The sequence below is a fragment of the Neoarius graeffei genome, chromosome 22, assembly GCF_027579695.1.
Source record: "Neoarius graeffei isolate fNeoGra1 chromosome 22, fNeoGra1.pri, whole genome shotgun sequence".
Lineage (NCBI taxonomy): Eukaryota > Metazoa > Chordata > Actinopteri > Siluriformes > Ariidae > Neoarius > Neoarius graeffei.
This window is the reverse complement of record NC_083590.1, coordinates 28664182-28808360: the sequence shown is the minus strand read 5'-3', so window position 1 is coordinate 28808360 and position 144179 is coordinate 28664182. Positions and strand designations below refer to the sequence as shown.

General features: G+C 40.9%; 2 protein-coding genes across 2 annotated transcripts; one reads left to right on the top strand and one right to left on the bottom strand.

Moving 5' to 3' along the window:
- Positions 1-29539: 29539 nt before the first annotated feature.
- On the bottom strand, positions 29540-38281 carry LOC132870306 (myosin-2 heavy chain-like). The gene has a single exon (XM_060903938.1). It carries the CDS (start codon positions 38279-38281, stop codon positions 31208-31210), a length of 7074 nt encoding a protein of 2357 aa, XP_060759921.1. The 3' UTR covers positions 29540-31207.
- Positions 38282-85929: 47648 nt separating this feature from the next.
- Positions 85930-137354, top strand: pip4p2 (phosphatidylinositol-4,5-bisphosphate 4-phosphatase 2). The gene is made up of 7 exons (XM_060904721.1): positions 85930-86136; positions 114041-114189; positions 123629-123735; positions 123931-124054; positions 128184-128236; positions 133801-133891; positions 136251-137354. Exons 1-7 carry the CDS (start codon positions 86031-86033, stop codon positions 136392-136394), a joined length of 774 nt encoding a protein of 257 aa, XP_060760704.1. The 5' UTR covers positions 85930-86030; the 3' UTR covers positions 136395-137354.
- The last annotated feature ends 6825 nt before the right edge of the window (positions 137355-144179 follow it).

Below are 144179 nucleotides of genomic sequence, written 5' to 3'. Positions count from 1 at the left end.
ATCACTACTGTAATCCAGCTTCTAATGCAGCTGTTAATGTGCTCCATCAAAAAGCACTCCGGGTGGCAAATGTGGGGTAAATCAAATTAATATCCGATCAATCCCCACCTCCAAAGCTGCAGTTTAGACACATCCTATAATCTGTCTGCCCTGTCTGAACAAAGAATAATTATTTCAAATGTCCTCAATGCATTACATATGCTATTATGTTGAACACTATCAGTTCGTGTGCACTATTTCAAATGTTCACTCGAACACACCACCCCTACAAAGTTAGTTATATTCATTATGGAATAAAAGCTTGAAATGAGCCTGGCACAATTGATTTAGTGCTGCAATCCATTATGAAATTGACGAACAGAGACCTGAGTTTAGAAAGCTGATGATGTCATAGTCATTACACCTACACAATCATTTTCAGCTATGAGGCTCAACAGTGTGACAACAGCAAGAACACTCCAGCTAAGTGTTGAATCATGACCCAGAATGTTCCTGCAAACACAGAATCGTGATTCAAAGCATTCCAGCCAACGCAGAGTGATTACTCAGATACGCCTTCAAATGCAATGAAGAATTACAGCTCAACATAATAAAGCCAAATGAGAAGATAGTGTAGCCACATGTAGAAATATGCGCTCATGACTCATCCACCCCAACTGAATGCAGAATTATGACCAATTAGGTCTTGATCTGTTTAAATATAACTCGTTTCCAGATTAGATCAGGATAAAATAAAGTAATCTATCATCCTTACTTATTTAAAAGTCTTCAATAATGGGTATAATTCATGAAATCACATCTTTTTCTCTCATTCTCAGTCGGCTCTAATAATTACACCAAATAAAGTAATTTCACTTCATTTCATGATAGGCTTCAGGGAAGTCTTTAATTCTTTATATCCTTTCCTGTCAGACGCTGGGATCTGAGAAAGTTAATCCATTCCTCTGGAGAGTTATAAGAGTTATCTTATAATTAATATTTATACAAGCTCACTGTGTTAAGATTAAGATCTTTCAATATCAATTCATAGTCATCATAAATGTGACAAGTTGAACATGTGACAATTTAAGGCTCTTTAAGTGATTTTCTTTTTAATTAAACTGAAGAGCAGGTTATCAGACCTCTCTGATGACCCTGACTGCATAGATCATGTAGAAGGTATAACTGAAAGGATACTGGAAACCCTGAAAGAAGCAAACACGCAGTACTCAAGTTACTAAGACTGAAACTCAAGATGACACCATTGTGTTAGACCATCTTACACAGGAAATACAGTTAGAATATAGTATGGCTGGTGAAGTCAGGGACTAATAGTTAGAGAAGCAACTTTGGGGCCAAAAGGTTGCTGATTTGATTCCCTGGACCAACAGGAATGGCTGAAGTGCCCTTGAGGAAGGCATCTAACCCCCAACTGCTCCCAGGCTGCTCTGCGTACATTGTACGTCACTCTGGATAAGATCGTCTGCTAAATACCTGTAATGTAATGTATGTTAGAGTATAGTAGACAACATTACATGCAAAAAAAAAAAAGTAGCCATTTTATCTTGTTCAGAGTGAAATATCTAAACAACATGCCTGACTAATAATTATTGGATGAAAATACTGTGTCATGTGGTTTGTGGTTATAATTTTGCCTCAAAAAAATTCTCAGTGAAATACAAATTGCAGTCCTTGAGTGAAATAAGTTCTTGGGATTTCTGGGTAACTTGACAAGCTGCATTTTTTTCCATAAAGGTGTCATTGCATCGTTTTTTCATTAATTGTGCCGTGGTCTCTAGTATGAATGAATGCCCTGTGAGCCGTTTTTGGTGAAAAAAATACTGTGGTGCTCCTGTTTCAGGCTGTCCTAGTTTGGTGGAGGAGTGGGTGGTGGGAGAACGACAGGATTTCAGCTCTTACTCATGAATATTCATGACATGCAAACATATCGCTTCTGATTGGCTAACAGCACTGTGACGCTCCCTCCAGTGGGTTATGGGCGAGGCCATGACTACTAATTTTCAAAGTGACATAAGTTCATAGGGCTTTTTCTGATTTGCTCGTTTTTCCGTCTATTTTCTTTCATAGGCTAATACAGGGAATGGGGGTAGAAGAACATTTTCACGTGCAGCATGCATATGCAACTCGGAGGGTCTCGTCTCGTCTCGTCTTCTTCCGCTTTATCCGGGACCGGGTCGCGGAGGCAGCAGTCTAAGCATGGAAGCCCAAATTTCCCTTTCCCCAGACACCTCGGCCAGCTCCTTGGGAAGAACACCGAGGTGTTCCCAGGCCAGCCGAGAGACATAGTCCCTCCAGCGTGTCCTGGGTCTTCCCTGGGGCCTCCTCCCGGAGGGACATGCCTGGAACACCTCCCCAGGGAGGCGTCCAGGAGGCATCCGAAAAAGATGCCCGAGCCACCTCAGCTGATTCCTCTTGATGTGGAGGAGCAGTGGCTCTACTCCGAGCTCCTCCCGAGTGACTGTGCTTCTCACCCTGTCTCTAAGGGAGCACCCAGCCACCCTGCGAAGAAAACTCATTTCGGCCACTTGTATCCGCGATCTTGTTCTTTCGGTCATTACCCAAAGCTCATGACCATAGGTGAGAGTCGGAACATAGATCGACCGGTAAATTGAGAGCTTCGCCTTTTGGCTCACCTCCTTCTTCACCACGACGGACCGGTAAAGCGACCGCATCACTGCGGAGGCTGCACCGATCTGCCTTTCGATCTCACGCTCCATCCTTCCTTCACTCGTGAACAAGATCCCGAGATACTTAAAAGTGGGAAAAGCAACTCGGAGTGACCTATGGTATTTCAAAAAGAGCAAGTATTAAACGGTTTGTTGTGGAATTACACCTTTGATAACTTCAAGGGAGAGAAACAATAAGCAATTATTGGACAAGGTTGGGTAGCACGGTGGTGTAGTGGTTAGCACTGTCGCCTCACAGCAAGAAGGTCCTGGGTTTGAGCCCAGTGGCCGATGAGGGCCTTTCTGTGTGGAGTTGTCACATGGGATAGGCTCCAGCTTGCCTGCAACCCTGTACAGGATAAGCAGCTACAGATAATGGATGGATGGATGGACGAGGTTGAACAAAATATCATGATTTGTTAGTGGCGAGCAAGCAGCAATTATTTGCTGATGCTGAAGGCAGAGGCAAATATTTGCTTGCGAGACAATAATAAACCACAATATTTTGTGAAAACCAAATGGCAGCCTCCACTCCTGAAAAGTGAAGCCAATGTGGAAGTGCTAAAATCCGCAGTTCCCTTGAGGCTGGCTCCAATAGCAAGTCAATTCCCATAGACCCCGTGTTAAAATGTTCAACTTTACTGCTTGTTTTTTTTTTAAAAAACAGTTTACTGCCTGTTTTTCTTTTTAAAAAAAACAGTTTTGGTCTCTATAGCTAGTTTCCCCCTTCATGACAACTATATGGGGGGTGAATTTTTATATAATTCAACAGTTTAAATTATATTGAGCCATACATTTATGCATAATTAGGGGTGGGGCAGATTTGAGTGACAGCTGGGTTTGTGTCATCTTGTTAGCTGCTAGCTGGCATTACCTCAGAACTCAAGCCAAATTCATCGCAGGTGATGGATTTTTGTAAATAATTTATGGAGCTTTGCCTATTTTCATCTGAGTTTTTCCATGCAAAGACAACTTTTACACACTTTAATTTGCTTTATTAGATTGTACTTTCTTACCTTTCAGTATTTTTGATGTAGTCACTGCCACTGAAGTTTATCAGGGTCTCCCCTTCAGTAAATTAGGCTCAGACTGACACTTTGACAGCTTGAGCAACTAAAAAAATTACATTCTGGAGTTTGACAGAAATAATATCCAATCAGCATGAAGGTTCACATAGCAACAGTCAGTCGTTCACCAAGAGACAAATCACTTAACTAAATCGCAGGTTTTGTCAGTTGTTTCATATCAAATACATGGTGCTATGTGACCATCATAGACTGACCATCTAACAGTAGCTGCTATAGACCTCAGCCTCTCCTAGTAAATTAGTCTCCTACTAATTTACTATATCACTAGCAAGCTAGTGATTAAGCAAGCTAACGTTAGTTTTCTAAGCTATCAGGGGAAAATATTATCTCTAATGTTGCTTTTATTAACAATTATTAAGATTGAAAAGGCAACACTCCTTGATCAAATATGTTTATTGGATGGTTACATGCCGGGTGATTGTTTTTTTGCAAAAAAAGGCCGTTGAGGTTATGGTCTGTATCTTATGGAGCGGCTTCTTTTAGTTTAGCCAGTAGCTTGTTGGCTAGCTTGCATAGCTAGCTTGTTAGCTTCAAGGTTAGCAGGCATGTTCCAGCCATACTATTCCAGCAGCCAGACTTCACTATCCACACCCCTTTCTCCATTTATGGACTAGCCGGGAGTTAGGCAGAGTCAGACACTGCCAAGATGGTAGCCTCCTTATTTGAGCTTCAAACCCACTCTTCAGAAATCCTATGAGTGACATCATGGAGGCTTTGTCCATTATTTTTACAGTCTATGGTGAAAACCGAGTTCAATAATTGTTTTATCATTCAAATTATATATTTTTGAAATACTGATTATAAAGTTCACACAACGAGTCAAACAATAATAAAGAAATCAGATGCAATCACTGTTTTATTTCCATCTCATAGAACTCAGAATACAAAAGTGCAAAGTAACTGCGCATGATCAGACTATTATTTGTAGGCTGTTATTTGCAGCTTGCTCAGCCAAACAAAATGGTGTAAAAAATAATTTGAATGATAAATGAGATGGCTTGGACCAGAACAACTGTTTATAGCTGCTATAATAGATGTACTAAGTAATAACAGTAAACAGTATGATGTGTCATTCTTTAATAAATTTAAAAAATATATAATTTTGCAATATTGTTGTAATATAAGAAGAAAAAACCATATTGGGGTGTGGTGTTATTGGAAAATAATCAACTTTGTAGTGGCAACATCTCACCATCCCTGTCACTGTCTGTGATTATTTTCTTTTAATAGCACACCCCATCATGGTTTATTCATTTCATTGCTACTGAATTACCTGGAAAAGGTGAGTGTACATGCTGAATTAGCACTTTCACTTACTGTATTTGAAAAGATTGCTTGCTCTCCGTGGTGCTGAAAGACTGATACTACTTGGGTGGACTGAGGTATTGAATCTGACCACATATGACCTCATTAAAACTGCTGACTACAATTTTTATTTAAAAAAAAAAAGCTGTTAGTAAGGATGTGTGCATATAAAATTGCAATTAACATATTATTGTGCCTGAAAAGATGGTCTTTGTGTGTGAGTGCACACATAATTCATTCTTCTTTACCCACCTCCAACCAGAGGGACAATAGAATAAGTCCCACAGGACACTCAGAGAGAGGGAGAATGACAGAATAATGTTATTTCTTGACCTGATATGACATTTAATACAGGACTCAATAGCTGAGGTAGATTTCAAATAAAAGATTAATAACAAATGAAATCATGACAGCATCAAAAGGAAGAAAAAAAACCATAATCCCGCATAGAGACTGTACAGACTTTTTTGAGGAATTTGTGCCCACGTTGTACAAGATATAAAATAACAAAATATCAGAAAAATAGGAAATATAAAAATTATGGTTCAGATATACTTTAACATTGGTTGTAAAAATGCAGTAAAAGTATCTTGGTTATAGTTATATGACACAAGGTATTGTGTAACATCATATGCTTAACACCAAGGCTAAGTATCCGAGCTTGAACATTGTTATACTGTAGATTTACTGTATATATGACCAACCAGACAGCATAATTAAACTAGACTGTGTCACAAATTTGCTGTCCACTCTTCTTGTGTCATTTTGTTTGGGTTTATGTCATGTGCTTTTTTTTTTTAACTTTGCAATGTGTTTTGTTTCTGCTCTAGTCCTGTTTCTGTCTCTGCCCTGTCATTAAATGGCTAGTCTAATGTTTTCACCTGCTATGTGTAGAGCCCTTAATTAGTTCTACATCTACCCTGCTGTTTCTGATCATTGTCACAAATTCTGATAATGCATTTATCTGCTTAAGTCCAAGCCTTATTTTCCATTGTTCCCTGACCTTAGTATCGTATAATTTACCCTTTTTTTATGTTGTCTGCCTTTGTTTTAACCTGTGCTATTGACATCCTGTATGATTTTTGGATCCCCGCTATTAAATACCATGCTGAGTTCGCACTTGCCTGCCTGATTTATATTCATGTTACATTTTGCTGGCTAATTTGTTAGTAGACAAATAGTAGAAAGACCAGGGATGGTCACTGGTGAGCGCACAAACAGTGACTGGTCATATGCTGTAACAGGACTAAGTAATGAAAGCACTCAGTAGTGCTCTAAACCAGCTTGTGCTGAACCACAGTAGCCATGTGATAAATGACTGCATTAGCCAACAGTGTGCCCAGCACTAAATCAAGCAGCCGAGTGCTCCTTCTGATTAATAAAAAGAAAAGAAAAGAAAAAAGAAACAGTAGGAACAACAGAAACAACTAGATAAATCCATTCAGGCATGAGAACAACCATGCCTGTTTGCTGGCCTGTGTGCTACTGCTGTTTTTCTTCACATGACACATGAAGGGATGGTATGTGACAGCCGCCTGCAATGGAAAGAGTGACCTTTGCTTTCATGTGATGAAGAGTTAGGATCACATCATGTGTGCCAGCAAGCTATATCACAGCTTTCTTACAGCTGAGAGAGCCAAATGAATTTCCCATGGCAAAGTTGTGCAAATGTAAAATAAATAAATACTATTCTCCAACAAAATACGTATAAATGATAATGAGCTATGGCTGTTTATTTGGATTTCTATAGACACAAATAAGTTGTAATTTCAAGCCATGATAGATACACCCATTTATCTTACCCAGTTAGCCTAACCTGCATGTCTTTGGGGGAAACTGGAGCACCCGGAGGAAACCCATGTGGACATGGGGAGAGAACATGCAAACTCCGCACAGAAAGGCCCTCGCCAGCCACTGGGCTTGAACCCAGGACCTTCTTGCTGTGAGGCGCCAGTGCTAACCACTACACCACCATGCCGCCCTCCTTTAATACATTTAGAGGAAAAAAAACAGAAGGAAGGCATTCACTTTCCAATCAAAATACACATTACACAATAGGACAAACTACAGAACTGGAAGTTCTGTGTACTTTGGTTTGAAAAGAGCTGACTAATGATAAAAGCAACTTCTGTTTAATGTGCTTCCTATTTGGAGGAGGCACCAAATGTGTATGTGTGTGTGTGTGTATGTGTGTGTGCGTGCGTGCACGCACATGTGTGTTCATTCCTATGTGTATGCATAATAGTTTGCGAGACCCTGTGCTATGTCTAATGGGGGGGTTACTTCCATTCAAGATCACATCCAGCCATCACTGAACCTTAACAACCCTTTTTTTTCTGTAAATTGCTTCATGTAAAGAATTATACATTTGCAAACTATCCTCCTGTGAACCAACCCATAGACTTGTATCCTCTGTAGTTGACATTTGTTTTACATGCACACCCTCTTACTCTTTCAAGCTATTCGCTTGAATCCTGGTGTCTTGTAAAGAGTACATCCTGGCCTTTCCAATGACATCATGTGACCAGGAGGGTTGCTGGGAAATTCCTAGTAAGGAAATCACAACAAAAGAGAAATTGAGAGACACATTTTTTTCCTGGCTCCCAGAAGGTTACACCTGTTTTGCAAAAATGTACACAGTGGTGCTTGAAAGTTTATGAACCCTTTAGAATTTTCTATATTTCTGCATAAATATGACCTAAAACATCATCAGATTTTCACACAAGTCATAAAAGGAGATAAAGAGAACCCAGTTAAACAAATGAGACAAAAATATTATACTTGGTCAATTATTTATTGAGGAAAATGATCCAATATTACATATCTGTGAGTGGCAAAATATGTGAACCTCTAGAATTAGCAGTTAATTTGAAGGTGAAATTAGAGTCAGGTGTTTTCAATCAATGGGATGACAATCAGGTGTGAGTGGGCACCCTGTTTTATTTAAAGAACAGGGATCTATCAAAGTCTGATCTTCACAACACATGTTTGTGGAAGTGTATCATGGCACGAACAAAGGAGATTTCTGAGGACCTCAGAAAAAGCGTTGTTGATGCTCATCAGGCTGGAAAAGGTTACAAAACCATCTCTAAGGAGTTTGGACTCCACCAATCCACAGTCAGACAGATTATGTACAAATGGAGGAAATTCAAGACCATTGTTACCCTCCCCAGGAGTGGTCAACCAACAAAGATCACTCCAAGAGCAAGGCGTGTAATAGTCAGTGAGGTCACACAGGACCCCAGGGTAACTTCTCAGCAACTGAAGGCCTCTCTCACATTGGCTAATGTTAATGTTCATGAGTCCACCATCAGGAGAACACTGAACAACAATGGTGTGCATGGTAGGGTTGCAAGGAGAAAGCCACTGCTCTCCAAAAAGAACATTGCTGCTCGTCTGCAGTTTGCTAAAGATCATGTGGACAAGCCAGAAGGCTATTGGAAAAATGTTTTGTGGACGGATGAGACCAAAACAGAACTTTTTGGTTTAAATGAGAAGCATTATGTTTGGAAAAAGGAAAACACTGCATTCCAGCATAAGAACCTTATCCCATCTGTGAAACATGGTGGTGGTAGTATCATGGTTTGGGCCTGTTTTGCTGCATCTGGGCCAGGACGGCTTGCCATCATTGAACAATGAATTCTGAATTATACCAGTGAATTCTAAAGGAAAATATCAGGACATCTGTCCATGAACTTAATCTCAAGAGAAGGTGGGTCATGCAGCAAGACGACAACCCTAAGCACACAAGTCGTTCTACCAAAGAATGGTTAAAGAAGAATAAAGTGAATGTTTTGGAATGGCCAAGTCAAAGTCCTGACCTTAATCCAATGGAAATGTTGTGGAAGGACCTGAAGCGAGCAGTTCATGTGAGGAAACCCACCAACATCCCAGAGTTGAAGCTGTTCTGTACGGAGGAACGGGCTAAAATTCCTCCAAGCCAGTGTGCAGGACTCACACCTGATTGTCATCCCATTGATTGAAAACACCTGACTCTAATTTCACCTTCAAATTAACTGCTAATCCTAAAGGTTCACATACTTTTGCCACTCACAGATATGTAATGTTGCATCATTTTCCTCAATAAATAAATGACCAAGTATAATATTTTTGTCTCATTTGTTTAACTGGGTTCTCTTTATCTACTTTTAGGACTTGTATGAAAATCTGATGATGTTTTCGGTCAAATTTATGCAGAAATACAGAAAATTCTAAAGGGTTCAACAAACTTTCAAGCACCACTGTATGTAAACTAAAGGTCTAAATGCCTGTAAGAGACCACTGTGCATGAAAATATATTCATTTTTCTTGACAGTTACCATACTGTATCACACGATCACAGTTAATATTATATTATCCGCTGGCAATCCGCTATTACAAACTGGCGCCTGGGAGACACACTGTATCCCTGTCTCTACAGGAGAGTGGGTAATGCAGGAAACCTCTGCAGCAGTCACAGCCAGAGGGGACCTGGACAAAAGAGGCGAGGCCCTGGGGTGCAGAATTTACTAATGAGACTCTTCCACACAGCTGAGGCAATCATTAAACCCTGACTGGTACTGAATCCATAGCCTATGGTCCTATCAGACCTGGTTCCATTCCACTTTTAATGATCACAATATTAACTGTGAATATAACACCTCCGCCTTTCATGTCATTCTTCAGATTGCTTGCTGTGAGGCAATAAAGGTGGGGAAAAAAAAGAGGTTTGCCCTCTAATTTGTCTGCCCTCCTTTCTTGTAATCACTATGGATAATTAAACTGACCGAGTACAGCGTGGCCATCAATATTTATGACTTTTAAAGGTTGTGCACTCCCTTTTCCTTTGAGTTGGTTGCAATTACAGATCCATGTAAACTGTTTGCACTGCTTTGCAATGGGAAAGGCAAGTTAATATTTAATGACAGCTGCACAAGTGTGGTTTTAAAAAGAAGTAATTAAGGTCTCAATGCAGAGGTTTACTGATAACGACTTTTAAAAGCTTGACATCTCTGTGTCCTTGACAAAATCTAATGGCAGAAAGTCTTTGGCTGTTCTACAACGCAGCCTGTATTGTCTCTTATTTTGTTTTCATTCTGTATGTGTTTAAATGTGAGGTAATGAAGCACTGTACTTACTGAATTAAAAGCTCATTGAAGGCTTTTCACTGGCATCACTTTAATAAATGCTCCTTTTAAACATCGAGCATTGGGCTTTTGTGAACTAATTAACTTTGACACATGATTATAATAATCTGACAATCCAGTACATACAATTTAAACCGATAGCTCACTATTATAAAAATCAACATATTTACACATATTTTAAAACCTAATACTTTTTCTTAAAGGTAGACTGCCTTTCAGATTTTTCAGGTGTGGGTCATTAAAAAGAATTTTCCCTGACACCCAATTATTTTTGTTTAGTGAACCGAAAGCCACTGAATTCGAATCACAGACTTCCAATTTTATGAGCTTTTTTTTAAAATAAAACAATTAATGAATTTAGGGCCACATGGTTCTAAATTCTCCGCTATTTTTTCCTGCTTCACTATGATGCAATACAAGATACTACGTCATGCATCACGTGGTGGGCTGTCCCCATTTGCGCAAGGCATTGTCTCATCTCATCTCATTATCTCTAGCCGCTTTATCCTGTTCTACAGGGTCGCAGGCAAGCTGGAGCCTATCCCAGCTGACTACGGGAGAAAGGCGGGGTACACCCTGGACAAGTCGCCAGGTCATCACAGGGCTGACACATAGACACAGACAACCATTCACACTCACACCTATGGTCAATTTAGAGTCACCAGTTAACCTAACCTGCATGTCTTTGGACTGTGGGGGAAACCGGAGCACCCGGAGGAAACCCACGCGGACATGGGGAGAACATGCAAACTCCGCACAGAAAGGCCCTCGCCGGCCACGGGGCTCGAACCCAGACCTTCTTGCTGTGAGGCGACAGCGCTAACCACTACACCACCATGCCGCCCCGCAAGACATTGTGGGATACAAATTTGAAACAGGAGAGGACATGAGTGTGCAAATGAAACGTGAAAGACCGACTACCTTAATGGAAAGCGAGAAGAAAAGACATTATGTTGCAAAGGAAAGGAAATGCAAGACCAAACTAATAAATATCAGCAGTCAGCAAGCACCTCGGTGTGATCAGCTGCTCGTTTAGCAACAGAATGATGGAACTGAGGGGCGGCATGGTGGTGTAGTGGTTAGCGCTGTCGCCTCACAGCAAGAAGGTCCGGGTTCGAGCCCCGTGGCCGGCGAGGGCCTTTCTGTGCGGAGTTTGCATGTTCTCCCCGTGTCCGTATGGGTTTCCTCCGGGTGCTCCGGTTTCCCCCACAGTCCAAAGGCATGCAGGTTAGGTTAACTGGTGACTCTAAATTGACCGTAGGTGTGAATGTGAGTGTGAATGGTTGTCGGTGTCTATGTGTCAGCCCTGTGATGACCTGGTGACTTGTCCAGGGTGTACCCTGCCTTTCACCCGTAGTCAACTGGGATAGGCTCCAGCTTGCCTGCGACCCTGTAGAACAGGATAAAGCAGCTAGAGATAATGAGATGAGATGAGATGAGATGACATGAGATGAGATGGCATGAGATGAGATGAGATGAGATGAGATGAGATGATGGAACTGCCAGTGCACGGTCAAGATAAACCTGTAAATGGCAGTCATGCAACACTGGATGCCAGCTGCTGTAAAACCCAAAAGAAGAAGAAAAAGAAGACGGTAAACCTGCACATGCGCACACAGACTTCCTCTGTTTGCTTGACTGAGTCAAGCGAGTAATTTCATGCACATTATTTGCTCAGGAATCCCCTCAAATTAAATAACTTCCCAGCCACAGTAAATAACTTCAATAAATCAATAAATCAAATAACTTCCCAGTCTGAGATTTTGTGAGATATTACAGAAATAAACATATATCACAATGACCAAATTTCAAAGAGAACTAAATTTCACCGATTTTATGAAATCAAAAGTCCATCTAGCTTTAAGAATACATCCCATATATTTCATTTGTAAATAAGTACTGAAATACAACTTTTACCACAAGGGATCACTTAAGATCAGATTCTGCCTTCTGGCTCTTTGACAGCTGCACCATAAACCACCATAAACATAGAGTTTTCCCACATATTCAGATCAATGGTCATCATCTGCATTATAGCACCAATACAGATATCGCTCCAAGTGTTTTCATTCCAATTCCTGGTTATGTATAATACTGAGACAATCAATTTTATTAACATATTCTACAGCAGAGTCAGACTGTTGTTGATCTTAAAGGTGCCATTAGATATTCAAGTCAGCCAGGGTGAGCTTTCATGATGTTATTGTATTGTACAACCCCGATTCCAAAAAAGTTGGGACAAAGTATAAATTGTACATAAAAACGGACTGCAATAATTTACAAATCTCAAAAACTGATATTGTATTCACAATAGAACATAGACAACATATCAAATGTCGAAAGTGAGACATTTTGAAATTTCATGCCAAATATTGGCTCATTTGAAGTTTCATGACAGCAACACATCTCAAAAAAGTTGGGACAGGGGCAATAAGAGGCTGGAAAAGTTAAAAGTACAAAAAAGGAACAGCTGGAGGACCAAATTGCAACTCATTAGGTCAATTGGCAATAGGTCATTAACATGACTGGGTATAAAAAGAGTATCTTGGAGTGGCAGCGGCTCTCAGAAGTAAAGATGGGAAGAGGATCACCAATCCCCCTAATTCTGCGCTGACAAATAGTGGAGCAATATCAGAAAGGAGCTCAACAGTGTAAAATTGCAAAGAGTTTGAACATATCATCATCTACAGTGCATAATATCATCAAAAGATTCAGAGAATCTGTAAGAATCTCTGTGCGTAAGGGTCAAGGCCGGAAAACCATACTGGGTGCCGGTGATCTTCGGGCCCTTAGACGGCACTGCATCACATACAGGCATGCTTCTGTATTGGAAATCACAATATGGGCTCAGGAATATTTCCAGAGAACATTATCTGTGAACACAATTCACCGTGCCATCCGCCGTTGCCAGCTAAAACTCTATAGTTCAAAGAAGAAGCCGTATCTAAACATGATCCAGAAGCGCAGACGTCTTCTCTGGGCCAAGGCTCATTTAAAATGGACTGTGGCAAAGTGGAAAACTGTTCTGTGGTCAGACGAATCAAAATTTGAAGTTCTTTATGGAAATCAGGGACGCCGTGTCATTCGGACTAAAGAGGAGAAGGACGACCCAAGTTGTTATCAGCGCTCAGTTCAGAAGTCTGCATCTCTTATGGTATGGGGTTGCATTAGTGCATGTGGCATGGGCAGCTTACACATCTGGAAAGACACCATCAATGCTGAAAGGTATATCCAGGTTCTAGAGCAACATATGCTCCCATCCAGACGACGTCTCTTTCAGGGAAAACCTTGCATTTTCCAACATGACAATGCCAAACCACATATTGCATCAATTACAGCATCATGGCTGCGTAGAAGAAGGGTCTGGGTACTGAACTGGCCAGCCTGCAGTCCAGATCTTTCACCCATAGAAAACATTTGGCGCATCATAAAACGGAAGATACGACAAAAAAGACCTAAGACAGTTGAGCAACTAGAATCCTACATTAGACAAGAATGGGTTAACATTCCTATCCCTAAACTTGAGCAACTTGTCTCCTCAGTCCTCAGACGTTTACAGACTGTTGTAAAGAGAAAAGGGGATGTCTCACAGTGGGAAACATGGCCTTGTCCCAACTTTTTTGAGATGTGTTGTTGTCATGAAATTTAAAATCACCTAATTTTTCTCTTTAAATGATACTGTAGCGGTTCAGTATTGGTGAGTGGAGCACAGAGGATGGCAGGACAGAGATCAGGTTCAAAATAGCGTTTATTGCTAGACTTTTCAGTTTAACAACTTCACTCACTCAAACAGACACACACACAAAACTGGCGTCTTGTTTAGGGCTGAGCTCCTTCCACTCTCACTCTCCCTCCTGATATAGGGCGCGGTCACTGGGAAGACACACAAACACAGGTTAATTGCTCTCGGGTGTAGTGATTCTGCCACTTACCTTCCCTGACTCCACCCTCCTGTCACAGACCGGCACTTGACCACGCCCCCGCTGCCACATACCCCCACCGCCCGACTCAGGCCGGGCAGCCGTCCGGCCTGCAGCTGACTCCCCCCCCCCCTTGACGGGAGAGGAAGTCTGCCACGACCATCTGTGCCCCCGGCCTGTGGACCACCTTGAAATTAAAGGGTTGGAGCGCCAGATACCAACGGGTGATCCGCACGTTGGCATCTTTCATGCGGTGGAGCCACTGGAGGGGCGTGTGGTCCGAACAGAGGGTGAAAGGGCACCCCAGCAGGTAGTACCAGAGGGCGAGAACCGCCCACTTGATGGCCAAACACTCTTTCTCTATGGTGCTGTAGCGCCCCTCACGCACCGACAGCTTCCTGCTGATATACAGGACAGGGCGGTCCTCCCCCTCCACCTCCTGGGACAAAACCGCCCCCAGCCCTCTGTCCGACGCATCGGTCTGCAACATAAAGGGGAGAGAAAAGTCAGGGGAGTGTAGAAGTGGCCCCCGACACAGTGCAGCCTTTACCTCTGAGAAAGCCCACTGGCACTGCTCCGTCCACTGGACTGGATCTGGTGCCCCCTTTTTAGTGAGATCAGTCAGCGGGCTGGTGACGTCCGAATAATTAGGTATAAACCTACGATAATAGCCAGCCAGCCCCAGGAACTGTCTCACCCCCTTTTTGGTCTTGGGCCTCGGGCAGGCCGCAATTGCTGCCGTCTTATTAATTTGGGGACACACCTGCCCGTTGCCCAAGTGGAAGCCCAGATACCATACTTCCACCCGGCCAATCGCACACTTCTTTGGGTTGGCTGTGAGCCCCGCTCACCTCAGCGACCTAAGGACGGCCCTCAGATGTTCGAGGTGCCGCTGCCAGTCATTACTATAGATGATGATGTCATCTAAATACGCGGCCACATAAGTGGTGTGAGGGCGGAGGACTCTGTCCATCAGCCGCTGAAACATAGCGGGCGCCCCAAACAGCCCAAACGGAAGGGTGACGAATTGGTGTAAACCAAACGGTGTGGAAAAGGCCGTTTTTTCTTGGGATAGTGGAGTCAAGGGGATCTGCCAATATCCCTTCGTCAAATCCAGCGTCGAATAAAAGTGAGCAGTGCCGAGTCGATCAAGCAACTCATCAATACGAGGCATTGGGTATGCGTCGAATTTAGACACCGCGTTGACTTTTCTATAGTCCACACAGAACCGGACCGACCCGTCGGCCTTGGGTACCAAGACCACCGGGCTGCTCCAGTCACTGTGGGACTCCTCGACGATGCCCATTTCGAGCATGGTCTGAAGTTCTTCCCGAACCACCTTTTTTTTTGTGTTTGGGTAGCCTGTAAGGGTGGCTACGCACTACCACCCCCGGGGGCGTCTCTATGTGGTGCTCTATGAGGTTAGTGCGACCGGGCAGGGGCGAGGACACATCCGAAAACTCGGTCTGCAACTGGGCGACCTCCGTGAGTTGGGTCGGGGAGAGGTGGTCTCCACAGGGGACCGGAGAGGTACATGATGCCAATGTCCCTTTTTGAACCTCCGGCCCCAGCTCCGCCTTCTCTGGAACCACCGACACCAACGCCACGGGGACCTCCTTGTTCCAGAGTTTAAGCAGATTGAGGTGGTAAATCTGTAGCGCCCCACCCCTGTCCGTTTGCCTCACCTCATAGTCGACGTCCCCGACTCACTGTGTGACCTCAAAGAGTCCTTGCCACTTGGCGATCAATTTGGAGCTCGACGTGGGTAACAGTACGAGTACCTTATCTCCCGGTGTGAACTCTCTAAGGCGCGTACCCTTGTTGTACAGGCAGGCTTGCCGTTCCTGGGCCTGCCGCAAATTCTCCTGAGTTAGGTGGGTGAGTGTGTGGAGTTTTGCGCGCAGGTCCATAACGTACTGAATTTCGTTCTTACTTTGTGAAGGTCCCTCCTCCCAATTTTCCCGCAGCACGTCCAGGATGCCGCGCGGCTTACGCCCATATAATAATTCGAACGGGGAGAACCCCGTGGAGGCTTGGGGGACCTCTCGCACTGAGAACAGCAAGGGTTCGAGCCACTTATTACAATTACGTGCGTCCTCACTTACGAATTTCTTAATAATATTTTTGAGGGTGCGGTTGAACCGTTCCACTAAACCATCCATTTGTGGGTGATGCACACTGGTGCGGATTGGCTTAATCCCCAATAACCCATACAGTTCGTGCAGTGTTCGTGACATAAACGTAGTGCCTTGATCAGTCAGAATCTCTTTCGGGATTCCAACTCGGGAGATGACGCAGAAGAGTGCCTCTGCAATACTGCGTGCTGAGATATTGCGCAGAGGCACTGCTTCCGGGTATCGCGTTGCATAGTCCACCAGAACTAATATAAAGCGGTACCCTCGTGCTGACCGATCTAATGGCCTGACGAGATCCATCCCAATTCTCTCAAACGGGGTCTCGATTAATGGTAGAGGGCACAAAGGCGCTTTTGGAATGGCCGCTGGGTTTACTAACTGGCATTCGCGGCATGCCGTACACCACCTATGGACATCGCCACGAATCCCCGGCCAATAGAATCGGGCCATTATTCGGGCTAGTGTTTTATCCTGCCCCAAGTGTCCAGCCATGGGATTAAAGTGAGCCGCCTGGAATACCAATTCCCGGTGGCTCTTCGGAATTAAAAGCTGCGTGACTCGCTCTTTAGTTTGAGTGTCCTGCGTCACTCGGTATAATCTATCCTTCATAATCGTGAAGTAGGGGAAGGACGGGGTGGTGTTCGGCTGGAGCGTTTGACCATCGATTACTCTCACTTGGTCAAACGCATGCCGCAGAGTCTCGTCTCACGACTGCTCTAATGGGAAATCCGCGAGGGATTCCCCAAGAGAGAGAGGAGGAGCCAGCAGCTCCTCACTCTGACGCGGAGATGACGTAGACGGCTCTGTGACAGCTGCTCCCACCAAAGTGACACTGGGACCGCCCCCTGTCAAATGGCAGGACCCACTCTCTACTAGGCGTGTCATTAAACCCCAAAATCCTGGCCAATCAGTCCCCAAAATTAAAGAGTGGGTAAGGCGAGGATTAACCGCTGCCTTCACTATAAATTTTTCCCCTCTGAAAATAACGTGGACTGACATCAAAGGGTAGCGGTGAACATCCCCATGCACACATAACACCTTCACCCCTTGTGCTCCCCCCAATGCCTCGTTTTGAACCAGGCTTTGGCGAATTGAGGTCTGATTACAACCAGAATCCACCAACGCCTGATATGTAGCCCCTTGGATACTCACCGGTATGCGATACGCTCCGGCCCGATTGAGGGCGGCCTCTGGCCTGTCAGGGATCCGAACCACCGCGCCCACTTCCATTGCTGTGCACTGCTGTTGAAGGTGGCCCGGCTCCCCGCAGAGCCAGAAAACCGGCCCGGGCTTTCCCTCTGCACCGGTGATCTCGGGCTCACTCACCTGAGGTGGGGGAGAGACAGACACAGAAGGGAGAAACGGGAGGGCACCACGGGTGCGGCAGGCCGGCTGGGGTGGTGCCGGCCCCCGCCTCCACGGTGGGGGAATGGGGCGAGGACGGGACACAGGAGGAGGGGGAGAGAGAGAGAGAGAAGAGGAGAGAAGAGAAGATGCCATCTGCTGTCCTGCCGCCGGGACAGCCACCAGATGATCCTCCGCCAGCTCGACTGCCTGATCCAGCGACGCCGGGCGGTGGCACTGGACCCACTCCGCGGTTCCTGCTGGTAAGTGGGCGATGAACTGTTCCAGTACCACCTGGTTGACGATTCCCTCGGTGTCGCGATAGTTGGCCCTCAACCACTGCCAGCAGGCATCCCGGAGCTGCTGGCCGAACACGAACGGCCAGCCGACTTCCTCCAATCGCAGCGCGCGGAAGCGCTGGTGCTGTTGTTCCGGTGTGCGCCCCACGCGCTGGAGGATGGCCCGGCGGAGGTCCGCGTAGGCCAGCCGGCAGTTGGCGGGGAGCTGTAGCGCGGCCAGCTGTGCCTCTCCCGTTAGCAGGGGGAGGAGGCGCGCCGCGCGCTGCTCCATTGGCCACCCCGAGGCTTCGGCGACCTGTTCAAACAACGTGAGGAACGCCTCGGGGTCATCCTGCGGGCCCATCTTGGTGACAGTGAGGGGAGATGGGCCCGCGGCCGGAGCACTGGTGGACCCTGCCGACGTGAGGAGATGCCGGAACGCCTCGCGATCTTCCTGCTGGGCCAGCACTAGGGCTTCGAAGCGCCGCTCTTGTTCCTTTCGGAGTGTGACGAGCGCCTGGTGCTGGCTTTGCTGAGCCGTGGCGAGGGCGTGGACCAGGTCAGCGAACGGGGAGGATTCCATGGGGCTGTTGGGTTGGTGCTCCACTCTCCTGGGTTTCGGCACCACTGTAGCGGTTCAGTATTGGTGGGTGGAGCACAGAGGACGGCAGGACAGAGATCAGGTTCAAAATAGCGTTTATTGCTAGACTTTTCAGTTTAACAACTTCACTCACTCAAACAGATACACACACACAACTGGCGTCTTGTTCAGGGCTGAGCTCCTTCCGCTCTCACTCTCCCTCCTGATATAGGGCGCGGTCACTGGGAAGACACACAAACACAGGTTAATTGCTCTCAGGTGTAGTGATTCTGCCACTTACCTTCCCTGACTCCGCCCTCCTGTCACAGACCGGTGCTTGACCACGCCCCCGCTGCCACAGATACATTTTCTCAGTTTAAACATTTGATATGTCATCTATGTTCTATTCTGAATAAAATATGGAATTTTGAAACTTCCACATCATTGCATTCCGTTTTTATTTACAATTTGTACTTTGTCCCAACTTTTTTGGAATCAGGGTTGTATCATTGCATTTTATTTCATTTAGTGTGGTACATTTAAAGTAGTTTTTCTTATTATTACATTTGCTTTTATTACATGCATATAGTGAGGAGTTAACACCAAAAGTGCACACATTGATATATAGATCTCAGGAACAACTACAGGGCAGCACGGTGGTGCAGTGGTTAGCAGTGTCGGTTCTGGGTTCAAACTTCACTTCGACCTTTCTGTGTGGAGTTTGCATGTTCTCCCCATGTCTGTGTGGGTTTCCTCCAGGTGCTCTGGTTTCCCCCAACAGTCCAAAGACATGCAGTTAGGCTAACTGGCTACTCTGAATTGTCCATTGATCAAGCTTGGAGAGGGATGGGCTCCGCCAAGTTTAAATGCCATGGACACACCAATGATGTAGTGTTAAAATGTCATCAGTGGTGCCCTTACAGTCCTTACTGGCTATAGGGAAAAGAAGAAGAGGTCAAACTACAAACTTAAATGCTATTCCAAGAATTATGAGTGTTAGCAGAGTTTGTCAAAAGCAGAGGAATGTCTCAGTTATATGAGATTCTGATCTTGGACTTAATTAGATTTGTCTTGCATGATATCAGCTCAAGGGAGGAGTAGTATTAAGTACATCATTGTATGATAGTTTGCCACAGTGCACTATACTGAATATCTTTTGGGCTTTAAATACCCTGCAACCCTTAACAGATAACTGGTATAGATAATGGATGGATGGATGGATGGATAGCTTTAAATACACACAAAAAAAGCTATGGAATGCCATTTTATTAAATACATAACTAGATTAATACGTGAATGATGAATTAATAGTATCATCACATTCTTTTTTCATGGAACAGAAAGACAACATCATTATTGGAGACATTGCTTATTTTGAGGACAGGATTGTGCAGCATGGTGATGAAGTGGGTGCATCACAGCAAGAAGGTTCTGGGTTTGAACCGTATGACCAACTGGGGCCTTTTTATGCAGAGTTGGTATGTTCTCCCTGTGCCTGTGTGGATTTCCTCCAGGTGTGCCGGTTTCCTTCCACAGTCATGCAGATTAAGTTAACTGGCTATTCTAAACTGCCTGTAGGTGTGATGGTTATTAGTCTGTGTTCGCTCTTTGATGCCTGAAGTCAGCTGGGATTGGCTCTAGCTTCCCCTGCAACCCTGATGGAGCAGAATAGGTAACGGATGGATGGATTTTAAGAAAAATTTAGATATATAATGCCCTCCATGATTATTGGCACCCCTTTTAAAGATTAGTTTAAAAAAATCCAGCTTCTGGTGAAGTTGCTTCATCTCATGTTGAAAAAAACTGAGAAAAATCCATCTTTTAATTGAAATTAATTTCTTCAGAGAAAAACAAATCCTACTTCAAAAAAGGTGGATTTTTTTCTAATCCTTTTTTTTTTAACTCATCTTTACAAGGGGTTACAGTAACTGTGGAGAGCACTATAGCTTTGGCAGCAAGGATGGTTATACAGGGAGGGGAAAGAGAAAACTAATCCCCATAAATCTGTGTTGATTTGGGGCTGTTTTTCCTCCAAAAGTCCTGAGAACCTTAATAAGGTACATGATGATATAGAGTAAAACTTTATTCTGCAGAGTGATGAACACTATATGGCCAAAAATTTGTGGACACCTGACCATCACACCCACACATGCGTTTTGAACATCCCTTTCCAGATTTAGTCTCCTCTTTGCTCTGATAACCTCTAATGGTTCCCACTAACCTTGGCAAACCACATCTTCATGGACCTCGCTTTGTGCACAGGGGCATTATCATGCTGTAACACCCAGATATGGGTGTAATGGTCAGGTATCCACAAACTTTTGGCAAGATAGTGTTCCTCACCATCACAAGCTATTCATTAGCATGATCCGACTACACATCAGCCATTAGGTACTTGTTCTTGATTTTAAGATTCCTGTTCTTGGCTGCAGGAGTGGAACCCAATGTGGTTTTCTGCTGTTACATATTAAGATGCTTTTCTGCTCACACACAGTTGTAAAGAGTGATATGAGTTGCTATATCCTTCCTGGCAGCTTGAACCAATCTCTGCCAAGTATCCCAAAAACATTGTAGCACAAAGATCATCGTTAAATGGTCGAGCGAGCAGCACAATGAACACTCTCTCTCCTAGTTAAGATGTTCTTAGCGTTAAGAGACTTTTGGGAAACCCACCACTGGCCATTTTCCTCTGACCTCTCTTATCTATATAATAAGAGGCAAACTTTGTTTGTTTGGAGCTAACGACTCCATTTCTCAACAGATTTTCACCAAACTTGGCAAGTAGGTACAGGAGATAGCCACAATTTGGCAGAACTCAGAAATTCCATTTTTGGGCCCCAGGGGGTCCCCGGTGGGCCCCTGGGTGGTGGATGTTTGGATCTTTGTTTGTCTTGGGTTAACCTCACCATTTCTCGACGGATCTTCACCAAATTTGACATAGAAGTCTGGGGGCAACCCAGAATCTTGCAAAACCCAGGCAACCTGCTCGTCAACAGTAGGGCATATCCACCCACAGAATTCAATGTTTTTTGCTTTTTGCACCATTCTGTGTAAACTCTAGAGACTGTTGTGTGTGAAAACCCCAGGAAATCAGCAGTTTCTGAAATACTCAAACCAGTCCATCTAACTCAAACCAACACCCATGCCAGAGTGAAAGAAAGTCACACTTTGAGATCACAATTTTTCCCCATTCTGATGTTTGAAATACCGCGAGTTGGCCTAGTGGTTAGCATGTCCACCTCTCAATCGGTAGATCGCGAGTTCTACTCATGGTCGGGTCATACCAAAGACCATCATAAAAATGGTACCTATGTACTGCCGTCTGGCAAGGCACACTGCAATACAGATGTGAGTGTGGAGTCAAACTCTTGCGGTTATCAGAGGACTAGTCCCCCACTGTAACCCTAGCTACGTAATAGGCTACAGAGATCGGCGCCGCCCTATGCACCACATGGAGTGGGAAGGACGTTGATGCTTGAAATGAACATTAACTGAAGCTCTTGATTTGTATCTGCATGATTTTATGCATAGTGCTGCTGCCAAAGGATTGGCTGATTAGATAATGGCATAAAACAGCAGGTAGATGGGTGTTCCTAGTAAAGTGACCAGTGAGTGTATATCCACCATCCAGACATGTGAAGACGCAGGGCAGTGTTTTGCATCCTTCTTTTTCCAGTCTAATGTATTCATTTTGGGTTAGTTAGATTTTAACCAGTGATAAATGAATACAATCCAAATAGATGAAAATGGCTCTATTTATTTGTACTTTATAAATTGCACTTGTAATGTGTGTGTGCTCCTGTAAGCATTTACTTTTGAATACACTGAAATAAAGTATAAGATTAGCTTTTAACATATTTTGCACTGTATACTGCCTTGTAATCAATATCTCAGTTTCATCTTGGTCGATGACGCTTTGCAGCATGCGTCATCGTCAGCATGGTGCGGTTGCTCGGAAACCATGTGCGCGAGCTGCAGAATGCACGGGCAGTGATTTACTGGCAGCTTTCAAGAGTTAAATCCAACTGTAAACTAGATTACTGAGAGAGAAAAAGATAACACAGACACCCAGGAAATAGAAGAGGCACTAAATTGCGTCAGGGGTAATAGTGTCAAAATGGTCATCCGTGTCTATATCCTCCTTTTATTTAAAAGTTTCAGACTATAAAACCGCGGGAACTGACTGCTTGTTTGCGTGTCGACATTTTGAACCTGATGTGAGAAGCGGCAGTGTGCGCACCCGCATGTGAGGCGAAAGTGTTAGCATCTTTGTGATAAAAGAGTTTCTTCTCATACCAGTGAAGGTTTAACACTTAAATAACATTAATTTAACATTTTTCAAAGGAAAAAGTCTCGGGTGTCAGTGCCTTGTAGAAAGAGGGCTTTCCTTTCTGTTTCTTCACTAAAATAATAATGTACTTTTTGTGTTATTAGCTTGAAGAGAGAAAGAGGCCACTGAGGGGACATCAGTTTATTATCCCAGCTCACAATTGGCTCCCAGATTATAGCTATAGTTATAGCTATTGTTTGGTTTGCAGGAAAGTTTTTCTTTATAGAAATAAAGAAATTTGTGTTTCATTGCACATTACAGTTTAGAGAATGGTCTCCTAATGTTCCCATAACTCTAGATAAACTCACAGTAACTTGTGATGCTTCAGAGAAGATTTTAGTAACATTTACATAATCTGATACTACTATGTTTAAAACTTTGTTGCAACACCCAGTGTTGTAGTCGAGTCACTAAGGCCCTGTCCACACGGCAACGGATTCAGGTGAATCTGATAAAATTGTTTATCGTTTCGGCCTGGCGTCCACACGGCACCGGCGTTTTGGGTGCCCCAAAACGAAATCTTTTGAGAACGGGTTCCAGAGTGGAAAGATCTGGCAACGGCACCATTGCAAAGTCGTCTGGATGAGTAGAACGGATTTGTTTATGATGACGTCACAACCACATGTGCTTCACGCCGGGTAGAAGTGTAACGAACTTGATGCGAGTTGTCAACAAATCCTATAACTTGGTTCATGAAACGCGCTTACAAAATATTTTCACTGTGAATATTTATTGTGTAATGGTGCAAAGTGAGAGAGAGAGAGAGAGAGAGAGAGAGAGAGAGAGAGAGAGAGAATAGCCCTTAGGGCAGAGTCAATCCCGCCAGCAAAAATAGGGGGAAAAAAAGGAGCGATCTCACCTCTTCAGATGTTGGTTTAAGTCCTACAATACATTCCTCAAAAAGGGCGTAGAAGAACAAATTAATCCATCAACGTGTAGCATTCAATTTATTCCGGACCATTAAAGATGCCGCCTTCCGCGTAGAATCATATGTCATCCTCGCCGCCATATTGGATGGGTCAAAGCAGAGAATAAAGATGCCTCATTCATGTGCTGCGTTTAACTGTACCAACAGGTTTGCCGTCCAAACAAGATCACATGGGATTACCTTTCACAGGTGAGACTGGAAAAATACTTTTCATTGTATTTGGTCATTATAATGTAATTTTACGAACAGATTTTTCTGACTGTAGCTAATATGAAGTCTCGAGCATAATAGTTTATGCGCATGCGTCCTTACTTCTTCTATTATTCTGGTGTCTCCGATGGGACCGTCTTACAGCGCACCTAGAGGTGTGGCATGTGTATTGCATCGTTTTCAGCAAGCGTTGCGTTGCCATATGTACCTGATATTTTACTGATCCGTTGCCCATGTGAACGCGATATTTTTTTTTTTTAAATCTCGTTGCCGTTGTCGTGTGAATGTAGCCTAAGTCTCGAGTCTGAGTCCAGTCTCAAGTCCCTGGTGTTCAAGTCCAAGTCATTAAAGAAAATTTCGAGTCAAGTCCACGATTGATCTGAGTTGAGTCTGAGAACAAGACTCCAACTGCACCATTTGACGGTGGCTGTTGCTGCCTTTATGTGAAACCGTCTCTGCTACTGTGTTGGACTAACGTTCCTGCTCAACTGCCCCATTTTAGTTAATAGGCTACAGATAAAAAGCTTATTCATCGCTCAGCAAGCCCCAACTACTATCAACAAGGCAAATAACATGAGAGAGGGTTAACACTAGCTAGTTCATTGGTCAGCAAGCCCTGCTATCAACAGACACTGCACGAGAAGTCTGTATAAATAAAGTGGACAGTCCTAGGTGCGTTCTCTCCAGGCATTTTAGTGCCATTAACGTTAGTTTGTTCCTGAACATGATGTATGAACAGGTGAATGTGCGTTCTCTTGCATGAAATTAATATAAAAATGAATGTAGATATAAATATCTTATGCCAAATTATTATGGCATGTTACAAAAAATAAAGAAAAAATCTGAGTCCTCATCTCCAGTTTACGAGTCCAAATGCAGTTAATGCACGAGTCTGAGTCCAAGTCCGAGTCATCAGTGCTCAAGTCAAGTCAAGTCATGAGTCCTTAAAATTAGGGCATGAGTCAGACTCGAGTCCAAGTCCTGAACTCGAGTACTACAAGCCTGATAACACCGAACAGTTTGAAGAACATTCCCCTAATGTTCTGGTAATATTCAAATAATTTGAAACTCTCATACCCCTTTCCAGGGAACGGGTTCTGTTCTTGTTTGCACACCAAATTTTGAACCGTTCAAAGCATTTCAACCAAAAATAAATTGGTTCAGAAGATGAAAAGTTGGTTCCCAGCTGGAACAAAAATATAGCTGGTTTTTCCAGCAAGAACCATGACGACATCAGACATCAGTAGGCGTGTCATTAGTTTGGAGAGGAAGCAGAGTGCAGCAATGGAGAAAACAACCGAAAAGGCTATATCTTCAGAAAAAAATGGACTGAAAACAAACATCTGCAATAACAGAACAAAATCTTACAGGTAATCAGTGTGCTCCGCCATCTTACTACCAATGTTTACTCCCATCATGAATTGTGCAACACCCTCCATTCATGACACATCCTTGATTGGTGAAGACATGGGCCAGTTCATTAGCTGGCACCAAGGTTCAAAGAATCCTGAATGGAACCAGTTCAGGAACCTGTTGCCTGTTGGTTGAAAAGGGGTATCAAGAACTTTGTGGTCCTTAGAACATTCCCCTCAAGTTCTGGTGACCTTGAAGGAATTTTCAGCTCTTGGGAACTTGGTGGTAGACTGTGATAGTTTGGAGAATGTTCCTCAAATATCCTGGTCACATATAAAATTAAATAACATTTAAATAAAACCTCTTGGGAACCTAGCACAAACCTTAAATGGTTCTGAGAATGTTCCTCTGTTATTGTTCTGATGCTTAGATGTTTATATATATATATATATATATATATATATATATATATAAAACAAGACATGCATACTCGTTCTAATATAGCAAGCTATATTTAAGCACTATAGCACAAGCAAGAGTGCGGTTATACTGAATATCAGCAAGATGGTGATTTAATGTGGGCTCATGATGTAGCTAATCACTGCCATTTTGACGTTCAGTATAACTGCACTCTTTCTCATGCAATATTGCTTAAATGTGACTGTGAAATTGACTAGAAGGAGCAGAAGTGATGAATGTTACATTGGAACAAAATGTGTTACAAAATAGAGAGCCTATCCATCCATCCATCCATCCATCCATTATCTGTAGCCACTTATCTTGTTCTACAGGGTCGCAGGCAAGCTGGAGCCTATCCCAGCTGACTATGGGTGAGAGGCGGGGTACACCCTGGACAAGTCGCCAGGTCATCCCAGGGCTGACACATAGAGACAAACAACCATTCACACCTGCGGTCAATTTAGAGCCATCAATTAGCCTAACCTGCATGTCTTTGGACTGTCGGGGAAACCGGAGCACCCGGAGGAAACCCACGCAGACATGGGGAGAACATGCAAACTCCACACAGAAAGGCCCTCGCCGACTGCTGGGTTCGAACCCAGGTTGCTGTGAGGCGACAGTACTAACCACTACACCACTGTGCTGCCAATAGAGAGCCTACATTAAAAAATAAATGACATACAACAATAGTTTCATGAGGAAAAAAAATTATAACTAATATCAGTTTCAGTGATTGAACTACTAAGCCAGTGAGGATGAAGTTTTGGCGCTATCTTGAGCCAGAGGTTCGGATATTACCATCTAAAACAGATAATGAAAAGATGTTCAGATTTTGAATCATGTTGACATGTACACAGACATCGAAAAGAGCTCCACTCCCAATGTTTTAACATTGACATAGTGTATGTTTTCCTCTGCTAATTTTCCTGGAGGAGGTGATGTTGTCACCTCCGTTTGTTTATTTGTTTGTTTGACTTTTCCCAATGTAATTCAAAAAGTAATGAAAGGATTTTGATGAAATTTTATGGAAAGATGAGCCATGGGTCAAGGAACAATTGATGAGATTTTAATGCAAATCCAGATATGTATGTAAATACAGTAAACATTTGGATATTCTAATATGTAGCTTGGTGGAGATATGCACTCTACCAAAAGCCCTTCTAGTTAAAAATAGTACTAGCTAAATGTTTAGATATTGAAATGTCTAGATACTGGATGTCTCACAGACATATACAGTGGTGCTTGAAAGTTTGTGAACCCTTTAGAATTTTCTATATTTCTGCATAAATATGACCAAAAACATCATCAGATTTTCACACAAGTCCTAAAAGTAGACAAAGAGAACCCAGTTAAACAAATGAGACAAAAATATTATACTTCGTCATTTATTTATTGAAGAAAATGACCCAATATTAGATAACTGTGAGTGGCAAAAGTATATGAACCTTTGCTTTCAGTATCTGGTGTGACCCCCCTTGTGCAGCAATAACTGCAACTAAACGTTTCCGGTAACTGTTAATCAGTCCTGCACACCAGCTTGGAGGAATTTTAGCCCATTCCTCCATACAGAACAGCTTCAACTCTGGGATGTTGGTGGGTTTCCTCACATGAACTGCTCGCTTCAGGTCCTTCCACAACATTTCCATTGGATTAAGGTCAGGACTTTGACTTGGCCATTCCAAAACATTAACTTTATTCTTCTTTAACCATTCTTTGGTAGAACGACTTGTGTGCTTAGGGTCGTTGTCTTGCTGCATGACCCACCTTCTCTTGAGATTCAGTTCATGGACAGATGTCCTGACATTTTCCTTTAGAATTCGCTGGTATAATTCAGAATACATTGTTCCATCAATGATGGCAAGCCATTCTGGCCCAGATGCAGCAAAACAGGCCCAAACCATGATACTATCACCACCATGTTTCACAGATGGGATAAGGTTCTTATGCTGGAATGCAGTGTTTTCCTTTCTCCAAACATAGCGCTTATCATTTAAGCCAAAAAGTTCTATTTTGGTCTCATTCATCCACAAAACATTTCTCCAATAGCCTTCTGGCTTGTCCACGTGATCTTTAGCAAACTGCAGATGAGCAGCAATGTTCTTTTTGGAGAGCAGTGGCTTTCTCCTTGCAACTCTGCCATGCACACCATTGTTGTTCAGTGTTCTACTGATGGTGGACTCATGAACATGAACATTAGCCAATGTGAGAGAGGCCTTCAGTTGCTTAGAAGTTACCCTGGGGTCCTTTGTGACCTCGCTGACTATTACATGCCTTGCTCTTGGAGTGATCTTTGTTGGTCGACCACTCCTGGGGAGGGTAACAATGGTCTTGAATTTCCTCCATTTGTACACAATCTGTCTGACTGTGGATTGGTGAAGTCCAAATTCTTTAGAGATGGTTTTGTAACCTTTTCCAGCCTGATGAGCATCAACAACGCTTTTTCTGAGATCCTCAGAAATCTCCTTTGTTCGTGCCATGATACACTTCCACAAACATGTGTTGTGAAGATCAGACTTTGATAGATCCCTGTTCTTTAAATAAAACAGGGTGCCCACTCACACCTGATCATCATCCCATTGATTGACTCTAATTTCACCTTCAAATTAACTGCTAATCCTAGAGGTTCACATACTTTTGCTACTCACAGATATGTAATATTGGATCATTTTCCTCAATAAATAAATGACCAAGTATAATATTTTTGTCTCATTTGTTTAACTGGGTTCTCTTTATCTACTTTTAGGACTTGTGTGAAAATCTGATGATGTTTTAGGTCATATTTATGCAGAAATATAGAAAATTCTAAAGGGTTCACAAACTTTCAAGCACCACTGTAGGTTAGGGTCTGAATCCTACTAATATGTTACAGATACAATCTGTAGGTCTTTTTGTTATTTTCTTGATTTTGGCAGGTTTGAAATGTCACTGCAATTGCTTTCATCTTGCAGACCTTGCAACATTATTCTCCTGACTAGATGAGCCATATGCTGCTGCCATCTTGTGTTTATATGCACTGTAAGCAATAAGCACTATCGTGCTAGCACAATTTAAGGAACTTATAAAGACAGCTCTGAAAGAATAAAGGTATCATATCAAAAATTATTAAAGAAAACACTATCAGTTTTCATTACTGTTACATTTCTTATGTTTACGCCCAGCTTCCTCTTCAGTTCTTGTGTATTAGTTCTCATCTCTCACTTGTGTTGCCATTCTTCTGTTCTTCTTTGAAGTTCTACACTTTACAAGAAAATATACAGTACAATCAAATCCCAAGCATAACTCGATGTGCTTATTTCAGAATTCAAATCAAATCAAAGTCCTTCCCATGCCACGTGGCGCATAGGGCAGCACCGATCTCCGTTTCCATAGCCCTCGGCCTCTCACCTATTACATAGCTAGGGTTATTGTGGGGGCTGGTCCTCTGGTAACCGCGAGAGTTTGACTCCCCACTCGCATCTGTATTGCAGCGTGCCTTGCCAGACGGCAGTAGGTACCATTTTTATGATGGTCTTTGGTATGACCCGACCGTGAGTAGAACTCACAATCTCCCAATCGAGAGGCGGACACGCTAACTGCTAGGCCACTCACCGGTTTATTAAGCATTTATTTCAGAATTGCTGCATTTTTATTCCTTGACTTTATATTATAAGCCTTATACCATGATTAGGTAAGTAATTTTTGTTTAATAATGCCGGAAGAGCAATGTTAATGCTATAGCCTTATTTATGAGCTATATCACTCATCAAAAGTGATAAAGATTATTTAGTGACACTTGCAACAAACAACAAAGAGCCATTTAATTCAAAATTAGGCTACATTTATTGCTGTATATGTAGTTGCATACATAACTACTGTTAACTCGTTTCTGTGTCAATCTAATTATTAAATTTTAATCTGGTGAACTAATTAATGTTTCACAGCTCCCAGTTTTTTAAGGTAAGTTGCAACGTCATCCATATTCCATTGTAAATTTGTCACTGTAGAGACTGCATACTTTTAGGGAATTGGATTCTTTCAAGTCAGAGTCAGAGATCTTTCCCCCATCACCAGACAATGACAGTTTGGACAAGTGAAGACTAGCACGGTCCTCCTCCGATGACCATGCAGCCAAAACTATTTCCAAACTACTGGCTGTACAATACTTGGGCATGCTCTCTGAACATGCTAGGTGCTTGATTTTGGCACAAAGTATTACTTACAGCTCACAGGTATGTCCAGTGAAATTATGGGGGAGTGAAGGAGACCCTGCTGTCTTTCCAATTTAATTAGAAAATTTAGTTTCAGCACCACCGAAGAGGGCACCAGCACTTGAATCCTACATGTCTTTACAGGTACATCATATATGGGTTTACAATGATACATGATGACATAGATGATCTATGCATGTTACCTTCAACCTTGTCACACAGGGAGCCATGACAAAAGTTTGGAACTATTCCAATATTGTGTTATTAAAATACATGAAATCAGAATTAAAAGCCAGTATGTAGATTAGTTGAATATTTGTACCAGATTGGTTTGCAACAATGAAATATGCCTAAGAATCACACACACACACTCACACACACACACACACACACACAGAAAAATTGATAAAGCATGGAAAATTGGTCAGTAGTCAACTAATCAATAAAAATTATAAATTATAGCAATTAATATAATCATCATTATTATATCTACATTCACTGGATATGAGCAATTGCACACTCTGATTGGCTACTCTACTACTAGGATATGAGCTTATATACTGTGAGTGGAGAAAAAGAAAATGGTGGACCGTGTTGCTGAACCAACCGAGGGCAAAATAAAAACTCTACTTGGAAACAAAACCCCCAAAAAATACAAAAAAGCAACAAAATATGGAATAAAAGTATTTGGCGGTAAGAAAGCATATTTTTTAATTTTTCAAGAATTATTATTACAGCATTTTTCACAAATTGCGACTGTCATTTTGCCGGTTTGTTTATATCCTAAGCAGAAATGATTTTGTTGGACGTTTTGTATAAAGTTTTTATTTATTGAATTTGCAAAAAATAAAAATGCTCTGTTTCTCAAAATCCAGTGAATGTGGATAGAATAAACCAGTTATTCCACTCATTCTCATTGTACATGGTTTATAGCCAACTCGGTGCGATGCACCTCATCAGCTATCAGCTCATGTACGTATGACTCGATTTTGTGGAATAACTGTTAAATGGATAATAATAATAATAATAATAATAATAATAATAATAATAATAATAACAAGAAGTACAGCTCAGTTGTCTCATATTCAGTGAAAGGTGTTTCAGCTGTATGCCAAGTTGTGCAGTATCACTCGATTTTGGCTTCTGTAGAAAATACCATAATAGTTTTATACCACAAGCCAGCATGGGAAGGGGTAAGTAAATTTGTAGAAAGTTGAATTTAAAAAAAAAATCTTGTTCAGATTTTAATGTATTTGGTTTCTGGGAACAATTCCTTGGCTTCAAGAATCTAAAATGCTTCATTCATCTTGCATAGTTTCAGTTGGGCAACAGCATTCACAGCATTCCCTGATCCATTGCGGAAGCCAGCGTCTTTGTAATAGAATTGTAGTTTGCGTTTCCCTTGGAGCCTCTCTATTTAGTCTCTCATTCCTATCATCAATCAGCACATGGACAGAAGCACTGGCTTGTTCCATTGGTCCTTCTGTCTGAATTTCCTCCACCTGTTGTTCAGCCCAGACCTCCTCTTCTCTTGTCCGCCCATCTTGTCTTTCTTCTGTCACTGTTTGTACAGCTTTGTCTGTCACATGCCTGATTCTGTCCTTATTTGTGGCTATTTCAGTGATGAGCTGCTCCATCGTTTGTAGGTATTTGGTGTTTGTATCTTTTCTCTTGCTCTTGAGTTGGTTAATCTCTATCAGCATACACTCCTTCAACAGAATGATTTGTTTTTCCTTCTCCATGACTTTCTGTTTCTCTGTCTCTCTTTCATGATGAGATTTCATCAGCTCCAGATTGATTTTCTCTTTCTGTACTCCAACTCTCTTTAGTTCATTCTTCTGAATTTCTTGTAATCTTTTCTCTAGTTCGTTCTCCATGTTCTCTATTGTTCTACTCATTTCTTTAATGATGTTTTTGTCACTCAGGGCATCTCTGAGAGTGATAGCTGTCTCCTCAGTGATTATTGCATCAGGAGTAATCTCTGTCATGGTTTCTGTATCTTTCATTTGTTTTTCCATTTTACACTGTATGCATTTGTCTTTTGCCTTCTCTTTATATGTTTGTCTGACATAGATCTGTTGTATCATCTCATTTCTTCTCATTTTCTCACTTTGTTTTTGTAAAACATCTGTTTGCTGCAAATCTTGTCTTCTCCTTTGACAAATTTCTGTTAAATAGTCTGCTTCATCTCTCAGCCTCTGGCTTTCTAAGTTAATCTGCTCCATACCATGTCTTTTAATTTTTTCGACCTTTTCACTTTGCTGTTTACTGAAAATTTCTTGAGAAATGTCTTGCTCTATCAAGTCCATATTGCTTTTATCACTCACAATTTCTTTCAAATTGTCCTCCAGAATTTGCTTTTGTTCGTTCAGTTCTGTCTCTCTTTGGTCAAGTAGCATTTTGTCTGTGAACATCTTGTTTTTGATTTCCTCAATTTCAGACCACTCTATCATTTGTTCTTGAAGAGCATCCACTTCTTTCCAATTCTTCACTATCTCTTCCCTTTCTTTTTCTGCTTCCTGTTTTTGTTGGTTGATCTTCCTAAGTTCTTTTTCCAATGCATTTTGCTGATCATCAATTGCCAATTTTTCACTTTCCTCTTTTTCCCTTTGACTGGTGATTTGCAACTGCAACTCCACCTCTCGTCCCTTCAAATCCATCCAGTTCTTTTCAAGATAAGTTTTCTGTCTTTCAAGAAGGGCTTTGTTTGTCTCATTGTCTTGTTTTTGCATTTCTATTTCAGCAGCCATCTTCTCCACAGCATCCTTCTGTTGGTTTGTCTCTTCCACAGTGATTTTCAATTGGTCTCTTTCCTCTTCTAAACTTCTCTTAATTTCCTCCAGGTTTTGTAAGTCCATTAGGGCTTTGTCCAAGGCATTCTTCATGTCCTGCAATTCACTCTGCATAGATGCCTTTGATTGGTCAAACCTTTTCCTCTCATTCTGCATCTCTTGTTTTTCAGAGGTGATAGCTTCTTCTTGCACTTTCAGTTTCAACTTCAATTCATCGAGCTCTATTTTCAAATCATTGTTTATAGACCTCTGCTCTTCAACGTCTTGCTTCTGCATGGTTACCTCCCTCAAGGACTGGTCAAGTTCTTCTCTCTCTTGCTTCATCTTTTCCCTGACAGTGCTTTCAATTTCTTGTATCTGCAATTTACATGCTTGTTTCATCTTGTCCAGATTGCTTCTATTCCTCATTATGTCCTGGAAATTGTCCTCCAGAATTTGCTTTTGTTCATTCAGTTCTGTCTCTCTTTGGTCAAGTAGCGTTTTGTCTGTTAACATCTTGTTTTTGATTTCCTCAATTTCATCCCGATCTTTTATCATTTGTTCTTTAAGAGCATCCACTTCTTTCCAATTCTTCACTATCTCTTCCCTTTCTTTTTCTGCTTCTTCTTTTTGTTGGGTGATCGTCCTCATTTCTTTTTCCAATGCATTTCGCTGGTAATCAATTGCCAATTTTTCACTTTCCTCTTTTTCCCGTTGACTGGTGATTTGCAACTGCAACTCCACCTCTCGTCCCTTCAAATCCATCCAGTTCTTTTCAAGATCATTTTTCTGTCTTTCAAGAAGGGCTTTGTTTGTCTCATTGTCTTGCTTTTGCATTTCTATTTCAGCAGCCATCTTCTCCACGGCATCCGTCTGTTGGTTTGTCTCTTCCACAGTGAATTTCAATTGGTCTCTTTCCTCTTCTAAACTTCTCTTAATTTCCTCCAGATTTTGTAAGTCCATCATGGCTTTGTCCAAGGCAATCTTCATGTCCTGCAATTCACTCTGCATAGATGCCTTTGATTGGTCAAACCTTTTCCTCTCATTCTGCATCTCTTGTTTTTCAGAGGTGATAGCTTCTTCTTGCACTTTCAGTTTCACCTTCAATTCTTCGAGCTCTATTTTCAAATCATTGTTTATAGACCTCTGCTCGTCAACGTCTTGCTTCTGCGTGGTTACCTCCCTCAAGGACTGGTCAAGTTCTTCTCTCTCTTGCTTCATCTTTTCCCTGACAGTGCTTTCAATTTCTTGTATCTGCAATTCATATGCTTGTTTCATCTTGTCCAGATTGCTTCTATCCCTCATTATGTCCTGGAAATTGTCCTCCAGAGTTTGCTTTTGTTCATTCAGTTCTGTCTCTCTTTGGTCAAGTAGCGTTTTGTCTGTTAACATCTTGTTTTTGATTTCCTCAATTTCAGTCCGCTCTTTTATCATTTGTTCTTTAAGAGCATCCACTTCTTTCCAATTCTTCACTATCTCTTCCCTTTCTTTTTCTGCTTCTTCTTTTTGTTGGGTGATCTTCCTCATTTCTTTTTCCAATGCATTTTGCTGGTCATCAATTGCCAATTTTTCACTTTCCTCTTTTTCCCTTTGACTGGTGATTTGCAACTGCAACTCCACCTCTCGTCCCTTCAAATCCATCCAGTTCTTTTTAAGATCATTTTTCTGTCTTTCAAGAAGGGCTTTGTTTGTCTCATTGTCTTGCTTTTGCATTTCTATTTCAGCAGCCATCTTCTCCACAGCATCCTTCTGTTGGTTTGTCTCTTCCACAGTGATTTTCAATTGGTCTCTTTCCTCTTCTAAACTTCTCTTAATTTCCTCCAGGTTTTGTAAGTCCATTAGGGCTTTGTCCAAGGCATTCTTCATGTCCTGCAATGCACTCTGCATAGATGCCTTTGACTGGTCAAACCATTTCCTCTCATTCTGCATCTCTTGTTTTTCAGAGGTGATAGCTTCTTCTTGCACTTTCAGTTTCACCTTCAATTCTTCGAGCTCTATTTTCAAATCATTGTTTATAGACCTCTGCTCGTCAACGTCTTGCTTCTGCGTGGTTACCTCCCTCAAGGACTGGTCAAGTTCTTCTCTCTCTTGCTTCCTCTTTTCCCTGACCGTGCTTTCAATTTCTTGTATCTGCAATTCATATGCTTGTTTCATCTTGTCCAGATGGCTTCTGTCCCTCATTATGTCCTGCAAATTGTCCTCCAGAGTTTGCTTTTGTTCATTCAGTTCTGTTTCTCTTTGGTCAAGTAGCGTTTTGTCTGTTAACATCTTGTTTTTGATTTCGTCAATTTCAGCCCGCTCTTTTATCATTTGTTCTTTAAGAGCATATACTTCTTTCCAATTCTTCACTATCTCTTCCCTTTCTTTTTCTGCTTCATCTTTTTGTTGGGTGATCGTCCTCATTTCTTTTTCCATTGCATTTCGCTGGTCATCAATTGCCAAATTTTCACTTTCCTCTTTTTCCCTTTGACTGGTGATTTGCAACTGCAACTCCACCTCTAGTCCCTTCAAATCCATCCAGTTCTTTTCAAGATCATTTTTTTGTCTTTCAAGAAGGGCTTTGTTTGTCTCATTGTCTTGCTTTTGCATTTCTATTTCAGCAGCCATCTTCTCCACAGCATCCTTCTGTTGGTTTGTCTCTTCCACAGTGATTTTCAATTGGTCTCTTTCCTCTTCTAAACTTCTCTTAATTTCCTCCAGGTTTTGTAAGTCCATTAGGGCTTTGTCCAAGGCATTCTTCATGTCCTGCAATTCACTCTGCATAGATGCCTTTGATTGGTCAAACCTTTTCCTCTCATTCTGCATCTCTTGTTTTTCAGAGGTGATAGCTTCTTCTTGCACTTTCAGTTTCACCTTCAATTCTTCGAGCTCTATTTTCAAATCATTGTTTATAGACCTCTGCTCGTCAACGTCTTGCTTCTGCTTGGTTACCTCCCTCAAGGACTGGTCAAGTTCTTCTCTCTCTTGCTTCATCTTTTCCCTGACTGTGCTTTCAATTTCTTGTATCTGCAATTCATATGCTTGTTTCATCTTGTCCAGATTGCTTCTATCCCACATTATGTCCTGCAAATTGTCCTCCAGAGTTTGCTTTTGTTCATTCAGTTCTGTCTCTCTTTGGTCAAGTAGCGTTTTGTCTGTTAACATCTTGTTTTTGATTTCCTCAATTTCAGCCCGCTCTTTTATCATTTGTTCTTTAAGAGCATCCACTTCTTTCCAATTCTTCACTAACTCTTCCCTTTCATTTTCTGCTTCTTCTTTTTGTTGGGTGATCGTCCACATTTCTTTTTCCAATGCATTTCGCTGGTCATCAATTGCCAATTTTTCACTTTCCTCTTTTTCGCTTTGACTGGTGATTTGCAACTGCAACTCCACCTCTCGTCCCTTCAAATCCATCCAGTTCTTTTCAAGATCATTTTTCTGTCTTTCAAGAAGGGCTTTGTTTGTCTCATTGTCTTGCTTTTGCATTTCTATTTCAGCAGCCATCTTCTCCACGCCATCCTTCTGTTGGTTTGTCTCTTCCACAGTGATTTTCAATTGGTCTCTTTCCTCTTCTAAACTTCTCTTAATTTCCTCCAGATTTTCTAAGTCCATCATGGCTTTGTCCAAGGCATTCTTCATGTCCTGCAATTCACTCTGCATAGATGCCTTTGACTGGTCAAACCTTTTCCTCTCATTCTGCATCTCTTGTTTTTCAGAGGTGATAGCTTCTTCTTGCACTTTCAGTTTCACCTTCAATTCTTCGAGCTCTATTTTCAAATCATTGTTTATAGACCTCTGCTCTTCAACGTCTTGCTTCTGCATGGTTACCTCCCTCAAGAACTTGTCAAGTTCTTCTCTCTCTTGCTTCATCTTTTCCCTGACAGTGCTTTCAATTTCTTGTATCTGCAATTCACATGCTTGTTTCATCTTGTCCAGATTGCTTCTATTCCTCATTATGTCCTGGAAATTGTCCTCCAGAATTTGCTTTTGTTCATTCAGTTCTGTCTCTCTTTGGTCAAGTAGCGTTTTGTCTGTTAACATCTTGTTTTTGATTTCGTCAATTTCATCCCGATCTTTTATCATTTGTTCTTTAAGAGCATCCACTTCTTTCCAATTCTTCACTATCTCTTCCCTTTCTTTTTCTGCTTCTTCTTTTTGTTGGGTGATCGTCCTCATTTCTTTTTCCAATGCATTTCGCTGGTCATCAATTGCCAATTTTTCACTTTCCTCTTTTTCCCTTTGACTGGTGATTTGCAACTGCAACTCCACCTCTCGTCCCTTCAAATCCATCCAGTTCTTTTCAAGATCATTTTTCTGTCTTTCAAGAAGGGCTTTGTTTGTCTCATTGTCTTGCTTTTGCATTTCTATTTCAGCAGCCATCTTCTCCACGGCATCCTTCTGTTGGTTTTTCTCTTCCACAGTGAATTTCAATTGGTCTCTTTCCTCTTCTAAACTTCTCTTAATTTCCTCCAGAATTTGTAAGTCCATCATGGCTTTGTCCAAGGCAATCTTCATGTCCTGCAATTCACTCTGCATAGATGCCTTTGATTGGTCAAACCTTTTCCTCTCATTCTGCATCTCTTGTTTTTCAGAGGTGATAGCTTCTTCTTGCACTTTCAGTTTCACCTTCAATTCTTCGAGCTCTATTTTCAAATCATTGTTTATAGACCTCTGCTCGTCAACGTCTTGCTTCTGCGTGGTTACCTCCCTCAAGGACTGGTCAAGTTCTTCTCTCTCTTGCTTCATCTTTTCCCTGACCGTGCTTTCAATTTCTTGTATCTGCAATTCATATGCTTGTTTCATCTTGTCCAGATTGCTTCTGTCCCTCATTATGTCCTGCAAATTGTCCTCCAGAGTTTGCTTTTGTTCATTCAGTTCTGTCTCTCTTTGGTCAAGTAGCGTTTTGTCTGTTAACATCTTGTTTTTGATTTCCTCAATTTCAGTCCGCTCTTTTATCATTTGTTCTTTAAGAGCATCCACTTCTTTCCAATTCTTCACTATCTCTTCCCTTTCTTTTTCTGCTTCTTCTTTTTGTTGGGTGATCGTCCTCATTTCTTTTTCCAATGCATTTCGCTGGTCATCAATTGCCAATTTTTCACTTTCCTCTTTTTCCCTTTGACTGGTGATTTGCAACTGCAACTCCACCTCTCGTCCCTTCAAATCCATCCAGTTCTTTTCAAGATCATTTTTCTGTCTTTCAAGAAGGGCTTTGTTTGTCTCATTGTCTTGCTTTTGCATTTCTATTTCAGCAGCCATCTTCTCCACGGCATCCTTCTGTTGGTTTGTCTCTTCCACAGTGAATTTCAATTGGTCTCTTTCCTCTTCTAAACTTCTCTTAATTTCCTCCAGATTTTGTAAGTCCATCATGGCTTTGTCCAAGGCAATCTTCATGTCCTGCAATTCACTCTGCATAGATGCCTTTGATTGGTCAAACCTTTTCCTCTCATTCTGCATCTCTTGTTTTTCAGAGGTGATAGCTTCTTCTTGCACTTTCAGTTTCACCTTCAATTCTTCGAGCTCTATTTTCAAATCATTGTTTATAGACCTCTGCTCGTCAACGTCTTGCTTCTGCTTGGTTACCTCCCTCAAGGACTGGTCAAGTTCTTCTCTCTCTTGCTTCATCTTTTCCCTGACTGTGCTTTCAATTTCTTGTATCTGCAATTCATATGCTTGTTTCATCTTGTCCAGATTGCTTCTATCCCACATTATGTCCTGCAAATTGTCCTCCAGAGTTTGCTTTTGTTCATTCAGTTCTGTCTCTCTTTGGTCAAGTAGCGTTTTGTCTGTTAACATCTTGTTTTTGATTTCCTCAATTTCAGCCCGCTCTTTTATCATTTGTTCTTTAAGAGCATCCACTTCTTTCCAATTCTTCACTAACTCTTCCCTTTCATTTTCTGCTTCTTCTTTTTGTTGGGTGATCGTCCACATTTCTTTTTCCAATGCATTTCGCTGGTCATCAATTGCCAATTTTTCACTTTCCTCTTTTTCGCTTTGACTGGTGATTTGCAACTGCAACTCCACCTCTCGTCCCTTCAAATCCATCCAGTTCTTTTCAAGATCATTTTTCTGTCTTTCAAGAAGGGCTTTGTTTGTCTCATTGTCTTGCTTTTGCATTTCTATTTCAGCAGCCATCTTCTCCACGCCATCCTTCTGTTGGTTTGTCTCTTCCACAGTGATTTTCAATTGGTCTCTTTCCTCTTCTAAACTTCTCTTAATTTCCTCCAGATTTTCTAAGTCCATCATGGCTTTGTCCAAGGCATTCTTCATGTCCTGCAATTCACTCTGCATAGATGCCTTTGACTGGTCAAACCTTTTCCTCTCATTCTGCATCTCTTGTTTTTCAGAGGTGATAGCTTCTTCTTGCACTTTCAGTTTCACCTTCAATTCTTCGAGCTCTATTTTCAAATCATTGTTTATAGACCTCTGCTCTTCAACGTCTTGCTTCTGCATGGTTACCTCCCTCAAGAACTTGTCAAGTTCTTCTCTCTCTTGCTTCATCTTTTCCCTGACAGTGCTTTCAATTTCTTGTATCTGCAATTCACATGCTTGTTTCATCTTGTCCAGATTGCTTCTATTCCTCATTATGTCCTGGAAATTGTCCTCCAGAATTTGCTTTTGTTCATTCAGTTCTGTCTCTCTTTGGTCAAGTAGCGTTTTGTCTGTTAACATCTTGTTTTTGATTTCGTCAATTTCATCCCGATCTTTTATCATTTGTTCTTTAAGAGCATCCACTTCTTTCCAATTCTTCACTATCTCTTCCCTTTCTTTTTCTGCTTCTTCTTTTTGTTGGGTGATCGTCCTCATTTCTTTTTCCAATGCATTTCGCTGGTCATCAATTGCCAATTTTTCACTTTCCTCTTTTTCCCTTTGACTGGTGATTTGCAACTGCAACTCCACCTCTCGTCCCTTCAAATCCATCCAGTTCTTTTCAAGATCATTTTTCTGTCTTTCAAGAAGGGCTTTGTTTGTCTCATTGTCTTGCTTTTGCATTTCTATTTCAGCAGCCATCTTCTCCACGGCATCCTTCTGTTGGTTTGTCTCTTCCACAGTGAATTTCAATTGGTCTCTTTCCTCTTCTAAACTTCTCTTAATTTCCTCCAGAATTTGTAAGTCCATCATGGCTTTGTCCAAGGCAATCTTCATGTCCTGCAATTCACTCTGCATAGATGCCTTTGATTGGTCAAACCTTTTCCTCTCATTCTGCATCTCTTGTTTTTCAGAGGTGATAGCTTCTTCTTGCACTTTCAGTTTCACCTTCAATTCTTCGAGCTCTATTTTCAAATCATTGTTTATAGACCTCTGCTCGTCAACGTCTTGCTTCTGCGTGGTTACCTCCCTCAAGGACTGGTCAAGTTCTTCTCTCTCTTGCTTCATCTTTTCCCTGACCGTGCTTTCAATTTCTTGTATCTGCAATTCATATGCTTGTTTCATCTTGTCCAGATTGCTTCTGTCCCTCATTATGTCCTGCAAATTGTCCTCCAGAGTTTGCTTTTGTTCATTCAGTTCTGTCTCTCTTTGGTCAAGTAGCGTTTTGTCTGTTAACATCTTGTTTTTGATTTCCTCAATTTCAGTCCGCTCTTTTATCATTTGTTCTTTAAGAGCATCCACTTCTTTCCAATTCTTCACTATCTCTTCCCTTTCTTTTTCTGCTTCTTCTTTTTGTTGGGTGATCGTCCTCATTTCTTTTTCCAATGCATTTCGCTGGTCATCAATTGCCAATTTTTCACTTTCCTCTTTTTCCCTTTGACTGGTGATTTGCAACTGCAACTCCACCTCTCGTCCCTTCAAATCCATCCAGTTCTTTTCAAGATCATTTTTCTGTCTTTCAAGAAGGGCTTTGTTTGTCTCATTGTCTTGCTTTTGCATTTCTATTTCAGCAGCCATCTTCTCCACGGCATCCTTCTGTTGGTTTGTCTCTTCCACAGTGAATTTCAATTGGTCTCTTTCCTCTTCTAAACTTCTCTTAATTTCCTCCAGATTTTGTAAGTCCATCATGGCTTTGTCCAAGGCAATCTTCATGTCCTGCAATTCACTCTGCATAGATGCCTTTGATTGGTCAAACCTTTTCCTCTCATTCTGCATCTCTTGTTTTTCAGAGGTGATAGCTTCTTCTTGCACTTTCAGTTTCACCTTCAATTCTTCGAGCTCTATTTTCAAATCATTGTTTATAGACCTCTGCTCATCAACGTCTTGCTTCTGCGTGGTTACCTCCCTCAAGGACTGGTCAAGTTCTTCTCTCTCTTGCTTCATCTTTTCCCTGACCGTGCTTTCAATTTCTTGTATCTGCAATTCATATGCTTGTTTCATCTTGTCCAGATTGCTTCTGTCCCTCATTATGTCCTGCAAATTGTCCTCCAGAGTTTGCTTTTGTTCATTCAGTTCTGTCTCTCTTTGGTCAAGTAGCGTTTTGTCTGTTAACATCTTGTTTTTGATTTCCTCAATTTCAGTCCGCTCTTTTATCATTTGTTCTTTAAGAGCATCCACTTCTTTCCAATTCTTCACTATCTCTTCCCTTTCTTTTTCTGCTTCTTCTTTTTGTTGGGTGATCGTCCTCATTTCTTTTTCCAATGCATTTCGCTGGTCATCAATTGCCAATTTTTCACTTTCCTCTTTTTCCCTGTGACTGGTGATTTGCAACTGCAACTCCACCTCTCGTCCCTTCAAATCCATCCAGTTCTTTTCAAGATCATTTTTCTGTCTTTCAAGAAGGGCTTTGTTTGTCTCATTGTCTTGCTTTTGCATTTCTATTTCAGCAGCCATCTTCTCCATGGCATCCTTCTGTTGGTTTGTCTCTTCCACAGTGAATTTCAATTGGTCTCTTTCCTCTTCTAAACTTCTCTTAATTTCCTCCAGATTTTGTAAGTCCATCATGGCTTTGTCCAAGGCAATCTTCATGTCCTGCAATTCACTCTGCATAGATGCCTTTGATTGGTCAAACCTTTTCCTCTCATTCTGCATCTCTTGTTTTTCAGAGGTGATAGCTTCTTCTTGCACTTTCAGTTTCACCTTCAATTCTTCGAGCTCTATTTTCAAATCATTGTTTATAGACCTCTGCTCGTCAACGTCTTGCTTCTGCGTGGTTACCTCCCTCAAGGACTGGTCAAGTTCTTCTCTCTCTTGCTTCATCTTTTCCCTGACAGTGCTTTCAATTTCTTGTATCTGCAATTCATATGCTTGTTTCATCTTGTCCAGATTGCTTCTATCCCTCATTATGTCCTGGAAATTGTCCTCCAGTGTTTGCTTTTGTTCATTCAGTTCTGTCTCTCTTTGGTCAAGTAGCGTTTTGCCTGTTAACATCTTGTTTTTGATTTCCTCAATTTCAGCCCGCTCTTTTATCATTTGTTCTTTAAGAGCATCCACTTCTTTCCAATTCTTCACTATCTCTTCCCTTTCTTTTTCTGCTTCTTCTTTTTGTTGGGTGATCGTCCTCGTTTCTTTTTCCAATGCATTTCGCTGGTCATCAATTGCCAATTTTTCACTTTCCTCTTTTTCCCTTTGACTGGTGATTTGCAACTGCAACTCCACCTCTCGTCCCTTCAAATCCATCCAGTTCTTTTCAAGATCATTTTTCTGTCTTTCAAGAAGGGCTTTGTTTGTCTCATTGTCTTGCTTTTGCATTTCTATTTCAGCAGCCATCTTCTCCACAGCATCCTTCTGTTGGTTTGTCTCTTCCACAGTGATTTTCAATTGGTCTCTTTCCTCTTCTAAACTTCTCTTAATTTCCTCCTGGTTTTGTAAGTCCATTAGGGCTTTGTCCAAGGCATTCTTCATGTCCTGCAATTCACTCTGCATAGATGCCTTTGACTGGTCAAACCTTTTCCTCTCATTCTGCATCTCTTGTTTTTCAGAGGTGATAGCTTCTTCTTGCACATTCAATTTCACCTTCAATTCTTCGAGCTCTATTTTCAAATCATTGTTTATAGACCTCTGCTCTTCAATGTCTTGCTTCTGCATGGTTACCTCCCTCAGGAACTTGTCAAGTTCTTCTCTCTCTTGCTTCATCTTTTCCCTGACAGTGCTTTCAATTTCTTGTATCTGCAATTCACATGCTTGTTTCATCTTGTCCAGATTGCTTCTATTCCTCATTATGTCCTGGAAATTGTCCTCCAGAATTTGCTTTTGTTCATTCAGTTCTGTCTCTCTTTGGTCAAGTAGCGTTTTGTCTGTTAACATCTTGTTTTTGATTTCCTCAATTTCATCCCGCTCTTTTATCATTTGTTCTTTAAGAGCATCCACTTCTTTCCAATTCTTCACTATCTCTTCCCTTTCTTTTTCTGCTTCTTCTTTTTGTTGGGTGATCTTCCTCATTTCTTTTTCCAATGCATTTCGCTGGTCATCAATTGCCAATTTTTCACTTTCCTCTTTTTCCCTTTGACTGGTGATTTGCAACTGCAACTCCACCTCTCGTCCCTTCAAATCCATCCATTTCTTTTCAAGATTATTTTTCTGTCTTTCAAGAAGGGCTTTGTCTGTCTCATTGTCTTGCTTTTGCATGTCTATTTCAGCAGCCATCTTCTCCACAGCATCCTTCTGTTGGTTTGTCTCTTCCACAGTGATTTTCAATTGGTCTCTTTCCTCTTCTAAACTTCTCTTAATTTCCTCCAGGTTTTGTAAGTCCATTAGGGCTTTGTCCAAGGCATTCTTCATGTCCTGCAATTCACTCTGCATAGATGCCTTTGACTGGTCAAACCTTTTCCTCTCATTCTGCATCTCTTGTTTTTCAGAGCTGATAGCTTCTTCTTGCACTTTCAGTTTCACTTTCAATTCTTCGAACTCAATTTTCAAATCATTGTTTATAGACCTCTGCTCGTCACTGTCTTGCTTCTGCATGGTTGCCTCCCTCAAGGACTGGTCAAGTTCTTCTTTCTCTTGCTTCATCTTTTCCCTGACCGTGCTTTCAATTTCTTGTATCTGCAATTCATATGCTTGTTTCATCTTGTCCAGATTGCTTCTGTCCCTCATTATGTCCTGCAAATTGTCCTCCAGAGTTTGCTTTTGTTCATTCAGTTCTGTCTCTCTTTGGTCAAGTAGCGTTTTGTCTGTTAACATCTTGTTTTTGATTTCCTCAATTTCAGCCTGCTCTTTTATCATTTGTTCTTTAAGAGCATCCACTTCTTTCCAATTCTTCACTATCTCTTCCCTTTCTTTTTCTGCTTCTTCTTTTTGTTGGGTGATCGTCCTCATTTCTTTTTCCAATGCATTTCGCTGGTCATCAATTGCCAATTTTTCACTTTCCTCTTTTTCCCTTTGACTGGTGATTTGCAACTGCAACTCCACCTCTCGTCCCTTCAAATCCATCCAGTTCTTTTCAAGATCATTTTTCTGTCTTTCAAGAAGGGCTTTGTTTGTCTCATTGTCTTGCTTTTGCATTTCTATTTCAGCAGCCATCTTCTCCACAGCATCCTTCTGTTGGTTTGTCTCTTCCACAGTGATTTTCAATTGGTCTCTTTCCTCTTCTAAACTTCTCTTAATTTCCTCCAGGTTTTGTAAGTCCATTAGGGCTTTGTCCAAGGCATTCTTCATGTCCTGCAATTCACTCTGCATAGATGCCTTTGATTGGTCAAACCTTTTCCTCTCATTCTGCATCTCTTGTTTTTCAGAGGTGATAGCTTCTTCTTGCACTTTCAGTTTCACCTTCAATTCTTCGAGCTCTATTTTCAAATCATTGTTTATTGACCTCTGCTCGTCAACGTCTTGCTTCTGCTTGGTTACCTCCCTCAAGGACTGGTCAAGTTCTTCTCTCTCTTGCTTCATCTTTTCCCTGACCGTGCTTTCAATTTCTTGTATCTGCAATTCATATGCTTGTTTCATCTTGTCCAGATTGCTTCTGTCCCTAATTATGTCCTGGAAATTGTCCTCCAGTGTTTGCTTTTGTTCATTCAGTTCTGTCTCTCTTTGGTGAAGTAGCGTTTTGTCTGTTAACATCTTGTTTTTGATTTCCTCAATTTCAGCCCGCTCTTTTATCATTTGTTCTTTAAGAGCATCCACTTCTTTCCAATTCTTCACTATCTCTTCCCTTTCTTTTTCTGCTTCTTCTTTTTGTTGGGTGATCGTCCTCATTTCTTTTTCCAATGCATTTCGCTGGTCATCAATTGCCAATTTTTCACTTTCCTCTTTTTCCCTTTGACTGGTGATTTGCAACTGCAACTCCACCTCTCGTCCCTTCAAATCCATCCAGTTCTTTTCAAGATCATTTTTCTGTCTTTCAAGAAGGGCTTTGTTTGTCTCATTGTCTTGCTTTTGCATTTCTATTTCAGCAGCCATCTTTTCCACGCCATCCTTCTGTTGGTTTGTCTCTTCCACAGTGATTTTCAATTGGTCTCTTTCCTCTTCTAAACTTCTCTTAATTTCCTCCAGATTTTGTAAGTCCATCATGGCTTTGTCCAAGGCAATCTTCATGTCCTGCAATTCACTCTGCATAGATGCCTTTGACTGGTCAAACCTTTTCCTCTCATTCTGCATCTCTTGTTTTTCAGAGGTGATAGCTTCTTCTTGCACTTTCAGTTTCACCTTCAATTCTTCGAGCTCTATTTTCAAATCATTGTTTATAGACCTCTGCTCTTCAACGTCTTGCTTCTGCATGGTTACCTCCCTCAAGAACTTGTCAAGTTCTTCTCTCTCTTGCTTCATCTTTTCCCTGACCGTGCTTTCAATTTCTTGTATCTGCAATTCATATGCTTGTTTCATCTTGTCCAGATTGCTTCTATCCCTCATTATGTCCTGGAAGTTGTCCTCCAGTGTTTGCTTTTGTTCATTCAGTTCTGTCTCTCTTTGGTCAAGTAGCGTTTTGTCTGTTAACATCTTGTTTTTGATTTCCTCAATTTCAGCCCGCTCTTTTATCATTTGTTCTTTAAGAGCATCCACTTCTTTCCAATTCTTCACTATCTCTTCCCTTTCTTTTTCTGCTTCTTCTTTTTGTTGGGTGATCGTCCTCATTTCTTTTTCCAATGCATTTCGCTGGTCATCAATTGCCAGTTTTTCACTTTCCTCTTTTTCCCTTTGACTGGTGATTTGCAACTGCAACTCCACCTCTCGTCCCTTCAAATCCATCCAGTTCTTTTCAAGATCATTTTTCTGTCTTTCAAGAAGGGCTTTGTTTGTCTCATTGTCTTGCTTTTGCATGTCTATTTCAGCAGCCATCTTCTCCACAGCATCCTTCTGTTGGTTTGTCTCTTCCACAGTGATTTTCAATTGGTCTCTTTCCTCTTCTAAACTTCTCTTAATTTCCTCCTGGTTTTGTAAGTCCATTAGGGCTTTGTCCAAGGCATTCTTCATGTCCTGCAATTCACTCTGCATAGATGCCTTTGACTGGTCAAACCTTTTCCTCTCATTCTGCATCTCTTGTTTTTCAGAGGTGATAGATTCTTCTTGCACATTCAATTTCACCTTCAATTCTTCGAGCTCTATTTTCAAATCATTGTTTATAGACCTCTGCTCTTCAATTTCTTGCTTCTGCATGGTTATCTCCCTCAGGAACTTGTCAAGTTCTTCTCTCTCTTGCTTCATCTTTTCCCTGACAGTGCTTTCAATTTCTTGTATCTGCAATTCACATGCTTGTTTCATCTTGTCCAGATTGCTTCTGTCCCTAATTATGTCCTGGAAATTGTCCTCCAGAATTTGCTTTTGTTCATTCAGTTCTGTCTCTCTTTGGTCAAGTAGCGTTTTGTCTGTTAACATCTTGTTTTTGATTTCCTCAATTTCATCCCGCTCTTTTATCATTTGTGCTTTAAGAGCATCCACTTCTTTCCAATTCTTCACTATCTCTTCCCTTTCTTTTTCTGCTTCTTCTTTTTGTTGGGTGATCTTCCTCATTTCTTTTTCCAATGCATTTCGCTGGTCATCAATTGCCAATTTTTCACTTTCCTCTTTTTCCCTTTGACTGGTGATTTGCAACTGCAACTCCACCTCTCGTCCCTTCAAATCCATCCATTTCTTTTCAAGATTATTTTTCTGTCTTTCAAGAAGGGCTTTGTCTGTCTCATTGTCTTGCTTTTGCATGTCTATTTCAGCAGCCATCTTCTCCACAGCATCCTTCTGTTGGTTTGTCTCTTCCACAGTGATTTTCAATTGGTCTCTTTCCTCTTCTAAACTTCTCTTAATTTCCTCCAGGTTTTGTAAGTCCATTAGGGCTTTGTCCAAGGCATTCTTCATGTCCTGCAATTCACTCTGCATAGATGCCTTTGACTGGTCAAACCTTTTCCTCTCATTCTGCATCTCTTGTTTTTCAGAGCTGATAGCTTCTTCTTGCACTTTCAGTTTCACTTTCAATTCTTCGAGCTCAATTTTCAAATCATTGTTTATAGACCTCTGCTCATCACTGTCTTGCTTCTGCATGGTTGCCTCCCTCAAGGACTGGTCAAGTTCTTCTTTCTCTTGCTTCATCTTTTCCCTGACCGTGCTTTCAATTTCTTGTATCTGCAATTCATATGCTTGTTTCATCTTGTCCAGATTGCTTCTGTCCCTCATTATGTCCTGCAAATTGTCCTCCAGAGTTTGCTTTTGTTCATTCAGTTCTGTCTCTCTTTGGTCAAGTAGCGTTTTGTCTGTTAACATCTTGTTTTTGATTTCCTCAATTTCAGCCCGCTCTTTTATCATTTGTTCTTTAAGAGCATCCACTTCTTTCCAATTCTTCACTATCTCTTCCCTTTCTTTTTCTGCTTTTTCTTTTTGTTGGGTGATCGTCCTCATTTCTTTTTCCAATGCATTTCGCTGGTCATCAATTGCCAATTTTTCACTTTCCTCTTTTTCCCTTTGACTGGTGATTTGCAACTGCAACTCCACCTCTCGTCCCTTCAAATCCATCCAGTTCTTTTCAAGATCATTTTTCTGTCTTTCAAGAAGGGCTTTGTTTGTCTCATTGTCTTGCTTTTGCATTTCTATTTCAGCAGCCATCTTCTCCACAGCATCCTTCTGTTGGTTTGTCTCTTCCACAGTGATTTTCAATTGGTCTCTTTCCTCTTCTAAACTTCTCTTAATTTCCTCCAGGTTTTGTAAGTCCATTAGGGCTTTGTCCAAGGCATTCTTCATGTCCTGCAATTCACTCTGCATAGATGCCTTTGATTGGTCAAACCTTTTCCTCTCATTCTGCATCTCTTGTTTTTCAGAGGTGATAGCTTCTTCTTGCACTTTCAGTTTCACCTTCAATTCTTCGAGCTCTATTTTCAAATCATTGTTTATTGACCTCTGCTCGTCAACGTCTTGCTTCTGCTTGGTTACCTCCCTCAAGGACTGGTCAAGTTCTTCTCTCTCTTGCTTCATCTTTTCCCTGACCGTGCTTTCAATTTCTTGTATCTGCAATTCATATGCTTGTTTCATCTTGTCCAGATTGCTTCTGTCCCTAATTATGTCCTGGAAATTGTCCTCCAGTGTTTGCTTTTGTTCATTCAGTTCTGTCTCTCTTTGGTGAAGTAGCGTTTTGTCTGTTAACATCTTGTTTTTGATTTCCTCAATTTCAGCCCGCTCTTTTATCATTTGTTCTTTAAGAGCATCCACTTCTTTCCAATTCTTCACTATCTCTTCCCTTTCTTTTTCTGCTTCTTCTTTTTGTTGGGTGATCGTCCTCATTTCTTTTTCCAATGCATTTCGCTGGTCATCAATTGCCAATTTTTCACTTTCCTCTTTTTCCCTTTGACTGGTGATTTGCAACTGCAACTCCACCTCTCGTCCCTTCAAATCCATCCAGTTCTTTTCAAGATCATTTTTCTGTCTTTCAAGAAGGGCTTTGTTTGTCTCATTGTCTTGCTTTTGCATTTCTATTTCAGCAGCCATCTTTTCCACGCCATCCTTCTGTTGGTTTGTCTCTTCCACAGTGATTTTCAATTGGTCTCTTTCCTCTTCTAAACTTCTCTTAATTTCCTCCAGATTTTGTAAGTCCATCATGGCTTTGTCCAAGGCAATCTTCATGTCCTGCAATTCACTCTGCATAGATGCCTTTGACTGGTCAAACCTTTTCCTCTCATTCTGCATCTCTTGTTTTTCAGAGGTGATAGCTTCTTCTTGTACTTTCAGTTTCACCTTCAATTCTTCGAGCTCTATTTTCAAGTCATTGTTTATAGACCTCTGCTCTTCAACGTCTTGCTTCTGCATGGTTACCTCCCTCAAGAACTTGTCAAGTTCTTCTCTCTCTTGCTTCATCTTTTCCCTGACCGTGCTTTCAATTTCTTGTATCTGCAATTCATATGCTTGTTTCATCTTGTCCAGATTGCTTCTATCCCTCATTATGTCCTGGAAATTGTCCTCCAGTGTTTGCTTTTGTTCATTCAGTTCTGTCTCTCTTTGGTCAAGTAGCGTTTTGTCTGTTAACATCTTGTTTTTGATTTCCTCAATTTCAGCCCGCTCTTTTATCATTTGTTCTTTAAGAGCATCCACTTCTTTCCAATTCTTCACTATCTCTTCCCTTTCTTTTTCTGCTTCTTCTTTTTGTTGGGTGATCGTCCTCATTTCTTTTTCCAATGCATTTCGCTGGTCATCAATTGCCAGTTTTTCACTTTCCTCTTTTTCCCTTTGACTGGTGATTTGCAACTGCAACTCCACCTCTCGTCCCTTCAAATCCATCCAGTTCTTTTCAAGATCATTTTTCTGTCTTTCAAGAAGGGCTTTGTTTGTCTCATTGTCTTGCTTTTGCATGTCTATTTCAGCAGCCATCTTCTCCACAGCATCCTTCTGTTGGTTTGTCTCTTCCACAGTGATTTTCAATTGGGCTCTTTCCTCTTCTAAACTTCTCTTAATTTCCTCCAGGTTTTGTAAGTCCATTAGGGCTTTGTCCAAGGCATTCTTCATGTCCTGCAATTCACTCTGCATAGATGCCTTTGATTGGTCAAACCTTTTCCTCTCATTCTGCATCTCTTGTTTTTCAGAGGTGATAGCTTCTTCTTGCACTTTCAGTTTCACCTTCAATTCTTCGAGCTCAATTTTCAAATCATTGTTTATAGACCTCTGCTCGTCAACGTCTTGCTTCTGCATGGTTACCTCCCTCAAGGACTGGTCAAGTTCTTCTCTCTCTTGCTTCATCTTTTCCCTGACCGTGCTTTCAATTTCTTGTATCTGCAATTCATATGCTTGTTTCATCTTGTCCAGATTGCTCCTATCCCTCATTATGTCCTCGAAATTGTCCTCCAGTGTTTGCTTTTGTTCATTCAGTTCTGTCTCTCTTTGGTCAAGTAGCGTTTTGTCTGTTAACATCTTGTTTTTGATTTCCTCAATTTCAGCCCGCTCTTTTATCATTTGTTCTTTAAGAGCATCCACTTCTTTCCAATTCTTTACTATCTCTTCCCTTTCTTTTTCTGCTTCTTCTTTTTGTTGGGTGATCGTCCTCATTTCTTTTTCCAATGCATTTTGCTGGTCATCAATTGCCAATTTTTCACTTTCCTCTTTTTCCCTTTGACTGGTGATTTGCAACTGCAACTCCACCTCTCGTCCCTTCAAATCCATCCAGTTCTTTTCAAGATCATTTTTCTGTCTTTCAAGAAGGGCTTTGTTTGTCTCATTGTCTTGCTTTTGCATTTCTATTTCAGCAGCCATCTTCTCCACAGCATCCTTCTGTTGGTTTGTCTCTTCCACAGTGATTTTCAATTGGTCTCTTTCCTCTCCTAAACTTCTCTTAATTTCCTCCAGGTTTTGTAAGTCCATTAGGGCTTTGTCCAAGGCATTCTTCATGTCCTGCAATTCACTCTGCATAGATGCCTTTGATTGGTCAAACCTTTTCCTCTCATTCTGCATCTCTTGTTTTTCAGAGGTGATAGCTTCTTCTTGCACTTTCAGTTTCACCTTCAATTCTTCGAGCTCATTTTTCAAATCATTGTTTATAGACCTCTGCTCGTCAACGTCTTGCTTCTGCTTGGTTACCTCCCTCAAGGACTGGTCAAGTTCTTCTCTCTCTTGCTTCATCTTTTCCCTGACCGTGCTTTCAATTTCTTGTATCTGCAATTCATATGCTTGTTTCATCTTGTCCAGATTGCTCCTATCCCTCATTATGTCCTGGAAATTGTCCTCCAGTGTTTCCTTTTGTTCATTCAGTTCTGTCTCTCTTTGGTCAAGTAGCGTTTTGTCTGTTAACATCTTGTTTTTGATTTCCTCAATTTCAGCCTGCTCTTTTATCATTTGTTCTTTAAGAGCATCCACTTCTTTCCAATTCTTCACTATCTCTTCCCTTTCTTTTTCTGCTTCTTCTTTTTGTTGGGTGATCGTCCTCATTTCTTTTTCCAATGCATTTCGCTGGTCATCAATTGCCAATTTTTCACTTTCCTCTTTTTCCCTTTGACTGGTGATTTGCAACTGCAACTCCACCTCTCGTCCCTTCAAATCCATCCAGTTCTTTTCAAGATCATTTTTCTGTCTTTCAAGAAGGGCTTTGTTTGTCTCATTGTCTTGCTTTTGCATTTCTATTTCAGCAGCCATCTTCTCCACAGCATCCTTCTGTTGGTTTGTCTCTTCCACAGTGATTTTCAATTGGTCTCTTTCCTCTTCTAAACTTCTCTTAATTTCCTCCAGGTTTTGTAAGTCCATTAGGGCTTTGTCCAAGGCATTCTTCATGTCCTGCAATTCACTCTGCATAGATGCCTTTGATTGGTCAAACCTTTTCCTCTCATTCTGCATCTCTTGTTTTTCAGAGGTGATAGCTTCTTCTTGCACTTTCAGTTTCACCTTCAATTCTTCGAGCTCTATTTTCAAATCATTGTTTATTGACCTCTGCTCGTCAACGTCTTGCTTCTGCTTGGTTACCTCCCTCAAGTACTGGTCAAGTTCTTCTCCCTCTTGCTTCATCTTTTCCCTGACCGTGCTTTCAATTTCTTGTATCTGCAATTCATATGCTTGTTTCATCTTGTCCAGATTGCTTCTGTCCCTAATTATGTCCTGGAAATTGTCCTCCAGTGTTTGCTTTTGTTCATTCAGTTCTGTCTCTCTTTGGTGAAGTAGCGTTTTGTCTGTTAACATCTTGTTTTTGATTTCCTCAATTTCAGCCCGCTCTTTTATCATTTGTTCTTTAAGAGCATCCACTTCTTTCCAATTCTTCACTATCTCTTCCCTTTCTTTTTCTGCTTCTTCTTTTTGTTGGGTGATCGTCCTCATTTCTTTTTCCAATGCATTTCGCTGGTCATCAATTGCCAATTTTTCATTTTCCTCTTTTTCCCTTTGACTGGTGATTTGCAACTGCAACTCCACCTCTCGTCCCTTCAAATCCATCCAGTTCTTTTCAAGATCATTTTTCTGTCTTTCAAGAAGGGCTTTGTTTGTCTCATTGTCTTGCTTTTGCATGTCTATTTCAGCAGCCATCTTCTCCACAGCATCCTTCTGTTGGTTTGTCTCTTCCACAGTGATTTTCAATTGGTCTCTTTCCTCTTCTAAACTTCTCTTAATTTCCTCCAGGTTTTGTAAGTCCATTAGGGCTTTGTCCAAGGCATTCTTCATGTCCTGCAATTCACTCTGCATAGATGCCTTTGATTGGTCAAACCTTTTCCTCTCATTCTGCATCTCTTGTTTTTCAGAGGTGATAGCTTCTTCTTGCACTTTCAGTTTCACCTTCAATTCTTTGAGCTCTATTTTCAAATCATTGTTTATAGACCTCTGCTCGTCAACGTCTTGCTTCTGCTTGGTTACCTCCCTCAAGGACTGGTCAAGTTCTTCTCTCTCTTGCTTCATCTTTTCCCTGACAGTGCTTTCAATTTCTTGTATCTGCAATTCATATGCTTGTTTCATCTTGTCCAGATTGCTTCTGTCCCTCATTATGTCCTGGAAATTGTCCTCCAGTGTTTGCTTTTGTTCATTCAGTTCTGTCTCTCTTTGGTCAAGTAGCGTTTTGTCTGTTAACATCTTGTTTTTGATTTCCTCAATTTCAGCCCGCTCTTTTATCATTTGTTCTTTAAGAGCATCCACTTCTTTCCAATTCTTCACTATCTCTTCCCTTTCTTTTTCTGCTTCTTCTTTTTGTTGGGTGATCTTCCTCATTTCTTTTTCCAATGCATTTCGCTGGTCATCAATTGCCAATTTTTCACTTTCCTCTTTTTCCCTTTGACTGGTGATTTGCAACTGCAACTCCACCTCTTGTCCCTTCAAATCCATCCAGTTCTTTTCAAGATCATTTTTCTGTCTTTCAAGAAGGGCTTTGTTTGTCTCATTGTCTTGCTTTTGCATGTCTATTTCAGCAGCCATCTTCTCCACAGCATCCTTCTGTTGGTTTGTCTCTTCCACAGTGATTTTCAATTGGTCTCTTTCCTCTTCTAAACTTCTCTTAATTTCCTCCAGGTTTTGTAAGTCCATTAGGGCTTTGTCCAAGGCATTCTTCATGTCCTGCAATTCACTCTGCATAGATGCCTTTGATTGGTCAAAACTTTTCCTCTCATTCTGCATCTCTTGTTTTTCAGAGGTGATAGCTTCTTCTTGCACTTTCAGTTTCACCTTCAATTCTTCGAGCTCAATTTTCAAATCATTGTTTATAGACCTCTGCTCGTCAACGTCTTGCTTCTGCATGGTTACCTCCCTCAAGGACTGGTCAAGTTCTTCTCTCTCTTGCTTCATCTTTTCCCTGACCGTGCTTTCAATTTCTTGTATCTGCAATTCAAATGCTTGTTTCATCTTGTCCAGATTGCTCCTATCCCTCATTATGTCCTGGAAATTGTCCTCCAGTGTTTGCTTTTGTTCATTCAGTTCTGTCTCTCTTTGGTCAAGTAGCGTTTTGTCTGTTAACATCTTGTTTTTGATTTCCTCAATTTCAGCCCGCTCTTTTATCATTTGTTCTTTAAGAGCATCCACTTCTTTCCAGTTCTTCACTATCTCTTCCCTTTCTTTTTCTGCTTCTTCTTTTTGTTGGGTGATCTTCCTCATTTCTTTTTCCAATGCATTTCGCTGGTCATCAATTGCCAATTTTTCACTTTCCTCTTTTTCCCTTTGACTGGTGATTTGCAACTGCAACTCCACCTCTCGTCCCTTCAAATCCATCCAGTTCTTTTCAAGATCATTTTTCTGTCTTTCAAGAAGGGCTTTGTTTGTCTCATTGTCTTGCTTTTGCATGTCTATTTCAGCAGCCATCTTCTCCACAACATCCTTCTGTTGGTTTGTCTCTTCCACAGTGATTTTCAATTGGTCTCTTTCCTCTTCTAATCTTCTCTTAATTTCCTCCAGGTTTTGTAAGCCCATTAGGGCTTTGTCCAAGGCATTCTTCATGTCCTGCAATTCACTCTGCATAGATGCCTTTGATTGGTCAAAACTTTTCCTCTCATTCTGCATCTCTTGTTTTTCAGAGGTGATAGCTTCTTCTTGCACTTTCAGTTTCACCTTCAATTCTTCGAGCTCAATTTTCAAATCATTGTTTATAGACCTCTGCTCATCAACGTCTTGCTTCTGCATGGTTACCTCCCTCAAGGACTGGTCAAGTTCTTCTCTCTCTTGCTTCATCTTTTCCCTGACCGTGCTTTCAATTTCTTGTATCTGCAATTCATATGCTTGTTTCATCTTGTCCAGATTGCTTCTATCCCTCATTATGTCCTGGAAATTGTCCTCCAGTGTTTGCTTTTGTTCATTCAGTTCTGTCTCTCTTTGGTCAAGTAGCGTTTTGTCTGTTAACATCTTGTTTTTGATTTCCTCAATTTCAGCCCGCTCTTTTATCATTTGTTCTTTAAGAGCATCCACTTCTTTCCAATTCTTCACTATCTCTTCCCTTTCTTTTTCTGCTTCTTCTTTTTGTTGGGTGATCGTCCTCATTTCTTTTTCCAATGCATTTCGCTGGTCATCAATTGCCAGTTTTTCACTTTCCTCTTTTTCCCTTTGACTGGTGATTTGCAACTGCAACTCCACCTCTCGTCCCTTCAAATCCATCCATTTCTTTTCAAGATCATTTTTCTGTCTTTCAAGAAGGGCTTTGTTTGTCTCATTGTCTTGCTTTTGCATGTCTATTTCAGCAGCCATCTTCTCCACAGCATCCTTCTGTTGGTTTGTCTCTTCCACAGTGATTTTCAATTGGTCTCTTTCCTCTTCTAAACTTCTCTTAATTTCCTCCAGGTTTTGTAAGTCCATTAGGGCTTTGTCCAAGGCATTCTTCATGTCCTGCAATTCACTCTGCATAGATGCCTTTGATTGGTCAAACCTTTTCCTCTCATTCTGCATCTCTTGTTTTTCAGAGGTGATAGCTTCTTCTTGCACTTTCAGTTTCACCTTCAATTCTTTGAGCTCTATTTTCAAATCATTGTTTATAGACCTCTGCTCGTCAACGTCTTGCTTCTGCTTGGTTACCTCCCTCAAGGACTGGTCAAGTTCTTCTCTCTCTTGCTTCATCTTTTCCCTGACAGTGCTTTCAATTTCTTGTATCTGCAATTCATATGCTTGTTTCATCTTGTCCAGATTGCTTCTGTCCCTCATTATGTCCTGGAAATTGTCCTCCAGTGTTTGCTTTTGTTCATTCAGTTCTGTCTCTCTTTGGTCAAGTAGCGTTTTGTCTGTTAACATCTTGTTTTTGATTTCCTCAATTTCAGCCCGCTCTTTTATCATTTGTTCTTTAAGAGCATCCACTTCTTTCCAATTCTTCACTATCTCTTCCCTTTCTTTTTCTGCTTCTTCTTTTTGTTGGGTGATCTTCCTCATTTCTTTTTCCAATGCATTTCGCTGGTCATCAATTGCCAATTTTTCACTTTCCTCTTTTTCCCTTTGACTGGTGATTTGCAACTGCAACTCCACCTCTTGTCCCTTCAAATCCATCCAGTTCTTTTCAAGATCATTTTTCTGTCTTTCAAGAAGGGCTTTGTTTGTCTCATTGTCTTGCTTTTGCATGTCTATTTCAGCAGCCATCTTCTCCACAGCATCCTTCTGTTGGTTTGTCTCTTCCACAGTGATTTTCAATTGGTCTCTTTCCTCTTCTAAACTTCTCTTAATTTCCTCCAGGTTTTGTAAGTCCATTAGGGCTTTGTCCAAGGCATTCTTCATGTCCTGCAATTCACTCTGCATAGATGCCTTTGATTGGTCAAACCTTTTCCTCTCATTCTGCATCTCTTGTTTTTCAGAGGTGATAGCTTCTTCTTGCACTTTCAGTTTCACCTTCAATTCTTCGAGCTCAATTTTCAAATCATTGTTTATAGACCTCTGCTCGTCAACGTCTTGCTTCTGCATGGTTACCTCCCTCAAGGACTGGTCAAGTTCTTCTCTCTCTTGCTTCATCTTTTCCCTGACCGTGCTTTCAATTTCTTGTATCTGCAATTCATATGCTTGTTTCATCTTGTCCAGATTGCTCCTATCCCTCATTATGTCCTCGAAATTGTCCTCCAGTGTTTGCTTTTGTTCATTCAGTTCTGTCTCTCTTTGGTCAAGTAGCGTTTTGTCTGTTAACATCTTGTTTTTGATTTCCTCAATTTCAGCCCGCTCTTTTATCATTTGTTCTTTAAGAGCATCCACTTCTTTCCAATTCTTCACGATCTCTTCTCTTTCTTTTTCTGCTTCTTCTTTTTGTTGGGTGATCGTCCTCATTTCTTTTTCCAATGCATTTCGCTGGTCATCAATTGCCAATTTTTCACTTTCCTCTTTTTCCCTTTGACTGGTGATTTGCAACTGCAACTCCACCTCTCGTCCCTTCAAATCCATCCAGTTCTTTTCAAGATCATTTTTCTGTCTTTCAAGAAGGGCTTTGTTTGTCTCATTGTCTTGCTTTTGCATGTCTATTTCAGCAGCCATCTTCTCCACAGCATCCTTCTGTTGGTTTGTCTCTTCCACAGTGATTTTCAATTGGTCTCTTTCCTCTTCTAAACTTCTCTTAATTTCCTCCAGGTTTTGTAAGTCCATTAGGGCTTTGTCCAAGGCATTCTTCATGTCCTGCAATTCACTCTGCATAGATGCCTTTGATTGGTCAAACCTTTTCCTCTCATTCTGCATCTCTTGTTTTTCAGAGGTGATAGCTTCTTCTTGCACTTTCAGTTTCACCTTCAATTCTTTGAGCTCTATTTTCAAATCATTGTTTATAGACCTCTGCTCGTCAACGTCTTGCTTCTGCTTGGTTACCTCCCTCAAGGACTGGTCAAGTTCTTCTCTCTCTTGCTTCATCTTTTCCCTGACAGTGCTTTCAATTTCTTGTATCTGCAATTCATATGCTTGTTTCATCTTGTCCAGATTGCTTCTGTCCCTCATTATGTCCTGGAAATTGTCCTCCAGTGTTTGCTTTTGTTCATTCAGTTCTGTCTCTCTTTGGTCAAGTAGCGTTTTGTCTGTTAACATCTTGTTTTTGATTTCCTCAATTTCAGCCCGCTCTTTTATCATTTGTTCTTTAAGAGCATCCACTTCTTTCCAATTCTTCACTATCTCTTCCCTTTCTTTTTCTGCTTCTTCTTTTTGTTGGGTGATCTTCCTCATTTCTTTTTCCAATGCATTTCGCTGGTCATCAATTGCCAATTTTTCACTTTCCTCTTTTTCCCTTTGACTGGTGATTTGCAACTGCAACTCCACCTCTTGTCCCTTCAAATCCATCCAGTTCTTTTCAAGATCATTTTTCTGTCTTTCAAGAAGGGCTTTGTTTGTCTCATTGTCTTGCTTTTGCATGTCTATTTCAGCAGCCATCTTCTCCACAGCATCCTTCTGTTGGTTTGTCTCTTCCACAGTGATTTTCAATTGGTCTCTTTCCTCTTCTAAACTTCTCTTAATTTCCTCCAGGTTTTGTAAGTCCATTAGGGCTTTGTCCAAGGCATTCTTCATGTCCTGCAATTCACTCTGCATAGATGCCTTTGATTGGTCAAACCTTTTCCTCTCATTCTGCATCTCTTGTTTTTCAGAGGTGATAGCTTCTTCTTGCACTTTCAGTTTCACCTTCAATTCTTCGAGCTCAATTTTCAAATCATTGTTTATAGACCTCTGCTCGTCAACGTCTTGCTTCTGCATGGTTACCTCCCTCAAGGACTGGTCAAGTTCTTCTCTCTCTTGCTTCATCTTTTCCCTGACCGTGCTTTCAATTTCTTGTATCTGCAATTCATATGCTTGTTTCATCTTGTCCAGATTGCTCCTATCCCTCATTATGTCCTCGAAATTGTCCTCCAGTGTTTGCTTTTGTTCATTCAGTTCTGTCTCTCTTTGGTCAAGTAGCGTTTTGTCTGTTAACATCTTGTTTTTGATTTCCTCAATTTCAGCCCGCTCTTTTATCATTTGTTCTTTAAGAGCATCCACTTCTTTCCAATTCTTCACTATCTCTTCTCTTTCTTTTTCTGCTTCTTCTTTTTGTTGGGTGATCGTCCTCATTTCTTTTTCCAATGCATTTCGCTGGTCATCAATTGCCAATTTTTCACTTTCCTCTTTTTCCCTTTGACTGGTGATTTGCAGCTGCAACTCCACCTCTCGTCCCTTCAAATCCATCCAGTTCTTTTCAAGATCATTTTTCTGTCTTTCAAGAAGGGCTTTGTTTGTCTCATTGTCTTGCTTTTGCATGTCTATTTCAGCAGCCATCTTCTCCACAGCATCCTTCTGTTGGTTTGTCTCTTCCACAGTGATTTTCAATTGGTCTCTTTCCTCTTCTAAACTTCTCTTAATTTCCTCCAGGTTTTGTAAGTCCATTAGGGCTTTGTCCAAGGCATTCTTCATGTCCTGCAATTCACTCTGCATAGATGCCTTTGATTGGTCAAACCTTTTCCTCTCATTCTGCATCTCTTGTTTTTCAGAGGTGATAGCTTCTTCTTGCACTTTCAGTTTCACCTTCAATTCTTCGAGCTCAATTTTCAAATCATTGTTTATAGACCTCTGCTCGTCAACATCTTGCTTCTGCATGGTTACCTCCCTCAAGGACTGGTCAAGTTCTTCTCTCTCTTGCTTCATCTTTTCCCTGACCGTGCTTTCAATTTCTTGTATCTGCAATTCATATGCTTGTTTCATCTTGTCCAGATTGCTCCTATCCCTCATTATGTCCTCGAAATTGTCCTCCAGTGTTTGCTTTTGTTCATTCAGTTCTGTCTCTCTTTGGTCAAGTAGCGTTTTGTCTGTTAACATCTTGTTTTTGATTTCCTCAATTTCAGCCCGCTCTTTTATCATTTGTTCTTTAAGAGCATCCACTTCTTTCCAATTATTCACTATCTCTTCCCTTTCTTTTTCTGCTTCTTCTTTTTGTTGGGTGATCGTCCTCATTTCTTTTTCCAATGCATTTCGCTGGTCATCAATTGCCAATTTTTCACTTTCCTCTTTTTCCCTTTGACTGGTGATTTGCAACTGCAACTCCACCTCTCGTCCCTTCAAATCCATCCAGTTCTTTTCAAGATCATTTTTCTGTCTTTCAAGAAGGGCTTTGTTTGTCTCATTGTCTTGCTTTTGCATGTCTATTTCAGCAGCCATCTTCTCCACAGCATCCTTCTGTTGGTTTGTCTCTTCCACAGTGATTTTCAATTGGTCTCTTTCCTCTTCTAAACTTCTCTTAATTTCCTCCAGGTTTTGTAAGTCCATTAGGGCTTTGTCCAAGGCATTCTTCATGTCCTGCAATTCACTCTGCATAGATGCCTTTGATTGGTCAAACCTTTTCCTCTCATTCTGCATCTCTTGTTTTTCAGAGGTGATAGCTTCTTCTTGCACTTTCAGTTTCACCTTCAATTCTTCGAGCTCAATTTTCAAATCATTGTTTATAGACCTCTGCTCGTCAACGTCTTGCTTCTGCATGGTTACCTCCCTCAAGGACTGGTCAAGTTCTTCTCTCTCTTGCTTCATCTTTTCCCTGACCGTGCTTTCAATTTCTTGTATCTGCAATTCATATGCTTGTTTCATCTTGTCCAGATTGCTCCTATCCCTCATTATGTCCTCGAAATTGTCCTCCAGTGTTTGCTTTTGTTCATTCAGTTCTGTCTCTCTTTGGTCAAGTAGCGTTTTGTCTGTTAACATCTTGTTTTTGATTTCCTCAATTTCAGCCCGCTCTTTTATCATTTGTTCTTTAAGAGCATCCACTTCTTTCCAATTCTTCACTATCTCTTCCCTTTCTTTTTCTGCTTCTTCTTTTTGTTGGGTGATCTTCCTCATTTCTTTTTCCAATGCATTTCGCTGGTCATCAATTGCCAATTTTTCACTTTCCTCTTTTTCCCTTTGACTGGTGATTTGCAACTGCAACTCCACCTCTCGTCCCTTCAAATCCATCCAGTTCTTTTCAAGATCATTTTTCTGTCTTTCAAGAAGGGCTTTGTTTGTCTCATTGTCTTGCTTTTGCATGTCTATTTCAGCAGCCATCTTCTCCACAGCATCCTTCTGTTGGTTTGTCTCTTCCACAGTGATTTTCAATTGGTCTCTTTCCTCTTCTAAACTTCTCTTAATTTCCTCCAGGTTTTGTAAGTCCATTAGGGCTTTGTCCAAGGCATTCTTCATGTCCTGCAATTCACTCTGCATAGATGCCTTTGATTGGTCAAACCTTTTCCTCTCATTCTGCATCTCTTGTTTTTCAGAGGTGATAGCTTCTTCTTGCACTTTCAGTTTCACCTTCAATTCTTCGAGCTCTATTTTCAAATCATTGTTTATAGACCTCTGCTCGTCAACGTCTTGCTTCTGCTTGGTTACCTCCCTCAAGGACTGGTCAAGTTCTTCTCTCTCTTGCTTCATCTTTTCCCTGACCGTGCTTTCAATTTCTTGTATCTGCAATTCATATGCTTGTTTCATCTTGTCCAGATTGCTTCTGTCCCTCATTATGTCCTGGAAATTGTCCTCCAGTGTTTGCTTTTGTTCATTCAGTTCTGTCTCTCTTTGGTCAAGTAGCGTTTTGTCTGTTAACATCATGTTTTTGATTTCCTCAATTTCAGCCCGCTCTTTTATCATTTGTTCTTTAAGAGCATCCACTTCTTTCCAATTCTTCACTATCTCTTCCCTTTCTTTTTCTGCTTCTTCTTTTTGTTGGGTGATCGTCCTCATTTCTTTTTCCAATGCATTTCGCTGGTCATCAATTGCCAGTTTTTCACTTTCCTCTTTTTCCCTTTGACTGGTGATTTGCAACTGCAACTCCACCTCTTGTCCCTTCAAATCCATCCAGTTCTTTTCAAGATCATTTTTCTGTCTTTCAAGAAGGGCTTTGTTTGTCTCATTGTCTTGCTTTTGCATGTCTATTTCAGCAGCCATCTTCTCCACAGCATCCTTCTGTTGGTTTGTCTCTTCCACAGTGATTTTCAATTGGTCTCTTTCCTCTTCTAAACTTCTCTTAATTTCCTCCAGGTTTTGTAAGCCCATTAGGGCTTTGTCCAAGGCATTCTTCATGTCCTGCAATTCACTCTGCATAGATGCCTTTGATTGGTCAAACCTTTTCCTCTCATTCTGCATCTCTTGTTTTTCAGAGGTGATAGCTTCTTCTTGCACTTTCAGTTTCACCTTCAATTCTTCGAGCTCAATTTTCAAATCATTGTTTATAGACCTCTGCTCATCAACGTCTTGCTTCTGCATGGTTACCTCCCTCAAGGACTGGTCAAGTTCTTCTCTCTCTTGCTTCATCTTTTCCCTGACCGTGCTTTCAATTTCTTGTATCTGCAATTCATATGCTTGTTTCATCTTGTCCAGATTGCTCCTATCCCTCATTATGTCCTCGAAATTGTCCTCCAGTGTTTGCTTTTGTTCATTCAGTTCTGTCTCTCTTTGGTCAAGTAGCGTTTTGTCTGTTAACATCTTGTTTTTGATTTCCTCAATTTCAGCCCGCTCTTTTATCATTTGTTCTTTAAGAGCATCCACTTCTTTCCAATTCTTCACGATCTCTTCTCTTTCTTTTTCTGCTTCTTCTTTTTGTTGGGTGATCGTCCTCATTTCTTTTTCCAATGCATTTCGCTGGTCATCAATTGCCAATTTTTCACTTTCCTCTTTTTCCCTTTGACTGGTGATTTGCAACTGCAACTCCACCTCTCGTCCCTTCAAATCCATCCAGTTCTTTTCAAGATCATTTTTCTGTCTTTCAAGAAGGGCTTTGTTTGTCTCATTGTCTTGCTTTTGCATGTCTATTTCAGCAGCCATCTTCTCCACAGCATCCTTCTGTTGGTTTGTCTCTTCCACAGTGATTTTCAATTGGTCTCTTTCCTCTTCTAAACTTCTCTTAATTTCCTCCAGGTTTTGTAAGTCCATTAGGGCTTTGTCCAAGGCATTCTTCATGTCCTGCAATTCACTCTGCATAGATGCCTTTGATTGGTCAAACCTTTTCCTCTCATTCTGCATCTCTTGTTTTTCAGAGGTGATAGCTTCTTCTTGCACTTTCAGTTTCACCTTCAATTCTTCGAGCTCAATTTTCAAATCATTGTTTATAGACCTCTGCTCGTCAACATCTTGCTTCTGCATGGTTACCTCCCTCAAGGACTGGTCAAGTTCTTCTCTCTCTTGCTTCATCTTTTCCCTGACCGTGCTTTCAATTTCTTGTATCTGCAATTCATATGCTTGTTTCATCTTGTCCAGATTGCTCCTATCCCTCATTATGTCCTCGAAATTGTCCTCCAGTGTTTGCTTTTGTTCATTCAGTTCTGTCTCTCTTTGGTCAAGTAGCGTTTTGTCTGTTAACATCTTGTTTTTGATTTCCTCAATTTCAGCCCGCTCTTTTATCATTTGTTCTTTAAGAGCATCCACTTCTTTCCAATTCTTCACTATCTCTTCTCTTTCTTTTTCTGCTTCTTCTTTTTGTTTGGTGATCGTCCTCATTTCTTTTTCCAATGCATTTCGCTGGTCATCAATTGCCAATTTTTCACTTTCCTCTTTTTCCCTTTGACTGGTGATTTGCAACTGCAACTCCACCTCTCGTCCCTTCAAATCCATCCAGTTCTTTTCAAGATCATTTTTCTGTCTTTCAAGAAGGGCTTTGTTTGTCTCATTGTCTTGCTTTTGCATGTCTATTTCAGCAGCCATCTTCTCCACAGCATCCTTCTGTTGGTTTGTCTCTTCCACAGTGATTTTCAATTGGTCTCTTTCCTCTTCTAAACTTCTCTTAATTTCCTCCAGGTTTTGTAAGTCCATTAGGGCTTTGTCCAAGGCATTCTTCATGTCCTGCAATTCACTCTGCATAGATGCCTTTGATTGGTCAAACCTTTTCCTCTCATTCTGCATCTCTTGTTTTTCAGAGGTGATAGCTTCTTCTTGCACTTTCAGTTTCACCTTCAATTCTTCGAGCTCAATTTTCAAATCATTGTTTATAGACCTCTGCTCGTCAACATCTTGCTTCTGCATGGTTACCTCCCTCAAGGACTGGTCAAGTTCTTCTCTCTCTTGCTTCATCTTTTCCCTGACCGTGCTTTCAATTTCTTGTATCTGCAATTCATATGCTTGTTTCATCTTGTCCAGATTGCTCCTATCCCTCATTATGTCCTCGAAATTGTCCTCCAGTGTTTGCTTTTGTTCATTCAGTTCTGTCTCTCTTTGGTCAAGTAGCGTTTTGTCTGTTAAGATCTTGTTTTTGATTTCCTCAATTTCAGCCCGCTCTTTTATCATTTGTTCTTTAAGAGCATCCACTTCTTTCCAATTCTTCACTATCTCTTCCCTTTCTTTTTCTGCATCTTCTTTTTGTTGGGTGATCTTCCTCATTTCTTTTTCCAATGCATTTCGCTGGTCATCAATTGCCAATTTTTCACTTTCTTCTTTTTCCCTTTGACTGGTGATTTGCAACTGCAACTCCACCTCTCGTCCCTTCAAATCCATCCAGTTCTTTTCAAGATCATTTTTCTGTCTTTCAAGAAGGGCTTTGTTTGTCTCATTGTCTTGCTTTTGCATGTCTATTTCAGCAGCCATCTTCTCCACAGCATCCTTCTGTTGGTTTGTCTCTTCCACAGTGATTTTCAATTGGTCTCTTTCCTCTTCTAAACTTCTCTTAATTTCCTCCAGATTTTGTAAGTCCATTAGGGCTTTGTCCAAGGCATTCTTCATGTCCTGCAATTCACTCTGCATAGATGCCTTTGATTGGTCAAACCTTTTCCTCTCATTCTGCATCTCTTGTTTTTCAGAGGTGATAGCTTCTTCTTGCACTTTCATTTTCACCTTCAATTCTTCGAGCTCTATTTTCAAATCATTGTTTATAGACCTCTGCTCGTCAACATCTTGCTTCTGCATGGTTACCTCCCTCAAGGACTGGTCAAGTTCTTCTCTCTCTTGCTTCATCTTTTCCCTGACCGTGCTTTCAATTTCTTGTATCTGCAATTCATATGCTTGTTTCATCTTGTCCAGATTGCTCCTATCCCTCATTATGTCCTCGAAATTGTCCTCCAGTGTTTGCTTTTGTTCATTCAGTTCTGTCTCTCTTTGGTCAAGTACCGTTTTGTCTGTTAAGATCTTGTTTTTGATTTCCTCAATTTCAGCCCGCTCTTTTATCATTTGTTCTTTAAGAGCATCCACTTCTTTCCAATTCTTCACTATCTCTTCCCTTTCTTTTTCTGCTTCTTCTTTTTGTTGGGTGATCTTCCTCATTTCTTTTTCCAATGCATTTCGCTGGTCATCAATTGCCAATTTTTCACTTTCCTCTTTTTCCCTTTGACTGGTGATTTGCAACTGCAACTCCACCTCTCGTCCCTTCAAATCCATCCAGTTCTTTTCAAGATCATTTTTCTGTCTTTCAAGAAGGGCTTTGTTTGTCTCATTGTCTTGCTTTTGCATGTCTATTTCAGCAGCCATCTTCTCCACAGCATCCTTCTGTTGGTTTGTCTCTTCCACAGTGATTTTCAATCGGTCTCTTTCCTCTTCTAAACTTCTCTTAATTTCCTCCAGGTTTTGTAAGTCCATTAGGGCTTTGTCCAAGGCATTCTTCATGTCCTGCAATTCACTCTGCATAGATGCCTTTGATTGGTCAAACCTTTTCCTCTCATTCTGCATCTCTTGTTTTTCAGAGGTGATAGCTTCTTCTTGCACTTTCAGTTTCACCTTCAATTCTTCGAGCTCTATTTTCAAATCATTGTTTATAGACCTCTGCTCGTCAACGTCTTGCTTCTGCGTGGTTACCTCCCTCAAGGACTGGTCAAGTTCTTCTCTCTCTTGCTTCATCTTTTCCCTGACCGTGCTTTCAATTTCTTGTATCTGCAATTCATATGCTTGTTTCATCTTGTCCAGATTGCTTCTATCCCTCATTATGTCCTGGAAATTGCCCTCCAGTGTTTGCTTTTGTTCATTCAGTTCTGTCTCTCTTTGGTCAAGTAGCGTTTTGTCTGTTAACATCTTGTTTTTGATTTCCTCAATTTCAGCCCGCTCTTTTATCATTTGTTCTTTAAGAGCATCCACTTCTTTCCAATTCTTCACTATCTCTTCCCTTTCTTTTTCTGCTCCTTCTTTTTGTTGGGTGATCTTCCTCATTTCTTTTTCCAATGCATTTCGCTGGTCATCAACTGCCAATTTTTCACTTTCCTCTTTTTCCCTTTGACTGGTGATTTGCAACTGCAACTCCACCTCTCGTCCCTTCAAATCCATCCAGTTATTTTCAAGATCATTTTTCTGTCTTTCAAGAAGGGCTTTGTTTGTCTCATTGTCTTGCTTTTGCATTTCTATTTCAGCAGCCATCTTCTCCACAGCATCCTTCTGTTGGTTTGTCTCTTCCACAGTGATTTTCAATTGGTCTCTTTCCTCTTCTAAACTTCTCTTAATTTCCTCCAGGTTTTGTAAGTCCATCATGGCTTTGTCCAAGGCATTCTTCATGTCCTGCAATTCACTCTGCATTGATGCCTTTGATTTGTCAAAGCTTTTCCTCTCATTCTGCATCTCTTGTTTTTCAATGGCAATAACCTTTAATTCAGAGTTCAGTTTTGCCTTCATTTGTTGTAGCTCATGTTTCAAATTATTATTCATGAGCTTGTTCTTTTCAATCTCATTTTTCTCCATATTCATATTGTTTCTCATCTGATCAAGTTCCTGTCTCTTCTGTTTTACCTCATTACTGTCATTTTCAATTTGTTTTTTTTGACTTTCAATTTCCATTCTCAGTTTTACAAGTGTGCTATTTTCCCCCATTGCTTCTCTCAAATTCTCTTCCCGTATTTGTTTTTGTTCATTCAGTTCAGTCTGTTTTTTCTGAAGTCGCATTTTATCGAATTCCCTGCTTTTTCCCACTTTGTCACAGTCTGTTTCATCAAGTGATCTTTGCACATCTTGCCTTATCTGCCTCGCTTTATTTTTTTGTACTTCATCTAATCTTTTTTCCAATTCTTCTTTTTGTTGTTTTATTTTGGCATTTGTCACTTCTAAGTCACATTGTTCTCTCATGATTTTTTCTGCTTTGTTTTCAAGCTCTCTTCTTCTTCGTCGCATGTCTATTTTTAACATTTTTATCTCTTCTTTCTCTCTCATCAGGACCCCTTTACTTTGCTCCATTTCTAATTTAAGTTGTTGCAACATCTCTCGAATACGCTCAATTTCTATAACAAGTCTCTCCATTTCTTCATTTATCATATTTTCCTCTACTGCTCGTAGTTGGCTTACTGGCATTTTATTTTCTAAGTGAATCTTGGTTTCCCTTACAATTTCTTTAGTTCGTTCAATCAGGTCACTAAAGTTGATAATCTCAGCACTTCTCTCTTCTTTTTCTTCCATATGTGAAGTGCCTTCTGCAACACTATTCTCAAATTCCTCTTTTGTTCTTTGTATTTCAGCTTTAGCACATTCTATCTCATATCTCTTCTTCTCAACTTCTACCCTTTTATGTTCCATTTCTTCTTTTTCTTTCTGGATTTCCAGCCTTATTTGGTCTAGCTCATGTTTTTTCCGGGTTACTTGCTTCCTCGTTTGGTCCAGATCTTTTTTCTTCCTTTGCATCTCTTTTTTCACAAGTTCCATTTCTCCTATCTCTCGTTTTACCCTCTGCATCCTTTCCTCCAGTTCATTTGTTTTTTGTTGAATTTCCGCCTTGACCTGTTGCAACTTTTTTGTCTCTTCCCTTTCTTTTTCTGCCTCTTCTTTTTGTTGGTTGAGCTTACAAATTTCTTTTTCCAGTGCATTTCTCTGTTCCTCCATTGCCATTCGGTCGCTGTCCTCTTTTTCCCTTTGACTTGTGATTTGCTGTTGTAACTCCTCAGCTCTTCTCTGCAAGTCCATCCACTTATTGTCCAGGTTATTTTTCTCCATTTCAAGAAGGGCTTTGTTTGTTTCAATATCTTCCTTTTGCTTTGCTATTTCAGTATACATCTTCTCCAAGGCATCCTTCTGTTGATTTGTGTCATCAACAATGATCCTACATTGTTCTTGTTCTTTTTCTAATCGTGTCTTAATTTCATTCAGGTTTTGAATGTCCATCATAGCTTTTTCCAAGGCATTCTTCATGTGCTCCATTTCGCTCTGCATCTGTGCTTTTGATTGCTCTAAACTTTTCCTCTCATTCTGTATCTCTTGTTTTTCAAGGATAATAAGTTCTTTTTCAGCATTCAGTTCTGCCTTCATTACTTCTAGCTCAGTTTTCATATTATCATTTAAGAATCTGTTCTTTTCAATGTCTTTTTTCTCCATATCTATGTCTTTAGTCAACTGATCAAGCTCCTCTTTTGTCTGTTTGATCTCTTTTCTGTTGTTTTCCAAGTTATGTATTTGAGTTTGAAGTTCCATTCTCATCTTGCCAAGTTTACTTTTCTCTTCCATCATTTCCCTTAAATTGTTCTCCAGAATTTGCTTTTGTTGATTCAGTTCATTATCTCTTTGGTCAAGTAAAAGTTGATCAACTGCCTTGCCATTCCTCTGGTTATCATGCTCTGTTTCTTCCATTGTCTGCCTCGTTTTATTTTTTTGTATTTCTTCCAAAATTCTTGCCAGTTCTTTCTTTTGTTGCTGTATCTTGGCACTCATGATTTCTAAGTCACCTCGTTCTCTCATATTCTTTTCTTCTCTCTTTTCAAGGTCTCTTTTTCTTCGTTGGATCTCAAGCTTTAACGTTCGCACATCTCCCTTCTCCCTCCTAAGGATCTCCTTGCTTTGCTGCATTTCTGTTTTAAGCCATTGTACCATTTCTCTGATGTATTCAATTTCTCCAAGTAGTCTCTGCATTTCACCTTTCATCTTATTTACTTCTACCGCTCCTAGTTGGCTTTCTGCCTTTCTCTTTTCCATATAAAGTGTTGTGTCCCATATAATTTCTCTGGTTCTTTCAATTTGATGAATGAGGTTAACAATCTTAGCGTTTATCCCTTCTGTTTCTTCCATGTGTAAACTGTTTTTCTCAACCCCAAAATGGAAGTCCTCTGTTGCTTTTTGTATTTCATCCTTTTTGCATTCCATTTCTAGTTTTTCTTTTTGTATTTCCACTCTCATTCTCTCCATTTCATCCTTTCTCCTCGTGATCTGCTTCATCTTTTGGTCAAGATCTTTTTTCTTCCTGTCCATCTCTTTTTTCATCAGTTCCATCTCTTCCATCTCACGTTTTGCCCACTGCATCCTTTCTTCTAATTCTTTTCTTTGTTGTTGTATTTCCTCCTTCTCCTGTTGCACCTTTCCTGCCTCTGTTTTCATAAATTGCATTTTGTTCTCAACATCCTCTTTTTGCTTTCGTATTTCAGCCTTCATCTGTTCGATTTCATCCATATTGCTCTTTGTCTGTATGAACTTGTTCTCAAGTTCCTCATTCCGTCTCTGTAGGTCGAGCTTCAGTTGTTCAAGTTCATGCGTTTCCTCCATGGCCTTCTTTAGTTTGACCTCCACATCCTCCGTCTGTCTCATTAACTTAGTTTTCATTTCCTGCATTTGCTTTATTTCATTCTTTATTGCCTCTATGTTTTTATTCAACTTTTCCTTCTTCCTATAAAACTTCTGACTTTTCCTAAGGGTCATTTTATGTCTTTTCTCCAAGAGCTCTTTCTCTTTAAGCATTTCAGCTGTCAGTTGGTTTTGCCTATCTGCCCCAAGTTTTAATTCTTCCCTGCTCTTCTCAATTTCTTGTTTTGCTTCCTGAATCTCAGCTTGCACACGTTCACAGTTCTCCCTCTCTCTGGCAAGTTCAATATATTTGCCTTCGAAAACATTTTTTTCTCTTTGCAAGTCAGCTCTCATTTGCTCAAGTCTGTCCTTTTCACTGTTTACCTTCTCTTCCAGTTTCTCCAGTCTTCTTCTCATCAGTAAATCTTCCGTTATCTGTGAGTCAGTCTTGTGTCCATTCTGATAGTCTTCTTCTTTTTTCTCTCCATATGATAGGTCCTCTTCAGTCTGAGTATATTTGCTGTTTCGTTGTCTCCGTTCTATTGAAGAAGAGGTTCAGCTTATTAAGAGCTGTGTTTTACTTGTTAATTTGTCTTGAATGATAATATTCTAATGCTGAAATTACTGATGAAAAGTGAAAATGGTAAAAGGGTTGTTAACTTTAAAAACAAAAAACTCACCTAGCTCGTTAATAAGCTCAGGTTCACTCATCCTAAGTATCAGGTGGAAGGACACTTTATGTTGAGAAGGTGCTCTTTCCAGGGCCTCAAAGAGAAGCTTCATCGCCTCCTGCTCAGTAGGAGCAGCCTGGATTTGACAAACTGCCCTTTCATGGATCAGACTTTGGGAGAAGACTTCCTCTGTGATGTCGCTGACTTGTTTTGCTCGTGCAATGATTTCATGCTTAAATTCAGTGAGGAAGTCTCCAACTATAAGGCCATAAAGTCAGTTAAAATATGCATATTACAGTGGAATGTTTTAATTATTATAATGTAAAATGGCTGTGATTGGACAAAGAGTCCATTTCAGTGTGGCACTCCCACAACACACTGATCTCATCTCATCTCATTATCTCTAGCCGCTTTATCCTGTTCTACAGGGTCGCAGGCAAGCTGGAGCCTATCCCAGCTGACTACGGGCGAAAGACGGGGTACACCCTGGACAAGTCGCCAGGTCATCACAGGGCTGACACATAGACACAGACAACCATTCACACTCACATTCACACCTATGCTCAATTTAGAGTCACCAGTTAACCTAACCTGCATGTCTTTGGACTGTGGGGGAAACCGGAGCACCCGGAGGAAACCCACGCGGACACGGGGAGAACATGCAAACTCCACACAGAAAGGCCCTCGCCGGCCACGGGGCTTGAACCCGGACCTTCTTGCTGTGAGGCGACAGCGCTAAGCACTACACCACCGTGCTGCCCAACACACTAATGAAAGTGAAATACAATGGAAAGGAATTATATTAATTTTTGGTCAAAAATGCATTAAATTCTTGGGGGAAAATAAGCAATGCCCTTTTTTTCACCAGTGTGATTGCTTTTCTATGGATCCACCTGAGTCATTGTAGGGCTGTTTGTTTGTTTGTTTGTTTGTTTGTTTGTTTGTTTGTTTGGGGTGTTTGTTTGTTTGTTTGTATTTGTTTTTTAAAGCTACTTTTGCGGTCCCTTTCAGGGCAGGGGAAATTCAAAAGTATTGCGAGAGACCCCAAAAGTAGCACAAAGAAATCCCTACCATGACCCTTAGGGGGCGCCATAATTCTCAACCTGAAATGGAAGTTTGAGATTCATAATATGTGAAAGGGTCATAAATGTGGATCCTGTACATGTACAATTTTTTACGCTTCCCGTTATGTATCAGGTAAGATGGAAACTTCTGTATTATTTTTACTGTATTATACTTATACCTTAATACGAGTAATGTAATGAATAGTACATTTCAATAACTGTTTTTATGAATATTCTAAAATATTACAACAAAGTGCTAAATTATTGAGGGATGGAATTAATATAGTAAAGGAAAATGGTAATAAATAAATAAATAAATAGTTGGCCCTTTATTATAAAATAGTGTAAGATGGGGTGGCACAGTGGTGTAGTGGTTAGCACTGTCGCCTCAGAGTACGAAGGTTCTGGGTTCGAGTCCAGTCGCTGATGGGGGTCTTTCTGTGCGGAGTTTGCATGTTCTCCCCGTGTCCGCCTGGGTTTCCTCCGGGTGCTCTGGTTTCCCGCACAGTCCAAAGACATGCAGGTTAGGTTAACTGGTGACTCTAAATTGAGTGTGAATGGTTGTCTGTGTCTATGTGTCAGCCCTGTGATGACCTGGCGACTTGTCCAGGGTGTACCCCGCCTTTCGCCTGTAGTCAGCTGGGATAGGCTCCAGCTTGCCTGCAATGGATGGATGGATAATGGATGGATGGATAGTGTAAGATGAAATTCCTAATTTGAACACTGGGTGTCACTGTAACTTAAAACTGAATCAAAAAGGGGGACCTGGGGGGGTTGTTTGTTTGTTTGTTTGTTTGTTTGTTTGTTTTAAAAGGTAATCGTGAGGGTAATTTCACACACCTTCTTTAATATTAGCAAGCAGTGCTAATGTCACAGTTGTGAAATGTGTGTGCATTGATTTTACAAACCTATTGTTCACACCTAAGATCTGTTTAAGGATTAGTCTTGCGTTGAATGTACAATAACTGTTAAAAGAGTTAGGCAGATTGCAAAATATATGTTCAGATACTTTAAACATTTAGACTTTACCATAGTCTCTGGATTCCGCCATGGCTTGAGACAAGGCTCCTTGTTGAACAGGTGCCCATGTAATGCCTGATCTGGTCTTCCATACAGAGAAATGTATTTATTACAACAAGCGTAATATAGATTTGAGTAGACAACACTTATTAAACTATAAGCATTCATTAAACCACCACAAAAATAATGTCGACAAATATTTTTCATCTCATGGTATTTTCAATTATAAATACTCTTAAACTGACAAATTACAAATGATACAAATTACAAGCTTTTTTATATTAACATTATTAGAAATTAAGAAAATAAGTATGAAAAGGGTCTAGTTTTTTGTACTAATGATGTACAGAATGATTCTACAGATAGTTTCTTATTATGCTGCATTATACCAATTTTCCACTAATAATAAATAATGCTTTCAAGTTGTAGCCCTTTATGCTTTGAATTATAGTCCAGTATGGACCAAATTCATTCTGTAAATGCATTTTAGAAATAAATGTTATGAAATAAAAATATAAAGTTAACATTTAAAAGCAATAATACGATATTACACGGTCGCACAAAGAAATGAAGTTTATCTTCGAGTGGTAAATGAATATTTCACAAGGAAATGTGAGAAGATAAACTTCATATCTTCATGCCATTGTATAATGTTCTTTATATTATATAGATTCATCCACAAAATATGTAAGTTAATCAAAAGATTTTTAATTTTATCATTTTGACAATATGCATCTAGTCAGCGGGTAAACACTGGAAGTGGCATCATCAGAGTGAAATATCGGAAAATATTGTACGTCACTCAGATCCATGATGTATTTTGTATGAAAAATGCAAGTTTTTCAACATGAGAAGATAAACTTCATATCTTCAAGCCAATGTGTGATTTTCTTTTTATTATATAGACACATTCACAAAAAAAATACCCAAATTTATCAAAACCATTCACTGATTTCCAAAAATATGTCATGGTTGTCGTTCATATAAAAATGAGTGGTGTATTTCCCAGTAAAACACTCATATCTATCGAGATTATATATATATATATATATATATATATATATATATATATATATATATATATATATATATATATATAAAATGTGTGTGTGTGTGTGTGTGTGTGTGTGTGTGTGTGTGTGTGAAATATGTATATGATATTAAACAAAAGCTCATCTTTTAAGGCTTACCTTTCTAGTGTTAGTGGTGGATTAATTTAATTCTGCAAACTTCAGAGGTCTGGTGGTGTTGTGGTGTTGACCCATGGTGGTAAACAAGCAACTTCTCATCTTGCTTCACATATAATTTGGTGTGTGTGTGTGTGTGTGTGTGTGTGTGTGTTATTCGTCTGTTTTTCTCTGATAAGGGGAGTGTACCCTGATATGACGTAATACGGTGCCTTGCAAAAGTATGCACACCCTTACCATTTTTCGGGTTTTGTTGACTCACAACCTGGAATTAAAATGGATTGTTTGAGGGTTTGCATCATTTCATTTACAGAACATGCCCACAACTTTGAAGATGTGATTTTTTTTATTGTGAAGCAAACAACAAATAGGACAAAATAACAGAAAACTTCAACATGCGTAACTATTCACCCCCCTAATGTCAGTACTTTATAGAACCACCTTTTGCGGCAACTGTAGCTGCAAGTCACTTTGGATAAGTCTGTATTTGCTTAGCACATCTAGCCACTGGGATTTTTGCCCATTCTTCAAGGTAAAACTGGTCCAGCTCCTTCAAGTTGGATGGGTTCCGCTGGTGAACAGCAATTTTCAAGTCTGACCACAGATTCTCAATTGGATTGCGGTCTGGGCTTTGACTAGGCCATTCCAACACATTTAAATGTTTCCTTTTAAACCACTCCAGTGTAGCTTTAGCAGTATGTTTAGGGTCATTTCCCTGCCGGAACGTGAACCTTTGTCTCAGTCTCAAACCTCTGGCCGACTGAAACAGGTTTTCCTCCAGAATTGCCCTGTATTTAGTGCCCTCCATCTTTCCTTCAGTCCTGACCAGCTTTCCTGTCCCTGCAGATGAAAAATATCCCAACAGCATGATGATGCCACCACCATGCTTCACTGTAGGAATGGTGTTCTCAGGGTGTTGGGTTTGCACCACACATGGCATTTCCCATGATGGGCAAAAAGTTAAATTTTAGTCTCATTTGACCAGAGAATCTCCTTCCATGTGTTTGGGGAGTCTGCCACATGCTGTTGGGCAAACTCCAAACGTGTTTTTTTAAGCAATGACTTTTTTTTCTGGCCACTCTTCCATAAAGCCCAGCTCTGTGGAGTGTATAGCTTATTATGGTCCTATGGACAGATACTCCAGTCTCTGCTGTGGAACTCTGCAGCTCCCTCAGGGTTACCTTTGGTCTCTGTGCTGCCTCTGCCCTCTTTGCGGTGGGCAGCCCTCTCTTGGTAGGTTTGTTGTGGTACCATGTTCTTTCCATTTGATGATGATGGATTTGGTGCTCCTGGGGATCATCAAAGATTTGGATATTTTTTTTATAACCCAATCCTGACTTGTACTTCTCAACAACTTTGTCCCTGACTTGTTTGGAGAGCTCCTTAGTCTTCATGGTGTTGCAGCCTCTGGGGCCTTTCAGAAAAGGTATATATATATATATATATATCACACACACACACACACACATATCTTGATATTGACAGATCATGTGACACTTAGATTGCACGCAGCTGAACTTTATTTCACTAATTATGTGACTTCTGAAGGTAATTGGTTGCACCAGAACTTTTTGGGAACTTCATAGCAAAGGGGGTGAATACATATGCACATGCCAATTTTCAGTTTTTTATTTAAAAAATTTAAAATATTTTTCTCATTTCACTTCACCAACTTAGACTGTTTTGTGCAGATCCATTATATAAAATTCAGATTAAAAAAAAAAAAAAAACTTTTAAATTACAGGTTGTAATGTAACAAAATAGGTAAAAAGCCAAGGGGGTGAATACTTTTGCAAGGCATTGTAAATGTCCACTACAGCATATCACATCTCACTGCAGGTTGTCCTGCACATATATGATAGATCTGTCCCAGACTAATTTTATTACAGATTTTAAAGTCTTGACTACTTCGGTTTTAATGCTTTCAGGCTGAAATGTATTAACTGTCTTAACAGCAAAACATACAGTGGAAATACAGTGTATTATGTTCTGATTGCAATAATAGCCAGCAGAAAGACCAAAATAAATCCCCATCAGGGACACGTTTATCTCCCATCATCACACAAGGCTGATATGTTGCTAAAGTTCCAAGGTTGTACCTATTGTACTGTGTGTGCCAGCAATGATTCAAAAATGTCAAGCAGTTGTATGTGTTTGGCACGGTGGTGTAGTGGTTAGCACTGTCGCCTCACAGCAAGAAGGTCCGGGTTCGAGCCCCGTGGCTGGCGAGGGCCTTTCTGTGCGGAGTTTGCATGTTCTCCCCGTGTCTGTGTGGGTTTCCTCCGGGTGCTCCGGTTTCCCCCACAGTCCAAAGACATGCAGGTTAGGTTAACTGGTGGCTTTAAATTGACTGTAGGTGTGAGTGTGAATGGTTGTTTGTCTTTGTGTCTCAGCCCTGTGATAACCTGGCAACTTGTCCAGGGTGTACCCCGCCTCTCGCCCATAGTCAGCTAGGATTGGCTTCAGCTTGCCTGCGACCCTGCACAGGACAAGCGGTTACAGATAATGGATGGAAGCAGTTGTGTGTTATGGTAAGAAGACAGTTTTTCAGCACTTGTTGCTCCACCTCTTTGTTTGGTGTCATAGGCTACCCTGTTTCAAAATGAAAGTTGAACCATCAAACAAACTTTGAGTTTGTTGTAAGTTGTGGAAAGGTGCAAGTCAGGAGACATATACTGTATGTAAGAAGACTGAAAAGGCTTTAGGGAGGTCATGAAAGAACACAGATTAGGCCTTTGCTTCAATCTCAGATCACTGAACAAGTAGGATGTTTTTCAGAAAAGTGTGACAGAGGCTGATAAACAATTTTGAAAGTTCCAGTCTTTACAATACTGTTCACAAGAGGGAAAACTGCTCCTTGATAAAGTCACATCAAGACTTTAGCTTTGCTTAGTTTATGTGTATCAATAAAGCTTATAAAATACTATCCAGGTACGATATAAAATACTATAAAGTATATCATATAAATACTATCCATCCATCCATTATCTGTAGCCGCTTATCCTGTTCCACAGGGTCGCAGGCAAGCTGGAACCTATCCCAGCTGACAATGGGCGAGAGGCAGGGTACACCCTGGATAAGTCACCAGGTCATCACAGAGTTGACACAGAGACAAACAACCATTCACACACACATTCGCACCTACGGCCACCAATTAACCTAACCTGCATGTCTCTGGACTGTGAGGGAAACTGGAGCCAAAAAGTCAAAGTCCTTCCCACGCCCAGTACCTGGTATTCCTAGGCAGTCTCCCACTCAAGTACTAACCGCATCGGGCGGCGCCGATCTCCGTTTCCGTAGCCCTCGGCCTCTCACCTATTACATAGCTAGGGTTACGGTGGGGGGCTAGTCCTCTGGTAACCACAAGAGTTTAACTCCCCATGCACATCTGTATTGCAGCGTGCCTTGCCAGATGGTAGTGGGTACCATTTTTTGATGGTCTTTGGTATGACCCGACCATGAATAGAACTCACGATCTCCCGATCGAGAGGTGGACACACTACCACTAGGCCACTAGTCGGTGGGGAAACTGGAGCACCTGGAGGAAACCCACACAGACATGGGAAGAACATGCAAACTCCACACAGAAAGGCCTTCGCCGGCCGCTGGACTCGAACCCCAGACCTTCTTGCTGTGAGGCAACAATGCTAACCACTACACCACCATACCACCATAAAATACTAATCAAGCTTATAAAATTATATCCAGGTTGCAAAAGTGAGAATTATATAACCAACCATAATCCATACGAGCAGCCACTTGTCTACAGGTAGCCGTATGCAGGGGTGTGTCCACTGCCTTTTCCCTGGTAAACCAGTGGTTCATTGGTCACGACTTAAAGATGAACCAAAACCTGTGAAGTGTGGGTTTGGCTCCTCAAAATGAAATGCAGATTTAGGACTGCTGCCTAGCTGTCCAGGATACGTCCTTAAACACAAGTGTCACTAGTACATAGGCCTTATATGCTTTTCGATGGAAACAAATGACAAGGTGAGTGTGAATGGTTGTCTGTGTCTATGTGTCAGCCCTGTGATGACCTGGCGACTTGTCCAGGGTGTACCCCGCCTTTCGCCCGTAGTCAGCTGGGATAGGCTCCAGCTTGCCTGCGACCCTGTAGAACAGGATAAAGCGGCTAGAGATGATGAGAATGAGATGAGACAAATGACAAGCCCTCATAGATTGGATCCAGTACACTGCCCTGTCCCTAGAGTGCTAGCCTGTGTTGTGTCCAGATGATTCCAGAGTGACAAAAGAGAGTTTTGTTGAAGGTCATCTCATCTCATTATCTCTAGCCGCTTTATCCTTCTACAGGGTCGCAGGCAAGCCGGAGCCTATCCCAGCTGACTACGGGCGAAAGGCGGGGTACACCCTGGACAAGTCGCCAGGTCATCACAGGGCTGACACATAGACAACCATTCACACTCACATTCACACCTACGGTCAATTTAGAGTCACCAGTTAACCTAACCTGCATGTCTTTGGACTGTGGGAGAAACCGGAGCACCCGGAGGAAACCCACGCGGACATGGGGAGAACATGCAAACTCCACACAGAAAGGCCCTCGCCGGCCACGGGGCTCGAACCCAGACCTTCTTGCTGTGAGGCGACAGCACTAACCACTACACCACCGTGCCGCCCTTGTTGAAGGTCATATTGAACAGTTTTGTTACCCAAGTGTTTGATATTGTACCATTCCCTGAACATGAATCTGGAGCTTGCTCCTTGTAATGTCCACAACATGAGCTGTGGTACCACATGGTACTATGTGTATCAGTTCTCAGCTAAAGCAGCAGACAGACCAGTGTTTGGTGGAAAAGGGAAAGAATGGAAGACATGGAAAAAAGATGAGCATTTGTTTCTTCTAGTAGTTACTTTCTGTTTGCACCAACTTTATCTCAGTGAACTTTGATCTGTGAATTCACAAGCCTTGGTCTTGTGAGTGAAGAGGACACAAGTGGGCGGGGCTGTGACTTTGCTTGGTTAAAAAATAAAATATGTTCCTGTTTTATTACCATTGCATGAACCACATCAGAAAAAAAAACAGCAAAGATTTTAGCTTGCTAGTTAAACATTATGACATTCTCTCTCAATCACATCAGCAGGATTTTGATTTACCGTACCATGAAAATAGAGAAGTGAAAATCTAGTGTGAAAGTGCATTAACTCCTTTTGTAACCTTTTCCTTTGCAGGCAACTTCATGGTATCACGTTAGTCTACATTATGTCAGTTAGTCTCCATGCTAGCAAAGGTCTGCCTGGATTTGCATCAGAGAAATTTAAATCAGTTAACTATATGCACAAATGTGGAATATGTTTTTTTTTTTCATTTGTGCATCACTGTTTAATATTTCCTTTCAGTGTGTAGGCTATATTATTTTTCAAAAATTAATAATGATGGTTTTTTTGTTGCTGCTGTTGTTGGCAGCAGTGACAATTTGTAAACAAACATGGCCGCCAGGTTTAGTTTGTTAAATACGGAAGAATTTGAGAGAATTTTGAAAGAGAAAGCTGCGTTAAACACCCAAACGGCTACCAAAAGTTCATTAGATATTCTTCAGTATGTATAATAATAATAATAATAATAATAATAATAATAATAGCTGAACCTGATATACCAACTCAACGCCACCCAGTATTATTTAATTATTATACATACAGGACACTTTTTCCATGGAATAAAAACCTCTATTCTTTTCCCTTCTAATGGGTTTATTGATAGCATGCAATATTGTTATCACATTGCTTATCCTCCATGTATTACACCACTCTCCCCAATGGAGAATGAGCATACAATATTGTATGTTGTCAAGACAACACGACGTCATATGTCAGAGCTCATGTGAATATCCAATGACAAAACTTTTCTACTGCGCATCTGCACAATCATTTCTTTGTCTGCTGGGAAAGAGAGAAGACGAGGCTAATCCAGTGCTACTGCTCAGATTAAGCACTAAATAAATAAACTGAAATTGAAGACACACTGAACACCCGAAAGACTACTAAAACTTCATTATATATTGTTCATGCATATTTACAAGAGAAAAACATCGAAAAACTGGAAAAGAGACACATCAGAGATGTAAAACTTCCATGCTAGCGAGTGACCGTTTGTAAACAAACATGGCCACGAGGTTTGCATCATTAAAAGTGGAAGATTTTGAGAGAATTTTGGCTGCCAGGTCACTCCATTGTGTGTAGTTATCGATGTTGATTTTAAAAGTAACTAAGTAAATTACACAGGGAAAATAATAATAATATTCGGCTTGACTGCACTAGCATTGGCCTTTGCCAACACTACACCGGCTGGAAGGTAATTGCACTGCCGTGCTAACAGCACAGAGTCGCGGGTAAGCTAGTGTTGGCCTTTGAGTATGCTAATATGAAGATAATGTGTATGTATATTATTATTATTATTATTATTATTATTAATATTGGCTGGCTTTTTTCATGATCTATCAGATATATTCTATTCACCTACTTTAGTCCGGGAGCCATGGGGTCGGACCCGGAATTTTTGGTTAAAGTTTTTTTTTTTGCTTTATCTTATAGATTTGAGGTAGCTCTTCAAGATTTAAGAGGGTGCCCGGTGATATCCCTTGGGCAATTTAATATATTAACCCTTTAATGCCCTATATGCCCAAATAATGGAAGAAAATACAAAAAAAATAATATCAGTGTAAATACTGATATTAAATGCACCAAGTTGGCTGTATCTGATAGGTATTCACATTTTTCTCTATATTTGTCATTCAAATACATCAAATGTGGATTAATTAACCCTTTCATAACTTTTCCAAATTAGCGATTTTTATACAAGTATTACATAAACTCTACAGTTAATACAAAATAATGATCAATATCTATGTAAGAACTATACAGCATGCAAAAGAACTATATACAGCATGCACACACACACACTAATGACCAATAACTATGTAAAAGAACTATATACAGCATGCATACACTCACACCAATGATCCACTATGTAAACGAACTATATACAGCATGTATACACTCACACCAGTGATCCACTATGTAAAAGAACTACAGCATGCAATAGAACTATATACAGCATGCATACACTCACACCAGTGATCCACTATGTAAAAGAACTACTGTATATACAGCATGAAATAGAAATATATACAGCATGCATATACATTCACACCAGTGATCCACTATGTAAAAGAACTATATACAGCATGCAATATAACTATATACAGCATGCATATACACTCACACCAGTGATCCACTATGTAAAACTACAGTATGCAATATATCAAGCATGCAAAATGGCATATACAGCATGCGCACACACACACAAGAATAGCAAAAGATACTGATTTTCAATTAACCAAATTGGCTGTACAGTATTCATGCTTTACTGTCATTCAAATTAGTCAAACGTGTAATTGACCCTTTCATAAATTTGCAAAATTAACAATTTTGATACAAGAACTACAGTACATAAAGCATGTACGTGCATGCATGCATGCACACGCACACACATACACATGCACACACACTAATGAGCAATAATTATGTAAAATAATTACATACAGTATGCAAACACACACACAAAACACAAAAACTATTTAAGGAAAGAACTAAGAGTTCAGATGAAAAAAAAAAACCCTCTAAACCCTTTGCCATTGCTTAGTGTCTGTAAAAATATGCTTATGTACTGGATGCCAGCTAGTACAGAGGAGAATGTTAAGTAAACCTTACTCCCCAACGTTTTAAAAGTCGTGCTAGTCAGTGGAAGAGCAGTGTGGTTTGGAGTGGGGGTGAATCGGGGACAATGCCCTGAATTTTACTAGGGAACCAGGAACATTACTATTTCAACAGTCAATATCGTAAAAATAAGCAATCTATTAGCTTAATGTATTAGCTTAAGGAAACCTTACTGCCCAACGTTTTAAAAGTCGTGCTAGTCAGTGGATTGGCTAGTGCACATGACTCTCAGTCCACAAGCAGTGTGGTTTGGAGTGGGGGTGAGGGTAAGGTTAACAGACTTTTGAGATGATAATCGGGGACAATGCCCTGAATTTTACTAGGGAACCAGGGACATTACTATTTCAACAGTCAATATCGTTAAAATAAGCAATCTATTAGCTTAATGTATTAGCTTAAAAAAATCAGTGACTAGCATTTACTAGGTGAGAGTTGGGTGTGCTAGCCAGTGTTGTGAAACTATGGGTCTAGTTCACTGGTGAGCACTGAGTACATGTCACTGCTCTTTCATGATTACAGTCAAATAGTTTCTCTGCTTAGCTTATGCGTGCTGTGATCTTTTGGGGGCAGTGTGATTGACAGAGTTAGCAAGATAGCTACACAAGTTGGCTTGAATTAGCTAATTGTGTCCCTCATATGCCCCTGCAGAAGTAAACACAAGGATGACAATGGAGTGTATGCCTAATAATTTAAGGCTCGCATTAACAACCAAAGTAATAGAGTAATAAAGGGCTTTTTGGTATAAGCCCCGCCCCCAATTGCATGGCCACACCCCCAACCATGGCTGGAACCCCACCCCCAGGCCTTAAACTCATCCTATTATGTTAACAAACACAAAAATAAGTATGATATATAGACTTTGGTGAACATAAAGTGAAGAATGTCAAAATGTCAGAATTTAGGCTATGACTGCAGCACATCCAACAATAAAGGGCCAATATCCGGAATTGCCCAAGGGATATCACCGGGCACCCTCTCTTATCTTAATGAGTAGACCTTGGACAACAACAAACAGCAAAAAAAAAAAAAAAACTTTAACCGACGAAGCCAGGTTCAGCCAAATTTGGGCCTTTGGCTCCCGGACTACTTGTCTTCAACTCGTTCAATATCATGCAAGCTGAATGAAGTATATCTGATATATCACGAAAAAAAGCCAGCCAATACGTCACTCAGATCCACAATGTATTCTGTATAAAAAATTTTAGTTTTTCAACACAAGAAGATAAACTTAATATCTTCAAGCCGACATGTGATTTTCTGTTTATTTTATTATATAGACACATTCACAAACATACATACATCCCTTATCTGTAGCCGCTTATCCTGTTCTACAGGGTCGCAGGCAAGCTGGAGCCTATCCCAGCTGACTACAGGCGAAAGGCGGGGTACACCCTGGACAAGTCGCCAGGTCATCACAGGGCTGACTCATAGAGACAACAACCATTCACACTCACACTCACACCTACGGTCAATTTAGAGTCACCAGTTAACCTAACCTGCATGTCTTTGGACTGTGGGGGAAACCGGAGCACTCGGAGGAAACCCACACAGACACGGGGAGAACATGCAAACTCCACACAGAAAGGCCACTGGGCTTGCACCCAGAACCTTCTTGTTGTGAGGTGACAGTGCTAACCACTACACCACTGTGCCCACATTCACAAACAAAAGTACCTAAATTTATCAAAACTATTCATCGAAGTCCTCATTCAAGTTCAAGTTCAAAGTGTTTATTGCCATATGTACAGTAAGGACATGTCCTCTTGCACAATTAAATTCTTAGTTTGCTGTCCAACATGAATGCCAATTACAAATAAATAAATAGGCGGAAGAAGTAATACAAAGTAAAGGCAATATAGTGCAAAATAAAGGCAAAAACTCTCAGTATAGTACAAAACAAAGGTAAATGTGGTGCAAAATAGGTAGTGTATCCAAAAATAAGGCAATGATCAGACATAGCAGCAAAAAGGGCAGTAATGTGCAAATGTGTAAACAATGTAACCAGATGTAAACAGTCAAGGAACAGCAGCAAAAAGGGCAGTAATGTGTAAACATGTGCAAACAATGTAACCAGATGTAAACAGTCAAGAAAACAGCAGCAAGAAGGGCAGTCAGCAGATGTAACCAGATGTAAACAGTCAAGGAAACAGCAGCAAAATGGGCAGTAACCAGATGTAAAAAGTCGAGGTAACAGCAGCAAAATGGGCAGTAACCAGATGTAAAAAGTCGAGGAAACAGCAGCAAAAAGGGCAGTAACCAGATGTAAACAGTCAAGGTTAGCACGGTCGCCTCACAGCAAGAAGGTTCTGGGTTCGAACCCAGCGGCTGGCGAGGGCCTTTCGGTGTGGAGTTTGCATGTTCTCCCTGTGTCTGCGTGGGTTTCCTCTGGGTGCTCCAGTTTCCCCCACAGTCCAAAGACATGTAGTTAGGTTAATATGGAATGGTTTTGGGCTGAAGTGCCCTCGAGCGAGGCACCTAACTCCCAACTGCTCCCCGGGCGCTGTTAGCATGGCTGCCCACTGCTCTGGGTATGTGGGTGTGATCATTCTCACATGTGTGTGTGCACGCGCGTGTGTTCACTGCTTCAGATGGGTTAAATGCAGAGAGGAAATTTCACAAGTGTGTGATGAATAAAGTTGTGCTTTCTTTCTTTTATTTTTTTTTAAAGATGTCATTGCATCGTTTTTTCATTAATTGTGCGGTGGTCTCTAGTATGAATGAATGCCCTGTGAGCCGGTTTTGGTGAAAAAATGCTGTGGTGCTCCTGTTTCAGGCTGTTCTAGTTTGGTGGAGGAGTGGGTGGCGGGAGAACGACAGGATTTCAGCTCTTACTCATTAATATTCATGACATGTAAACATATCGCTTCTGATTGGCTAACAGCACTGTGACGCTCCCTCCAGTGGGTTATGGGCGAGGCCATGACTACTAATTTTCGAAGTGACGCAAGTTCATAGGTCTTTTTCTGATTTGCTCATTTTCCCGTCTATTTTCTTTCATAGGCTAATACAGGGAATTGGGGTAGAAGAACATTTTCACGTGCAGCATGCATATGCAACTCGGAGTGACCTATGGTATTTCAAAAAGAGCAAGTATTAAACGGTTTGTCATGGAATTACACCTTTAAACAGTCAAGGAACAGCAGCAAAAAGGGCAGTAAACAGATGTAAAATGTCAAGGAACAGCAGCAAAAAAGGCAGTAACCAGATGTAAAAAGTCAAGGAACAGCAGCGAAAAGGGCAGTAACCAGATGTAAACAGTCAAGGAACAGCAGCAAAAAGGGCAGTAACCAGATGTAAACAGTCAAGGAACAGCAGCAAAAAGGGCAGTAACCAGATGTGAACAGCAGCAAAAAGGGCAGTAACCAGATGTAAACAGTCAAGGAACAGCAGCAAAAAGGGCAGTAACCAGATGTAAACAGTCAAGGAACAGCAGCAAAAAGGGCAGTAACCAGATGTGAACAGCAGCAAAAAGGGCAGTAACCAGATGTAAAACAGTCAAGGAACAGCAGCAAAAAGGGCAGTAACCAGATGTAAAAAGTCAAGGAACAGCAGCAAAAAGGGCAGTAACCAGATCACGGGCGATTGCTCCAAGACAACGAGGGAGGCTCAGCCTCCTCTAAAAATGATGAACATCGTGTAGGATGAATTGCGCTAGGCTTATGTTATAGCCGACCTTATAACATTGCTATTTCAGATCCAGAATCATAGAAATATATGTGATCAACCCACTATAGTGCGAAATCATTCCCTTATAACTTTAATGTGTGCGTGAGTTTTTCCCCCTCGTGACAGCGCGATGCAGCCCAGCCTCAGTGGACTTCAATGGCATTTGGGAGCTCTGCGCTTTTCAATCTCAAAATGCAAGACGATTATTGGACAAATACTGCGAAAACGCCCGCCTACAGAGTCCCACGGACTCCCAGCCTCTGTGGACTTCAATGGCATTTGGGAGCTATGCGCTTTTCAATCTCAAAATGCAAGACGGTTATTGGACAAATACTGCGAAAATGCCCGCCTACGGACTCCCAGCCTCACATGCGAGGGACATGGCAGTTTCCGCGAGGAGACTGGTGATTGGTGAAAGCGGCCAGATATTTTCTTTGATTGACAGCTCGTTTCAACTATAGACAGGCAGTGGTGAATCTCAGTTCAGTCCCATGCGGATTCGCAAGTGCTGTGGTGTATTGTAAGAGATCAGCTTACATTTCGATTTCATTCATTACATACGGTTTCTACCAGCTTTTTTAGTTTGTATATATTTTCATTGTAAATAAAGTGTAAATATAGTGTTGTCAAGTTTGCTATCTTAGTTCCAGAAATTTCGTTTATTTGAGTGACTGAACTTGAACTTGAGGGGGCTAGTCAGCTAGCAAGAAAGCTGCGCACGGATGCCAAGCATTGCTGATTTAATTTTGGCGAAGCCATTTGCCAGTCTTCCTTTCGAGGAAAAAATTAAAATTAAAGAGCAGGGTAGACCAACGCCTCAAACTGACTTGGTGAAAAAGGTAGGGAATAATACTCGTTCCTTTCAGCTCTCCTGGTACGAGAAAGTGAATTGGCTAACAGCAAGTGACCCACATCAACAACAGTAAATAGGCTACTTTAGTAATATGTCATGGATGGACCAAAAATATAGAATCTATTTAAAATGTTTATGCTGAGTATATTATATTGGAATATATATATATATATATATATATATATATATATATATATATATATATATATTTATTTATTTATTTATTTATTTATTTTTTTTTTCTGGATATGAATTAAACACAGCTACAATTTGGAAAACATTTTTAAACAAAAACACAGCCGAGAACATTTCACACTACAGACCTGGATTAAAAGTGAAGGGTTATCAAAATTGTCAGTAAAACATTTCTCAGTCAAAATAAGTAAAATATAGGGAAAGTGTCATTGAATGAAATGTGTGGCACCCAGCTCTACTGCTGAGGTTCCTGACAAAGAGCTGCTTTCAATAATGATCAATTTTTAAACAACATGCCACAATTTTAAAATATAAAATGTTAAAATATACCCCCCCAACACCATCATGTATATTGGACAGTAGGCTAATGGGTCAAAAGAACCTGTTATTTCACAGTTTGTGACCCTGCCAACAATCAGCCAGATCAGAGGCAAGAGTATGGGAAAAATTGATGTGTTTTCTTTTAAAATCTGGGAGTATCATAACCGACCAGCCTCCCCTATTTGAAAGACTATCATCTGCCACTGAACCAAATGTAAAACAGTCATGGAACAGCAGCAAAAAGGGCAGTAACCAGATGTAAAAAGTCAAGGAACATCGGCAAAAAGGGCAGTAACCAGATGTAAAAAGTCAAGGAACAGCAGCAAAAAGGGCAGTAACCAGATGTAAAAAGTCAAGGAACAGCAGCAAAAAGGGCAGTAACCAGATGTGAACAGCAGCAAAAAGGGCAGTAACCAGATGTAAAACAGTCAAGGAACAGCAGCAAAAAGGGCAGTAACCAGATGTAAAAAGTCAAGGAACAGCAGCAAAAAGGGCAGTAACCAGATGTGAACAGCAGCAAAAAGGGCAGTAACCAGATGTGAACAGCAGCAAAAAGGACAGTAACCAGATGTAAAACAGTCAAGGAACAGCAGCAAAAAGGGCAGTAACCAGATGTAAAAAGTCAAGGAACAGCAGCAAAAAGGGCAGTAACCAGATGTGAACAGCAGCAAAAAGGGCAGTAACCAGATGTGAACAGCAGCAAAAAGGGCAGTAATGTGCAAATGTAAGCAGTCAAGGACAGTTTACAGGGAGGTAGTCCTCCTATCAGCTGTTCAGGAGTCTGGTGGCGGTGGGAAAGAAAGAATGAGTGACGGAAAGAGATTTATGTCATGTGGTTTTGGTCCCGGATGTAGTTCGTATGAAAAATACGAGTGGTGTTTTCCCCAGTAAAACCCTCATGTCCATGTGTGTATGTACTGTAGATAAATGAAGTGTGCAGCGAGCGCACTACACAGTAAAGGAAGTGTTGATCAAATCCCACTCTGCAGTTGCATCCCAACTCCGCCCCATTACGTATTAGGCCCCGCCCCCTCACGCTGGCTGTTGGATCAGTGTTGGGAGTGTGTGTGTTTCGGCACCAGGCTGCCGGACTGATCCAGCCGCAGCTGTTGTTTTTTCAGTAGAATAAAAGTGAAAATGGCTTCTGACGGTATGGATGAGCGGTCACCGCTGCTGTCGGCGCAAAACTCCGGCAATGTGACTCCCACAGCGCCGCCCTACCTCCAGGATCCCAGTCCGAGAGGTAAACACACACACACACCGAGCAGGGCGTTGTGATTTAGACTCGGACGGAGCTGCTGAATCATTTTGGGCGTAGCGACACCGCACAGAGCTCGCGCTGGGAGAACCCGGGCTAGAACCGACACCCTTCTGAGCGGATGAACTGACAGGGAAAAAGCAACACGTATGCGCGTGCACAGAGGCGTACAGAACCAGAAGGTTGTGTGGGTTTGTCATGCTGCAGGTTGCAGCTCAGGCCCTCTGTCTTTCCTGCTGGCCTGCAGTGTGTATCTGATCAAATCTCTCCCAACCCTGTCAGTGTGAACATACACATGTGCACTGGTTTTTCTTCTTTTCTTTAACTGTGGTCTGGATGTTGTGCCTTTTCTAAGGCTTGTGTGAGGAGAGCTGCTGGAGGGTGTGAAGAAGCCCACTAGCCTCTATTGTGTTGTTTGTTTGTGTGTCCCAGACCTCCACCCTCACAATCAGTAGTACTGAACTCCACCACTCCTGGTCCATGGGTTAGGGTTTGAGTCAGGGTACCATCACAACATTATCTTCGCAGTAAATTAGTGCATGTCGTATCCCTATAATGCTTTATTTTTAAAGGTCCATAATATATCTTTCCAGGTGAAAAGGACTACAGTGGTGCTTGAAAGTTTGTGAACCCTTTAGAATTTTCTCCATTGCTGCACAAGTTCAAAAAGCAGATAAAGAGAACCCAGTTAAACAAATGAGACAAAAATATTATACGTGGTCATTTATTTATTGAGGAAAATGATCCAATATTACATATCTGTGAGTGGCAAAAGTATGTGAACCTCTAGGATTAGCAGTTAATTTGAAGGTGATATTAGTCAATCGATGGGATGATGATCAGGTGTGAGTGGGCACCCTGTTTTATTTAAAGAACAGGGATCTATCAAAGTCTGATCTTCACAACACATGTTTGTGGAAGTGTATCATGGCACGAACAAAGGAGATTTCTGAGGACCTCAGAAAAAGCGTTGTTGATGCTCATCAGGCTGGAAAAGGTCACAAAATCATCTCTAAAGAGTTTGGGCTCCACCAATCCACAATCAGACAGATTGTGTACAAATGGAGGAAATTTAAGACCATTGTTACTCTCCCTAGGAGTGGTCGACCAACAAAGATCACTCCAAGAGCAAGGCGTGTATTAGTCGGTGAGGTCACAAAGGACCCCAGGGTAACTTCTAAGCAATTGAAGGCCTCTCTCACATTTGCTAATGTTCATGAGTCCACCATCAGGAGAACACTGAACAACAATGGCATGCCTGGCAGGGTTGCAAGGAGAAAGCCACTGCTCTCCAAAAAGAACATTGCTGCTTGTCTGCAGTTTGCTAAAGATCACGTGGACGAGCCAGAAGACTATTGGAAAAATGTTTTGTGGACGGATGAGACCAAAATAGAACTTTTTGGTTTAAATGAGAAGCGTTATGCTTGGAGAAAGGAAAACACTGCATTCCAGCATAACCTTATCCCATCTGTGAAACATGGTGGTGGTAGTATCATGGTTTGGGCCTGTTTTGCTGCATCTGGGCCAGGACGGCTTGCCATCATTGATGGAACAAAGAATTCTACCAGCGAATTCTAAAGGAAAATGTCAGGACATCTGTCCATGAACTGAATCTCAAGTGAAGGTGGGTCATGCAGCAAGACAATGACTGTAAAGGCCAATTTATGCTGACAACCCAGTCCTCGCAGACGGTGTCGCAGACGGTGTCTGCGTAGCCCCCCCACCTTCGCAGACACTCTGCGCGCACCTCCCAAAAATTGTGACCACCGCAGAAGCCTCGCAGACAGCGCCGCAGACAAGAGGGCTCTGATTGGTCCACTCTACATCCGCTGTACACGCACTTCCGCTTCCCTACTTTCCCGGTTTGTTTTGTTTTCACGACCGCCATTTTTAAAAACACGAGCGAAGATGGAGCAGCATGAAGAGCGGTTGATTGAGGAAGTGAGGAAGTACGTACATCTATACGACCCCAGTTCTAGTCATTATTAAAAAAAAAAGTTCTAGTCATTATAAGTAACCGGAGGATAAACACTCCACTAACCACACCCACCAACTACTCCTAGCGACTTCGCGCCCCCTTGTGTTGTGCCGGTGAATAACATCGCGCACGCCTATTCCCCCGCTCAACAATAAATTACAACTGTCTGCGAAAAGCTATCTGCGAAAGCCTTGTCGCAAGAGCATGCAGAGGCCTTAAGCCCACAAGCCGTTCTACCAAAGAATGGTTAAAGAAGAATAAAGTAAATGTTTTGGAATGGCCAAGTCAAAGTCCTGACCTTAATCCAATCGAAATGTTGCAGAAGGACCTGAAGTGAGCAGTTCATGTGAGGAAACCCACCAACATCCCAGAGTTGAAGCTGTTCTGTACGGAGGAATGGGCTAAAATTCCTCCAAGCCGGTGTGCAGGACTGATCAACAGTTACCGCAAACGTTTAGTTGCAGTTATTACTGCACAAGGGGGTCACACCAGATACTGAAAGCAAAGGTTCACATACTTTTGCCACTCACAGATATGTAATATTGGATCATTTTCCTCGATAAATAAATGACCAAGTATAATATTTTTGTCTCATTTGTTTATCTGGGTTCTCTTTATCTACTTTTAGGACTTGTGTGAAAATCTGATGATGTTTTAGGTCATATTTATGCAGAAACATAGAAAATTCTAAAGGGTTCACAAACTTTCAAGTACAACTGTACAAAAGATAAGGGTGCAGTCCTAGCAGACAGTTTAGTGCTGTTTATCTTACCGTACCTAGTCGTATGAACCTGTTGTAACCACTGTTTTCACACACACTGTTCTTGTGTTACATTTTGGTGAATTAATCAGACCTAAATGGTAACTTGCTCTTATGTTGTGATCAGACTACATGATATTTTTTTCTTTCAGGATGGTCATCATGTCAGATTAGGCAATCATAGTGCCATAAATGCTTGCCTGGTCTTGGTCAGGAGGAGCCTGGCAACACTGCTAGTTTGATACTGACTAATCGTCAGTCATGTCCTTGCGTGTCATTGGGGAGGAAGGTCAAGAAATTGTCAATCCTGGCTGTCAAGGAACATGTAGGATTTGACAAACTAGGCAAGAAAATACAGAAATTCTGGCATGCTAGACTTTTCATCAGGGTGTCTTGGGTGTCCCAGATGCCACATTACTGTTCTCTGATTGTCACATTACAAGGTCCGTTCGTTTGTTTCCGATGTTTGTTTGGCCCCGTACTGGAAATTGGTTAGTCATGAAAAGATCATGTCAAAATCAGACTGAATTTGTGGTGTTTGATCCTGGCATTAGGCCAGAGCTTCCACAGTCCCATGAACTGTTTGTTTTAATGCGTTTCTGCTCTAAAACACCTGACTGAACTCGTCAGCTTATTAGCTTTCTTAAAGCAGATACGCAGAACCTTTATTTTTAAATACATTTCTGAGTGGATAGTATCTCCATCCTTAACTCTTGTATGCTGCATAAATGGGAATAAAAAAATATTTTTTTTTGGGAGTTAAAATCAACCGCAAAGTTGGCATTGGAGCTGCCCCGCTGAGCCAGCCAGCCCTGAGTGCGTGACGTCACAGCGGTAACCGGTTTTAAGGCCGAGGCCTTTGACAGCTATAGACCAAAGTCATATAAATAAACATTTATGGTGAAAGTAAGAAATACCGTTACCGACTTGCTCAACTAAGACTGATTTGACTTCATTGATTGATTGTGGGTTGACTCTCATTAAAACAGGATGGGTGTTATAACCTATGCAACATACATGTATATGCATGCATTTTCACTGATAAAACGTAAAAGGCTCATTAAATAATCAGATGAACTGAGACAATCACATTCTGAAGCAAATTAAATAATCTCATACCGGTAACTTAAACACACAATACAAGTTACATGGACATTCCACCGAATGGGTGCCATTTGCTTGGTGTACCACTCCCAAATTAAACTTAATTTGTTATATCTTTTCAACAGTGATTATAATAACACACACATTTAACTATTCAAAATGTGTATTGGTCAACCTCAGGCTACGTTACAAGGTTTGGAAGTCAAAGATGGCCGCATTTTTTTTTCAGTCCTTGTTACCAAAACACTGAAAGTAACAGGACTGAGTTTTTAGCCTAGGATTAGGTAATACATGGAATTAAGCCACATGGCGTCATCGCTAATCGCATAACCACACTTGGCACATTCTAGTGATTTACCAAAAATCTGTATTTTTAAAATAAACAAATATCTAAGAAATAATTTAAGTAACAGGACAGTATGTTGACATTGACCTTATCAGTCAAAGTTAAAAAAATCATCAAATATACAGAAAAGTAAATGAGAGAACTAACTTTTGGTCTTCCCATGGCCTTCAGAAGACACAACTGATGTAACTTCCTGTTGAGCATGTGATTGAGAATGTTCCAAATTTGTCAGATGGGGTAATATGTTTGGGTAACAGGACTGAGTGAAAACCCAGGGACACGACTAAAATATGTATTTTAACTAAGATATTGTGGATTTCTTATGAAAAAAATATATTTAAACCATGGATAGGATATGGAGTCACACAACAGTGCAAAAGAAATACTGTTTCTGAAGGATTTTAATCATAATATTTCATAGTTAAGCATAAAGTTAGAGTGCGGGGACAGGTAACACATGCTATTTTTCAGTGTTTTAGGTAGTTTTTATTAATCCTTACAATTATATATCTTAAATTTGAAATCAGATCAATGTGCAGGACATTCTGTGTAAGAAGGAAATGTATTTTAAAGTCCACTTTTATGTGCATTTATACATATAATTTTCTAGGGATGGAAATGGCACCGATTTGGTGGAATGGCTCACATGTATTAATCTAAATGCAGGTAAACAGCGTGTTTTTGTTGTTGTTTTTTTTATCCAAATGAGAGTCGGAGCTTACCCATCTGCGTTCTCGCTTCTTGAAGGCCAATCTTGTGGCTGATTGTTTTGAAACAATCTGACTTTCAGTTGTTCGTTCAGTTATCCGTTCATTTGCTTCTTCCACGTAAGGGCGAGATGGCAGCAATATCCAGTTTAGAAATCAGATGGCTGCTCCACTCATTCTCTCCATACTGAGTACTCCGCCATTACTGCTCGGCTTAGGCAATTACTAAAACCTGGGACGGGACGGAATGTCACCGGTTTTAGAAACAACCACGGGGAGGTCACTGCCCGAGCGATATGTCCTGTTCCGTGTTTTACCAACAACCCCCCGGTTCACACTCCAGAAGAACTGGTGCAACTGAACTTACTTTCCTTTTAAAAAATAAATAAAATAAATACTTTCCCTTTCTTGTAGTTTTCTTTAATTGTTGGTACTGCACCCTCTTTCAATACAGGCTTATAGCCAACGCTCCTCAACAGATCAGAGGTCTCGTACGAGTCTTCAGTAAAATGTGCAGAGCAGAGGAGAGACCACTTCATAGCCGCCCAATGTGCCCGTGAACTTCTCGCAAAACGTGTCCAAATCTTTGCAGTTTGAACATTCTTGGGCCATGAATGCAACGTAAATCCACCTTCTGTCGTGTTGCTGCACCCACCAGCGACACATCTCCGTGGCATGGCGATAATTAGCTCAAAATGGAGGATCGGAGTTGCAGTCAGCTCTATGTTTCAGTGTAGCGGAAATGGCGATGAGACCGATAGACTTCCTGCTGTGATGTTACAGACGTCAAGGTCATTCACTCAGATCGCTACCTATATGAATCACTTTAATCGTAAAAATTACTATATTAGATTTATTGTTAACGCTTAAAACTATTCCTGTGCCATTCTTGAGGTCTCAAGGCATTTATAAACGAAAGTGAGGCCATGGCTCTGCGTATATGCTTTAAGGTAAATAAATGGGAGTATCGGGGAAACATTAAACTACGCTAAACTACAAAAAAGGAGTGTGATCCTTGAGCAGAAAAAGAATAGCACAGACTACAGGGTGTGGTTTTGTTTTGTTTTTTTCTTTTTAATTCAGAAATGCACCAATTCCCAATTTGGTATCACAGCTAACCTGAAGTTTAAATAATCTCAGTGGAGATACATAACTTCTATATATAAGTATAAATACGCAAGTGATTATAGAAAATCGCATGTGCTGACTGGTCGAGAGATTCAGACTATTTCTCGATAATCACCTCGAGCGACTCGGCAAAACGGTGGTCAATCACTTCGTCACCGTAAGTGAGGAAGAATTACAGATGAAAGAAAATGCTGGTCCTAAAAGCACTAAAGATGCTACGAGGTTTGGTCGAAAACTATTCAAAGGTAAGGTGGAGTTGTGATTTATTTTATCGATTTCAAAACACAGTATTTTATGTGCGTCGGCGTCGGTGAGTGGCACAAGCTTGTGCACGCCGTTATTACATTTGAATGGTGCTTTTGAAGTTTGAAATTATATATAATTTTTTAAATAATCACTTGTGTATTTATACTAAAGCAATTCTCTGCCTCAGGCTCAGGGAATATCAGTGAATAATAACCTCGTCTTCATCTCAGTAATTGTTCACTAAAATTCACTTCACCATTGGCGAATAATTTATTAATTGTATATCTAAAAATAAAAAGTATTTCAAGGGTCTCCATTGCCCTTGTTGACAGCGTCATGTCATGTGGCATACTGACTCAGGAAAGTGACTGCTCGCTTGTACTGCACACCGCGCCATTGTTTCGCAACAGGAACAATCCCAGTACTTTTTGACGTACACACAGAATGAGTGCTTTCATTTTTTCTCTGTTTTGTGAATCAGCATTATCGAAATAAGAGAAGCATTTGAATACTTCTTAGCAGTACTCTACTTGTCTCTTATATCAGTAAAGAGCATATTGACAGTTTATTGAAATTAAAGAAATGTAGCTTGGGAAATGCAACCTTTGGACAGAATGCTGGCGCCTTATCGGTTTCCCTGCTTTTTCTTGACTCAGCTTTTGTCTTGTTGGATATAAACCCAGGGCAACCAGTGTGGAACAGTGTCGCATGCTATTGATTACATACTGATCTTTCCATTTGAAATCATGAGTGTGACGTATGGAAAGCGAAAAATATTCCTTGCGCATTATAGAATTAATGAATAAAACACAACGGACCTGCTGTTATGTTAAATATCAATAATCAAATATTTCTTTTAAAAAATCAGCAACTCTGTGGCATTGTTTCCCTGTAACGGCACATGCCGTGAAGTGTTTCTTCTTCTTATAAAAGAGCTGCTTACCATATATTAGTTTTTTTTTTTTTATTATTTATTAAGGACAATCATATTTTTATTTGCAGAAAATACAACCTAAAAGGACAAGCATCTTTTGTCCTTGGACTTTCCCTTACCTGAACACTAGTGTTAAAATAACACATTTTTCCTTAGTAAATGTTTTCAGCATGACTGTCAGGACTGCTGTTAGAAAATTAATTGATAACTTATGACCAATCAGACGTAGCACTGTGGTATTTTTAGATGATACGCTATGTTTTCAGAAGTATGTGGACACCTGACCATCAGACCCATATGTGGTTCTTCCCCAAATTGTTGCCACAAAGTTGGAAGCGCACAGTTGTACAGGATGTCTTTGTACACTGTAGCACTGTAAAAGCTCTCTTAATTGAAACTAAGAGCCCGAACCTGTTCCAGCATGACGATGCTCCTGTGGTGTGCCAAGTTTGGAGGAGAAGAACTTGAGTGGGCTGCACAGAGAATTGACCTCAATCCCACTGAACAACTTTGGGATGAACTGGAACACTGATTTTGTCAGGCCTTCTCATCCAAAATCTAGTGGAAAGCCTTCGCAGAAGAGTGGAAGATGTTTATAACTGAAATCTGGGATGGAATGTTCAGCAAGCACATGTGGGGCTGATGGTCAAGCGTCCACAGACATTTATAGTGTATATTAATAGATCATGTAGTGTATTTATAGATAATGACCATTTGAAGTTTTTTTTTTTCCATTTTCAGTTATTTTAGCAACTTCCCTAAAAGTCCAACTGAGAACAGACACAAGATGAAACATACTTGGTTCCTAATTCTTCATAAACATGTAACTGTCAGAGCAAAAGTAACAGTTGGTGTAGTTGTTGTCATGAGAATTGGCATCCTGACCGAGACCGGTGACTTTACTAGTACAGATGGTTGGTTCATTTCAAGGGAAAACAACAGAGTCTATGGAACTGTGTACTGGAGTGATGACTCCATTCTTCTTAAAAATATTCCCACAGATAGTGTTTTGATGATTGAGGTGGAGAGCGCCATCTAACACATCACTCCCAAATCGCCCATAGGTGTTCAATTGGATTTAGCTCTGGGCACTGGTGAGTTCACAATTTTCATTCTCATCGAACCATTCAGTAAGTTATCATGCTCTGTGGATGGCAGAGTCCTGAAAGAGGCCACTCCCATCAGGATGGAAATGTTCCATCATAGGATAAAGATAATCAGTCAGAACCACTTTGTATTCATTTTCCGGTTGAGAGTACGTCGTGTGCATTCTGGCTACCGCTTCTCACCGAAGCTGCCTTTTTTTTTTCTTTCCCTTCTTTGTGTTTTGTGTAGTTTGATGTTTGTTTGAGTGTTTTTGTCCACCGGTTGTGGTGTAGCTCCGGACCCGGTTTTGGACGTCGGTTCCCTCCAGGCCTTGGATCGCCGTGGGTGATTCCTGTGCTCCTAGCTATGGACTGCAGTGAGCTCATTGCTCGTTTTAACATTGTGGTTCTCCAGCACTCTGTGCAGCAGTGCTTTAGTGCTTGGAGTGATGTTCCGAGCAATGTGGCTCAGTGGCTGCTGTGCAGGCGGTTTGGGGACATACCAGCGCTCTGCGTGGCAGTGCGTCTGTGCTCGCTTTGTGGATCCATGGCATGGTGTTCCGAGTGATGTTGCGTGCTGGCGGTGTGGGACTTGTTTTCATGCTCCTTTTGGTGGGACTGTGGCTGCTACACCATTGGAATGACATCCTGACCTTGATTTGGTGGAACCCCCCCCCCCAATAATTGTAAAGCGACCTTGGGTTTTGAGAAAGGCACTATATAAATTGAACTTAATAATAATTATTATTATTATTATTATTATTATTATTATTATTAGGGCTGGGTTCAAAAGATCGATCCACGATCCGATATCGATTCACGTTCAAAAAATACGAGATCAATTCAAAAATGTGTGGATCGATCTCTTCCAGGTGGCTATAGGCACTATTTTCTCAACCGCGCAAGGACCGCTATAAAAAGCGGGTGCCGGCAAACGAAACCGAAACTTAAGAACACGAGATGGCTGAAGCTGCACAGCTAAAATCACCACCTGGCCTGAAAGCTGACGTATGGCATTACTTTGGATTAAAATGAGGACAGAGACGAACTCAACAGAACAAAAGCAGTGTGCAAACTGTGCCACATAGAGGTAAAATATAGTGGCAATACAACCAATCTCCGCAACCACATATCCAGGCACCACGCCGACACAGTTTCAGCTAAACCTGCGGCGAATCAAACTGCACTGGGGAAGGCATTTGGTGTTAAATTTCCTTCAAATTCTCAGCGTGCCTTGAGCATAACCGAGGGTGTCAGAATATTTATTAGTAAAGACCTATGCCCCTACAGTGTCGTAGAAAATGCTGGATTCAAACTACTGGTGAAGAGACTGGAACCACGCTATATCCTGCCCAGTTGCAAACATTTGAGCGAAACTGTTATCCCAAAAATGTGTGCGAAAACAAAAGACACACTTGCACATTCGCTGAAGTCTGCCGAGAGGGTGACGTTGACCTGCGACTGCTGGACCTCAAGAAATACCGTGTCATATCTGACTATTACGTGTCATCACATTGACGAGGAATGGAGGCTAGTCTCAAGCGTTCTACAGGCCAGAGCAGTTGAAACGAGCCACGCTACAAGTAACCTTGCTGATCTGCTCACTGAAGCCATACAGGAGTGGGAAATATCTGACAATTTTTTTTATTTTCTTTGTGGTCATTGTTGGTTAGTTCTGGTCATTGTTTTAATCCTGCCATGGGTATGTTAATCAACCAAAAGATGGCCACCAACTGTCATCGTTACACTCTGAGACTTATCAGTCAAGCATCATTTCTTACACAATTGCTGTGGTTGCTGAGGTGCTTTTTTTTTTTTTTTCCTTTGTGGTCAGAAACCCTGCCATGGGTATGTTATTCAACCAAAAGAGGGCCACCGAATGTCATGGTTTTGATTTAGAATTCAAATAAAACCTGGGTTTTTTCATTCCAAAATAAATCCTTTAAATCCTTGACTCTTCTCTCTCTGTGTCCCTCTTACACATACACAGATACATGCACAAACACATATGGGGCTGTTCCTGTCAATAGGGACAGTTTCTACTTTAAAGTGACAATCCAGCAATATCTAAGTAGACTGCTATCGGATCAAATCGGATCGTGACCGTATGAATCGGAATCGAATCGATCCAGGAAATCTGGATCGATTCCCAGCCCTAATTATTATTATTATTATTATTATTATTATTAGTCAACCCAAATGTTTTGCTTTGGTTACTTTTTTTTCCTGAAGTTGCTGCTGTTGGCCAAAACTGGGTCATGCTCCATAATGGTGGTAACTAGGTCACTAATATGAGCAGGTTTAGTAAAATACAGTCCAAATATTTAGGGGTGACTGGGTGACCTACAACTGAAATTCCCACACAGATTCCAAGCCACATGCATCCCAATCATTGTATTTTTATACTGGGTTCTGCCAAAGCCAGATTTGAAGCTGAGCAGCAGCTGGCTCCGGGGTTCTGTGTTGGAAATAGGCCTCTCATCTTACATGTAGTGTCAGAGGAAATCTACCCTGGTTTACTAGAAGACACAGGTGCTACACTGATATGTGAGAGAGAAATGAATCTGCCTAGATATTGCTGAATTCATTGACTTGTTCCCATTGAAGGAGCACATTGTACATCTTGGTAATGTAAGACAAACAAGTGTTGCCAGGCTAAACAAACCTCGCCCAGCAGCACTTATTTTATATCTATATGTTGATAATGGTAATATTTCTCAGTCCTCAGCTGTCAGGTTATAGCCCATGACCTTCAGTTTGACCTTTCAAGGTCAAAGATTATGGTGCCGAATGAAATCCCATATGGCACTTCCTATAAGTTGATAATGGTAAATATCTGTCTACCATCAAATGTTCTTGAGTTATAATGGAAAATGTTATTTTGACTGAAAGGTTGACCTTTCCGGTGACCTTCACCTTGATCCGATTACCTCCTAAATTTAATCAGGTAATATATGGACCATTGCCCACCTTCCCTGAAAATTTGAAGTCCATCGGTGCAACCGTCTAGACGCTAGATTGTTAACAAATAGACGCGCAAACAAACAGCACTGATTACAATACTTCGCCCCAGTTACTCCGTCGCAGGCGAGGTAATAAGGCAGAATGAAAGCAGCTGTGGCTTTCTGTCAGTTCTCAGAACCTTCCACTGGCATCAGAACTAAATTGCTCAACTAAGGAGTATGTTTATAATGGGCCAACCAAAGCCACTGCCAGCTGTATCTCGACAGTAAAAAAAAAAAAAAATAATAAATTACACTTGTTTTAAGAAATGACCTGTTATCAGTGCGTAAAATGTTATGGGAACGCAGGAGCTGCTTTTACACGGGCATTTGGGCTGGAACAAGTTGCCCCAGCGCAACTGCCCATCTAAACACAATTTGTTCCAGGACAGTTTGACACCGGTGGGCACAATTTGCTCCACTTTACGAGGTGGTGCAACTTGTTCCCAGTGTAACTTATTCCCACTTACCATCTAAACACAATCGGTGGGTGGCAAGTAGGAGGGCTTACGCTTGTGTGGTAGCATTCATCCGGGTCCTTTACCATCCAGACAAGACCGCTTTGTGGCAAATTCAGTGGTCAGTTCTTCACAAGTGCATTTGCTTATCAAACTTTGCCTTTAGACGATGGACTCAAGAAACTCCTAAGCCAATTGCAGTGATGACTGGACTAAAAAGGAGGTTCTTACCCTCATCCACTTATTGCGAGACACAGATACCCAGCAGGATTTGGAGACATCGGCCCCAATGAGCTGATTTACCGCCGAATCACCGAGCGTTTAAACCGAGAAACAAGCAGCGAGAGGACAATAAAGCAAGTTACAAACAAGCTAAAAGACTTGAGAAGAAATCGCAAAATGTCTAGAAAATAACCAGTAAGTATACCTGCCATTTTGTTTCTGATCACTGATTTGCGCATGCACACTTTTGTGTTCACTGGTCTAATTTCCGGTTTGTCACCGTTAGTGCGAGTGCGTAAACACGAAGGAGAGTGGGTGCACTTGTTCCCGCTGCCTGTGTAAAATCAGCAAATGATACTGATTCAGGGCGGCACGGTGGTGTAGTGGTTAGCGCTGTCGCCTCACAGCAAGAAGGTCCGGGTTCGAGCCCTGTGGCCGGCAAGGGCCTTTCTGTGCGGAGTTTGCATGTTCTCCCCGTGTCTGCGTGGGTTTCCTCCGGGTGCTCCGGTTTCCCCCACAGTCCAAAGACATGCAGGTTAGGTTAACTGGTGGCTCTAAATTGACCGTAGGTGTGAATGTGAGTGTGAATGGTTGTCTGTGTCTGTCAGCCCTGTGATGACCTGGCGACTTGTCCAGGGTGTACCCCGCCTTTCGCCCGTAGTCAGCTGGGATAGGCTCCAGCTTGCCTGCGACCCTGTAGAGCAGGATAAAGTGGCTAGAGACAATGAGATGAGATACTGATTCAAGGAACCATGTTATCCTTGTAACAGGTCGAACCTGAATACTTCTAGGTGTAAAGCCTGTCCTTGTTGACAAGTGGAAACTTGTCTTACTTTATGAGCAGTGTTGTTTGGAAAGGGAAAAGAAATCGAATCAGTGAAATTTGATATCTGTTAATGTTTCATGTGAAGCATGCACCCACACTGTATCAGGTTGCCTTCTGCTGTTGTTTTTAGATCTGCAAACACATTGTGGACCTGAGTATAAAACGTGTCATGTAGTTGTTTGTGGTGGAGCTTTGTGTGTGGTTTATGTAACGCAGTGTTTCCCACAGACCAGGTGGCAATTTATGGTGCTCCACTGTGCCGATGACGGAATCGTGCGCAGTGGTGTCGTGGCAGTCGGTGGAGTCGGTCATTGGGGTGTATGCAAAGTGTTTACAGCGGGCGGTGTTCAAACACACAGTATTTTTCTTCAGAGTCACCTGCTGGGACTATTTTAAAGCTACAAGAAGTATTTGAGATTATTCAATCTAAATTCGTTTAAGTTCTTCAAGAGAAGACAGCTAAAGCAATTTTTACCAGAACCCTGCCTGGTTTCATTCCTCGGCCCAACTTTACATTACAGGGCAGGCCATTAGTTTGCTGGGCTTGATGTTGGTGGAAAACCTGTCTTTTAAATTTATGAAAATTACTCACCAAAATTGAAGTTAAAGTTTAGTTTTTACCTTAGTTTTTTGCCTTTTTGGTGGCAATCTTTTAATCATTCTTTAGTTGACATTCAAGGAATAAATTGGAAAAAACAAGCTGGAGGTTCAATACTCATCTGGGTTAAAGCAGCAAACATTGAGAGTCAATGAAATTATAATAGTCAAATAAATACGAAGTTATTATTAGCCTATAGGCATCCTACAGTCAGACCCTCCAGGATTTCGCGATGTTGCGATTTGCAACATCAACGCAAATTCAACCAATCCCCGCAAATTCAGGGCGGTGTTGCAATTATATCCAATCACCGCAACTTTCCCGCAAATTTGACCAATCGTTGGCGTCGTCTTGAGGTGACGTCGACAAACTACCTTCCGCCTTACTTCTGTGTATATGTTCAAGAGAAGCAGCATGTGTGCAGTGTTGCCAGATTGGGCAGTTTAAAGTGCATTTTGGCGGGTTTTGAACATATTTTGGACTGGAAAACGTCAGCAGTATCTGGCAACACTGCATGTGCGAGTCAGTGTTTATGTAGGCTTAAATTCTGCTACTGAAAGTGTGTTATGTTTACAGTGAAGGACTGTGTGCACTTTATATTATTATTTTTTTTACTTAATACAAGAAATTAATGGATGCCAACGTTTTTGCCAAAATGGTATTTTATTTTCCATTGTTTAGGCAGCTTCAGCATCATACTGTGAGATTCTGTTCCAATTTTTTTTTCTTCTATGAAGCCTGAGCCATTTATTTTATTAGTTTAATTTAGTCTTCAGGAGAGACTGCCTGCACACAGTACTAGTATTTAATAGTTTTTTTTTTTCTTGCATGAAAGCTGAGGCATTTATATTATATTTTAAGGTAACTTCATGTTGTGCTGTGAGGTTCTCTGCACTTTAACTTTTGAACCAACAGATGCATTTGGATAAGTAAAGCCTATTTTTCTGCATTTTTGTAGTCCTGGTAATCTTTTATATTGGTAAAGATGTTTATAGGACCATTTCTCAGTGTCTTTGTTCTTTTAATCAATAGTTTTTCAGTAATAACTTAATATTTAACATATCACTCAATTTTAATCACAAAAAGAGAAAATCGCAACAATTTCTCGCAACTTTCACTTCCTCCCGCAATGTAATCGCAACAAAAACCTAAAAACCACCAACTTTCATTGCAATTTTTTGGAAACCTCCCCGCAACATCAGACATTTTAGCCCGCAACAATCACAAAAAAAGGCCCGCGAAATCCTGGGGGGACTGTACAGTAACCTACCTCAACTATCGCATTTTATCTTTATCACACTGTTTGCTGCATTTCCAACGTTATAGGCTGGATGTTCAATATTGATAACATTATAAGGCTAGCAGTTCATAAAGCTAGCATAAGGCTACCTTTTCTGAATTACATACTGGGCAGGTGTGTTTGAGCACAGTACATCATACTAACCTTTGGTAGACTCCAGATATCGTTGACCGTATTCTCTGTGCTAAATATCACGCAGCGTTGGGTTTTCCTCTTGATAGCCCTCGAGCAGTATGCGTGGAGAGGAGGAGTGGGCAAATCAGCTGCCAGTGTGTATGCGTATCAGTGATGCAGTGATGGTTTATCTACTTCGCCAATAAAGTTAATAAAGATGTTTCTTAAAATATTCAGATTTTATGCTTCAGATAGCATCAACTAGGCATCCCCGCGAGTATAACAACATTTTATTTAGGCTAGTGGGAAATCCTTGTTTATTGTGAATGTCAAGCCATTATTAATAACTTGCATGAATGCTGAAGCGGGATAAACGGGATAATGCAATAGGGCCGGTTCCTCGCGTCAAGCTGCTACTGTATGCATCAAAATTGGTTTATAGCCTGACTCGGGGATGTCCGTTTCCTGTAAGCCAAGAAGGCTATGATAAAGCTCATCACGAGCACGACGTCGGCTACCTTTTAAAATAAGGGGTTGGAAGGCCAATCGGGAAGGCTGCGTTATTTTTAATTAGCCTAATAGGCCTACTTGCAGTCCAGGTATATGCGCAACGGCAGGCCTGTGTACACGTCTCTCCATCTCTGTGTGCGCGCACGCGTGAACGAGAAGAAAGAGCACTATGAATGAACAGAACGATACGCAACAGAATTTTTTTTTTTTTTTTTTCAAAATCGCGAGTCTGATTGTGTGGTGATAGGAATCCATTGTGTGGCGCTGCGCCACACAATGGTCTATGTATGGGAGACCCTGGTAACGGTCAGAGACATAGCTGGAACTTCAAATTTTCTGACATGGGAGTCTTCAGTATAAAGGACGTTTACCGTGAATGTAATGCTTTAAAATGAATATATATCATTAGTAACGACCAGAATGAATTAATAAAGCTGGGGGGAACTAATATTAATTATTTATTTTATTATCAAACACAAAACTATCAATAAATCATGGCTTCTGGATCCCGGAAAAAGACAGCCTTGCCCCAGGGCTAATCTCACATGACGTCATGTGTGAAAAAACGGTTATCTGGGTCATTTCGGTTCATCTGACTCTGTGCTTGTTTACTCGCTGAAATTGCATATTGTTGTTGGGATCTTATAAAAATAACGACGTGAAAGCGCCGAGTTGTTTGGATGTTCAAATCCATTTACAACAGGACATTTCAGTTCACAAATTTCCGAGAAATGACCCTAATCTAAAGCGACAGTGGGTGAGGTTTGTGCAAACGAAGCAGGCAGATTTCGTGTCACCTACTAATAATAAATCCGATTCATCAGGCGTTCATCACCACCAGAGTGACCACATGGGAATTACTGGAGCAAAAAGAAACCCATTTATTTAATAAATGACATTTGATCTGACATTTGGACAGTTCGTCGATTTCCCCTATTATCGTCCACTTCATATTTTCTTTCAGTAATGACACCGAATAAGTGAATAAAGATTATATTTCCGCATTTATCGAGGTACATGTAAATATTTTCCCTATATTTTGCAGTGGCCAGCTTAGAATAAAAATCCACAAGCCAATCTGTGTTTCCAATTCTCTCTGGCTGGTGGTGCGCTATCGGCGGTGAGCGGGACTGTCGTGAACTGAGTGAACTGGCATCTGTTTCTCATTTTGGGTGCTTGAAAAGAGAACCATCTACTCTGGAATATCCTTGATAATCATCTGCCCTTTCATTCGACATATAAGAATCCCAGTCACTATCAGAATTCTCTCCATATCGAGACTGGTCTAACCACTGCTGCGCACATGAGCAAAACTGATACCTGGATTGTTCCACATGTGACCTCACACACCCCTTCAGGATCTTCTGGTTCAAGTCTCGGCAGATTCCGTAAAAAAAAAAAATCGGCTGATTTTTGATTTTCCATTAATTTATGGCCTTTTGGATCAGCTGTGGTTCGAAAACGCATGGTCAATCAACATAATTGTTGCTTTTTACAAGGAAAATGTCTGGTTTAGGGGTGTTACATTCACTTAACAATCTGTCTTATTAACTTCAACAGAGAAAGATAACAGGATCTAACTTTAAATGTAACTATAAATGGATAAGAAGTATGAGACAAAAATAATTGTAATCAAAATGAGGAATAAAACACCTCGATATGTGCCGTCAGTGGAAAATAATCCACTTTGGGGTGGTAACAGTAACATCACACCACACTGTTTTTGATTATTTTTATGTGAACCCCTGTCTTGTTTCATATCAAGTAGTTCTTTCATTGACAATGTGTGCGTGTGTTTTGTCATCCACTGAGGCCAAGTTTACATTAGACCGTATCTGTCTCGTTTTCTTCGCGGATGCACTGTCCGTTCACATTGAAACGCCGGGAAACGGGAATCCGCCAGAGCCCACGTATTCAATCCAGTTCGTGTCTGGTCCGGTGCTGTGTAAACATTGAGAATACGCGGATACGCTGTGCTGAGCTCTAGCTGACGTCGTCATTGGACAACGTCACTGTGACATCCACCTTCCTGATTCGCTGGCGTTGGGATCTCACACACAGCGGCTCAGTCCCGAATCACTGCTCGTGTGCTTCACTCGCGCGCTCTGTGAGCTGCGCAGGGCCGGAGTGCGCACCCTCCAGAGGGCACTCGCTGTTCAGGGCGGAGTGATTTGGAGCGCAGGAGGAAGCGCTGAGCCGCACTGAGGTTTATTTACACATTTCAACCTCCTTCAGGCGCTTAAACTCAGTGAGAATATGAACATCACAGCCAGGTGTGTTTATCTGCTGGAGAAGGTGTTCGCTTGCCATCCTTCACTTGCAAGTGGTGAGTGACTTGCGCATGCCCGATATGCACTGGGATCATGTGACGTGCCGTCTAATTAGTCATGTGATTAACGTATCCGTGTATTGGCGTTGCTGTGTGCACGCGAATCGTTTTAAAAACGTTAATCTGATGATCCGCTGATTCGAAATAATGTAAACAGGGCCTGAGACACACGTGTTTGTATGTGTAAAGTTAGTCAGAGCCAGGTGTGAACATTTCCAGCATAAATACAATTTTAAGGTCAAGGGAATAGACAGGTTTCTAATAGTGCATTGTTAAACTAATAATGGGGGCAGATGCTCCCACATCAGTGATCTTCACACTTCACTGGTTTAGTTGATAATTGAGATGGTGCATCGAAGTAAGGGAGAATTGGTCTTGTTTAATTTACACAATGAAGCATCATTTAAGTTTTAAGCGCACAAGTACTACTGGGTAGAAAATTCATCTGCACTAATGATTAATCAGTCCACTTCATGTGGCATGGTGGTGTAGTGGTTAGCACGGTCGCCACACAGCAAGAAGGTTCCGGGTTCGAACCCAGCGGCCGGCGAGGGCCTTTCTGTGTGGAGTTTGAATGTTCTCCCCATGTCTGCATGGGTTTCCTTCGGGTGCTCCGGTTTCCCCCACAATCCAAAGACATGCAGTTAGGTTGATGTGGGGTGGCCCTTGAGCAAAGTACCGAACCCCTGACTGCTCCCCGGGCGCTGTGTGTGGCTGCCCACTGCTCTGGGTGTGTGCACGCATGTGTTCACTGCTTCAGATGGGTTAAATGCAGAGGATGAATTTCACTGTGCTTGAAGTGTGCATGTGACAAATAAAGGTTTCTTCTTCTTCTTCATGATAACTGCTGCTTTGTTGGATGTGTAGAACAGTGTTGGATTTAGTAAGTAAGAAAGATATATGTTATAGTCCACGAAGTTTCTTGTGAGTCTGATGGTGTAAATCGATCTTGTAAATAAGCATGTGGGTTTTTTTTTTTCTTCCCCTCTCTCTCGCTCTCTCATTTACAAGGTTTATAATTAGAGGTAAGCCTAGAAGGTTAGAGACACCATTAATGAAGCAGGTGGGATCTACAGTCTGGTGTTACATTATTAAATCTGTTTAGAGGTTAAGCTTTAAATAATCACTTTTTCGTATGCCCCAATGGATTTAATTAATGTCATTAATCTTTACTGCAACAGAGGCCAGAGTTGCATTATTGATTGAAATGGTACATGTCTATCGATTGAATCCTGTAGAACTATAGACAAACCAAAAGGGCACTTGGTAGAGCGGATACCTCCGCCAAGCCACATATCAACATCCAAATCAAATCACTTGAACCTTGGGTAATGCTAAAGCTGTACACCAAATTTCGTCCAAATCTGTTCACTCCCTTTTGAGTTATGTTGGGAATAGACAGGAAAAGCCTGGATCCACATACATATCCAGATTTGTATCAAAATCTAATCAATTGTTCCTTGGCCCATGGCCCACCTTTCCTCAAAATTTCATCAAAATCCATTCACTACTTTTTGAATTGTGTTGTGAACAGACAGACAAAGAGGTGAAAACATAACGTCTTCCAACAAAGTTGGTGGAGGTAATGAATCCGACTAGACAAGTGCAGATGTATGCCCTTTTTTTCCTAGTTAAATTCAGATAACATAAATATAATGACCTGTGATGATCTGGCGACTTGTCCAGGGTGTACCTCGCCTCTCGTCCATAGTTAGCCGGGATAGGCTCCAGTTTGGCCACGACTCTACACAGGATAAGCGATTACAGATGATGGATGGATAAATATACAGGGTTCTCCACGGATTGAAAATATAGGGGGGTGAGGGTCAATTGGATGACCTTGAAACAAATTTGCATAAATTTACATTTGCATAAAATTTGCATAAACTACTCTCAAATAGTAATCATTTAGAATAGAGGAATCAATTGGACCGATACAAAATCAATTTGGATCGATGTTTTCGATGTCGACAGTGGAACGCTTACGTGTAAAACCGAATCGCTCGAGAGACGTTTCGACAGAGTGTACGCACTTCAAGGGCTACAGTAACACTGACATCCAGGTTATATCCTAACAGTTTTATAGGCAATATCACGCTTGCCGCACCAACTTTGAACTTTTTGTTTTTATCCTTTATTTCTCTGCCGACAATAACAATCCGTTATCTCGAACTTGGTGTCGATTCACACGTTATTATAAAGGCGTGTTATCTCCCGGCACAAGAAAAATGTGTTAAAAACGCCGAAGTGTGAAACGCTTTTCTTAGACTATAATCGTCAGACTGACTAAACTAATTGCTGGTAAATGAGTTTCGCACTCGGGCGTTGTCGGTACTCCAACAGAGAAAGGCTATCTGTCACAAAGAAAACAAAGGGACGTCTTTTTGTAAAGGGGCAGCAGAAATTAAACGGGCGGGAATCACAGAAAGGGGGGCGGCCCGCACCTCTAAAACCCCTCGTGGAGAACCCTGAATATATAATGAAAATCATGATCATGTTGTTGATATTTGATGAACTGCTAAAAGAAAGGAAACGTATACTTAATGTGGCATAATCAAGTACTGTTTTGTGCATTTAAGCTTTCCTCATGGTGGTACACTTGTTCATATTGAACATATGCAATATTGAGAATTATTATACATACAGGACACTTTTTTGATGGACTAAAAACGTGTTCTATTTCCTTCTCGCGGATTTCATTCATTTGGTTTGATAGCATGCAATATAGGCGGCACGGTGGTGTAGTGGTTAGCGCTGTCGCCTCACAGCAAGAAGGTTCTGGGTTCGAGCCCAGTGGCCAACAAGGGCCTTTCTGTGTGGAGTTTGCATGTTCTCCCCGTGTCCGCGTGGGTTTCCTCCGGGTGCTCCGGTTTCCCCCACAGTCCAAAGACATGCAGGTTAGGTTAACTGGTGACTCTAAATTGACCGTAGGTGTGAATGTGAGTGTGAATGGTTGTTTGTGTCTATTGCCGCTTTTCCACTACAAACGCGGCTGAGTCGGGCCGTGCCGTGCTGAGTTGGGCTGAGTCGAGCTGAGTGGGGCTGTTGGAGTTGCATTTCGACTACAACCGCGCTGAACCGTGCTGGCTGGAAGTGGGTGGACACATTGGGTGGAGTTAGCGAAAGTGGGTGGACGTCACGTGATGTCGTTAAGCAGCGCAAACAGTGACATCAGTGAGCTTTTAAGCGGTAGTCTCACAACCCGAATAGTAAACAATAAACATCGAGGACATGGAGTCGTTAGTGTTGCTGGTCTTGGTTCTGTGGCTTGTTGTCACCGACAACGCCAACAGATACTGGCAAGAGCGTATAGATGAGGCGAGGCGCATAAGGCTTCAGAAATTTTCGTAATTCTTCTTCTTCCGGGTTTACGGTGTTTACAGATCCCAGCGTGCTCGCGGGGCGTGTGTGGGCATGTGAGGACACTCCTCCTCACCAATCAGTGCACAGGGGAGTGTCTGCTCACGCCCCCAGCCTCACTCAGCTCGGTTTGGCTCGCTTCAGCCCCACTCCAAAACCGTGCGAGTTTTGGGTGCTGAGCAGGGCTGAAGCGAGCTGAGTCGTGCTGTTTTTTGGTAGTCGAAACGCGAGCCGTGTCGGGCTGAAGTGAGCTGAAGCGAGCTGAAAAAGGGTAGTGGAAAAGGGCCATATGTGTCAGCCCTGTGAAGACCTGACGACTTGTCCAGGGTGTACCTCGCCTTTCGCCCGTAGTCAGCTGGGATAGGCTCCAGCTTGCCTGCGACCCTGTCGGACAGGATAAAGCGGCTAGAGATAATGAGATGAGATGAGCATGCAATATTGTTAGCATATCGCTTATCCTACGTGTATTACATCACTCTACCCAGTGGAGAATGAGCATTGAATATGGTTTACCATCTTGCATGGTTATCAAGACATGATGTCACACGTCGGAGATGTAAAATTTCCACGCTAGCGAGTGAGCGACTGGGACAATTTGTAAACAAACATGGCCGCCAGGTTTGCTTCGTTAAATGCGGAAGATTTTGAGAGAATTTTGAAAGAGAAAGACGTGTTGAACACCTGAAAGGAATGTGTATGTATAATGATGATATTGGCTGACTTTTTTTTCATGGTATATCAGATGTATGTATTCCATTCAGCTACTCGTCTTTGACTCGTTCAATATCATGCTAGCTGAATGGAATATATCTGATATACCGTGAAACAAAGCCAGCCAATATTATTTAAATAATGAGCAGAAATATTAAGTACACAAGAAGAGCTTTACTGAATGTCAGCTCAGCATTTCAGCCTGGAGAAACGAACACGCTAGTGCGTCACCTGCACAGTCCCGATACTAACTTGCATGCTGCAGTAGTTCTCCGCTTTGACCTCATATAGTTTGTAAGGTAGTATAATACCTGTACACACCCTTGTAGATCAGAATATCATCACAATTCCTAAGTTTTACTCAGTTGTATATTCACTAAAATGCTTAAAGTGCATATTCTGGACCAATTTAATTTTTTTTTTTTATATGAAAGTATGTCCCTTTACACACTCATCCAGAAGGATAATTTTGCACAAGGCCATCTGTCTACAGCAGAAAACAATAAAATAAAACGCGTCTGGAAAAATCCCAAGGGAGTCTGGAGCCAGATTCGTGACGTTACCTGCGGAAGCGCCAGCAGGCTGCGCGAGCTTTGCACGGTTTCAGTGCACAGCCTGTGTAGACCAAGCGCTCCCATTTCTCTCTCATTGTCCGGTCTTTTGGGAAACGATGAGTACTAATCCCATCAAGATTGGTGTTGCTACACCCTCCTACGATAAATCTGTTAACCATTTTAATAATTACGCGATAACGTTGAAGAAATTTGCAGAAAACCACCAGGTCGTTTTCTCATAAACAAACCAGCGCTGACTTAGGATTCAGAGGGAGGCGTCCCGCACGCGACATCACAAAAATCAATGTTTGCCGGGAAATCCAAATGCCAAGTTTTTTCAGAGGCGGACCAATTCGCCTCAAATGGCTTGATTTCAACTGAATTTTTCTGGTATTGCGCAAGGTAAAAAAAAATTGCAGAGACTGCAGAATGTTACAGATATTTGACCAAAGTTTAATATAAAATAGGAGAATTACATTGATCTTGCTCCTGAATTTACCCGTGATATGCACTTTAACCTTTTTTAAAAGCCTCGGTTGTAGCTGAGCTGTCGCATGCACTGTAGATGTCCAAGTGAAAATATTGCTTTTAAAATAGTAATATTTTTAACATAATGTCATAAATGGATTAATGGCAATTTAATAATCATGATATGACCGTGCACGGTGTGTGTGAACTTACTATTTTTGCAAGCTCCACATCCTGCCTGATTAATTCACATGACTTGTGAACATGGTCGTTTCACAACATCTTCCTGTTCCAGCGCTGCAACAATTCCTCACAATAATGCTGAAAACAAACTAGTTTTTTATAGATGCTGGGGAGAGGAAAAAAAAGTGTTCGATTGGTTGAACTGAACATATATATTTTTTTTAATAGAAAACTGTGTGTCCTGTAGTATCATAAACCATATACAGCTTGGCAGGGAAGAGTGTGCCCAGCGTTATTTTAGCTACATTATTCTCATACCTCCAGTGCAAAACCAGAGAAACAAACTTGCAAACACCAGACTGGCATTTTGGTGAAATTGGACGTTGTGTACGCACTTCGTTTTTTTTTTTTTTTGGCTGAATGAACAGCAGAGCACGAGGCTCATGCAGGCCTGACTCGACTGCTGAATCTGGAGTTGACATGAAAGACTATCAAAATCATGACATTTTCTTAATCTGTTTAGATTTTTAGAGTGAAAGCCTAGCCAACAAGTATACGGCTCAGAGTATGCAGAAATTTAATCTTCAAACCAATCCTCATTGCAGGCCGATTTACTTTTTTTTTAAAATCATGCTTTATATATATATAAAATATACACTCCGGCCACTTTATTAGGAACACCCATCCACCTGCTGCTTGATGCAGTTCTCTAATCAGCCGATCCCTTGACAGCAGCACAATGCATCAAATCCTGCAGATACAAATCAAGAGCTTCAGTTAATGTTCACTTCAAACATCAGAATGGGAAAACATTGTGATCTCAAAGTGTGACTTTCTTTCACTGTGGTATGGGTGTTGGTTTGAGCCAGATGGACTGGTTTGACTATTTCAGAACCTGCTGATCTCCTGGGGTTTTCACACACAACAGTCTCTAGAGTTTACACAGAACAGTGCAAAAAACATCGAGTGAGCGACAGTTCTGTGGGTGGAAACAAACGCCTTGTTGATAAGAGAGGTCAGAGGAAAATGGCCAGATTGGTGTGAGCTGCCAGGAAGAATATAGTAACTCTCTACAACCGTGGTGAACAGAAAAGCATCTCAGAACAAGTTCCTATTAAAGTGGCTGGTGAGTGTGTGTAACACGCAATGCCTAGCCCACTCACTTTAAAGGCATTTGTTTTAAGCTTTCTATATTCTATCATTTACACACTGACCTAACCCCAGTTTATGGAATTACTGATATTATAATGATCCCTGGTCTAGACGACTTGGTCTAGAATCTCCTCTACCCCTTGGCACAATATGTAGTAATTATCAAAGCCAAGCTTGTACCACAGGATTTGGGTCATTTTCATAATCCAGTGTTTCACTGTTCAGTACAGTAAAACCTCACACAATGCACTCGTTATTGAAAAAAAGAAGAAAAAATTGTGATCCTGACTGTTTAGCCATGTTGCTCCTTTGTGTTGAGACGGCTCTACGTACATAAATCGATATTCGCTAATCTTATCAAATGTGTTTCTTCCACTCTGTTATCACGGGTTGTTAATTACAGAATGAGAGAGGGTATGTTTAATCATGATGGCATGGGCAGTAGAGTTGAATAAATCATTTTTTTTTTTTCATGGTCCGGTTTCCATCAAATTGTGCGCTCTGATTGGCTCGCGAGCGGTCCGGAATCCTACGATCTGGACCCCGGTTACGGACCTTTGGCGACTCGATCGTTCACAACAACAAACGTGGCAATTTTTTGTCAACATTACGCATTTCTCAATATAATAGCATTAATTTTACAGCATGGCTAGCGATAACAACAGTGTTCACAGCGAAAGCGAGTTTTTACTACCCTGAGGAAGACGAAATAAAAGAAAACGTTTCAGGAGAAAGCCGAAAACAAGCTTGTAGCAGGTTTGTTCTAAATATGGTTTCCCTTTCGGGTGCTCTCATTTTCTGTTATAATTTGGTAAAGAAAAAAATAAATATATCATTCACCAGCTTAAGGTCGGTCCGTATCGTGAAATACCGTGGCCGAAGTTTTCTATGAGACGTTTATTAGCATTAATATGAAAAGTTGTAACGTGACGTTTTCAGACACAGGAAAGTGTTGAGAGCTTTGCAGTTTCTCACTATCATGACAACCTGCAATTATTTGTCTCATTAACTTGCAAGGAGAAAGAAAGAGACATCCTCAGCAGCCTTTGTTTTGTGGATGTTCCCCAACATTAAATATAACAAGAACATTTATTTGATGCGTCGTTGGTGAGCAGGTTCCTTACATGTTGAGAAAACATAGATATTATCAGGTTCAGGTCGTCAGTCAGCTCAGCTTGAAGAAGGCTATCATGGTACCAGTGAACAGTTTGGGCACAGTCGATTGTAGATGCATTTCGTTGTCTGAAAGACGTTTTGTTAAAGACATACTGGTTGAAATTGTTTCTGTGACTAAAGTCAATGAGAAGTTAACGCCATGTATACATTTATTTCTGAATCAAAAAGTATATTTTTTCTAAGTAATTTTAAACAAGTACATTATCTGGGGACGAGTGTTTTACTGGGAAATACGCCACTCGTATTTTTCATACAGACTACATCCGGGACATGGAGAACCAAAACCGTGACATAAATCTGTATCTGTCACTTATGAGGAAATCAGTGAATTGTTTTTGATAAATTTGGGTACTTTTTTGTTTGTGTCTATATAATAAAAGGAAAATCACACATGCTGGCTTGAAGATATGAAGTTTATCATCTTGTGTTGAAAAACTCACATTTTTCATATGAAATACGTCACAGATCTGAGTGAAATGATTAAATAATATTGGCTGGCGTTGCGTGGTCTATCAGATAGATTCCATTCAGCTAGCATGATACTGAACGAGTCAAAGACAAGTTCAATATCATGCTAGCTGAATGGAATAGACCATGAAAAAAAAGCCATTTATTATTATTATTATTTTTATTATTATACACTTCATATCGGCATTCTCAAAAGCCAATGCTAGTTTACCCACAACTTGGTGCTGTTAGCATGGCAATGCAGTCACCTTCCAGTCAGCATAGCAGTAGCGCTAATGAAGGCCAACATGAGCTTACCTGCAACTCTGTGCTGTTAGCGCGACAGTCCTGTTACCTTCCAGCAGGTGTAATGCTAGCGAAGCCCAGTGCTAGCGCAGTCAAGCTGAATATTATTTTCCCTGTGTAATTTCCATCGTTACTTTTAAAATCAACATCGATAGCTACACACAACGGAGCGACCTGGCCACCAAAGTTCTCTCAAAATCTTCCGCTTTTAACAAAGCAAACCTCACGGCCATGTTTGTTTATAAACTGTCGGTCACTCACTAGCATGGAAGTTTTACATCTCCGACCTGTCTCTTTTCCAGTTTTTCGATGTCCATTGGTATGTTTTTCTCTTGTAAGAATATATAATGAAGTTTTGGTAGCCTTTCGGGTGTTCAGCACATCTTCGGTTTCAGTTTTTAGTTTATTTATTTAGTGCTTAATTATAGCATGGCTAATCCTAGCAGTAGCACTGGATTAGCCTCGTCTTCTCTCTTTCCTGGGGGACAAAGAAATGATTGTGCGCATGTGCAGCAGAAAAGTTTTGTCATTTGGATCTTCACATGAGCTCTGATGTGATGTCATGTTGTCTTGACAATGTGCAATGTTGTAACAATACTGCACGCTCATTCTCCATTGGGGACAGTGGCATAATACATGGAGGATAAGCGATATGATAACAATATTGCATGCCATCAATAAACCCATTAGAAGGGAATAGAATACATGTATGTTGTTTACCAGCTGGGAGGTCCATATGGTGAAATACCGTGACCTGAGGTCTTGAAAGTACTGAGCGAGGCCCTCTGGGCCGAGGTCAGTATTCAAGGCCGAGGTCACGGTATTTCACCATACAGACCGACCTTAAGCTGGTAAATATTTTTTTTTCTTTACCAAATTCTAACGGAAAATGAGAGCGCCTGAAAGGGAAAACTGAGCCGCCATTTTGAATCCTCATTCACGGCTGTAATGCAAATGGCTTCCTCCTCGGTATACAAGTGCACTTCCATGGCAGGAAAAAAGCTACATTTTGCTGCCTATGTAGTCCCCTATTTATACAAATTGAGTCATTCAGGATTCAGCCATGTTTTTGCTCGGCGTTAGCAACAGTTAGAGGTTTTTAGCTTTCTCCTGAAATGTTTTTATTTTATTTTGTCTTCCTCAGGGTAGTAAAACTCGCCTTCGCTGTGAAGACTGTTATCGCTATCCATGCTGTAAAATTAATGCTGTTCTCCTGAGAAATGCAAAAATAAATGTTGACAAAAATTGCTACGATATTTGTTGTTGTGAACGAGCGAGTCGCCGGAGGTCCTTATCCGGAGTCCATAACTGGGGTTCGTATCGTAGGATACGGACCCACTCGCCAGCCAATCAGAGTGCAGGATTTGATGGAAACCAGACTGCGAAAAAAAAAACGTTTTTATTCCATGGAAAAGGTGTCCTGTATGTATAATAATTCCTGATATTTCACTCCGATTATGTTTTCCCACTGACTAGACGTGTGTTGTCAAAATGGTGAACCGGCTCAAAATTAAAATTCTTCTGATTTTAACTAGCAATTTTTTTTTTTTTTTTTTTTTGTGGACGTGTCCATGTAATATAAAGAACATTACATGGTAGCACGGAGATATGAAATTTATCTTCTCGTGTTGAGAAATATACATAAACTTCATATCTTCATGCCACCATGTAATAGCCTCTATATATTTCATTGAGTTTTAGCCTATTTGGGACCTTTTAAATACGGCCTCTTGGGTGAAATTGGTTCATGAAGCTGGTTGTGAAGATGCCAAGAATATGCAAAGCTACATCAGTAATACTCTTAGTAGTTTGATTAACAAATTTTTAACCGGTAATATGCATGAAATATAATCTAATATATATCTGTGTGTGTGTCCTCTGTTAGCTGAGCTTCCTCCCCCATACACAGCCATTGCCAGTCCTGATACAGGAGGAGTGCCGGTCATTAACTGCCGAGTGTGTCAGTCTCTCATAAACCTGGATGGGAAACTCCATCAGCACGTTGTGAAGTGCACGGTCTGCAATGAGGCCACGGTAAGAAAGCCTCTTACTTGCTACAGCTAATGCTTAGTCATGTACAACACCACTTCTGCTCTCTCTCTCTCTCTCTCTCTCTCTCTCCCCCCTCTGCACAGCCCTAAGTGATGTCTTCACACAAGTCAGTCTTTGACAGGAAGAGAAAAGAATGGAATAAATTTTGCAGTATTTGCTTGTCTCGATCTCAAACCATGTTCTCTGTGCTTTGAGACTCAAACATGTTTCTTCATTTCCTCTAACTGCATGTGGATTAGAGTGCAATTCCTGCAAACTGTTCTCAGCACAGGAGTTCACCTAGATGGATTTTGGTCCATTATTATTATTACATTCACTTTTGTAGGACTATTATTTTGATTAAACCAAAAACAGTGTGTAGTAGGGAATCTCACAGCGTTATGTTCTTCGCCAAACATACCCATTGTGGATTTTGCTGTAAGTGCATCATATAATTACACAATCTGAAAATTTGTTTAGCAATAACTTGCATCGTCTTTCGGCAACAAACGCGTCTTTCACTTGTAACGAAGCAATGGAGCATCTAATCTGCTTAGTCATGATGAGAAAGCTGCAATAGCGTATTTCACATGATTCAGAAGTTGGCATACAGTATGTGACCATGTGTGGTTCATCATTGTGCTGCTTGTGTGGTGTGGCAGAGAAAAGCGATAACAGCCCATGACTGAGGAGAAAAGTTAAAATCAAAATGCTTTGGAAATGGTATTGAATTAGTTAAGACACCAAAGATGTAAACCAGAAATGGTTGCTGACATTTATTTGTTTGTTGCCTTGTGTATTGTAGTGCTTTATACCCAAGTATGATTGATTGACAGCTTAAAAGGCAGGAGGAGTCTGAGGTGGATTTAAAAAATAAATAAATAAAGGTTTTATTTCTCCAATAAGAAAAATCAACTTACACAAACTAGCAATAACGTTCTGGGCTCCTAAAAGAGGTCAAAGAAACAGAACTGAGCTCAGGCTATGATAATGAAGTAACTTAAAGCAGATACGCAGAACCTTTATTTTTAAATACATTTCTGAGCGGATAGTATCGCCATCCTTGACTCTTGTATGCTGCATAAATGGGAATTAAAAATATATATTTTTGAAAGTGGGCGGCACGGTGGTGTAGTGGTTAGCGCTGTCGCCTCACAGCAAGAAGGTCCTGGGTTCGAGCCCCGGGGCCGGCGAGGGCCTTTCTGTGCGGAGTTTGCATGTTCTCCCCGTGTCCGCGTGGGTTTCCTCCGGGTGCTCCGGTTTCCCCCACAGTCCAAAGACATGCAGGTTAGGTTAACTGGTGACTCTAAATTGACCGTAGGTGTGAATGTGAGTGTGAATGGTTGTCTGTGTCTATGTGTCAGCCCTGTGATGAGCTGGCGACTTGTCCAGGGTGTACCCCGCCTTTCGCCCGTAGTCAGCTGGGATAGGCTCCAGCTTGCCTGCGACCCTGTAGAAGGATAAAGCGGCTAGAGATAATGAGATGAGATGAGATATTTTTGAAAGTTAAAATCGACTGCAAAGTTGGCGTTCAAGCTGAGCCAGCCAGCCCTGAGTGCGTGACGTCACAGCGGTAACCGGTTTTAAGGCCGAGGCCTTTGACAGCTATAGACCAAAGTCATATAAATAAACATTTATGGTGAAAGTAAGAAATAGCGTTACCGACTTGCTCAACTAAGACTGATTTAACTTCATTGATTGTGGGTTGACTCTCATTACAACAGGATGGGTGTTATAACTTATGCAACATACATGTACATGCATGCATTTTCACTGATAAAACATAAAAGGCTCATTAAATAATCAGATGAACTGAGACAATCACATTCTGAAGCAAATTAAATAATCTCATACCGCTAACTTAAACACACAATACACATTACATGCATTAATCTAAATGCAGGTAAACGAGTTGTTTTGTATCCAAATGAGAGTTGGAGCTTACCCGTCTGTGTTCTCACTTCTTGAAGGCCGATCTTGTGGCCGATTTTGTTTTGAAGCAATCTGACTTTCAGTCGTTCATTCACTTCTTCCACATAAGGGCAAGATGGCAGCAATATCCATCGGACAAATCAGACGGCTGCTCCACTCATTCTCCATTTTCTCCATACGGAGTACTCCGCCATTACTGCTCAACTCAGGCAATTACTAAAACCCGGGACGGGACGTCACCGGTTTTAGCAACAACCGCGGGGAGGTCACTGCCCAAGCAATATGTCATGTCCCATTCCATCCCAGGTTTTACCAACAACCCTCGGCTCATACTTCAGGAGAACTGGTGCAACTGAACTTGCTTTCCTTTTTTTTAAATAAATAAATAAATAAAATACTTGTAGTTTTCTTTTCCTTTAATTATTGGTACTGCACCCTCTTTCAGTACGGGCTTATAGCCAACGCTCAACAGATCAGAGGTCTCGTACGAGTCTTAAGTAAAATGTGCAGAGGAGAGACCACTTCATAGGCGCCCAATGTGCCCGTGAACTTCTTGCAAAACGCGTCCAAATCTTTGCAGTTTGAACATTCTTGGGCCATGAATGCAACGTAAATCCACCTTCTGTCATGTTGCTGCACCGCTAGCAACACATCTCCGTGGCATGGCGATAAATTAGCTCAAAATGGAGGATCGGAGTTGCAGTCAGCTGTGTTTTAGTGTAGTGGAAATGGCGATGAGACCGATTGACTTCCTGCTATGACGTTATGGACGTCAAGGTCATTCGCTCAGACCGCTACCTATATAAATCACTTTAATCGTAAAAATTACTATATTGCAGTCCTGGTTCTGTTGGATCTCAGCGCGGCCTTCGACACAGTGGACCACAACATCCTCCTTAACCGCCTCGAGGGGCGGGTGGGCATCAGTGGCACAGCACTACTCTGGTTTAAATCATATCTACTACACAGAACTTTCTCAGTCTCTATCGATCACTCTTCCTCTCCCTCAGCCTTGGTCTCATATGGTGTCCCACAAGGTTCCATTTTGGGCCCGGTGATCTTCTGTTTATACATGCTCCCCCTAGGTGACATAATTCGCCAACACAATGTTTCATTTCATTTTTATGCAGATGACACTCAGTTATACATACCATTAACATCAAAGGATTCCACCCAGTGTTTGTTGGACTGCCTGGATGCCATTAAGTGTTGGTTGACCAAGAACTTTCTCCAACTCAACGATTCTAAGACTGAGGTTATCATTTTTGGTCCCCCCAAATCAATCCCCTTTGTGACTTCTAGTTTATCTACCCTCTCACCTTTTGTGAAACCATACGCCAAAAGCCTTGGGGTCATCTTCGACTCCGAACTTTGTTTTAAGAGACAGATAAACTCAGTCATTAAAAACAGCTACCACCAACTCCGTCATTACCCGCCTTAAGCCCTCTCCATCATTCCAGGATTTAGAAACGATTATACATGCCTTTGTAACATCTCGCCTCGACTACTGTAACGCCCTATATTTTGGCCTCCCCCAGTCCCAGATAGCACGCTTACAGCTGGTGCAGAATGCTGCTGCTAGACTTTTAACTGGTACTAGGAAGCATGATCACATCACTCCTGTCCTCTCCTCTTTGCACTGGCTCCCCATATGTTTTAGAATTCAATTCAAAATACTACTTTTAGTTTTTAAGTTTTTACATGGTCAGGCCCCTTCCTACATTTCAGGCATGCTGCGACACCACTCTGCACCCAGGTCTCTCAGATCCACTAACCAAGGCCTCCTCCATGTTCCCCGGTCCCGTCTCATACATAAAGGTGACCGAGCCTTTGCAGTGGCAGCCCCACGTCTTTGGAATGGTTTGCCTCCAGACATCAGGCTCGCTCCCACTATCACTACTTTTAAATCTAGACTGAAAACACACTTTTACACCTTAGCCTTTGCTTCTTAGTGCTTAGCTTTCTTCTCTCCCTTAAGTCACTACCCTTTAACACTTATGTATCTAAATTGCTTTTTAACACTTATGTCTCATCTCATTATCTCTAGCCACTTTATCCTTCTACAGGGTCGCAGGCAAGCTGGAGCCTATCCCAGCTGACTACGGGCGAAAGGCGGGGTACACCCTGGACAAGTCGCCAGGTCATCACAGGGCTGACACATAGACACAGACAACCATTCACACTCACATTCACACCTACGGTCAATTTAGAGTCACCAGTTAACCTAACCTGCATGTCTTTGGACTGTGGGGGAAACCGGAGCACCCGGAGGAAACCCACGCGGACACGGGGAGAACATGCAAACTCCACACAGAAAGGCCCTCGCCGGCCACGGGGCTCGAACCCAGGACCTTCTCGCTGTGAGGCGACAGCGCTAACCACTACACCACCGTGCCGCCACACTTTTTATGTATCTTAATTATTTTATGCTTCATCTTCTTTTACTATGTGTTGGTCAGTGCTGTCAGTGTTTTGCCACTGTACACTGCGCCCAGTTGTCTTTGTCTATTGGAATGCTGCTAAAATGTTTTCTTACTATATGCTACTAATATGCTTTTATTGCTTTTATTTTCTTTATTTTAAAGAAAAGTAAAGTTTTTTTTTATTATTCTTTTCTTTTATTGCTTTTACTTGCTTTTATTTTATTTTCAGACACTGTACAGCACTTTGGTCAGTTTGCACTGTTTTTAAATGTGCTTTATAAATAAAATGTACTTACTTACTTACTATATTAGATTTATTGTTAATGCTTAAAACTATTCCTGTGCCATTCTTGAGGTCTCAAAGCATTTATAAACGAAAAGTAAGGCCATGGTTCTGCGTATATGCTTTAAAGTAACTTAGCAAACCATCTGGCGTAACAAAAATGAACTGACCTCACAAAGACAAAACAAAAGCGGCATATACTGGCTGATCAGACCAGTGACAAATCAAGGGGATGACATAACTGACATGAAAGATCTGATGTGCTTCAATGTGGAAATACAGAGGACCAAAACTGCTCCAAAGCACAAACAAACAAAATAATTATTATTTACAGATTTCAGCAAGCTATAAACTGACAAATATGCAATTATGGATCATCTTTTTTAGTATTTAAAGACATCTAGTACCTAAGAACAACTCGCGAAAATTTCATGCATCTAGCACGAATAGTTCAAAAGTAATGACTTACTGAACTTAGCATCTTTTTCTGTACCACTTGTTTTTACAGTAAAATCCAGGGTTTCCCATACATAGACCATTGTGTGGCGCAGCGCCACACAATGGATTCCTAGCGCCACACAATCAGACTCGCGATTTTGAAAAAAAAATCCGTTGCGTATCGTTCTGTTCATTCATAGTGCTCGCTCTTCTCGTTCACGCGCGCGTGCACACAGAGAGAGAGAGAGAGAGAGAGAGACGGAGAGGCATGTACACAGGCCTGCCGTTGCGCATATACCCGGACTGCAAGTAGGCCTGTTAGGCTAATTAAAAATAACACAGCCTTCCCGATTCACCTCCGACCCCTTATTTTAAAAGGTAGCCTACGTCGTGCTCGTGATGAGCTTTATCATAGCCTTCTTGGCTTACAGGAAACGGACATCCCTGAGTCAGGCTATAAACCAATTTTGATGCATACAGTAGCAGCTTGACGCGAGGAACCGGCCTTATTGCATTATCCCATTTAAGCAATCACTTCCCTTACGATAGGGCACTGGAGGGTTTTTTTTTTTTTTCAGGAAGCCACGCAGAATTAAATGTTCTGATAGGGCATGCAGGCTTTGCACCAATTAGGGTAATGCTTTTTCATTATTGTTAGTTGCCTTGGTGTTACCTTAAGTGGTTTCTTACATCTAATTATGATATTTTATTATTATTTTGTTGTTACATTATACTATTTATTTCATTTTAGTATTGGTTGAGGTAAGTGTTGAGTTCAGTATTTAAAATAAAAACCTCCAGCTTGTTTTTTGCAATTTATTCCTTGAATGTCAACTAAAGAATGATTGAAAGATTGCCGTCAAAAAACTAAGGTAAAAACCAGAGATGCACCGATTGACCGGCTGCCGGTCGGAATCGGCTGATTTTCACGTGATCGGCCATGACCGGCGACCGGCCGGTCAAAATTGAAATATGCCGATTTTCTGCCGATCAAAACTTGTGTATCACATAGAGATGAAAGTGGAAATACTCGTAATTCGCAACTAAAAAGACTGCAGCTACACTGGCAGCTTGAACATGCTTTCTAGTGCGATTGTGTTGCGCTTGCGCAGAACAGTGTCAGTCCTACACGCCTAACAAGCTCCGGCGCGTGTGCCTTTAACAACAACAAAATTCACTATATTTGGATATCCACATATAGTGAATTTTTTTTTTTTTTTTTTTGTGCCAGATATTGGATGTGAAAAGAAGAAAACATTTGTGGTTGTGTGAATTTCCCATTACAGGAATTAATACGTTAGCCTATTACCAAACATCTAGTTAGATTTGTACAAAGAGAGAGAAAAAAAATGCCTTTTTGTTTTACTACCTTGGTTGCACTTGATTCCATTGGAAATTACTCTACAAATGCACATTTGATAAAGATGATAGAATGGCTATGGTATAAGTATGACTGGAAATTATTTTTGTATTTTGATACTGAATGAAGAAATGGGTTGTTCCATAAGGCATAAGTTTTCAGATCTAAATAGGCTTATGAAAGTGTGTTCCATAGCAGTAGGCAAATAATATATGAGGGGGAAGTTATTTTTGTGCCAGATATTGGATGGGAAAAGAAAAAAATGTTTGTGTGAATTTCCTATTTCAGGAATTAATATGTTAATACCAAACATGAAGAAAGATTTTACAGAGAACAAGGTCTTTTTGTTTGTTTTCAACCTTTGAGGTGTTAAATTTATTACTGAAAATCTGGCAGAACGTTCTATTAAAGAAAAGATAAAAAGAAAATAGTCTTTGTGTGTGCTGTGAAGTGGTTTGAAAAAATGAAATCGGAATCGGCCAAAATCGGTATCGGCAGGTCACACTCCATGGGAAATCGGAATCGGCCCCAAAAATTGCAATCGGTGCATCTCAAGTAAAAACTAAACTTTAACTTCAATTTTGGTGAGTAATTTTCATAAATTTAAAAGACAGGTTTTCCACCAACATCAAGCCCAGCAAACTAATGGCCTGCCCTGTAATGTAAAGTTGGGTCGAGGAATGAAACCAGGCAGGGTTCTGGTAAAAATTGTTTTAGCTGTCTAGAGAACTTAAAAGAATTTAGATTGAACTGAATAATCTCAAATGCTTCTTGTAGCTTTAAAATAGTCCCAGCAGGTGACTCTGAAGAAAAATACTGTGTTTGAACACCGCCCGCTGTAAACACTTTGCATACACCCCAATGACCGACTCCACCGACCGCCACGACACCACCGCGCACGATTCCTTCATTGGCACAGTGGAGCACCACAAATTGCCACCTGGTCTGTGGGAAACACTGAAATCAGTGTCGCGGCCCATTTTTAAAGCCCCAATATCTCAACAACTAATAAAATATATAAGGCTGAAATTTGGTATGGTGTTTACTGGGAATAATAACATTAGTTTGTGAAAGTATGAAACAAATCGTAGATGGTCAGTCGGGAGGCCTCCAGTGATTTTCATATGGACTGACCCAGATAGAACTTGCGTGTCTCAAACTAAATAAATCATGGATATGTTGTATGAAATTAAGGACTAATGTGTCTTGATTTATCTGTGGGTGTGAAAGTATTAGGCTCTGAGAAACTAAAATGTGTTAATGCATAGGGGTTACTGACTTTTCATGTGGCTGTAGGTGTGGCCATCACACGAAGTCTTGCCCTTGCTTCAGTGGATAATCGCACCTGGATAGTGTAGATTTGTACTCAAGAACTGCTGTTTTAATCCTAAAGATTAGGACTCCTCATCTTCACAATATGATCATAACATCTTATATTGCTGTTTGTAGTTATAGTATACTGTTGTGGAAGAGTAATTATTATTAATAATCATAATGACACATCTAGTGTCACCTTGAGATTCCTCTCAAGGTTTCTTCCTCATGATATCTCGGAGTGTTTCCTTGCCACCGTCATGTCTGGCTTGCTCATTAGAGATCTGAAACTATATCTGTATTTCTGTAAAGCTGTATGATGCATTATGTTCACTCATCCCTTCTGGCCTTTTTATTCTTTCCTGATTTAATCTTATACATTAGGTCTGTTTTACTGTTAAAGCTCGGTCTGTCAAACTGACCTTATTTAGGATTTTTTTTTTTGGTAACAGTATAGTAGTTCTGTCTAGATTCAAATCCTAGGGATTTATATGGTGGATAAGCCACCAGAGCTCTGACTTAATGAGGTTACTTCCAGGATATGAACTAGGTGCCAGTGCTAGTTCGGATTTGGTTCAATTTGCGAACCTTGCAAGAACCGGTTTGCTTTTCTAGGGGACAGATACCCCTTTTCCACCAAATCAGTTCCAGGGCTGGTTCAGAGCCGGTGCTGGTTCACAACTCGTTCAACTTGCGAGCCAGCTGAGAACCAGTTTGCTTTTCCATATCTCGCGGTGCTAAGGGAAGCCATGTCATTACGTCACTGTATACGTCATTACGTCGCTGTATACGTCAGTTACGTCGCTACGTTTGCATAAACCTTGGTGTGAATATCGAAGCAAAAACAACGCGGAAGAAGCAGCAGCAACAACAACAATAATGGATGACTTCACGTTTGTACAGCTGCTGCTTCTCGTCGCTTAAAAATGGCGATCTTTCGCGGTCTTATTGTTATTGGTCTTAACAACTCCGCCCCCCCGCTGACGTAAGCGGTTCTTTCCTCTGGCCCAGCAGAGAGTTGGTGCTAGCCTGGAACCGGTTTTTCTGGCCCCAGAGCCAGTTCTTTGTCAGTGGAAACAGAAAAGCCGGTTCCAAACTAAGCACTGGCCCCGAACCAGCCCTGGAACTGCTTTGGTGGAAAAGGGGCAAGAGAGCCACCACAGAGCCACATAATTACATCTTCACTTTCCCAGCAACGCTAGCATCAAGCACAACAAAAATGATGGCGGACTATGTCCGCCTTTGTGGACTTTGAGAGTCTACATTGGCATCTGAGCGCAATTTTTGTTGGTCACGATAATCCCGCCCCCAGCCCCTGATGTAACCTGTTCTAGATTCTAGAGCAGCAAAGTGTTAGTGCCACTCTCAAACCTGTTTTCATAGCCAAGAGCCAGTTCTTTGGCCGTCAAATCACAAAGAACTGGTTCGAGATTCGGCACCAGTCCTCAAACTGCCTCGGTGGAAAAGGGGTAGGAGTCATTCTGGATATTTCCTGTAATGACGGAATTATTACGTGGTGCCGATGTTGGGAAATGCTTGTACACGTTTCAGAAGTCGTCAAATATTCTATGGGCAAAAGTGCTCATGTTCTCAGGTAAAGTGTGTTGTGAAAGAATGTTGGTAATTATTTAAAGATTAGTCTTTTCAGAACTAAAATTCTCACTCTTCCTATATTATATTTCCTTCTCATAGCCAATCAAAAACCCACCAGCTGGGAAAAAGTATGTCAGATGTCCCTGCAACTGCCTGCTAATTTGTAAAGACACATCTCGGAGGATAGGATGCCCTCGACCCAATTGGTAAGTGTGATGCAGGCTGTTGTCGTGCAATGAGATTCCAGGCAGGCGAAACCGGTACTGAGCTCTTTGGCATACAGGAAAATACAACTGGACAAGAGAATGAGATGGGTTTGTTTTAAACTGAATGTAATACAGAAGTCAGGGCGATGGGGGGGGGTGAGAGACAGTGACGTTATTTGTTTTTATGACCTACAGCAGACGGATTATCAACCTGAGCCCAGTGATGGTGATTCCAGAGGAGCAACCTGCACAGCCGGCGCTTCCTATTCAGCCTGAAGGCCTGCGTGTGGTGTGTGGTCACTGCGGCAACACGTTCCTCGTATGTGCAGTTCACCATTGTTTTAATCCTTTCCTATCCTGTTTCATCCCTTTATATCCCATCCTAACAGTCATGAACCACCCTATCGACTAATTCTCAATAATATGTTGACAGTTTGTTCCATTTTGAAGTTTAATTTTATTTATTATGCATTGGATTATACGAGTAATGTTATCTTTGACTAATAAACAGACAGCTTCAAGTTATAGTATGTAGAAATGTTTTGGTTAAAAATTAATCCAGGTCAAAAAATAAAAATAATAAAAATCATGTATCAGAGCTGCCATGAGTCCCCTTGGAAATCCTGTAATCGTAACTTTTATAATAGGGATGTAACAATATATCATGCAATGATAAATCTTGATTACATTTATGACGAATCAAACTGATGAAATGAAAAAAAATTAATCTGTTATTATCAGGTTGCATAATCTTTTTTGTTTTTCTTAGCTGTAATTGCATTGTTGAGACAGCAGATGGCACAGTAAGATACAATATCAGAATATGTCTTCGCCCTAGGCTGAAGTAACACAGCTCTAGCTCTAATGCCACAAAATAACAAGAAATCAAAGCTCTCTTTTTACAGACTGCCGAAAGCTAAAGAAAAAAAGTAAAGCAAATGGAGGTATGTTATGGATGGAGCGCCGTTATAATACAGTAGTTGAGATCCAAAGAATCGATGTAACAAATATTTAATAAAATATTTTGCTGCCCGTCACATCCACGCGTGTTCGCGTCTGGGTGCTCCAAACTCTGACTCGCACGTTTCCGCACACTGAGCAGTGCACATCTCAAAGACTGATTTACACGCACCTGTCCCAGATTCGAACAATCGATGCTTATGTATGTTATTTCAATAAATGTATTCTTTACAAAACTCATTTTTTCTATAGCGACATCCTGTGTTTTAATACAAGTTTTGGTCTGCTCTGAACAACTGTAAGCATACAGTGTAGTCGCACCGCAGAGTTAATTACAAGTCATTATAAAATGACAATAGCAGTGAGAAGAAGATGGACAATCGTGTAATTATTAACTGCATTTAATAAGAAGTAAACGAGAAGTGTTCAAAGAATAGAACAATGATTATCGTGCAACAAGCACAGTTCAGGTATAACGCATAACATGGCACGTTTTAGTCTTTTTGTTTTACTGAAAACATCTGTAAATTTCATGCGGGCGTGTAGTCGGATGAAATGAAGCATGTTTTGTAGATGCGTGACGTTCACCGCAGATGTATCGTTGCACCCAAGCCATCTTAACGCATTTTCAAGTCTTCCGAGTCGGAGATTGTTGAGTTCTCAAATGCAGCTGCATAAAGTTAAATGGAAATTTTGGGAGCCATGACCTGACCGTGTTATACAGTAGCTGTAATAGCAATCCGTATTATAATGGCGCTCCATTGTAGTAGAAATGTTCATAAGTTTATTAAGAAAAGGTCTATTTGTTATTACCTTTTTTCATTTTTTAATGAAAGGAATATTTTAGTTAATAGGCTGTTATATTTTACTCCAAGCTTTACAGATGTGTGTAAATTATTTTTTGGTTATTGAGAAAATGACACGAAAGATTTTTATTCTTTGAACAGCATGAATATTCAAGTTGATGGAGAATAGGAAAAAAAGTTTTCCTTTAATATTGTGGGGAAATCAAATCGTGAATCGAATTGAATCATGAATTGGGTGAATTATTACATGCCTAACTTGTAGTAACTGACAATTAGAGCTGTTGGGTTAAACTGGTAGGAGATTTTGAACACGCACATTGTACACCAGCTCAAGTTCTATGTCATAGCCAGCTAGCTCACTACCATTTCTCTTGGAAGACATTCTTTACCTGCAGCTAAGGCCAGTTAGCTTGCTGCTAGTGGCTCTGTGCTCATGTTGGCTGTTCTTACCAAATGACTACAGATAACTGCATCAATTCAGAGATCAAGTCAGCGATTCAGTAATCCACAAAACAGCCAATGTTAATGAGTTAACTGGTTATATAAAACGCACGCTTTTGTTAAATGATAGATTTTGTTTGTTTTTCCATTCACCTTCTCATTCTCCTGTATCGTGTTTTCTGTGACGGTCTCACTGATGTGCACAGTACAGCTGTTCTCTCTGTAATACTGAGGATGTTTAAATAACAGCAGCAGAGAATGATGTACGATGTATGCTACAGTACCAAATAATGTCTCAGGACACCAATCATATCTGTACTATTTAGGCATCCTAGGTAGTGTATCAAATGCGGTTTGGGATGCAGCCTTAAATTTTCAGTGATCTACGTACTGACTTGGTACTCTCAGCCAAGATTAATGGTCAAGAAGGGAGCAGCACAACCCATGTGATTAAAATATATCCTTTTTTTTTTTAATCCACATTCACTGGATATGAGCAATTGCACACTCTGATTGGCTACCCTACTATTAGGCTATCAGCTCATATACCATGAGTAGAGGAAAACCAAAATGGCGAAGCATGTTGCTGAACCAACCGAGGATGAAATAAAAACTACTCGAAAACAAAACCCACCAAAAATTATCAAGTATTTTAAAAGAAACAGAAATGGCTAAAAGAATGGTTTTTTTTGTTAATATCCCCTGTTTGACACTCCAACCCAGTTGGTGGTGGTCAAATCAAAGTCCTTCCCACGCCATGTGGCGCATAGGGTGGCGCCGATCTCCATTTCCGTAGCCCTCAGCCTCTCGCAATATTACATAGCTAGGGTTACAGTGGGGGGCGTGTCCTCTGGTAACCGTGAGAGTTTGACTCCTCACTCGCATCTGTATTGCAGCGTGCCTTGCCAGACAGCAGTAGGTACCATTTTTATGACGGTCTTTGGTACGACCCGACCGTGAGTAGAACTCGTGATCTCCCGATCAAGAGGCGGACACGCTAACCACTAGGCCGACTCGCAGCTAGTTGGTGGTGGTAATGCACCTTTTAAGTTGGTTTGCCAAAAGCCTAAAGAAGAAAACCCAAAAAAATACACAAAGCAATAAAATATGGAATAAAAGTATTTGATGGTAAGAACTTTTTTTTTTCCCAAGTATTATTATAGGATTTTTCACAAATTGCTACTGTCATTTCACCGGTTTGTTTACATTCTAAGCGGAAATTATTTTGTCAGGCGTTTTGTATAAAGTTTTTATTTATTGAATTTGCAAAAAATAAAAATGCTCTGTTTCTCAAAATCCAGTGAATGTGGATAGAATAAAACAGTTATTCCACTCAATCTCATCGTACATGGATTATAGCCAACTCGGTGCTACGCGCCTCGTCAGCAATCAGCTTATGTACGACTTGATTTCGTGGAATAACTGTTAAATAATTTACATCCCTCTACTTTCATTTTATCCTGTTTATCAGGTTGTATCATTTGTAAACCTTGCCAAAACAATGTGTTTGCTTTTGTAATCCTAGTGATGTGTCACACTGGCCTAATTAAATTCTGCTTGTCCAGATTTCTTCTCTCTTCACCGTGATATAACGCAGTAAATTAGATTTAGTGCAGGATGCACAAGTAGAAAATTAGAATCCCTCATTGCACTAGACGTGTTTTAAATGATCCTGTTATGCCTTTGGCCTTTAGGCTAGTGATGATGCTGCGACCCAGCCTTCCTCTGGTCTGCATGTTGATGATGCATCTGCTGCCCGCAAGGTCCTAATGCTCATAACACCGTGAATAACAAGACTGAATAAAAACAGCTAGTGCTGTGATACAAATGAGTTAAAATGAGCATGGCATAATTCTACCAATAACTAAAACCAACAATTTGCATTCTGCTCCACAAAGGCAACATGCAGGGACTGCTCACGTACATCTCTATTCTTTCCTGTTCCTGAATAATATATGCATGTATTTACTTCTGTTACCTCTATTATTCATTGTTGTTGTTGCATTTTGCCTTTGAGGTGTGTGTTACTTTAATTTATTTCTTTTCTATGTAAATTCAGCATTTGAATTATGTCGAGGCTACTTTAGATTTTGATTAAAAATCGGCTTTGTAACTCATTATACGGTATAAAGTGACCCAAGAATAACAGATCACCTTAACCCAATAGTAGAAGAGTATAACCCAATAGTATGTCATGTGTATGATTTTTGATTCTTGTTTGCTTTTGTGTCCTGCCCACAGTGGATGGAGCTCCGATTTAATACACTGGCCAAGTGTCCACATTGCAAAAAAATGTGAGTGAGTCATATTTATCACTTTCTGTTTAAGTAAGTCTCTGTAATGTCTTAAGGTTTTGTTTTGGGATCCTCAAGACCGGAGATGCAGTGTCCCCGGCATCCGATTCGCAATCCCTGAGACACTTTGACTAAAGTGTGACGCACATTTCTGGCATGAGGTCAGGCCCTGGCGCCACAGGGTAATGCAGAGAGGAAGAGTAAACATATCCAGGGTGGTAATGCCAGTAATATGATGCCCTGCACCCACTGCTCAGGCTGCCAGGATCTGCCAGAGTGACTGCTGTGGAGTGAGAGCAGATTCATGCTGCTGTAAAACACAGTCAGCGAAAATGAAAACGCGCATTTAGATGGCAGACGTCGGACAAAGTCCTGTTTGTTTGAAGGGGAAAAACGTAGACACGAGATTTATTCACTTCATGATGTAGTTCAGTGTTGTGGATATTGTCAGGTGTCAGTGCTTTGGTTTCTCATAGTAACTTTCCTCATGACTTAAAGTTAATTTTGAATCTTTCCACTTGCAGTTTCTCATAGGTGTTCCACTGTTTCCTTGACGCTTTGCTAGCAAACATCAACAAGTAAGGAATAACCCCCAACAAGACTGTACTGTTACAGGAAACTAATCCACGTCAGGTGATACGATGCAGCTCAACACAAAGCAGAGGGCCGATACCACCCCGAAATGGATAATTTTCCTGTAACTGCGCAGCTCAAAACCTGTTATTTCTCTTATACTACAGTGATATGGCACGGATTTAAAATCTGTAATTTATTGATGAACAAAATGGTTTTAACCATTTACATCTAATCTGGAATGTCCGCAAGACACGTTAGTTTCTTTGATTGCCTCTGTAAACAGTTGCTTCCCACCAGCCTCTCTTTATCTTTTTTTTCTATAGATGTTAATAAGGGGGCGGCACGGTGGTGTAGTGGTTAGCGCTGTCGCCTCACAGCAAGAAGGTCCGGGTTCGAGCCCCGTGGCCAGCGAGGGCCTTTCTGTGTGGAGTTTGCATGTTCTCCCCGTGTCCACGTGGGTTTCCTCCGGGTGCTCCGGTTTCCCCCACAGTCCAAAGACATGCAGGTTAGGTTAACTGGTGACACTAAATTGACCGTAGGTGTGAGTGTGAATGGTTGTCTGTGTCTATGTGTCAGCCCTGTGATGACCTGGTGACTTGTCCAGGGTGTACCCCGCCTTTCGCCCGTAGTCAGCTGGGATAGGCTCCAGCTTGCCTGCGACCCTGTAGAACAGGATAAAGCGGCTAGAGATAATGAGATGAGATGAGATGTTAATAAGGCCAAAAAAAAAAAGTTTTTCATGTTACTAAGAAACCAGAAATCATAAACTCTTCCATCTTGTTTTGGAAAACAGGGTCACAAAACCCCGACCTTCCATACATGTTAAATAAATGTCATATTTATGATTTATGCAATTTTCTTTGTTGGATAATAATTTTTTTATTTGTTTATTATTAGCCTTAGATTATGTAGCATGTCCGCTGTATACTGTACATCGAGCCCTTGGGAGTGAGCTGTTAGTATAGGAATAATAACATATTAGATACAAGCACATTACTCACATTATCAGGGATGCTGTTTTAGAAAACTAACACCTTATGATTAGAAAATTCAATAATGCAGTGGGATAAAAGTTGTTATTCTATCCACATTCACTGGATATGAGCAATCGTGTGCTCTGATTGGCTACTCAAGTACTAGGCTATCAGCTCATATACCATGAGTCGAGATAAACAAAATGGCGGAGCATGTTGCTGAACCAACCGAGGATGAAATAAAAACTCGACTTGAAAACAAAACCACAAAAAAGCAACAAAATATGGAATAAAAATATTTGATAAGAACGTTTTTTTTTTTCTCAAGAATTATTTTTATTATTATAGGATTTTTCACAAATTGCTCCTGTCATTTCGCCAGTTTTACATTCTTCATCTTTTAAGCATTAAAATTTGTTGAATTTTTTTTTTTTTTTAAGACTGGTTCAAAAGCTCAAAGAAGTTTGGAAATTACAGAACTGAAATGCCCAAGGAAGAATTAAATAAATGTCTAAAGCTGTTCTATACCTCAGCAAGACAGCACTTTTTCTATTTAAAAAAAAAAACACCAAAGTCAATTCGTGCAGCCATTGATAGATTTTTAAGAATTCCGCCTCGGTAGAAATGATTTTGCTGGACGTTTTGTATAAAGTTTTTATTTATTGAATTTGCAAAAAGTGAAAATAAAAATGCTGTTTCTCAAAATCCAGTGAATGTGGATAGACTAAAACAGTTATTCCACTCAATCTCGTTGTACATGGCTTATAGCCAACTCGGCTATCGGCTCATGTACGACTCGATTTCGTGAATACCTTTAATTATTTTTTTCGCGGTCCAGTTTCCATCAAATCATGCAGTCTGATTGGGTCGCAAGTGGTCCGGAATCCTACGATCCGGACCCCGGTTACAGACCTTTGGCGGCTCGCTTGTGCACAACAAACAACATGGTAGCAATTTTTGTCAAGATTGTATTTTCACATTTCTCAGTATAATAGCATTAATTTTACAGCATGGATAGTGATAACGACAGTGTCCACAGTGAAAGTGAGTTTTACTACCCTGATGAAGAAATAAAAGAGAACGTTTCAGGAGAAAGCTGAAAACGTGCTTGTAGCAGGTTTATTTTAAATATGGTTTTCCCTTTCAGGCGCTCTCGTTTTCTGTTAGAATTTGGTAAAGAAAAAAAAAGTATATTATTTACCAGCTTAAGGCCGGTCCATATCGTGAAATACTGTGACCTCAGCCCAGAGGCCTCGGTCAGTATTTTCAAGACCGAGGTCACGGTATTTCATGATACGGACCTCCCAGCTGGTAATTTTATGGAGTTGAAGGATTCTAGCTGAACACATTTTTGTGATTTTAGACCCTGAGCCAAAACGCTTTAACTCTCAAGGAAGTCAAAACCAATGCTTTTAGTTGGTATTTTGGGGTAAAATCTCAACTGTGGTGCAAGTCTTAAAATGTCGTCTTCCCCCCCTGATTAAAAAAAAAAAAAATTTGTACCACTACTTGACAAAGGGATAAGCACGTTAAACCACCTGCTTTGTTATGACTTTAAATGGGGGTTTCAGAATCAGTCATGTGAGTGCCATGTGAAGTATTAGCACAACCCAGCAGGGGCAGGAGGGAGCCATGTGACCTGCAGCAAAGTCTGATTACAGGCATTTACAAAAGAGCCAGTTTCTTTTCAACCACTTCGTTTGATCTGGTTTTACTGCCAACTAACCAACTGAGTAAATGTGGCACTTCATGTTTGAATTAAATGTCCTTATGTCTCAAAGCAGCAAAATACTGAACATGTCGTCATATGTATTATTTTTAGTGTGTAAATGTACAATTTGCTCTGGAAAGAACTGGGTGTGTAAAACCTATGTGAAAGGTAAACGGTCATAGCAGCTGCTTAAAAAAAAATAGGAATTTTAATTTTTAGACAAATGTGTGAATAAAAACTATTTATTCGCAACCATTAGAGCAGGGGTGTCAAACATGCGGCCCGCACAAAGATTCAAAACATCAGCCCTTACCACGAAATGCAATTCTCCATCCATCCACTAGGTGGTGACAACCTCATCTCATCTCATTATCTCTAGCCGCTTTATCCTGTTCTACAGGGTTGCAGGCAAGCTGGAGCCTATCCCAGCTGACTACGGGCGAAAGGCGGGGTACACCCTGGACAAGTCGCCAGGTCATCACAGGGCTGGTGACAACCTATTTGAAGTAAACAGCAAGTCATTTGTGACTCAAAAATCGTGAGTTAGCTTCTCGATGTCAAAGAAAAGGAAAGTTGATTAAAAAGTCGAAGCTTTCAGGAAAAGTGGACGAAAGCCTGCTTGTTTTGGGAAGTTAAGCGTAAACCAATTTTAGTTTTCTCACAGCTCTGCTCACTGAATCTCTCTCGCGCGCGCGCGCGCGCACTTTTTACTGCCACATAATTTTTGAATGGTGAGGACAGGCAAGTTCTTAGATTGAATGAATGTAAATTGTTAACTGCATTTATTTCAATTAATGTTAATAATTCTACTGTTACATGTTAAAAACATCAAACAAAACACACTGGAATATTTAACAATTACTACACAACATCGAGTCGTACATGAGCTGATAGCCGACGAGACACGTAGCGCTGAGCTGGCTATAAGCCATGTACGACAAGATTGAGTGGAGTAACTGTTTTATTCTATCCACATTCACTGAACTTTGAGAAACAGCTTTTTATTTTTTGCAAATTCAGTAAATAAAAACTTTATACAAAACGTCCGACAAAATCATTTCCACTTGGGGTGTCGTGGCTCAGGTGGCTTAGGCACCATACCCTAAATCCGGGGACCCGGATTTGATTCCGACCCGAGGTCATTTCCCGATCCCTCCCCGTCTCTCTCTCTCTCTCTCTCTCTCTCTCTCTCTCCTGCTCATTTCCTGTCTCTACACTGTCCTATCCAATAAAGGTGAAAAAAAGCCCCCAAAAAAATCTTAAAATCATTTCCACTTAGGCAGACTTTTTAAAAACCGATCAATGGCTACACAAATTGACTTTAGTGGGTTGGGTTTGTTTTTTGTTTTTTTGGGGTAGAAAGTGCCATCTTGCTGTCGTGCCGAGGTATAGAACAGCTTTAGACATTTGATTTAATTCTTCCTTGGACATTTCCGTGATTGTAATTTTCAAACTTCCTTGAGCTTTTGAACCAGTCTGAAAAAAATTCAACAAATTTTAATGCTTAAAGATGAAGAAAGTAAACAAACCAGCGACAGGAGCAATTTGTGAAAAATGCGATGATAATTCTTGAAAAATAAAAAGATATGCTCTGACTATCAAATACTTTTATTCCATATTTTATTGCTTATTTTGTATTTTTGTGGGTTTTGCTTTCAAGTAGTTTTTATTTCGCCTTCGGTTCAGCACGCTCCTCCATTTTATTTTTCTCTACTCACAGTATATGAGTTGATAGCCTAGTAGTAGAGTAGCTAATCAGAGTGCGCGATTGCTCATATCCAGTGAATGTGGATAGAATAAAGTTGAATATGCTGGGAATGAATGAATGAGAAATGTATGGAAATGGAATTTTAAGGCCGTTCCTACTGAAACTGAATGAAGTTTTTACTGCCACGCTGGTGATAATGGGCCGTTTATAGCCTGTTGACATATTGAATGTGAATTGTTGACTGCACTCATTTTTATGTTTCAGATATCAAACAAAAAGTTAGAAATGAATGGGAAATTAGCCTTGTCGTTATTTTATTGATTCTCAATGAAAGTGTTCAAGACTTATTGAAGAAACTAATAATTTTGCTGTGCAGATTTCATGGTTGCGCTTTTTATAAATGGATGTTCAGTGATCATGTGGCCCTCGATGACGCAGAAATGTAGCAATGTGGCCCTCAGTGAAAAATGAGTTTGACACCCCTGCATTAAAGCAAAATAATCCACTTAAATTTTTAATAGTATTTTGGCTCACTCAAGGCACAGACCTTCTGCTTTGCTCTAAACCTGATCCCGTGTGTTGGTTTTGTCTCCAGCTCTTCTGTTGGCAGTGCTCTACCCAGGAGACGCTGCTGTGCCTACATCACCGTAGGAATGATCTGCATTTTCATTGGAATTGGACTAACAGTAAGTACTGATCCAACTACAATACTCCTTTTATCTACTATGGGCCAGATTTACTAATGGATTGTGGCAAGCACAAACACTCTTGGCGTTAAAAATCTACTGTTGGGATTTACTAAAGCCGCGCAGTGAAAATGTAGCAATGAAAAGATGTGGATGAAGTTAATTTTGCTGCTGGCCTCATTGCATACGCCACAAAAAAGCATGCCTTTGATTTTGAGATTTTGAGAGTGACACCATGATGTGTGTACAGCAGAGATCGAGTGAGCGCGCAGGCAGAGTCGAGTGCACACACAATGGGTTTTTGTTTGCTCTGATTAATATTTAATTTTTAAAATATAATGTGCTTGCGAAAGTCGCACTGCTCACTCAGGAACGAGGCACAAAAATAAGTGTCCGCGTGCATGGAAGAAGGGAGAGACTTTCTCCACTTGTGTTAACTTATCTGGAATGACAGAGGAAGATGAAATCAGAACATGGGTTGCCAAAGCTTGGTATTCTGTATCTGTTTTCATCCGTGTGCTAATTTGCACTGCTCTTAGTCGATCACATTGGTCATTATTAAAATGACCTGACTGCATCTGTGTTCGTTAATTTGGCATTGTTACTAGATCACCCAGCCCTGTGATAGGGGTGTACATAGCCTCTTGCACCAAGTCAACTGGGATTTGGCTTCAGCTTCCCCTGTGACCCTGACAAATAAGCGCTAATGATAACGAATGGATGGATAATGGATCAGAAGAAGAAACCTTTGTCACATGCACACTTCAAGCACAGTGAAAATCATCCTCCGCATTTAACCCATCTGAAGCAGTGAACACGCACGTGCATACGCACTCAGAGCAGTGGGCAGCCACACAGGGAGCAGCCAGGGGTCAGGTACCTTGCTCAAGGGCACCTCGGCCCCAAGGCCGCCCCACGTTAACCTAACCTGCATGTCTTTGGACTGTGGGGGAAACCGGAGCACCCAGAGGAAACCCACGCAGACACGGGGAGAACATGCAAACTCCACACAGAAAGGCCCTCGCCGGCCACTGGGCTCGAACCCGGACCTTCTTGCTGTGAGGCGACAGCGCTAACCACTACATCACAGATCACCCACAGAATCTGCCACTCCCATCTGGGTGCTTTCTTTTTTTGGGGGGGATTGTGGTCTCACACTGATTTGCCCTGCTTAGTAAATCTGGCCCTGTCTGAACCATCCAACCCACCTTCCAAACTGGAATTGGGCTTTCGGTCATTTCTTTGAACTGTTCTTTTTCTGGGGACGAATGATTGTTGTAAGACCAGTGAGAATTTGGATCTTCTTCCTGACCTTGCCAAAGTGTCTCCGCCTCTCAGTAACTTATCAAACAAACCCTTTTTTATGTTGTGCACAGCTGTAGTCAGCCATGATCACTAACAGGAAGTTAAGAGGACTTGGCTTTGGCAAGTTAAGACATTTCAGAACTTTCAGTATTATTGAATTAATAATCTAAGTGGGCGAATGTATGCTTTTGGCCCGTCGTAAAATCCAAAATAAATTAGAACTTGTGCACCAGTTCAAGTTTTTTTTCCTATTAAAGTTGTCGGTTTTGTTATTTGGTATAATCATTCTGCCACAAAGGACAGTTCAAAGAAATCACTGAAATCCCTATATTGCCATGGCATTCATGTCCACGATGAGTGTATGTAAACGTGTATATATTTCTTTAAGTTATTCCATGAAATCGAGTCGTACATGAGCTGAAGTTGGCTGTAAGTCATGTACGATGACGAGATTGAGTGGAATAACGGTTTTATTCTATCTACATTCACTGGATTTTGAGAAGCAGAGCATTTTTGTTTTTTTGCAAATTGGATAAATAAAAACTTTATACAAAACGTCCAATAAAATCATTTCTGCTTAGAATGTAAGCAAATCGGTGAAATGACAGAAATGCTGTAATAATTCTTGAAAAAAATGAGACGTTCTTACCATCAAATATTTTTTTTGGGGGGGGGGTTGATTTCGAGTAGTTTTTATTTCGTCCTCGGTTGGTTCAGCAGCATGCTCTGCCATTTTGTTTTTCTCTACTCACTGTATATGAGCTGATAGCCTAGTAGTAGAGTAACCAATCAGAGCGTGCGATTGCTCATATCCAGTAAACATGGGGAGATATAATAAAAATAAATAATCTCCAGAGGTTTGTCACGGTTTTGGTTCTCCATGTCCCGGATGTAGCACGTATGAAAAATACGAGTGGCGTATTTCCCAGTAAAACACTCGTGTCCATAAAAAATAAATAATTTATATGATGATGTGTACCTTATTCTGTGCATGCACATGTGTGGGTTTTTTGTTTTGGTGGTGTTTTTTTTGTTTTTTCTTCTGCCCCCTCAGGTTGGAACCCAGGATTTTGCCAGCAGGTACCATGCTACCTACGTGTCATGGGCCTTTGCATATCTGATCGGTCTTATCTGCCTGGTACGGGCCTGCTACTGGGGAGCAATTAGAGTCAGCTATCCAGAGAACACCTTCGCATAGATTAAGTCTCCATGATTTGTTCATTTAACCCTTTTAGGATTTAATTTTATCCTTATTTTAACAGGTGTACACTTGACTGGTCATTCTATGTAGGCAAGCTGTAATCGAGGCTGGAAATTTACGCATAATATTCTGATTGGATGTAAAATTATATTTAAGTTGTCTGATCAAAATTTTAAAATCTGATATCAGCATTGGGAAATATTTTAATCAGTTGGAAAGATTAAAGTTTGGTACATGCGCCTCGTGGATTGTTGTAACTCCTACTGGTTTGTGTGTGTGTGTGTGTGTGTGTGTTGCGTTTTGTTAACAACTTGACCAAAATGATCAATATGTCCATTGCACTACAGTTTTATGCAAAATCCTGTTCTTTTTGCTGCTAGTTGTCAGCTGTAAAAAGCTGCAAGTTGTTAAGTATTAAAAGCTGCCCACACTAAACAAGGTACTGTGTTAATCTTACATCTTATTCGTACCAACATCTGTGTTCCTATCTCTTAGGGAAGAAAATTTATCACTGCTCTCGATTCCATATTGCTGGAGCCGCTCAAATGTACCGTGAGATTATTGCGGCTTTTCAGAGTAATTAAAAATGGCATGCTTGCAAATTTCAAAGCTTATAATTTGACTCCAGTGGGATTTTAAATGTTTTGCATGGTATTAGTTTGTACCACAGCTCAGTGTTTCTCCGTCAACGAAAGGTCAATGTGGAAGTGTTAGGCCCTAATGTCCAGACTTCATCTTTATCCGTAGAATGGAAACGCCTCCGCTTCCTTGTTTACGCTAATATCACTCTAGTTCCCGGACTGATGACTGGGCACAACTGTAGTTATTCATCTTGTTCTGAATGTGAAAAGCAAGTTTCTTTGTACATAGTTTATTCATCGCACCAAGACTAACTTAAGTTGGAGTATGGCTTGGGTCTTTTTAAAAATGGTAATTTATCAATAAAATAAAAATGAACTCCTGCCTGTCAGAGTCTTTTTTTTTTTTTTTTTTTTTCTTGTCCATTTTTAAAAATCTTTTCTAAGGAATGTGCCAGAATTATTACCAAGAAATAAAGCTTAAACCATGCCAAAGATCTCATCTCATTAGCCGCTTTATCCTTCTACAGGGTCGCAGGCAAGCTGGAGCCTATCCCAGCTGACTACGGGTGAAAGGCAGGGTACACCCTGGACAAGTCGCCAGGTCATCACAGGGCTGACACATAGACACAGACAACCATTCACACTCACATTCACACCTACGGTCAATTTAGAGTCACCAGTTAACCTAACCTGCATGTCTTTGGACTGTGGGGGAAACCGGAGCACCCGGAGGAAACCTACGCGGACACGGGGAGAACATGCAAACTCCACACAGAAAGGCCCTCGCCCTCGAACCCGGACCTTCTTGCTGTGAGGCGACAGCGCTAACCACTACACCACCATGCCGCCCTCATGTCAAAGATATATATTTTAAATAATGCAAGCAACTTTTTTTGTGTGTGTGCTGTCAGTTCCCAAGGGTCTCTGTTGCTGCTTTCAACCACACCCTGGTTCCTGTCTATTTAAGGTTATAAAATATGTAAAATCATCTGTTACCAAGTGGGGGGGGGGGAACCAAGCCTTGGTAGTGGTCCTGCACAAGTCAGGTAATGAATGCTTAATCAATAAATAAATAAACAGTTGGCAGTATGTTTAAAGGTTCTGACTGCAAAGTTGAATTCTGGGCAAAAATGTTTTCCATCTATAGATGTTGGAGTTTCAAGATGTTTCACTACGCACAAACACGCACCATGTATCTTGTGTGTAAATGTTTTCCTGAGATAAAAAGCATCCCGCGTTTTACGATTCCGGAGATCTCCGAAGCAAGTGAGGAGCAAGATCCTGTGACCACTATAAAGCATGTTTGACCTACTTTTAACCAAAACAAGTCAGCATGGGCAAACATGGTGGACTCTGCTCTCCCGCCAGCTAAAAAGAAAAGGAAAATGTGAAAGCGAATCTGCTAGAAAGCACGCCAGAAAAGCGATAGAAATCAAAAGGTTGTCAGCAAGAATTTTTGTGAAGGGACAGATCGACCGCTGGAATCGACTGAAGGATGAAACGGGCACAAAATCTGACGAAGAATGTGCAGCGCTTGGCTTGGTGAGTCTGAGTAGAAGTTTTGAGAAATAATGTTTTGATCTTACAGAGAAAGAAATGATGACACAAAAGCAGTAATGGAGAAAAGATATAGTCGTCTTTTGTTTCACAGATCTGTTCACGAATGTCAACCACAAATTACATCCCTGCGACTCGGAACTCTCCAAGGTCGATGCAGAGTCAAAATGTTTTCTGCACGTCTCCATCTTGGTGTGACGCAGTTCCATAGTTATGCTAATTAGTTAAAGTTCCTCGCGTTCGGCTGTTTCGGTAGGGCCAGTTGAAATTGAAAACTGACATCCTCAAGAATTAGCTAAACTATGCAATTCCAAAAGGGTCATCTTTGGGCCCATTTTCCCACTCCATCACCATCCTCCTTACTGTATGGGAACAGTGTGGACATGAGGGTCCAAATACTAGTAAATGCCCAACTGTTTCAGATATCGGAACCTTATTACTTGTGATTAAAGATACTGACTGCACTTTTAAAAAAAAAATGTGATGTTTAATCACATTTGGACCCTCATGTCCACACTGTGGCACAGAAAGGCCCTCGTCAGCCACGGGGCTCGAACCCGGACCTTCTTGCTGTGAGGCGACAGCGCTAACCACTACACCACTGTGCCACCCTCATGCCAAAGAGTCATAATGAAAACATTATGACTCTGCATCGACCTCGGAGAGTTCCGATTTTCATTTTTTTGATGGTGTAAAATTTCTGTTTACCTCAAGAGGGAGGAAAATGATCCCAAAATGGAGGAAAGCGACCCTCAGGACATCAAAATGATCACATCTCATCCGCATGATATTCTTCTTGCGGAACAAAGGGAAATGTCATGCACAATTTTTTTTTTTTAAGTGCAGTCAGTATCTTTAATCACAAGTAATAAGGTTCCGATATCTGAAACAGTTGAGCATTTGCTAGTATTTGGACTCTCATGTCCACACTGCTCCCATATAGTAAGGAGGATGGTGATGGAGTGGGAAAATGGGCCCAAAGATGACCCTTTTGGAATTGCATAGTTTAGCTAATTCTTGTGGATGTCAGTTTTCAATTTCAACTGTTAAATGCCAATTTCATAAGTCATTTGGAAGTGTTCCAAGAAAGAAGTCATTCCTGAGAGCATCTCCTGAAATACAGCACTTGAACTTCATCATGTTTCATTAAAACAGCTGGCATTGTGATGAAACCAAAAGTAGCTAATACTAGAAAGATATTGGGTAGAGTGAGTACTTCCACCAAGCCACATATTTGGATTTGCATCAAAATCTGATCAATTGTTCCTTGGCCCATAGTCCATTTTCCCCAAAATTTTGTCAAAAGCTGTTCAATACAATTTGAGTTACGTTGGGAACAGATAAACAAACAGAGGAGAAAACATAATCTCCTCAAAAGTAATAAAGTAAAAATGTACATTTTGGGTGGTTTTATGGCTTATGATTTGGGACTCTGTGAAGACTGACGACATCATTAAGTCTGTTAAGTACCAGGATATTTTAGGCCAAAACTTGAGATCTATTCCTGGGAAAGAGTTTGTAAAAGCTTCAACTCAAATTCCTAGTGTGATTGGTCAAATCATACACCTGTGAATTTGTCGTTTCGAAAAACCGAGTACAATTAGATAAGATTGACTCATGACTTATCAATACGGCTGTAGTCAAGACTGCCATTGTCAAGGCAAAGACAAGTCCAAAACCAGGACTAGGTGAGACTGAGTCTTAAAGGGTTCAAGACCACATCACGCTTGAGTCCAAATAAAAGCGAGACCAAGACAAGTTTCAGACTGAAAACCATCAACTTCAAGACCAAGCATTCAGCTAGTTGGCTTCATTCGTGCATTGCACCAGTGATTATACTGTTTTCAAAAATTATTTCTCGTCAAAGTTTATGCATGTGAAAAGACAAAGACAAGTCTAAGTGCCAATAATTCCAAGACTGGACAGTAATCCTGCAGCCCTACTTATCAGTGTAAATATTTTCCATTCATTATCTGTAGCCGCTTATCCTGTTCTACAGGGTTGCAGGCAAGCTGGAGCCTATCCCAGCTGACTATAGGCAAAAGGCAGGGTACACCCTGGACAAGTCGCCAGGTCATCACAGGGCTGACACATAGACAAACAACCATTCACACTTACAGTCAATTTAAAGCCATCATTTAGCCTAACCTGCATGTCTTTGGACTGTGGAGGAAACCCACGCAGACACAGGGACAATATGCAAACTCCACACAGAAAGGCCCTCACCAGCCGCTGGGCTTGAACTCAGGACCTTCTTGCTGTGAGGCGACAGTGCTAACCACTACACCACCGTGCTGCCCCGTGTAAATATTTTAATTGAGAATAAAGTTACACACTGAAGTTAAACATGTTTGTGGCATGTGTCCTTTCAATTACAGCATTCTCAGGTCATATTTCTGAAGAGATGATCCGAGAGACCGAGCTGTTTTATCATAGCAGCTAACATATACAGACAAAGCACAGGACTATAAGTGAGACCCTGCCAACCACTGGCACACCAGTAAAATTTAGACATTTCAATCATTTCTTTATTATTATTATTATTATTATTATTAACACACACTTTTAATAAGTCCTCTCAATGAAGTCATGCCATTTAGAGATAGACAAACTACTGGTATACCACAGTCATTCCTTTAGCATGTGTAAGTGCATATAAATTACACAAGAAGGTAAAGAGTGACATGCCATGGTCTAAGTGTTTAACCTCCCTCCCCCTGTCCAGTCAAAATGCTGTTCGTTATGGCCGCTGTGTGCCTTACACATTCACAGGGTGGCAGTGTTGCCTCATCAAAGATCAACACTTACTGTAATACTGATCCCATCCTAAAGAATGAACTGGTATTCAGCGGATTTGAAGAGCTCTACACATCCTGTGACCAAGCCACAGGACTTGATTTAAGGGGCGCATGCTAGAAGCAACCCCTTTTCCGTGTCTTTTGGCTTTGGGTTATTGTTGATTTTACTGATTAACTTGCACTGGATGTACTGGGAGTACAGTATTTCATTAGTAATTCAGTGAAATGTTTTATCAAACCTTTCTTCTTTTCCTTTTCAAGAAAGTTCACCAGTCTTCTTGGCACTACAAAGTATTCACCATTAACTTGAGTGATTAACCAGTATAAGAACCACTGCATTGGGACTGGGATTAAAAAAAAAATCTTGAGAAAGGGAAATTTTTTACTTTCATGAGGGCAGGAGTGGGTAGGACTGGTCAAAATTGCTGCAGGAGCAGGAAGGACTTGCCAAACTTTCTGTGGGAAAAGTCAGGATTGGTCAGGAGTATCTGCTGGAGAAGTCAGCATTGGTCAAACCATCTGCATGAGTTGGTGGGACTGCTCAAACTTTCTGTGGGAGCATGTAGGTGGGGCATACGTTCTGCAGCAGTGCATGGGATTAGTCAAAGCTTCTGCAGGAGCGGGTGGGATTCATTTTAGGTTTATTATCTTAAACTATTAATTAAGCTACAATATGGAGGGTGGTTCCTGTGTAGCAAGAATATATGTATTTGGATTTATATTTATTTTGTGTGTATATATTTATACTTTTTTAAACAATATGACCAAAGTTGAGTCATCCACTCACCGGCCACTTTAATAGGAAGTTGTTCTTGATTCTAAGATTCCTGTTCTTGGCTGGCAGGAGTGGAACCCAATGTGGTCTTCAGAGAGGCTTTTGCATGCTGAGATGCTTTTCTGCTCACCACGGTTGTAAAGAGTTGCTATGAGTTACTGTATCCTTCCTGGCAGCTTGAACCAATCTGTGCCGAGTTTCCCAAAAGCATCGTACCACAAAGATCATCGTTAAATGGTAGAGCGAGTAGCACAATGAACACTCTCTCTCCTAGTTAAGATGCTCTTAGTCTTAAGAGGCTTTTGGGAAACCCACCACTGGCCATTTTCCTCTGACCTCTCTTATCAACAAGATGTTTCCACCCACAGAACTGTCACTCACTCAGTGTTTTTTTTTTCCACACCATCCTGTGAAAATCCCAGGAGATCAGCAGTTTCTGAAATACTCAAACCAGTCCATCTGGCTTAAACCAACACAGTGAAAGTCACACTTTGAGATTACGATTTCTCCCATTCTGATGTTTGAACATTAAAAAGTGAAGCTCTTGATTTGTATCTGCATGATTTGATGCATTGTGCTGCTGTCAAAGGATCGGCTGATTAAAGAACTGCATAAAACAGCAGGTGGATGGGTGTATGTCCACGTGCGACGATTAATCTGTCTACACCAGAATTATGACACAATAGACATGGTGACTATAGCCTTATCTTTATTCACAATGGACAATCTACATAAAATACAGCAACTGTAGTGAATCTTTATACAGAAACTGCAGAAGGATGAACTTGTGGTCATCAGGGTTGAAAAAGTCACAAGTACTGCTACATAAGGAAGCACTTATATAATAGTGCTGAAACGTACACAGCCCAACTACAACCATACAGGACATTGCAGATCACACTCACTGTAGCACTGAGTCACAGGTTAATGAGGCTGATCAGTGAATGCCAGCACTGTGATCATTTTAATCAGATTACTTTTTTAGTACACTGACAGGGACACTGAGATACACTGCAACATGTTGATCCCCTGGAGTTTTATTTCTGTTTAATCACTTTTATTGCACAGATGAAACCAAATGATATGGAATAGCAATTAAACAAAGAAAGTTCTATCTTTATAGAACTTATTAATCGCTGACTATAATTTCCCACTGGGGCAGGAAATGAGTGCTTTATTAAAGGAAGCTTATAGATGAAAGATATTTTTAATTGTAAAACAAACTTGTGATGTGTTACTTGTGCCTGTTTAGAGTAACAACAATTTTTACCTTTTCAGATAGAATAGATCTAGAATATTCCAATAAATTAGTCATTTCTAACATTTCAAAATTCACAAAGGTTTTATTAATAAGCATACCTTGTTTCACTTATACACTACCATTCAAAAGTTTGGGGTCACTTTGAAATTTCCTTATTTTTGAAAGAAAAGCACTGTTCTTTTCGATGAAGATCACTTTAAACTAATCAGAAATACACTCTATACATTGCTAATGTGGTAAATGACTATTCTAGCTAAATTCTACTAAATGTCTGGTTTTTGGTGCAATATCTCCACAGGTGTATAGAGGCCCATTTCCAGCAACTCTCACTCCAGTGTTCTAATGGTACAATGTGTTTGCTCATTGCCTCAGAAGGCTAATGGATGATTAGAAAACCCTTGTACAATCATGTTAGCACAGCTGAAAACAGTTGAGCTCTTTAGAGAAGCTATAAAACTGACCTTCCTTTGAGCAGATTGAGTTTCTGGAGCATCACATTTGTGGGGTCGATTAAACGCTCAAAATGGCCAGAAAAATGTCTTGACTATATTTTCTATTCATTTTACAACTTATGGTGGGAAATAAAAGTGTGACTTTTCATGCTAAACACAAAATTGTCTTGGTGACCCCAAACTTTTGAACGGTATTATATGTATTCCTTGGCTGGATTTAAATAAAAATGGTTCCGTGCTCTCGGTTTGTAATTTTTTAACTCTAATTTGCTTATTCTCCAATTTCCTAGCTAGCTCCAGTTAGCCCTCTTCTATCACGACAGCTACCATCCAAGGAGACTGAAGGCTAATACACACT

Bases quoted from the DNA above. Each gene is read 5' to 3' on its own strand.
- LOC132870306 (XM_060903938.1), bottom strand. From the start codon at position 38,281: ATGAAGCAAGAGAGAGAAGAACTTGACCAGTCCTTGAGGGAGGTAACC.
- pip4p2 (XM_060904721.1), top strand. From the start codon at position 86,031: ATGGCTTCTGACGGTATGGATGAGCGGTCACCGCTGCTGTCGGCGCAA. The intron at 114,190-123,628 runs GTAAGAAAGCCT...TCCTTCTCATAG, and splicing joins CGGTCTGCAATGAGGCCACG to CCAATCAAAAACCCACCAGC. The intron at 133,892-136,250 runs GTAAGTACTGAT...CTGCCCCCTCAG, and splicing joins TCATTGGAATTGGACTAACA to GTTGGAACCCAGGATTTTGC.